At 41.4% G+C, this 112,692-nt stretch overlaps 5 protein-coding genes across 13 annotated transcripts; 3 read left to right on the top strand and 2 right to left on the bottom strand.

Annotated features, from left to right (window-relative positions):
- Positions 1 to 862: 862 nt before the first annotated feature.
- Positions 863 to 14,278, bottom strand: ZMAT3 (zinc finger matrin-type 3). 2 transcript variants are annotated; one of them, XM_052686544.1, is made up of 6 exons: positions 14,146 to 14,278; positions 10,727 to 11,052; positions 8,785 to 8,904; positions 6,875 to 7,041; positions 6,662 to 6,762; positions 863 to 5,804 (listed from the first exon to the last, which is right to left on the bottom strand). In XM_052686544.1, the coding sequence occupies exons 2-6, from the start codon at positions 10,994 to 10,996 to the stop codon at positions 5,593 to 5,595; spliced, it is 870 nt and encodes a 289-aa protein (XP_052542504.1). In that variant the 5' UTR covers positions 10,997 to 11,052; positions 14,146 to 14,278; the 3' UTR covers positions 863 to 5,592. The 2 variants fall into 2 exon arrangements, with proteins under 2 accessions (XP_052542504.1, XP_052542505.1); XM_052686545.1 differs by having other exon boundaries at positions 14,142 to 14,254.
- A 275-nt stretch (positions 14,279 to 14,553) lies between these two features.
- On the top strand, positions 14,554 to 55,398 carry PIK3CA (phosphatidylinositol-4,5-bisphosphate 3-kinase catalytic subunit alpha). Of its 3 annotated transcripts, none has more exons than XM_052686533.1 (24): positions 14,554 to 14,690; positions 24,285 to 24,425; positions 24,523 to 24,726; positions 25,497 to 25,645; positions 28,938 to 29,352; positions 30,833 to 31,042; positions 31,649 to 31,899; positions 33,501 to 33,746; positions 34,584 to 34,669; positions 36,762 to 36,867; positions 37,827 to 37,979; positions 38,089 to 38,223; positions 40,834 to 40,958; positions 41,036 to 41,117; positions 41,598 to 41,762; positions 42,323 to 42,426; positions 43,696 to 43,867; positions 44,199 to 44,305; positions 44,760 to 44,881; positions 45,151 to 45,229; positions 46,732 to 46,902; positions 47,388 to 47,505; positions 47,669 to 47,820; positions 48,438 to 55,398. In XM_052686533.1, exons 5-24 carry the CDS (start codon positions 29,001 to 29,003, stop codon positions 48,706 to 48,708), a joined length of 3,207 nt encoding a protein of 1,068 aa, XP_052542493.1. In that variant the 5' UTR covers positions 14,554 to 14,690; positions 24,285 to 24,425; positions 24,523 to 24,726; positions 25,497 to 25,645; positions 28,938 to 29,000; the 3' UTR covers positions 48,709 to 55,398. The 3 variants fall into 3 exon arrangements, with proteins under 3 accessions (XP_052542493.1, XP_052542494.1, XP_052542495.1); XM_052686534.1 differs by having other exon boundaries at positions 24,520 to 24,726; XM_052686535.1 differs by lacking the exon at positions 25,497 to 25,645.
- Positions 55,399 to 57,699: 2,301 nt separating this feature from the next.
- ZNF639 (zinc finger protein 639) lies at positions 57,700 to 62,988 on the top strand. Of its 4 annotated transcripts, none has more exons than XM_052685172.1 (6): positions 57,700 to 57,798; positions 58,693 to 58,792; positions 59,157 to 59,224; positions 59,819 to 59,926; positions 60,115 to 60,249; positions 60,538 to 62,988. In XM_052685172.1, the coding sequence occupies exons 3-6, from the start codon at positions 59,167 to 59,169 to the stop codon at positions 61,683 to 61,685; spliced, it is 1,449 nt and encodes a 482-aa protein (XP_052541132.1). In that variant the 5' UTR covers positions 57,700 to 57,798; positions 58,693 to 58,792; positions 59,157 to 59,166; the 3' UTR covers positions 61,686 to 62,988. The 4 variants fall into 4 exon arrangements, with proteins under 4 accessions (XP_052541132.1, XP_052541131.1, XP_052541133.1 ...); XM_052685171.1 differs by lacking the exon at positions 57,700 to 57,798 and adding an exon at positions 58,088 to 58,286; XM_052685173.1 differs by lacking the exon at positions 57,700 to 57,798 and adding an exon at positions 58,322 to 58,346.
- A 1,838-nt stretch (positions 62,989 to 64,826) lies between these two features.
- Positions 64,827 to 85,340, top strand: MFN1 (mitofusin 1). Of its 3 annotated transcripts, none has more exons than XM_052685168.1 (18): positions 64,827 to 64,924; positions 65,365 to 65,486; positions 66,367 to 66,502; positions 68,815 to 68,977; positions 69,548 to 69,672; positions 70,689 to 70,797; positions 71,583 to 71,690; positions 72,372 to 72,525; positions 72,656 to 72,723; positions 75,470 to 75,591; positions 77,023 to 77,149; positions 78,124 to 78,228; positions 78,745 to 78,847; positions 79,792 to 80,021; positions 80,522 to 80,677; positions 81,238 to 81,434; positions 82,083 to 82,217; positions 82,767 to 85,340. In XM_052685168.1, the coding sequence occupies exons 2-18, from the start codon at positions 65,372 to 65,374 to the stop codon at positions 82,834 to 82,836; spliced, it is 2,223 nt and encodes a 740-aa protein (XP_052541128.1). In that variant the 5' UTR covers positions 64,827 to 64,924; positions 65,365 to 65,371; the 3' UTR covers positions 82,837 to 85,340. The 3 variants fall into 3 exon arrangements, with proteins under 3 accessions (XP_052541128.1, XP_052541129.1, XP_052541130.1); XM_052685169.1 differs by lacking the exon at positions 64,827 to 64,924 and adding an exon at positions 64,984 to 65,100; XM_052685170.1 differs by lacking the exon at positions 64,827 to 64,924 and adding an exon at positions 65,107 to 65,179.
- Positions 85,341 to 89,438: 4,098 nt separating this feature from the next.
- On the bottom strand, positions 89,439 to 112,162 carry GNB4 (G protein subunit beta 4). Its single transcript, XM_052685175.1, has 10 exons — positions 112,062 to 112,162; positions 96,893 to 96,991; positions 95,062 to 95,100; positions 94,249 to 94,355; positions 93,356 to 93,419; positions 92,453 to 92,615; positions 92,177 to 92,243; positions 91,856 to 92,057; positions 90,433 to 90,649; positions 89,439 to 89,677 (listed from the first exon to the last, which is right to left on the bottom strand). The coding sequence occupies exons 2-10, from the start codon at positions 96,947 to 96,949 to the stop codon at positions 89,571 to 89,573; spliced, it is 1,023 nt and encodes a 340-aa protein (XP_052541135.1). The 5' UTR covers positions 96,950 to 96,991; positions 112,062 to 112,162; the 3' UTR covers positions 89,439 to 89,570.
- Between the last annotated feature and the right edge of the window lie 530 nt (positions 112,163 to 112,692).

The raw sequence follows: 112,692 nt of genomic DNA, 5'->3' as shown, positions 1-112,692 counted from the left end.
TGCCAAGCCTTAAACAAGGTCTGGGAAAGGGTGCATCCTGGCTCCACACCTTCTGGTCACTCAGGTACACTGCATGCACCCAAGCTCCCCTGGGTTGCCCTGCCTTCCCACCAGCTGCTCAGTCACTGGTTCAGCTGTGACTTAGCCTGTTCAGACAATTGCATCTAGATTAGAGCTGTGCCACAAGAGTTGTCACAAAACCCAAGGTGCCTTAGGTGCCAGGATACTGCCCTTCAGATCAGCAGCTCGTTCTGCTCTCAGCTCCAAGGATAACCAAAGTTTTTCTCTCACCTGAATTCAACCTGGCAAACCTCAGATTTTCTTGGTGTTAATGCTCCAGTTCAGGATGTACTTTCTGTTTGGAAAGTCATTTCTGCTGCATAAGCATATGCTCTTCTAGAGCTCTCAAGTTACAAAAGGGCAAAAGAGCACACTGGCAAAAAAAAAAATGCATATATATGCATCAGGCTCAGCTCATCCCAACATTTTTGCAGTTAGAATTGCAAGTCTATGGTTCAGCCTGGGGCTGTTCCAGAACTTGTGATGTCTACTCTAGGGACAAGAACTGTATTAAAAAAAAAAAACAAAAACTCTTCCCATACTTTCAGGTTCCCATCTTAACTCCTCCTGAAGCCAATACAGCTCAGAGGGAGAACTCAGCCACCTGCTGGCTTTCAGTAACAGTTCAAAGAGCTCTGATCACCCACAGTAACAAATCCTACAATGGCTTTACCCCTTTATCACTGTATTAAAACATAATACTCACACAGCCTCACTCAATGCCTAGGCTAAAATCAATTCAGTTATGCACTGTCTGGCATCATAACACAAGCAGCAGCAAAACCAGACACTAAGGCTGTACAATGGTAAGAGGAAGATGATTTATTATAGATTGAAGAAAAAAATCATTTTCATCAACTATTCCCTCAGGGGGGTCAGTAGAACATAAAGGAAAGAAGGACAAATGTACAAAACCAACCTGACAAGAAGGCTCTAGATGAAACACATTCATAGCACTTGCAAATGATCTTGCTGGACAGATGCAGAAGGAAATTAAATCATTCTTCTCCTGCTGAAAAACCAGACTGAAAAACTGATTTATTAAAAAAAAAAAAAGTTCTGTCTTGCCTTTACCTGTAGATATTTCAGATAAAAAGATATATGTTTTAACTGGGATATTTTTAAAAAAAGAAGAAATTCCCAGAACTACTATTTGACCACATTTATTTGAAAGTGTATTTTATTTTCGCTTCCAACTTCGTGCAGATGGTAAAGAAAAAGGCTCAGCTCACAAAAATAGAAGCTCAGCTACTAGCTTCAAAGAAATCAAGTTGAGCAAATCAATACTTTTTCATTCACTGTTAATCCCTTAGAAATCCTGGTGCTTGTTTTTCCATAATTGGCAATAGGTGTCTTTCTCATCCAGAGCATCCTTGTATACAAGGTCATAAAATTTAAAAATTTTTAAAGTGTATCTATGAGAAAATACCAGCAGCATGAAATTCCTGAAAGGTTTCAAGGCCTGCTCCTACCCAAAGTCCATGGATTTCAAACTACTTTAGCTGGAGCAGGAGCAAATCTTTACAGAGTAAGAGACACATTCCTCAAAAAGAAAACAAAAACAAACCACCTCATAACCTGAAGAGTGTTGAAACCCAAATGTAGAAGTAAAAACCATAAGTTTTAGCAACAGAATTCCCCTGGCCCTAGCCAACACAATGTTATTTGGCTAGAGTACTTCATTTACTCCAGACTTGGCCAAGATTTCCATCTGTTACAGTGAGAGTATTACTTAAATAATGAAGCAAAAGGACCTCATGCATTAATAAGCCAAAATATAAATCCATGCTATGGTAATAGCTTTCCCTTCTAATACCCTGTAATGAGCATCTAGGAAAGGAAAAAGGGCAATAAGCTTTATAGAAAAAAAGCATTTTGTTGCACTAATGAACATCTTAAGCAACTCCACAGAAGTTTTCAGGGATCCTTTTGAGAAATACCAAAAAAGCAAAACATCAAAAGGAGACCAATGTTCGACAAGATTACAGTGCATTTAACCATCAGTGCAGAACACAAAATAATAACTAATGCTTAAATGCAAGCAAAACATTACCACTTCCATACTTCTCACAAGTACATGGATTCCACAGTTTGCTTCCTTACCTTAAAAGAAATGCTTAAAAATTCCCCACAGATATCACCAAGTTACCAAAGGAATCATTGGAAGGAAAAACCAAAACAACCAGACCAAAAAAAAAAAAACAAAACAAAAACCACCACCTAAAAAGGACATTTAAGCTGAAAGGAAAGCCTAGTTTCACTTGTCGTGAAAATAAACAAAGAATATCCATTGGCTGCACTGCTGTTTTTTTCTTGTGTGTGGTGTTTTTGGGGGGAAGGGGGAGAGAAGGTGGAACTTTTTGCATCAAGGGAAAGAAAACAACACATCTGTGAGAGGCAAAACATTTTCACAAATATATTAAATATCATTTCTGATCCAAAAGCAAAGTGCGATGCGATGTAGAGTTCACTAAAACAAAAACAACCTACGTAGTGCCTTAAATACTAACAAGTCAATTAGTGGTCAGCACAGTAAAATAAATATGAAGACATTGATTTGTATTCCATTTCTAGCAGCAAAGGTCATTAACCTACTGGCCAACGTGGCAGTTTCACAAAAGTTCTACTTCTTGATTTTGATACTTTGATTAACTAGAGAATATAATTTGCTGGGTCTGGAAAATAGTATTGCAGCTGTATGGTATCCTTCTCATCCCACAACACACGTTCTGAACAATGATCTGGAGAACAGCTTTCCCAAAAAAATAAGACCACAACCCATCCTGCTTCTCACACTGAAAAGCATGAGTTTGGATTGGCTTGAACCCTAATGATGATAGTGAGGTGTTTGTAATCAACAGTTTCCTGTGCTAAAGAGAGTGGGACGTAGCACATTTGTACCAGGAGGTACCAGGCACATGGAGCAAAATGAGTCTTGACACTTCCAGCAGCCACTCAGTCACAGGACGTGAACAGTCACTGGAAATGCCAAATGAGAAGCAGACTGTTGGGCTGGGAGCAGGAGCAGTAACCCAAGCAAAGAGGTGAACAGTTGATTTTAAGCTATATGAAAGCAGACCAAAAAAGCCTTCTTGGTCCTCATTATAAGTACCTGCAGCACCCACAGCTCTTATTTTAAAAAGTGTTGGTTTTCTGCTATTAATTGCAGCCTGTGGGAAATACCATGCTTAATTTACAGCAAGAGGGATGTTTAACTACAAAGCATGAATATACTGGTGAAATACTTAAGGTACAGCTGATCCAGCTCCTTCTGGCCCTGCACAGTGGTGTCAGACTAGGAAAACAAAAGATAGCACTAAGAGGAAACCAGCCCTTCAACAGCAAAAAATGAGGGGAGAAGGTTGACAGGAGATTTTTTTCCAAAGGGAACCTTCTTCAGGGCTGCAAAGGTGAACCGTGGGCTGGACAGCACAGGAAAAACAAACAGCCTGTCAAAACTGTCTAGTTAGTGCTCTTCAGGCAGGGCTCCTGTTTTACCTCCTAATACACTCCTGTGCACAAAGCGTATTTAATAGGGCTTTGCAGAAAGGAGGAGAAGGAATCCCACTCAAGAGGATGTCTGCTGCCCTGCCTGTATCTGCACAGTAAGGATCAGCCTGGAATGATGTAGATTGCTTTCAGCTACTTTGCAAGAGCTCACCCTACCAGGATATAGGAAAGCAGTGCTAAGGTTGCATGGCTACTTGGTGCTCAGCTAGAGACAATACTCAGTTTCTGAGAAAAGCATTCATTTTTGAGCAGCCAAGTGAGACAAGCCTTTCTGAAGTGGATTAAAAAGACTAATAAAAACTACCTAGATTTTTTGTTTAGTCATTTTTCATTTTTTAAGGCAAGCAGATAATCCTTCTGGAATGCAAGAGGCAGGGATTAGAATAGCAAAAAAAAGGCAGGATTGGTTACCTTCACCATCATGCATCAGATAAAGTTTATCCCTGGTAAAAGGCTACTGAAACTGAAGGAGCTGCACTTAATTCAAGCTACCCATGGAGGAGTAAGAGAGAAGGCTGGTCCCTCCTTTACCCCGTCTCTGCATCAGCCACCAACCTACAGCTGTAGCAGTGCTGTAGTGAATAAGGTCCAACAGGGTTTAGCCACATGCTGCACTTGCCACTGAAGCTAACGTGACAGAAACATCATGAGCCAAGTTCCAATCACAGCTCCTCACATCTACCTAAATGGGTAGAAGAGTGCCAGCCCTACTTCTGCTCTTTATCCCCTTTCCACTTTTGCTAAGGAAAATTAAAACAGACACATACTCTTCATTGACATTTAAAAAGATGCTTGAAAAGTTTTGTGAATACTTCTGCATCACCAAAAAGTTGTTGCTCAATCACTGTTGACATTCACACCCTAACTAACCTTAGATTTCTATGGTCCCTAATGGTGAAATTCACACCAAGAAATGGAATTAAAACCCAGTTTGAGATGAGAGAAGGAAGAGGGGGAAGAAAGTTCATCTAATATGGGTAGAATTTCACCTCTTATCTTTAACATCCCTTTGGCTTTTTCCAGGGAATTATGTGGAGGTGGGATACACTGACATCTACTTCCCAAGGCCAAGGAAGCCCTGCTCTCCCAGAGCAACAAAGCTGCAGGCTAGGCAGGCACCAACGCTCTCTTCTACATTAGAATGAAAAGAAATTACAGGTTGGAAGGAGCTGTCAGCTATCTTTAACCTTACCCTATCTAACATGGAATCAGAGCACAGCACATCCCACCCAAGCAGGTTTGCTTTCCAATTCACTTCATTAAGCCACAGAGAGTTGAGCTACCCGCAGTGCATTCAAGTACTCAGTCAACAGTACCAAGAACCCTTTTTCATTGTTCACTGTTTGGTAGAAGAATGTTTCTGGATGTGGCTAATCAGCTGATACCTAACGTCAGATGTTCAGAGAGAAATCTGCATCACAGAGAAAGGAGTAAGAGGCAAGACCCTCCAACGTAGAGAGGTGTGCACAGCCTTTCTACAGGCACATGAAAAGAATTTACTGTAGGCTGTAAGAAGAGCCACAATTAGCAATTTGTGGACAAGTACACCCCTAACTCACACATTTACAGGTCCCATTCCTGCTCCTCTTTTACAAGCTGTTCAGAGATTGACTCTGCTGGAGAAATACATTCTGGAGCACTACTCTGTGGTGTGCAAAGAGGGGAACAGGCTTTGCATGTGGTCTCACCCATGCAGTAGAACCACAGAAGTTTCCAGCACTTCTTGGGCTTTGCATATTCATGCAGAAGGCTGAGGAGAAAACAAAGTCCCCTCAGTCACTCAACACAATGAGGAGCCTTAGATAACTAGCAAACAAACATCAAAAACACTTCATGTCCTGCACAGTGTCATCCTGCCAACTATGATAGAAAAAAAATTTAACCATACCACTGAGTTTGCAGGTGTTACATGTATAGCTCAAGAGCATACTCCTATCAAATGGAGCACAAAGCAGGGCATGTGGCAAACAGCAGGCGAGAGACAAGCTGCTCTATTTGCAGACTACTACCAAGGGTGGTGCGTCATTGTACGTAGCCTAAGTTCTCCATCTCATTTCTGTACCGCTGTTCAGACACCTTGCTTTTATGCTGTTTGCTTTCTAAGTGCTGCCTGAACTCCATCTCCTCACTGGCCCCAGCGTTGCACATGGAGCAGTAGAACTGGCCACTGGGGGTGACACACATTGCCAGATCCCGAGGAATCCTCTGACGAGAGCGGGGATTGAAGTAGGGACCTGAGGAAACAACAGAAAAGTCTATTTATCTATTTAAAAAAGCTTGAGGCACCTCACTGACAACTTCAAGTCCAACAAACGCATGAAAGGAAGCCATAGATTAGCATCTTTAATTGATCATTTAAGTGATTAATCAATTTTTTTTTTTTTAAATCACCCAACTCAAGAATTAGAGCAGTCTTTTGATTAGAATAAGCTGTCTAACCCAGTTTAAAGTCATCCCAAAACGACATTTGATAGAATGTTAAAACAAATGTTTTCTAAAGGATAACGACTGAAATGATGATATTAAACCAAGCTTCACCAGGAAGCAGGGTTTCTGCCAATACATGCACATAACACAACTGAAAATGAAAAAGAGAAACAGATGCTGGGCTGGACACTCTAAAACACTTCAACAATAAAGAGGAAAAGATAACAACTAACACCTGAGAAGGAGTTCTAGGAACAGATGGTCTTACAGGGAGGCTAACACACTTTCTTATCTTTCTCATTCTGGACAGAGGAGAGCACATAGAGGTTGCTGTGCTACAGTAGGAGTCAGAGCATCTGGTCACTTGCCAAGAAAATAAAGCAGGAAAATTGTCATCACTTAGAGCAGCCCTACAGACGGGTAGGGCAGATGGTAAATTAAGTTACAAACCAAGAAAGCAGAATAACAAGCAGGCTGACAAAACAAAGTAACTACAGCAGCTGGGAAAATATACACAGACAAGAAGAATCAACAGAGCTGGAACCAGCTCCTTTAACAAACTGTCCCTGCTAGAACAGAGCTCAGAAATAGAAGAAAAACAAGTCTACTGAACATTCATTATTATTCTAAATATACAATAGAGCAGGTGCAAACTCGTGATTACCTGTGTTGTTCTGAACTGTGTACATATTTCTTCTGTTCTGCATCATTTTATATTCATTCCCTTCTTTCCTTGTCCTCCGTTTGCCTAGTTCTGATGTATCCCTGAAGATTAAACAAATACAAACAGTTGCAAGTCCGAGTTTTCTAACAAAAAAGACTTCCAGAGATACTGCCACATGCTTTCAGCCTGAGCATGAAGTTGAACAATACCTACGAGAATGAGTTATTCTGTGCTTCTGCAAGACGCAGCCGTTTGGCATGATTTTTCCCCTGGTAGTGAGCCTGTGCCACAGCTGGAGAACTAAATGAGGCATCACAAAGCTTGCAGTAATCATTCTCTGTGGCCAAGATCACTCGGCCACCTGGTTTACTGGATCCCATCTAGCAGCAAAGGGAAAAACAGAATGTGAAACAAAGTTAAACTGTTGCAACACTTGAAACACAGTGTCTGAGACCACTATCGCCTTTACGAGCAAGCAAGAGCACTAGAATTAAAACACTGGCTTAGGACATTCCAGCCCCTACCCAACTGCTTCCACAAGGACAACTTAGTTTTCTTTGCCTCAGCTTTCTACAATATCTTCACATTCCACATTCACATCACATGAGATCTATATAAATTCCATGCTTCAGATGGAGAACAATCTGAATAAACTCTGTATTTCGTCAACAGCCACAGAGGCTTGTTTACTTAACAGCAGTGATTTAATACCTCTATTCCTGACTCCTGGGAGCCAACAAATCATGACTTTCGTACTGAGGAAGACTCATTGAAATGTAACAGCACTCCCCGCTTGCGTTTCCAGGGTAGCCAATCTCTCCACAGTATCCTGATGATACTGAGAGATAAAAGCAATAACAGAGCTACCAAATTTCTTAGCCTTGCCCTTCAGTTGCAGGGACACCTGAACCAAAGCTCCAGAGGGAAGATCCAGCCCCACAAAAGGAGCTCCTGCCATTGGAAACAATACCTTGCCTGTCTCATCAGACAGGCACGCTGACTGGGGCAGCAACAAGGTTTCCTCAGTGTTTGTACATCATCCAGAGAAGAGTGCTCTGTAAACTGCAGCAGCAAGAGATTGATACAGCCATGTCACTGCAGCACTTGTAACGTCCAGCTTCTTTTACATCTCTTGCAAGCTTACAGGCTTATATACAATTCTGACCCATGAGTTATAACGTAAATCCTCACATGGCACCAGAATGGCCTTTTTATTGCCCTGGACCATTCCCTCCATCAAAAATAGCACCAGACACCCCAGCAAGTACAGCACCCATGTGCCATTACCAAGGACAGGACTCAGTGCCCTCTTAAGACTCTGTTTCAGCTCTATGAGCCACAAAGCCATTTTACACAGAGCTAAGTCTCCCTCTGGTGGCTCTGACAGCACATGTAAAAACCCGCTTAGAGCAAATGCTTTCTGCTTTCGTACTGACAGAGGCTTAAAACTTTTGGAGGTGACAGGATAACTTCTATCCCTGCTGCTCAGCTATAACTCTGCACTTTCACACGCAAGAGACAGTTTAGCTGCTAAGCCGCATGACAACCAAAAGTCTAGAAGAACAAAGTAAACATTATCTCCTTTGCCTTTAACATGCCTGAGAGCAAATGGGTTTGAATCAGTGACCCATCCCTCCACTCACCCTGTACCCAGGAATAACCACTGCAGAAGGAACAAGGAGAATTACATAATAACACTGGACAATGGGTGCAGGTGCATCTAAGCATTTTTTTCCACATAAGCTTCACTCATACAGAGTGCATGATTTTGCAGAGCAGATCCACACCCTCGTGCTTAAATCCAGCTATAGCTATTTTCTTTTAAGTTTTCTTTAAACAGTCTTAATCAGCAGCACATCAGACTTATGTGGGAAACAAAGTATTCGCCACACAGAAATAGACTATTTCAAGTTCAAAATTCTGCTGCAACGACAGATTGGTATCTGCTCCTTCAAAAGAAAGCAAACAGCTCACAACTGTCTATATCCACCTTCCTGCGTCACCATAAGGAAAATTGTTTCCAAACTCTTGCAGTAACCCTCAAAGCATGAGACCTAGTTATTCTTAATGAGGGTTAGGTTGCAAGCGAACATCACAATCTCTGTCACCTCCCCATGCCTTACCTGAGCTGGAAGGGAAACAACCTGAGGTGGCACAGGCTCAACCGAGTTACTCATCCTGGCCGGTGCCGGGCAGCTATTGGCAGCATAGTAATTTCGGAGTTTCTTACTGTGGTTTTTACCCTGCAAAGAGAACTCAATTTAATCACTGTCCCAATAACAGCATCTCACAGTGAATGCAAAACAAGACAGAGACAAAAAGAAAGAAACAGCCAGGAAGCCAGCACCTTAGGTAAAGAAACCATCACTCAGAAAATATAGAATACATTGAGAGATGCAGACAGCCCCCCTTCGCTCCAAAATGCTCACGTTAAGCCTAATCTTCAAACAATTTCCTAAAACAAGTAAGGTTACAATTAGTTCTTTAATCTATTTCACTTAAAACCAGCATTTTGTGTTTCAGACATAAGACATTAACTGCCTTTTGATAAGCCTGAGTACATACATCCATTTTCAAGAGGCTGTGAGTATAAGATAATGCAAAAAACCAAACTTCTAAAAAACTCAGCTTGGTATTTTATTTTCTCTTGGAAAATACATACTGCAGTTCTTACTGGTGCTTTGCAAACTGAGAGAAGCATATGAGAGCAAGTGTACGTACAGTGGATATATACTAGAGAACACACGTGAAATAAGAGTCATACATTTTTAACTACAAATGCACTTCTGCCTTACTGTGACAGAAACACTGCAGAAATCCTATGCTAAACTATAACCTATTCCTTTACAGTCAGGAAAACACTTTTTTTTTTTTTTTTTTTGGTAAGAACCAACAGCAAACATGAGGTCCAGGCCTGGTATCCTGAAGACACAGAGAACCACCCTCTTGCACTGGGTGGTGAAGAAAGTTACCATATTTATACCTCTCACAAATTTAGCGCTAGGAAGGCAAGCTACTGACATCGGGGACAACATAAGACTAAGATTTATTTAATGCCAGCAAAGAAATACACAAATTGTTCCTAACCAATTCCAAAGAAACCAACTAGACAGACTGAGCAAACAGAATTTGGTTTGAGCTGATCCAGCTGATATTTCCTGTAGCAATTGGACAGACCAATACAATGGAAAAGGCATTACAACAAAGATGTGACAACAGAAGGACCAGCACAATAAAAAGGCACTATAAAGAAAATGAAGAAAAATCACTCACCCCATCAGAAGATTCTAGATCCCAGGAAAAAGCATCACCAAGGAGGGATCTCCAGAAAGAGATCCTTCCCCAGCAGCAGTCAGCCCTTAAATGAGGTCTAAGAGGTGCAGCCAGGCTCCACCCCTTCCAATCACACAGATGAATTGCCTTCACCTGTGCTCCCAGGGCTGACCAGGTCTTTTACCCAGGTGCTCAATCAGTGGTTCAGGCTATGACTCAACAGTTCCCATATACTGTTCAAAGCACATGAGATTTTGCATAAATACGGCCTCCAGCAAAGCAATGGTGTGCATAGCCTCAGGAAGGAGGCAGTGATAAGCACATGGTAGCAGACTACTCTCCTTAGGGCACAGCTAGTTCCAGAGAAAACATCTGTCCAGGCCTCACAAACATCATGTTTGTGGAATCAGAGATTCAGTGAGAATCTACATCTTCAGTGAGAAGATGTAGAGGTGGAAAACAAAGAAAAAGTAGGTATTTTCCTTTCCACTCATGCCATCTTAGTAGGATTTCTCTGTCCGCACAGAAAAATATTTTGTGATTTGATCCTGTCATCATACCTTAAAAGAAAGCTCTGCAGCTTATCTGGATGACCAGCAAATTCAACCAAGGTAAAGCTACGTGCATACAGTAGTTCTAGACACAGCTTCCAGTCCCTCAGATGTAGCAAAGGTAGCTTCAGATGAGTTAACTCAAATGATGCTGCTACTGTGTAGCCACTTCAACACAGCACTCAAAACCTACTGGAGATGCAGCAGTCCCGGAATCCATGCCCACTACTACTCTGCTTACCTGGTAATGAGCCTGGGCTTGCTGAGCTGAATTCAGAGTGACATTGCAGAGCTTACAGCACAGAGGCTTACATAGTTCCTCCAGCATAGGGTCCTGCTCCACCACCTTTGCAAGCTCTTCGTCTTGTGCGTGATAAAAGGAAGGCCCCAGTCCAAGTGATTTTGGTGGGGAGAGTGGCGAGGTGGCTCTGGGCCTTGTAGCCACTGACATAGGAAGAGATGAAGGTTTCTCAGGATGAGGAAGAAGTCCTGCTTGCTGTAGAAGAATCATTGGCCAAGACGACTGTGGGCATACTATTTCTGAAGGATGAGGAGTCCTCTTCCAATCTAGACCAAAAAGACACAAATGCTCAAATAAGTCACACTAATAACTGAGGGGACAACTTCTGCAACTGTATTGCCTCTGCTTTATGCCTTTTTACAATTCCAAGCAGGTATAAAATCAGCTTGTAAGAACAGCAGGACAACATAACCATGGCAAGATATTAAAAATACATGGGTATAAGAAACAGACAGTGATCTGAAACACAGCCGTTAGCACCCCAGGGCACCTTTGCAGACACATGAAGATCCCTCACAGTATCCGACCCAGAAGCAGATCCTGCCATACACACCCCAACGCTCCATGACTGCTAGATGTGACCTCCAACACACAGCACCTAAAGCTGTGTTAACAGGAATGAGGTACACGACCGTTAGCCACATCCTCTTCTGACAGCCTAAGCAGAAGCTCACTATCTAAAACATAAACAAATACTACAATTCATAACTACTACACGATACTAGAGAACTTAGAAAGAACAGAAATATTTCAAAGTGTATTTATTTTACATTAATATAAAATACATCTACACACATCTACATCACCCAAATAATCACAAAAATCTTCAGAATAAATATCCCAAGGTTAACTTTTCTCATCTGAGTCATCAACAAGGCGAGGAGTGGGAAACATCGTGAGCAGATCTTGTACACAATCATTTCTCAAGCGCCCTTTTCCCAGATCTCCCATAGTCTTGTGGAATGACCTTGAGCTACTTCTCTGCGTTTCCTTCTCTACGCACAACCTATGCAGCAGCCGTATCTTCTTCTACAAAAATGGAGTGCTTATCCCATATTAACCTTTATTCTATTATTTCTCAGTTAATTTGAGTTCTTAGAACTAACGTTACATTTCCGACAAGGGGTTCTGAGAGGCTTATTTAATTAAAGTTTATAAATCACATCTAAAGCCCGGGATGAACAATCCCAGAATAATGCTGAGCAGTGATATTATGAATCGAGGCACAGCTACTTTTGTTAATGTCTTCTTAGCTTCTTATCATAACAAATCCCATTCAGTGTTACATTGTGGTAGACAGCTGCATTATCTGTGGTGTCTGCTGATGACTTCTAGCTCAGGCTGCATTGGTAGCAACCATGTCTGTGCTGGGGGCTTCCACTGTTTAAGCAAATAGCAAGCCACGTCTGCATCTTAAAATAGGAGACTTCTGGAAGATTAAGGGAAAGGTAAATTAAATGCCACATAGGAACTTTGGTTCTGAATCGCATTTGAAAATAGATTTTGACTTCAAAGGCATTTAGGAACCTGGAGGAGACAGCATTTATCTGGGATAACTTCTGGGATTTTCAATCTGCTAAAATTAGCAGGAGATAAATACTGTGTTGCATTCAAGCTCTGGAAAATCCCAGCTGATGATTGCATTTTTAGATCCTCTATTACCTTTGAAAGTCTGACCCCATAAAGGTTTATGTTCCATTAGGAAAAAAGAAAACATGGGATTAAAACTCTCAGGTGACATAAGCACTTCTGGAATTGTTACATCTAAACAATATAAGATTGGAGGGCATGAACCTAACATGAATCAAAACGTGACCACAAAAACAAAATCAAAAAGAGCTTCATGAAAACTAAGTGAAACATAACGAAACAATATGCTGCACAAAGAATAAACGAAGAATGAGCATGGTGTAAACCACCCATCAGCAGGCCAACTTCTGTACTGCCACCCAGCTTCTCTCCAACTTCTGGCACAGGTTCTGCTAGACTAACGGAACTATGGAAAAAGTTTCTGCTAGCTTCAGTTTCTGCAACTAGTGCCTTGTAGACACTGTAACCAATTTCAGTGATGCTGATGATGGAACCAGCTTGTATTCACAATAGTTACACACATCACACCACAGACCTCTCAAGGCACTTGACATCAGCTATGCAAGTAGCTAAACATGCCATTAAACTTCAGAGTTTTACTTCAACATCATAATGGGCCTCTTACTTTAAAAAGAGAGTCAATTATAGATAAATACTTCAGAGAGCAATATAAAGCAACCTACAGTAAACAGCAATCAGGATCCATCTGCTTAATTTTGCATGAGTGCTTGCTGTGCCACATCTTCCATACTCAATGGGTAAGGCTGGGATATCAAGCACAAGGCAAGACACTGCTTAAAGGATCTGCATCCACCGGGAAAAAGGCATAAAGCAATACCCCTAGAGAAATCATTATTTATGAGGTCATTCGCTGTTCCTCAAAGTAAACAGTACTCTGAAGATAGAGTTAAGGCTGCATGGGCAATTTTAAAATTAGAACTCCATGGCTTTGCACATACAACTCTAGTGTTCTTCTAAAGGTGGTCTGTCACGAAAACTGCTCTAATTACATCATTTTCCTCCTTTCAGACACTATTTAAAAGAAAGAAAACCGTTCTGTTTCATCTTATTCATGTGTTCTTCTAACATCACACTGCTGGTTACTACAGATACCCATCCAGAAGTTCACAGGACACGTGGACTCCTCCTTTCCACTCACACAATAAGCTGTAAAATTTGTTATGCTCACAGAACAGCAAATGAGTAAAGGACCTCTCTTGTGAGAGAGCTGGGCCTCGGCCTTAACTGTGGGCATCGCAGCCAGCAGAGTGCACGGCCAGCCCACGACCTTCCTCAGCCGCGGGCAGAGCTCACAGCCTACATGACAAGCAGCGCTCTGAGAGGAATCAGTTTCTAAATGCATGGGGGCAATTTAGAACAGAGATACGGGTTTATATAAGCCATGAAAAAGCCGTGGGTTGTCTTCCCAGAACTGCAGAGGTTTCCTCCCAAGCCGGTCGGTTTCCCAGCACGCTGCCATCCTGCTCGGAGAGCCCCTTCGCCCGCAGCTCCACAGAACCTCACCGAAACGCAGCGTGTCACGCACAGCGCACACAGCAGACATCGCAGCCATTCGCACCGAGGGCCAGGCCCCTCTACGCTAAGATTCTATGACTCAATCCGGGCAAGGACGCACATAAAGCTGGTTCAGACCAAAGGCGCCTACGGACACCCGAACCGCACGGCCCTCCCACGCGCGGGAAGCCCCGCGGCACAGCGCGCCGTGTGGAACCGCCCCGGGCCCGCGCCGTCCCCTCGCCCGCACCTACCGGGCCGGAGCCGCCTCCTCGCGCAAGCCGGGCCTCGGGAAGCCGGCGCCGGGCACGGCGGGGCCCAGCTGCAGGAAGTGAGGCGGGACGGGGCGGGCACCACGCGTGCGCGGCGCGGAGCTCCGCATCCCGTGCCACGGCGGAGGCCCCGCGCTAGGTGGCAGCACGGCGCCGGCAGCGCGCCGCAGAACGCGCCGAGGCCGCGCCGTTCGTCGTGACGTCTCGCGATGACGTCACGCCGCGACCCTCCCGCCCCGCTCTCTCTCGGCGGCGCATGCGCGCCGCCCGCCGCCCGCCTCCCCCGCCTTTCTCTCCCCCACGCCCCCGCGGTTCCACTTCCGGCGGGCGGCGCCTTCCCCGTCCGGGGTCAGGCCCCGCCGCCTTCCTGTTATTGCCGCTGCGGGAGGCGGCTCGCCCGGGGGTGCCGCGCGGACTGCGGCGCCGCTTCCGCCAGCGCCCGGGGGGAGGCGGTCCGCCCGCTCCAGGGTCCCGCGGGGCGGCGCCCGGGGGCCGCGAGGAGCGGCGGGGGAGACCGCGCCCGCGAGGTGAGCGAGGCGGCGGCGGGGCCTGCGGGGGGGAAGCGCGACCCCCAGGCGGGGCGCTGCGCTGCGGATGGCGGGGCGGGTGCTGCGGCGTGCGGCCGCGGCTCGGGAAGCGGAGGAGCTGAGCGCTTTGTGTCGCGTTGCTGGGCGGAAGCTTCGCCTCCGCGCGCAGACCCGGGGTCCGCTCGTCGCCGGTGATGAACGCGAGAAGGCGACTTCTTGTCGGAGCTCGGGTATTTATAGGCTTCGACTGGCCTAACGCGAACGGCGTGCTCGTTTTCCCCGCGGGGCTGTGGTGCTGTTGTGGGCGTGCCTCGCGTTACTGAGGTATCGGAGCCGCTGCTGGTGTTGCTCAGAGTTCTTTTCCTTAGTCAGTTTTATCTCTTCTCGAAGGCTTTAAGGATCTGCTGCACAGCCATAGCCCCGCAGCACCGCGTGCTCGCAGCGCACACACGTGAGCTGTGTTTACAAGCGGGCCGTGCGGCTGCGGGGTGTGAGGCCTTTCTGAAGGGAGCCGGGGGTGCTGGACTGGCTTTGGGAGCTGAATTTCTCACTGCTTTAATGGAGAATGCCGAGTCCTGGCCTGTCACCTATTTGTACCCATACATTCCTAGCTTTGAGTGCCAACAAGTTTCCAAATTCATCGTGCTGGGGAAGTTCTTTGCTTTTGCCAGCATTACCTGAGTTCTGTAATTTATTCTCCTCACAATTAACTTACAGGGATGTTCTCGTAGCTTTTGCTTCAGTTCCTTCTATGCCCCAATTCTATAATGCAGTGCAATAATCAAAGTCCAGCTCTCACTGTGTGTAAACAACATGTGTGACCAGGAATATTCCAGTCCTCAGGATGACGGCTTTAATGGTTTATACACTGCAGGGAACTCACTGGATAATTTGTTCTGAAATAATGTTCTTTGTGAGGAGAAAATTTCACAATAAGTAACGTTGTTCTCCAACAGCAAGCTCTTGCAGAGCAGCAATTTGGAAGCATGTTTTAACAGCGTCACTGTGAAACCCCAGATCAACAAAGCTCATAGTGTTTACAGGGGAATTGGTGAAACCACACAGTGCTGCCTGTGATCTGGGAAGTGTTGTCTTTGTCATTAAGACAATAAACATAGCAGCTTCAGAGGCTTAGCTGGAGTTCTGCTGGGGCAGGTGCCCTGAATTTCAGGGGTGTGAACTTGATGCCGTTCTTATCAACTTGGAGACAATGTTACTTGTTTTTCAGAGCACTAAGCCCAGCCTACAGACCCACACCCAGATGTTTTAGCTATTCTGCTGCCTCCAATGCTCATTCAATTTGAATGGCAGAAATGTATTGCTTTTTGTTACAGCTTGCTTCTACTGATAATGAAACTGAGTGTTTTGGTTTCACTTTGTTTTCTTTTCTGGAGTATTCTTTGGAAAAGGTGGTGTAGCTGAGCTGTTTACAAAGCAATTGTGCTTTATTGGAAGTCATAAAGCAGTTCAGGACCTAGTTAACTATTTCTGTGCCAGTCAAAGTTAATTGCTCTCGGGAAGTAAGTGGGGAATAGTTGTTTCTGGACAGCTGTTGTAAGAAATTGCTGGAGGATTTGGAATAGGATTGATGAAAAGCAAAAGTTTTGTACCTTTAACCATCATGCTGCTTCACAAAACCAAGTAGTCTGTAAGAGCTTTCCAGGTATTGGAAAAAAAAATAATACCTTTGAATGGTGTTATCATGTGAAGAATGAGCTTCTTTCTGATCACAGTTGTTCCTTGTGTTTAAATACATGCTGTGCTTGCTCACGTGTCATAAAGTTTTAAACAACATCAATAGCCATAACATTACACTCAAAAAGAGATGCATGGTCTGTTACCTCTGGATGAATGGAACTAAGGCTTTCCATTTATTTTTAACTTTGATACTGAAGAGGAAAGAGTCAAAACTGATGCTATTTTTTCTCTTGTGGAATATAGTCAGAGAAGGAATATGAATTGAAATAATGCAAAGAGGATTTTAAAACATTGTAAGTAATGAAGCAAAAGTCAGTTTTATAATTTTGTAACTATTGGAAAACATGTGAGACTTATTAAATCTCCCAGATGAGGAAAAATGGGCCACATGTGTTCTGTGCATGTAAATGAGGTGGAGGAGGAGCGTTAGAGAGAGGAAGTGTTTGTACTTCCACAAACTGAAGGAACAGGCTGATGGCTTGAGGTGTCAGTTAAGGTAGGAGTTGTTTTTATACCTTTTTGGTCGTCACATTCTGTGCTTTTAGGAGTTGGTCTCTTCCTTTGGAAAAAAGACCTCTGGTTCCTGCAAGTAATGATACTTGCCTGAAATTGTAACTGAGGGGACAAGAGGCAACAAAATTATTTGTGGTAGAACTGGGTGGAGTTTTCTTTTACTCTGAATGTGTCCTGGCAAATAATTGTTACAAATCTCTCTTCCCGGTGCCTTCATCCAAGTGGGAGCGGTGCAGAGAGAACAGATTTGTTTCTCTTGGTGTTTGTTCGGATGCCAATCATATGTGAGTTGTTCTGAGTTCTGGATGAGCTCGGATAGCCTCCAGAGGTCCCTTCCAATTTGAATTATTCTGTAAACATACTTTTAAATGGTAAATGGAATATTATATGAACCAGAAGTAATATTCTGAAGTGTTAACTGTTTGTTTTCCATGTTGTGTTGCTACAGTTTAAAAAAAAAAAAAAAAAAACAAAAACAAAAAAAGTGGGGTTGAGCAGGTTAAGGATAGCTGAACTGTTTAAAAGATTGGACTTACCTTAGATATGTAAGCAAACCTGTGGAAATGTTGCAGATTGAGTACTGCCTATGTGAGGTTGAATCTGTTTTCTCTAAGCAGTGGTTTTCAACCAAGCGTTTTTATTTTATATAGCTTGCATAGGAGGTATTTTCCTAGTTAATTTTGGATCTCCCTTTGTGAAAGGCAGTGTAGAAACCATGTGTACTTCAAAGTAGTAGTGTGAGAGACAGTGGAAATAATCACTTGTTCTCTAGTAACAGTGTACTTTTCTCAAAGCTAATAAAGTGGGGAATAAAAGCACTTGGCAGGCATGACTGAGCAAGTACACTCACTGGGAATGTTTATGGTCTGTTCTGGAGAGGTTATGTCTGAGTACCTGAACTCTAGAAGTGTGGCAACAAAGTTCAAAGAAACCAACTTACCTTTGCAAAATAGGAGGAGGGAGAATGATGAAGGTTTAGTGTAGCCTTCACCTCTTTGGCATGTTGTTAATTTAGCAGTAGAAGTAAATTAGCACTGCTGAAGTGTAGTTTAAAAGCAGTTGAGTCAAGTGAAGAACTTCTGGTGTTTGGTGTGTTTTTCTTTTGTGCCCTGTTGCTTTTTCACCAGCAGTAGGTTAGGTACATGTCAAAGAAATCTTTTAGTCTGCTTTTTGATAAGTTTCCTTATATTAACTTTATCCTTGTGGGTTTTACGTAGGATGGATTTGGCAGTTTTAATTTAATTGGAAATTACGAGTAAAATAAATGCTGACAAATTGAGCTTTTTGAGGATTGTGAACCATGAAGCGTGTTTGTTGGATACAAGGGGTTTACTGAATTGGCCAAGACTTACGGTAAAGTTCTCTGAAACCGAGACAGCTGAGTCACATTATTGGCTGTACATTATGGCCCTTTTCTAAGGCAAAGAGATGAAAAATAATACACATACAACATGTTTCTTTACAAGTCCAAGCAGAAAAGAAAGGAAAAGGGACTGGAAGGTTGCCTCCTAGACTGCACTGTATTTCAAAAGACATATATATGTGCTAAAACTCAACTTTTTTCCATACTAATCGCTTAATGTGCAGGCTAGTCAGTCTTGTGCTAGTACTTGAGGTAGCTAATGGAGATAATACCTCAGACTCTTCCCAGATTTTAACTTGCACAGTTTACTTGAATTGTGATCCTTTCAGAAGCACAGGGTACCTGTTAGGATCCCAGTTGTCTGGCAAATGTCTTGACTGCTTAGCAGTGAGCCCTTGTGATGAGCAATACCTCTGCTGGTTTTCTTCAACAGAGCAACCTAGGTTGGTCTTCAAAATACTAGTAGTTAATTTAAAAAAAAAAAGAAAAAAAAAAAAGCAGTTCTTGAATATCTTCAAAATGCAAGAAGCATTGAGCAGGACTGAAATGTTTGAGATTCAGCATTTCGTCTGAGATGAATTAACCACAAATAGAAATACCTGCCTGTTTTCTAATTCAAGTATAACAGAACAAAATCTCTGTGCCCTGGGACTTAAGCCTCTGCCTTTCTAGAAAAACAATGATGCTGATTGCTGCAGAGATGCAGGCAAGCTAAGCACAAAACATCTGCAGGTACAGGCACAAAGAAAGGAATAATGAGCAGGGAGTAAGGACTGCTTTACCGCGCAAGTAAAGTGGTAATAAATTGATTCTCAGATTTTATGAAAATACTTTCTGTGGTGAGATATGTTGTTAGGAGTCTTTGGTGCTTGTGCTATTAGGTAACTTTTTATGAAGGCTGGAAAGCATTAACTGGACTCTTGACTACAGGCATAGCTTAAAAAAAAAATAAAAAAGTTAATGTTGATTATATTAACTTAAGAAGTTTCTAGATAAACCTCCCTTTGGGAAAGGAAGTAAATACTTCCATTCCAAATAGTATTCTAAAATAAGTACGTTGTGGCCATTAAAATGCTTAGACTATAAAATATACCACTTATTCTTCATTTTTGTGTTTATGTTCCCAGTCTGAACACAGTTACCAGCAAATGCTACTGCTGGATTTTAATAATGGAGAGTGAAAACTTCTACTGGGTTCTGAGAAGTTGATGCAGATGCTGAACATCCAGTTCTGCTTACCAGTTTGTGAAGATAGTCTTCACTGGTGGAAGGAAAGCAATTAATTTACTGCATTTTGTTCTGTCAATTCTGTACAATCTTCCATTTCAATGTCAGGTACTACTGAAGAGCACTTTTTGTAGAATCAAAGTGGTTTTCCCAAGAAAACTTTTAGCCTCTATCTGAGATGCTGTTGCTGTAGAGGATACACTTAACCAGTTGTGATTTCTTTTTTAGATGGTATTTAGCTAAAATGAAGCATATAAAGTGGACACCAGCATTTTAATTGAGTAGGTGAAGTTTAATTATTCTGCTTTTTAGTAAAATTCTCTTAAGTTATATTCTTCTTCATCTTGCTCTGAAATGGAGGATGAAGCACTCAGGTAGTTATCACTGCTCAGCAGTGCTCCCTTGATTTAGGTCTCCAGCTTGGAATGTTTTGACGTGTTGAGGAAGATGGCATAACTGCTAACTAGGGGTAAAGGATGTAAATGTGAACTGGGAGGCAAGAAAACTACCTGAAGAGAAGTAGAGCAAAACCTATTCCTGACTCTGGAGGCTTTGCTTAAATGTGTTGTCAAATTATTTTGCAACCCAGCTCTTCAACTCTTCTTTCACCAGCTCTTTTCCAAACCCTTTACTGTATATTAGCAGAGAGAATGATATCACAAGCAATTGCAAGGTGATTTGAGATGTGTAACCATCATTACAACAGCTTCATTTTGTCTTGATGCCCTGGTGTGTGAGCCATGATTTAGGTAACTTGCAATATGGTTCCTCTTCCCTAATTGGTGTTTTTTTATGGACTGGAATTAAATATAGGATACTTAACCTTGGGGTAGAACAGGACATCACACAAGCTTAATCTTCACTAGGTTGGTTTTTTTTTCCTAAAAGGAAGTTCTGTCACTGTAATGTATCCCTTTTAACAGAGTTCTGATTGTACTGATAGGCAACATGTGCTGTAGTGTCAAAGCATTTAATGTTATGGATATGAAAGTGACCTTCCAAGCAGGAGAGTTGAGAAGTCTTGAAATTGTTGCAGAGAAGTTGGTGGTATTTACTGTTCAAATGCCTCTGAGTTCATGTCACTTCTTAGGAAAGTTCCTGTTATTTGTACGTATCTATTGAGGCAAATATTAGCAGTTTCTTTCAGATGTAGTAAACATGAATGGGTGGTATCCTGACCTCATGAGAGAAACAATGTGGGTAGCAGCTTGGTGCATAGGAGAAGGAGATGCACTAACAACGAGCGCAGTGTCTCAGCAGCGCTTCTTTGCAGAACACAAGGTTTGCAAAGCAGATGTTTCTTACAGATGCGTACAGGAATGATGAAAATTTGATCAAAACAGGCTGAAGAACCCTTTGTTGCACTTAACCATAGCTGTTCTCATACTTCAGGCTGCAGCAGGCAAGGACTAATGACAACATAGTCAACATGAGTCATATGTTCAGGAAGAGCAAACAAACAAATGCAAATATGTTACTGTCTGAGGAATCATAATTGTTACCTTGGAGCTCAATGTGGAAGTGCAGAGAGAAGTCTTATTCAAGCATCATTGATGGTTTGAACAAGGATAAACCTGTGCTCCTTCAGGCTTCACAGAAACTTTGGGTTTATTTCCAGCTTAAATAAAGCAAGCAAATGTACTTACAAAATCAGTAATTCTGTCAAAAGAGTTGCCTCAAATAGAGACGCCCTCCTCCATCTTCTGACACATGTAGGTGCAGTGCACCTAAGCAGCCTATGAGCTTTAGGGGCACAGGTGAAGTCCCACAGGAGAAGGGATTGGTGTTAAAATGTTTCACAGCTGAACAGCGTCCTGCTGTGCTGCTCTGTGTGTGGGTAAGTACCGCTAGTCCCCATCTGCTGGTGTGGTGAGCGAAGATCCTTCAGTAATCCTCTACAGAAAGTTCCTGCTCCTTACCTATTAGCAGAGCTGTTGTTTATGGCTAAATAAATATTTAGTTACTCTCCAATGAACTTGTTTGTGATACGAAACTGGTCAGTAGTGTTTACTATTTTCAACTGATTCTCAAAAAGCCATTGTACTCTTCTGGGGTGGTTGTAGCTGGTGAAGAAGCAGGCAGCAGTTTCTGCAGGGAAGGGTTCTCAAGGGTCTGCATAGGTTTGCCTGCTGTCTTATTCTGCAGCTCTGTATCTGTGTAGGACGGTGTGCTGAGGACTGTGTTACTGTCTGCCTTTTGTAGAGCAAGAAAGTTTAGCTGCAGAATTGAGATGTATCACTTAGGGAGCTGTGCCTTTGTGTTAATTCCGTCATGAACTTTCCACAAATGGTTTTAAAAAGAGTTAGGAAATACCTCAGTGGAAAATGTGTGAAGGTTTTGTTTTTAGTATAGAAGCTTAAAGCAACAACAACAAAAACTCCCGTGGCTTTTGCTGAGGCACACAGTTCTTTGTAAAAGCTCTCTCAGAAGTAAAGCTTCATCCCATCTTCTGTTGATTTGTTACTTGCAAACAATGCTTGTTGTTAAAGGAAGCCATTAAGTCTACAGAAACCAAGCCTATGCTTCTACAAGTGCGTGGCTGTGGTGGTGAAGGTAGAAGAAGAGGAAACCTAACTTATATTTGGATTACAAAACAGAAGCTTCTGCGCTCCCATTCATTCCCCTATATTTAACTTCAGAAAATCTGCACAGTTTGCAGAAACACTGCCACCTCAAAACCTATTTATTTTACACATGAGCTGCGTTCTGGGTCTGGAGCAATTCTTTCAGTGTAGCAGAAACCTTTTATCTCTATTTACTATTGCTTTCAGCCTTGGTTCTAAGAAACGTTATGTGAATAGTATATGATATGTCATAACTCAACATCGAGTTTGGCTTTTTCAGCTTCTACTTAGAGAGGAAGGGCTGATGGGGTGCCTTTGCTGAGAAAAGGTAAATTAAAATTTATAAACAGAAGTTTTTATCTCAGCCCAGTTTTTGTAGGAACATGCATTTCCCAATGAGCTGATAGGGTGAGCGTTGCTGACTGACTCCGCTGTTACTTTTGCTTGTAGCAGAGCGGCAGGTCTGAGGACTGCGGTGCCTCCAGTCACTGTATTTCTTTCGCTGCCCTGCTAGGCGGGGGCAGTTCTTTTTCAACAGAACTAGAGGTTCATCTTGCTGCAGCAAAGGGAATTACTTCTAAAAGTCAGGCGTTAGGTGAGGGCTCGGCTGGAGGGAGTGTGCAGCACCTGGGCTCGCTCTGCTGCTCCTTGTCCTTGTCTGTGTGCCAGCACTTCCTGTTTGTACGGATTCTGTTTACTGTCTGGGTTCCAAATAGCCTGGGAAGGTGGGAGGATGGGAAGAAGCAGAAAGAAAAGCAAACAGCATTATTTAAGGTGGAATTTTGTATTTCTGTGTGTATATATATGTGCTAGCATTTGTTACTATGCAGCCCAGTGACACGGAAGAGTCTGTCCAGTGCTCTTGATGTTGCTCTGTACTGATTTCAAAAAAAAAAAAGACTTCTGCATACATAAACTGAAATTGAAGCTCTGGGTGTTTGTAGCAAGGAACAGAGAGGTGCTTTTACTTTGCGTTCTCTCTGAAGTTCTTGTAAGGAATGCTTGTCACCCACACAAAATAGATTATTTTTAAAAAGTAAAGGAAAGCCTTATTTCTACTGGTGGTACAAAGTGACTCGTTGCTCTGATTTTTACTGCCTAACTTCAAGGCTTTTGGCTTAAACAGCTCAGAAGAGCATGGGTGCTGCTCCCTGGGCTCCAGCACACAGCTGACCCTGACAGCATGGCTCTGATCCCAGCACTCAGATGGGAGTTCTTCCCATCCCACTGCTCCCCCAGCCATGAAGCAGTGAGTAATAAGTACATGAAGGAAGCATAAAGAGAAGATGCATTGCCTCACTAGTTCTTCACTGTGCTGTATGACTATGAGTCCTCTATAAATACAAGATCCGTTGAGGTAAAGCTAGAAATGGAATTCTTGAATGACTTGTAACTAAAAAGAGTCTTAATTCCAGGCTTTCTTTAACAAAGGAAAAGAAATCTGCCTTAAACTGGAAGAAAATGTTCTAGGACAGATGCTGTGCTCTTGGTATGTCACAGGCTCCCTAGGGAAAAAGCACTGTCATGGTGGGAGTTGCAGAGGTCACCAGCAACTTGCAAATGCTTCTTTCCTGTCATCTTGTTTTCATGGCTCTCAGATAGTGATGCTGTAAACAGTGTGCATGTGTGGCTGGGGGAGGCTGCTCAAGGGGGTATAGAAATAATGTAATGTCAAAACCCTAGGATTTATGAAGGTGTTTTGTTTTTCTTACAGGAAAAAAGAAATAGTAATACTTTGGGCTTTTTTGAAACCAGGCAAATGAAAAAACAACTGTTCATCTTGGGTTTTTTTCTTCTGATATCTGATACTATATCATTCTCAAGTAATTTTTCAGAATGGCCCAGCAATGCTTTGTAGTGAGTTCCTTTTTTTTTCTGGATGATCTCATCATTGGTATTACTTACAGTGTCTGAATGTCACTACAACCAGAACCCAAGGATATTAGATTCAGAAATGAAAAGATAGCTGCATGCAAGAGAACTTTAAAGAAACATCTAATAAAGCCTATCTTCTCATATGTAACTAAACTAAAGCAGAGTCTTAGTGAGATTTCCTCTTCACAGTAGGGAATGACCCTGTATTTCTTCTGTGCTGTAATTCTACAAATACCAGCAGTAATGTTAATTTTTCTAGCTTGGTGTAGAACAATGCAGAGGTGCTGCTTGGGGGTAAGGGGAGAGAAGTAGGTAACTGCAGCTAACATTGATATTGTTGCTTCTCTGTTTCAGAAGGAAACAAAACGCTGGGAAGATGTTTTTGGTTGTTAGATCCCTCTGCATGTTGTTTCCCTTGAGCTGCTGTTTGTGATCAGATAAGAAATTCTGCGTATTTGCGCCTCTTCTGTGGAAGGATCAAGACAAAAATAATACGTAAGAAATTCGCATACGTAAATAACACAGAAGAAATTCACACTCATTTACTTGCATTACATCAGTCTTCTCTTGCTTTCTGTTATGAACAAAGCAGCGCTGCTACTGTGTGTAACAGTGTTGTCAGAGAGGAGTTTCAGACATCTTTGTCTTCCTGGATTTTGGAGAAGTGCCAGCTTGGCAAGCAGGAAGAACAAAAGGACGGGACTGAAAATATCTCGGAGGCAGCCTCACCATCACCACACATCAGGTTGGGACAGCAGCAGAATTAGGCAAGCAGCCCGGCCCAGTTTTCTTCATGGTAAGCACTGGAGTAGCTGTTCTCTAAAGATGAGAATAAAATATTTTGGTCTTGAAAGTTTGAAATTTGGGGAACAAAATGGAATGTAGATTTTTTGGCGTTCTTGAGAATGTTACTTTTGCCACTCAACTTCTTTTTCATGATGTTAGTTTTGGGGATTCCATAGAATCTTTTTTTCTAAAAAAACAAACAGAAAAACTGTGGGGAAATAGCTAAAGCTTTGTTCTTCTACTGGTTTGGAACAGAACATAGAACTCACAACTGTGTAGTAAATTGGAATCTATAAACACAGTTGGATTGTTTAATGAGCAGATTCCTTTTTTTCCTTAGATGACAAAAGGGAAAAAAAAAGTCTAGAAGATGCTTCCAACTGGCAAAGAAATAAAATTTACATACCCATCTTATTGAACAACTTTTTGATACTGATGGTAGTGCAAATTATTATAAAACATTACTGCATCCTGTTTATGACAGCCATGTAATGAGGTTTGTCTTACAATTGGAAAAGCCAGTGGTCTTCAACTGAAGTGTAGAAGTCAGAATGGTTAATTCAGTCTCAAGTACGGACTGATAAAATTGTATTGAGTGTTTAGTCTGCCTTTCTGAATTGATTTTGAAACACTAGCTGATGTTTACAGCAATGCAAAATTATTCAGTCCTCTTTCAGTTACTGGAATGCATATCTTTTTGCATAAGCCTCGCATGTTTTATGCCTTTGATGTGGTGTTTCTGTACAGCTCATTTTTGATTCTTCCCTCTGTATTTGCTAGCTTTTTTATTAGGTGGTACGTAATAGGAGAATTTCCTACTTGCAAAGCCTGAAGAGTAGTACAAGGTGCTGGTGGATGACAGAATAAGTCTCCTAAAGTGAATAAAATGATTTAGATTTTTTTGCTGGACTGGCCCACAGACTTGCATGGTGAGTCTTTATATCTGCTTTGTAAAACATCTTTATATCTGCTTTGTGTTAATGTTAGGTGATGCTCCTCTCTTTAGAGAGCCATTCCACAGGAAATTTACAAAATAGGGAAGAAAATCATGTTAACCATGTTACTTAATAGCCAAATATTGTCATCCACCTGAAGTTAGTAGAATATTTGTGGACAGTCTCTGCAGTGAAAATTAATCTAATCTGTAAAAATCAATGTTCTCCTAGAAAGAAGGCTGTCTGGATTTTCTAATAGAGGAGCTCATGCAAGATCACTTCTCTGTTGTCATTTGCTGTTTTTCATGATGTGGATTCCATTTGTACGGAAGGATAACAGTCCTTTTTAGCATAGAACTGAGACCAGCAGAAGACTCTTGAGAGTCTTCTGACAAAATGCTGTGTGCAAAAATGCTTGCAGTGGAAAAAGCACTGCCAGGGTGTCCTACTGGGCTGTAGATGCACGAGGTTTTTATGTGATAGTGTGCCTGTAACAGCTGCAGTAGGCTCAGATGTCTTTAGGAAAAATATATGGGCATTTTTGACTAGAGTTCATTTGTCCCAAACTAAGTCTGTATATGTTATGAACACAGAACGTGTTATGGTTAGGAACCTCTGTTAACTGGGGTGTGGTACAGCTCTTAGTGAATTTTTCCTCCACTGACCTCCATTCCTCAGAGGGAAGGAATTCTCAGAAGTAGTAGCAGCAAACTTCAGTGTCTGGTAAATATTTTCAGAGTTAACATACTTGTATGTCATGGAGAAGGCATTAGAAAGCTAACTGTAGCCTGCAACTGAATAAAACAGTCAACAGAATGAAGTTCAATTAACTGTGCTGTCTCAGTTCTCCATGATTCATTATTGTGTGGTGGTAAATCCTCACCGTACTGGGGTTCATCTGAAACATATTTTGAAGGCCTGTGTCTTAGAATTCCTTTAACTAAATTTTGTAGTTTCACTTTATCATATAAGAAAATAGATCATATAAATCAGCATGATAAGTGTATCAAGCAAGTATAAGTAAGTATTTTGGGAAATCTGCTGATGAACTTCCCTCTTTCTTCCTCCATATATATTGATTATTTTTGAGTTTTAAAATTCAATCTGTTAGGTTAGTAGCTTAGCAAGGTTAGCGATGGAGAAGATGCTTAACACATCAGGAAGGCGGTAATGAGTTCAAAAGGCTGCAGTCTGATCTGCTGATGCCTTCAAGCTTTTCTTTTCTGACAAAGCTTTTGGCTCAGGAGCAAGGTTTTAGGTATTTTTGGATTGCAGGTGTGGTGCAGTGTTCATTTGAAGTGCTTGCATGGAGCCTTACTTGGATCTAAATAACATCTCTTCAGAATTCTCTGAAAATTATACTTCGACTGTCGAAGAACATAATTGATTCTCTTTATTCCAGGCAGCCTTCCAGATATGGAGTGTACACAGCAATGCAAGCTGCCAACTGTACTTCAAAACTGTTTCTGTTTATGTTTTTGCTTTCCAAATCCAAACCCTGGAGGCGTGCTTACATGCACAAGTGAATGTGCACACAGCGACTACACACAGACCCAGCACGTCTGTTACCCAATTTAAAACAAAAGCTGCTCTTCTGGGGCAGTTGCTCTTAAAGGCAGTGTAGATATTTGGGCTGTCCTTTTTGGTCCATTTTCAAGCTTTTAAAAGAAACTATCTTGAGCTGGCACTTTACTTTATAATCTTTTCAAAAGCCAAAGGTTTACATTTCTTTTGAAAACATGATGTACAGAAGGATTCAACGTGTGCGTGTGTTTCACAGTTTTGCCTGTTTCTTTGTTGGCAATTATTGGTGGGGAGGGAGGGAAGGTTGGCAATGAAACCATCACTTCTGAAGGAGAGTTAGCTCAGCACTGCTGCAGTAGTGCTTTCTGCCCTGTATAGATCCCGGTGTTCACCTCTGTCTCTCAGTAAGGCAGTTCAAACAGTGGAAACTAAACCAAGAGGGGCAGAGTGAGTAGTTCTTCGCCATTTTAATCCAGCTGAGCCTGCAAAGAGCTGGCTTGGGGAGTGTGGGTGCCAGCATGATGTAGAATGAGAACACCTGCCTTGGGCAGCGAGAAGATGGGCCCTCGTGACCATCAGCTCAGAAAGGCCCAACCAGGGTTGTGGCACCAAACTTAAAAGACTGCTGGTAGAAACTCAGCCTGTGTTGTGAATACTTAACTTGATTGTGGTCCTCCTATATTATTGTTGTTTGTGTATGTGGACAGAAAAGTTCTTACGACTGCATATTCTGGCTTGGTATTTTAATGCTGCTATATACCTTAACAGTAATGTGCTTTTTATCTATGCTTGTAATTAAGAAGTGTAGATAAAAACATGTTATTTTAGATAGTGTCTTGCTTATGCTTTACCTTATTAAAAAAACAAGATGCCATTGAACCTTCTCAGTATTTCTTTTTATTTGTAGGCTGAGTTAGCAGTAATTCATGGTTTTTCAAGTTGCTCTGAATGGTTCTATCAGGGTTCATTTGTAATGTTTTGTCATTGAAAGCTTTCCTGGTTTGACTCTTCAAATACACTGTGAGTGTGCTTAGAACTTTCCATTTCAGCATCTGCTTTGCTGAGACCATTACAATGACAAGGAAAACAGCTCCTTTAAGCTGCTTTTCAAAAAGAAGTCAGTAGCATAGTCCCTTAGTCCTTTTAAATACGTATGAAGTGTTAGTGGAAAAGCATTTTTCTAAACCTGCAGTGTCCCTTTAGTATGCTTTGCTGATAATTTTAAAAGTCCAAACTGCAACTACAAAGGAGGGGAAGGAAGGAAAAAGAAACCCTATTCCTGCTGAGTGTTACTTAGGAAGCAGTGCATTTGGGAAAATATTCTTGTTCTTCTGTATCTTAAGAACTGCAGTGTGGTAAAAGTGGCCATAATTCAGGAGAAAACACTTCAGAAAAGTAGTACTGAAGAATAGGGGGATTGTGATTATTTTTTATGTAAGTATGTGCATAGCATGTGGCTTTTGGAATAACAGCCTAGTAGTTTCCTAGCCCTGTGCTGTCAGGACTCTTGGCTAAGGGAGGGAGCATAATGGACTGTTATTTAGGAGTCTGGTATTGCCTTTTCTTATGAGGAATTTTTCATAACACAAATGCTGAATTTAATGAGATTATTAGTAATGCACTGTTTGAGATCTGAGTAACATATGATGACCTCGAAGTATATGTCTGTGACTGTAAGAAATGTTTGAAAAGCTTTGATCTGAAATTCATTCTGATGCTTGTATTTAAAATACTAATGTTTAAATCTCTGATTTTTATGTAGGTTTAACTCATACGAATCACTGCTTGAAAAACTTCAAGTACAAAATTATTGAAAGGCTTAAAAATGCCTCCCCGACCATCATCTGGTGAACTATGGGGCATCCACTTGATGCCCCCGAGGATCCTTGTGGAGTGTCTTCTCCCAAACGGAATGATAGTGACTCTAGAATGCCTCCGTGAGGCTACATTACTAACTATCAAACATGAACTTTTTAAAGAAGCCAGAAAATACCCTCTCTATCAGCTCCTTCAAGATGAATCTTCTTACATTTTTGTAAGTGTTACGCAAGAAGCAGAAAGAGAAGAATTTTTTGATGAAACACGGAGACTTTGTGACCTGCGGCTATTTCAGCCTTTCCTAAAAGTCATTGAACCAGTAGGTAACAGAGAAGAAAAGATACTTAACAGAGAAATAGGTGAGATTATCTGTATTTAAACATGGCTAATCTGCTTAACTGGCTTCTCCTCTTCGAAATAGAAAACTGGAATCAATGTGCTGTATTTGTTACCTTTTGCTCCGTCTATCAAATGTTACATTTCAGAGTTGTTGCACCAAATGTCCCAACGTGTTGATCATAGTTAAGCCAATATTTGTAAACTATTCTTTATTTCATTCACACATGTATATTTATATATATACAATTGTATATAGGTTAGTAGTGCATATTTTTGGTAGTCACCAGTTAACAGGATTTCATATTAGTACAGAGCAAAGCCTTTTTGTACTTGTTTTATTTGGGAAGCAGATCTTGATTTGTTTTGAATTCTACAGAACAGTGGTAACTAAGGAAAGGTACACGAGGGTTCAATTGCAAATATTTAGCTACGTTTGTGGTGGTACAGTTTTTAATACTGCTTTGTCTTGCTTAGAGTGCAAAATCTGAGAAACAAGGTGTTTTTCTTTCCCCCTTCCCTTTCAGACAGAGCATTAGTAGCTGTGGGAAGGGTCATGATAAAAACACCTGAGTATATTGTTTTGAATCATCTCTGGGGAAGCCCAGAACTTTTCCATTATCCAGGAGGCACAGGAAAGCTAGCATGTGTTTTGGTATCTAGGTTAAGTATCTACATTCAGTTAGTGCAAGGATGCTGTCTTTCTTAGTTTCTAACAGGTGTATGCTGCAGTGGTGGAGACTTATCAACTGGAAATACTCGTTCTGGGGTGCTCCTAATTGTTAAATCATTTAATAGTTGTAAATGCATCATGGGTAGATTTCTGTTTTGTGAAACATAGCCTGGTCAGAACTCAGGGAGAGTAGTGGCTACCTGACTGTGTGTGGAGATAAAAGTGAAAGTTTTCAAATTTGAGCATTCATGCATGAATCATTCATTAGGAATGTAATCTAATGAAAACAAATGTAGTTAGACTTGAGACTGAAGAGTTGAGAGGAATAGGCAAATCTTTGCCCAAGAGTTAAGTTCATTATTTCTTAGGCTGCTATGGGAGCTCACAAAAACATGTGAAGACCTGTCATTGAGTTGTAAGCAAAGCTGATTATGGCTCTAATAGTTATCAATGATCCTGTCAGAGTTTTAGAGAAAATCAGGCACCACAGCTCTTGTGGTCCACTCAAAAAACTTTATTTGCTGACTTCAAAAAAGTTGATTACTGATTCTTTTCCTCCCTGAGAGTTATTAGCAATGAAAGTAGTAATTTGAGGTTTGCAGGATTTTCAGTGAAAATGTATCAGGCTTCTAACCTTTTTTGTGATTATTGCTTTGTTCTTGAATGACATAAAAACAATTTGTATATGAAGTGGAAGCCAGTGGTTAACACAAATATTGTAGGTTGTATTTTGCTTTAAATGTATTTTTTTCAAGCAGTGGTAGAAGGAATCTTTAGTTTAATTTAGTTATCTGTTGTAATTATTTTTCCATGCTTCTGCAACATTGTAGGTTTTGCAATTGGCATGCCCATCTGTGAGTTTGACATGGTTAAGGATCCTGAAGTACAAGATTTCAGAAGAAATATTCTTAATGTTTGTAAAGAAGCAGTAGATCTTCGAGATGCCAATGCTCCGCACAGTAGAGCATTGTATGTCTGTCCTCCAAATGTAGAGTCTTCACCTGAGCTACCCAAACACATATACAATAAACTAGATAAAGGTAAGATAAATATTTACTGTAGGCACAATATTTTTCTGTGATTGAGATTAAAAAAAAACACAACTGGTGACTTAAGCAAATCACTGATTTATGTAGTATATCTGATACACTGCAGCATAACCCTGAGCTGTTCAGAAAAAGTTGCTTAATAGAATGTAGGTTCAAAAGGCGAGCAGCAAAACTTTAAAATTACTTTTTTGCTATTCTAGTAAATTCATGGAACAGTTACTACTGTTTTCTTGAAGGCTGAATGTTTGATACGGAGGTTGGTGGCCCTGCCTGTAGTAATGGGGTTGCAGGTTGATTGTCCCTGAGGTCCCTTCCAACCCAAGCCATTTTATGATTGTGATTCTATGAATTGTCAGTAGTATTTGATGTATAACATTCTTAATCCCAAGGTGTAAAAGTTTGAATTTACACTTGAATCATAAATAAGCTTAGGGCATCTAGTTCCTCGCAGAAGTTATCAATCTTCTGTTGGATTGGGCTATGAATCTTGTTTTTGTCATCTTGTAGTAGTAATTCTATGTGGCTTTGTTTCTTTAGGGTGTGAAGGGGTGATGGTTTGCTGAAAATGATAGGCCTAACATTTCCTATTTATTTTAGGGCAAATAATAGTGGTGATATGGGTAATAGTTTCACCTAACAATGATAAGCAGAAGTACACCTTAAAAATCAATCATGACTGTGTGCCTGAGCAAGTTATTGCTGAAGCAATTAGGAAGAAAACACGAAGTATGTTGCTGTCATCTGAACAACTGAAGCTCTGCGTGTTGGAGTACCAGGGCAAGTATATTTTGAAAGTGTGCGGCTGTGATGAATACCTGCTAGAAAAATATCCTCTGAGCCAGTATAAGGTGAGTAACATAATGAACTCATTTTAAAGTACACTGAAAAAATCCTAATGTGTGTGGGAGAAAAGTGATCAGTCTCATTATATATAGTCAAAAACAAAGAAAGTAAAAATCTGTTTCTTTAGGGTAATTGGCTTATATGTATCTGACTCAAGAGTGTATTTGTTGCTGTATGTGCTTCAGTATGTGGCCAGGGAAGGTAATTTAAAGTAGAATTTATGTCATTCACTCAACTTTAAAAAAAAAATGCAGTAGCAGTTTTGCTCTAACGTGAGCAATAAATCAGTGGTAGGTTCTCTGAGAAGTATACTACATTTCTGATGGCAAGAGATGAATAACATTTGAATGGGGCTGATGCAATGCAAAAAGAAATTAAATTGGATGTTGAGTTATGAGGCAACAATTACTCTGTGAATCTTCTCCCTCCCTGCTTTAGGGGTTGGGGAAAAAAATAAGCAAGTTCTCTTGGCTTACTGTTGATTACATCAGTAAACTTCTTGATCTTATGAAAGGGGAGTGGTAAACTTCCAGTACCATATTTATCAGTTAAATCTTCCTTGTTGCTACCCATCCTTCAGTGTCTTTGTTCTCTTAGTGTTGTACCTGTAGCAGAACTGGCAGAAGAGCCTGAGAGCAGTCCTTTCTGAAGTAGACAATGTTACCCTGTGTATTTCCTGACAGACTGCTGTTGCTATCTCTCTGAGAAACCTGCTGTTGTAATAACAGCTCCCATTCCCCTATCTAAAATGGTTGACAGTCTGCTCTTCAGAGCTATGGAGGAGATAAGGGGGATGGGGGATCCTGATACTGGGAAAAGGAACTTAATATTATGCAAGCTGGGGAAGAAGTGCAGGCATATGTGACTAATTTTGTGCAGTCATGAGATCAAACACTAGGCCTATTTGATCTAGTGTGGCTGCTTCAAAAGTATCTGGTATGCCTTTCTGTGCCACGGAAGAGCTTACTAATTACAGTCCAGAGCTGACCCTATCTTAACGCTTTGTAGTACTGTTGCCAAATGAAATACTTTCAGCAGTCACTCCTGAGCAGACACAATACAGGCTTGAGTGTGGCAAGATCAGTGTAAAGAGGTAAAGCTGAAAAGTTTCTGAACAAAAAATGAACAGTTCTGCATGTTCCCTGTTCTTTTTCTAACTGTGGCTAGGAGTGTTAGAGGCACATGTGCTAGGTTGGTACAGTACATTATAACTGCAGTATGGAAGGCAGAAGAAAGATAGCCAACCTGCTTCTGGGAACATCCCTAATCTGGAACTGTTCTCTGCACTGTGCCTGAGCTTAAGAGCCCTACGAGACACTTGTCTTTGCCAGCTCTGTTCTGTATCTGCAGTTATGCTTTCAACTGTTGTAGGCATCGTTCATACCTCCAAAAATCTGTTTGAAGTACTGCTGTGCCATTTTACCCCATCATGTATTTAAACTGTTGAATGTTGCAATGAAAAACACTGAAGGATTTACGTAAAGGAACAGACCTGAGCTCTTTAAGTATGCTTTTATTTTTATGTTATTCTGAATGCTTTTAGGTAGTGATTACCAGGAGCATGCGCTTAGAAAATATACTGAATTTTGGTTTTGTTTTCTTACAGTACATAAGAAGTTGTATAATGCTTGGTCGCATGCCCAATCTGATGCTGATGGCTAAAGAAAGTCTATATACCCAGCTGCCACTGGATACCTTTACAATGCCATCTTACTCCAGGCGTATCTCTACAGCTACACCCTACATGAATGGAGAAGCTACAGCCAAATCGCTCTGGACTATAAACAGTGCTCTCAGAATAAGAATCCTCTGTGCAACCTATGTAAATGTGAACATTAGAGACATTGACAAGGTAAGGCAAATGCTGTATAGCATTATATGTAGCTTTTGACACACACGGTTTCTCTCTTTTCCATAATTACATTAGAAAAGAGGTGTTATTTCTAATGCTAGAAGATTAGACCACTTTGTTATTTAAATTTCAGCCCTCTATTCTGAAAAACAGAGCCGTGTTCTAAAATGCACATGTTTTTGTATACTTCTGAAAAATGCATGGATCATGGTATACAGCTAAAGGAGTGCTCTAGTTTATTTCAGCTGAGTTCATAACAGATGTGCTATCTTCCACATTTTAAACTATGAACATATTCAAGCATATTGTACAGTAAGTGAGAATACATCTGATGAGAAGATGCTGGATAGCATGCTGATAGCTTTGTTCTTAGAAGGGGAGGTATGAGAAGATCAGTGAGAAAAGGCGTGTGCAGCTTAGTCCTGCTGAAGTCATATGGCAAGTCTCTACCTCACCCAGAATTTATTTGTTTTTTTTTTCTTTCTGTGGTTTGGCTCATAAAGAATTCGTCATTCCAATTTGTTTTTAGAAGTTCCTTTCAAGTTCATTAGTGTATTTTTAAGAAGTACTTCTACAACAGTAGTGAGGAAAAAGATCAAAACTTTTTTTTTTTTCCATAGGAGTATATTTACTTACTTGAAGAGCATGAATAAATTTGGGTTGAGGAGTGGTGGTGAAACTGTTTTTATTTGTTTGTTGAGGTGAAGTATTGATGAGTGTTTTCTTAAATAGAAAGGAGAAAGCAATGTATTGTAATCATACTGTATGTTGATAGGAATGAAAACTTTGTTTATAGTGGAGTTTCAAAAATAGAACTGATATTAACATTACTTTCAGATCTACGTTAGAACAGGTATCTACCATGGAGGAGAACCTTTATGTGACAATGTGAACACTCAGAGGGTACCTTGTTCTAATCCCAGGTAAGATACTAGAAAAACTGTAGAGAACCTGACTTTTGGGGCACTATGAATTATAGTATTGAAGAAGTGAAGGCACTGCGTAACATTATTCAGGTATATCTCATTGCTGACAATACTTTAGCTGAAGAACATTTATAGTCCCTGTATTGACCAGGTCTGTTTTACATAAACATTCATGATTGCCTCTGAAACTCCTATGTAATTACTGTTTAGTACCATGAAATCAGCATAGCTCTGGGCAGTCTAGCTCTGTTTTTCACTTTGGATCTACAGCTGGTGTTCCAGTTGCAGGTTCAGATTCCAACATCAGCAAGAGGCCATGTGATGTAATGCAATCCACACATTTGTTCCAGTGCGGTTGCAGAGCATGTGCTAAAGCAGAAGCACTGATGGGAATCATTTGGTAATGTGAAAGTGACTGCCAGGTTTGGGCTGATTGTTTCCAGAAGATTTGACCTGCTGTGAATTTTATCATAAAAAATAATAATAAATAAATCCCATGAACTTTAAAGTGCTATTAGTGTGCAAAAAGAAGCTTTATATGAGTGTATGTAAGCATACAGAGAGCAAATATTTAAGAGATTGAATTTTTGCCTGTAACTCTGAATAAAGAGGTGTGAAATGTTAGCATCCACTAGGATTAGATGTGATATGTGTGTTCAAAAATAAGTTCTGACTTGCATTTTCTGTCTGCCTTCAAGTCTTTGGAGGTTTCAGAGTGTTTTCTGTAAATATGATTAGGTATTAACATTAGAGGGCACAATGATACATGCAGGTTTTTAGAAAAAATAGCTTAATCCTCCTGCTTATCCCACAGATGGTTAAACTTCTTGTTCGAGCATAGCTTAGCTGTTTTTGAGGGAGAATGTTATGGGAAAGATGGTCAAGGACATGGTTGGAAAACATGGATGCTGTTAAACACAGATACATAATATTTGAAAGTAACACGTAAGAAAAAATTAATGGTGTCCTTGGAAGCTGCTGCTACTTCCAACTGAGAAAATAACTGTATTTAGCACTTCAAAAGCACAGTTGTGCATGTTGAGGGAGAAGTCCTTCTTCTTTAAGAAGTTTCTTCTTAAAGAACTTCTTTAAGAAGTTCATGAACATATATTCCTCTAGAACTAATCTCTGCTCTTATTGCTATGATAAATAGAGTGATATCTGAGTTATTTCAACAGTCTTATCATAGAACTACAGAGCCAAGAGCAGAATGAAAGCACTAGTTTGATTATTCATGTTCAAACTACTACATAACGATGGAGGGACTGTATGGTAATGAAGTAGGAGAAACAGTGACTGTACCAGGCTCTGGAGTGCTTAAGCAATAAGTGCAGTGAAAAAATGCTTATTTCCTTCTATGGAGTACTGTTTTGCTAATGCATTACAAGCTTGTGGGATAGCAAACCTGTCATTATGTAAAAAGGATTTGAGGAAACCTTTACTTTCACAACTAAATGAGACTGTATTCCAATTAGTGATACAATAGGCAGTCATTTAAAGCGGTAACATGTTTGTCTGCTGTGATTTTGCAGTTCCTTGCATTTTGACTGCTAATTGCTTCCTGTTGCATTTATTTACCATTTTAAAAGCAACATAGTTAATACAGTCAAGTAGAATTAAGCAAGCTTTTGGAAAGAGTCCAAATTGCTGCTAGCAGTTTTGGTTTTCCTTTCTTTATGCAGCTATGGCAGTGTTGTTTTGTATCACTGTTGCTGAGGAATGTCATCCATATATTCAACAATTCCCCTTAAATTTAGGAAAGTGTTAGCAATGTGTCATTTTATTGCTTAGCTCTGTAAATTGCAGTTCTAAAACATTTTTCTACAGTCAAGTTCTAATTATACCAAGCATAATATATTAGCAAAAATAAAATTGTTATTCTCTATAGTGTTTATTGTGCACAAGAGAAATGTGGCCAGACATCAGAAATATTAGATTTCTGTTACATTTTATCTTGTTTTTTACTTTTAGGAATTAACAGTATTATTTTTAGGGATATAACATTGTTTTCAGTATAACAGTTGATTGCATGCAGTTGTCTAACACAGTGTCTTTTAGCTGGTTTTAATCTGCTTTTTAAATGTTGCAGATGGAATGAATGGCTGCTGTATGACATGTACATTCCTGATCTTCCACGTGCTGCTCGGCTCTGCCTTTCTATCTGTTCTGTTAAAGGCCGGAAGGGTGCTAAAGAGGTAAAGTGCTTCATAGCTTTAGTAAACTATCAAGCAGAGGTTATGCAAAGTTTGGGAAGATATTTGGCAATTGCTGTTCTGGTAATTAGTCTCAATGCAATGTTTGATTTGAATCTGATTAAAATAGGGATTTTTCTTATGTATCATTCATTTGTCAGTGTTATTTTAAACCACAAAAAGAAGCTTGCCCATTCAACACTAAATCATATCAGTACTGTGTTGCTGGCTGGAAAACTCAGTGGTAGTCTTTTGAGGTCTGAATACATAGGAAGAAAATACAACTTCTGTGACTTTCATTCTGCTAATCTGGAAATGTAACAAGTTGCTCTTAGATAAGAATGTTGTTTCTTGTGACTCACAATCAGAGATTTGATGTCAGAGATCAATTTCAGTGGTTCCACAACAATGAAGTGGTGTGCTAGATATGTGGCTTATCAGACAAAAGTGGACCTGAACAAGTGTTGCCAAAAGAAACAGAAAGCAATTTCTGATATAACGATACTTCTTTAGTTGTTTGCTTACTGCCAGCTTCAATTGCCCAAGCAAAGTGGTATTCATGTTAGCAAGGTTATGCACTTCAGTGTTTTCTGAAGTCCAGTTTCTGTTTCTGTCCTTCCCCATCCTAAACTGCTTGAAGTAGCAAAGGAGTCCACTCAAAGCATGCCGTTCGTTGTTAACGTAATTTTATCTTTTTTACTTGACCTGCTGGTTTACTATCAGCTAGAATTTACAGGTGTGGAAAGCAGCCTGCTGTTTATTTTACGATAGATCAGAATAACTTGGTTTTGATAACATCTCTCTACTGCACAGATGGAAATAAGAAATATTTGGTTGGGAGGGACCTAGTAAGTACTTAAAGCTGTGGTGAATCCCTATTTTTTTTTAATGTTTCTTTTTTGAAAATGTATATCCGATAATTAAAAGTTGAAACTGAAAAATCGCCTTTTAACCTCTTTAAGGAGCACTGTCCATTGGCTTGGGGAAATATAAACATGTTTGACTACACAGACACTCTTGTATCTGGGAAAATGGCTTTGAATCTTTGGGCAGTACCCCATGGACTGGAGGATTTGTTGAATCCTATTGGTGTTACTGGATCAAATCCGAATAAGGTAAGTATGTGCACGTGAACTGCCTCCTCAAGAATGAATGTGTATTCAAAATATGCTATATTCTAGTTAGTATAATTCAACAGAAGTAATCTAAATTCCCTTTACATAGGAAACTCCATGTTTAGAGCTGGAATTTGATTGGTTTAGCAATCCTGTGAAGTTTCCAGATATGACAGTGATTGAAGAGCATGCCAATTGGACAATCTCACGTGAACTAGGCTTTAATTACAGCTATGCGGGACTGGTAAGAAGAACTTGCTTTCCAAGAATAGTTACTAAAATATCAAAGTATTTGCTGCCTTTTTTTCCACAGTATGCTAGTGATAGATTATCTTAATCTATTACAGACCAGCACTTAGAAGAGAAACTGTCTTACCATGCTAACTGTAAGCATGTTTTTGGTATATTTAAATAATTGATTCAGGTGTCTGAAGTACTCAGTTTAACTTCAGAAAAGTTGTAATTTTCATTCATCGGTACTGTTTTCTTCATTGCAATTTCATTTTTTGTAGGCTCATCTGCAGAAAATTCTTTCATTACTCATCCTTTCCCAATTCTTAAATGTTTGGTAGGTTTGAACTGTACTGTGATTGTTCCCTTTAAATTTGTGGTATCTTCAGGTTTGAGGGCCCAGGCTTTCTATATTCAAGTATTGTGTGTTTTTATGGCTACTCTTAGCACTCCCTTTAGTTAGGGAGGTAAGAGGCAATACAGTATATATTTCAAATCGGATACTAGAGTACCAAGCATTGCCCAGCCTTACCTGAAAGCTGCAGAATGCTCGCTTGAAACGGTCAAAATTAGCCAAGCAGTCACTGAAGTATGATTTCTATATAGATGTTTGTGATAATGCAGAGAATATAACTATACTTTTTGGTTACCATGAAGTGCATTATACTGCATTTAAAATCAATTACTGCACTCTGCATAAGGCGTAATTTATATAAGTTCATTATTACTTTGGACATGAAACAATTTTCAAATATTAAATCTAATTTACTGTCCCACAACTCTAAAATTTCAAGTTTCTGATGTTGACTGCAACAGGGTAAATTTTTCTTCTTGATTTGACTTAAACTATGATCTTTCTGACCCATTATGCAAGTACATTTTATACTTTTGTGACTTTCTCTTACGATTTAGGGTAATTCAAAATCAAGATGCATATGAACAATTAATTCCTTGCTCTGTATCATCAATTTGATCAAGTGTTGGGGTGCTTCTAAAGTCATCTATCCATTCACTTCCTTACTGAATGTCTCTAGCTTTGCTACTTGCACTGCATATGTAAACATATTTTAGAATACGTTCTGGAAACTTCCATGTGGCAACAGAGCAGTCTTGAATCCCTCTTTTTTTTTTTTTTTTTTTTTTTGAGTCCTGTCCATGTGCTTCAGAATGCTAATAAATGAGCATGTTGGTGCACTGAGATGCCAGCTATCACAGTGCTAGCAGGTAAAGGTGCTAAAAGCTCTGAAGTAATAGCGTTAGATGGAAGCTTGAAGGCAGGAATATTTTTGTCCTGTGTGATAGGACTGAACACGTCACGAGAACGTGAATATAGAGAACTGAGTCTGTAGCATATGCCATGTTGCCATAATCTGACAACTGTTGCTGTATTGCTTGTATTCTTAGAAATAATACACTTTACCTCTTAAGAGGTGCCTTGACCTCTTGTCTGAAAACTTCAGATTGTTCCTTTCTTCAGTTTCTCTTTGGTGTTTATTTGACTTTCTATAAAAGCCAGGCAGATGGCTCTTTTCCAAAGTACCAGTTCAGTCAGCTGAAAATCACCATCAATAAAACTAGCTGAGAAAGCCCAGCTCATTCTTGCTTTGTATATTTTTAGTGGAAATAAGAAAAATGTAGAACAGGAAATCATTACTGTTTTGTTTTTCTCTCTATTCTTGAAGCATTCTACAGTTCAGACATTTTGAACATTAATAAAATTGATTGTTCTTCCTTTTTTCTTTTTTTTTTTTTTTTTTTGTAGAAGTCAGTATTGTACACAAGTCAAAATGAGTTCATTTTAATAACATTGTTCAATCTACATATAATTTTTGGAAAATTTTTGGATACTTCATCTTAAGTGTCAGACTTGTTTGTTACAGTTTTATTATTTATAAACACAGTAATGCAGCCTAAGTTTTTTTTCCCTTTTAATTGATTCTGTCATGGAGATGTTAGAGATTGCATCATTTCAACGTTGCTTTGCAAAAAACAAATATGAAGTAAGAAATAGGAGATATAGAAGAAAACTGAACTTGGCTATGAAATATTTAAGCTGTAGTATCAATATCTCTGTCATTGGTCTTAGCTGGTTCTAGTAGGAAGTCTTAGTACATGCTGAAATGAATTTTAGCTAGTTCTGCTCTTTAGGGAGTATTTTACACTAGTTCTGGCTAATGTTTTCTGGTCATTCTGTTATGCAAGCTTTCCTACAGTGTTCTACCTTTACTTACCTAGCCTCACCCTCCTGTACTCTGCTTTTTCAATTCTGATTCTTTCAGCCCATTCAGCAGTTCTTAGAAATCTCAAAACTGGAGACAGAAGTGACCTGTTTCATTTTGTGCCATGCTAGGCTGCTGTTGTTCATCACATGCCAACTACTATTTCTCCACAAAGCTGACTGGTGAACTGTACTTCCTGTCCCAGCAGTGAATAAAAGCAGTTATAGAAAATCAAAGGCCTAGTCTTCAATTTCTCTGTTTTAAGCTTCTAAGTCCTCACTTATGGTAGAAGGAAACAACAAAGTGGTATTATGTGTCGTATAAATGTTCCTGCGCTGTAAGAGTACTTCTACGTTGTATGACTGTAGAATGAGGAGGGTTAATGGACCACTTTCTCTCTGCAGAGTAATAGAATAGCTAGAGACAATGAATTAAGAGAAAGTGACAAGGAGCAACTGCGAGCCATATGTACACGGGATCCCTTGTCTGAAATCACTGAGCAAGAGAAGGACTTCCTCTGGAGCCACAGGTACTGAGGAAAAACAAAAGCGAATGCACAAAACAAAAATGACACTTTGTACAAACAACCTTCATTCTCTTTTTCAGACACTATTGCGTAAATACCCCGGAAATTCTGCCCAAATTACTTCTGTCTGTTAAATGGAATTCTAGAGATGAAGTGGCTCAGGTAACAAACGAATGTCACTGAAGAAGTTTTAAGTTCTGAAGAAGCTTTAAAATCTGGATTTTTTTTGTAAAATAACAGAAGTTCTTATGATATGTTGAATGAAAGCAGATAATTTGAGTTGCTGCTTTAACTAGTTGATCGTTTTGTATTTGCTGTATGCAATCCATTTGTCTGTTCCAGGAAAGGTTTTGTGTTCTCATTCTTAAGTTCAGTCTGAGTCTTAGCTTTTTTCTGGTGGCATTACTTGAATCCTTGCTATGATGCTGAGTATTATTTCAATGTGATATTTTGTTTTTGTTCTTTTAGAGTGGATAAAATAAGTCAACTGGCACTAATACCAAACTATTTTTTAGAAGTGAATGACAAACAGCTTATATTCAGCAGCAGCTTGTGTGGTTATACTTTCTATTGGGTGTGTATTGCAACGTCTTCCTCTTCAATGTGAGTGTGTATAATGTCCTTGGACTTCATTGTCCACAGATGTACTGTCTGGTGAAAGATTGGCCTCCAATCAAGCCAGAGCAAGCAATGGAGCTTTTGGATTGCAATTATCCAGATCCAATGGTGCGAGCCTTTGCAGTTCGGTGTCTAGAGAAGTACTTAACAGATGACAAGCTGTCTCAGTACTTAATCCAGCTAGTACAGGTATGTAACGTTTTGGTATTCTCGATGTCTTATGTACATTTGATAATTACGCAAATTTAAAATACAAGAAAAGTTAAGTCATTGTGGAAAATATAAGAATCCTGTTTTCAGTGCAAATTACATTAGGAGGAGCTCTGAAAGATGAAAGTTACTTTTCTGTTGTGCTCTGGTTTCTGGTGTTGGTATGAAATGTCAAAATTCTGCAGAGATGCAGAACTGTTCTACCAACTGGAGCAGGCAACTGTTTCAGCTGTCTTGCATATGGTGACACACAAACAGAAGCATCTTTTCTACAATGTTAAGCATGCTGAAGCTAAAATATTTGGTAACAGTATGGGAAGCATCAGATGGTAAGTTTTTGAAATAAAAGCAGTCTGTGCACTCTGTTAGCAGATATTCTTTAAATGCTAATGTGTGTATTAAAATACCAAGGTCAAGCAGCCTACAAAATTTTTATATCAAACTTGAATTGTGTTTTATTTAACTGTCTTAATTTATATGCTGTTCAGCAAAAATAACTGCAGCTAATTTTCTTCCAAATTTTCTTTGTCCTTAACTAGGTTCTGAAATATGAACAGTACTTAGATAATCAACTGGTGAGATTTTTACTCAAGAAGGCACTGACCAATCAACGGATAGGACACTTCTTCTTCTGGCATTTAAAGTAAGCTTAATAAATCTTGAGTAGTGACAAGATTCCTACAAGCTTTAAAAAAAAAAAAAAAAGTTCCATATGCTACATGCTTTTCTTTTGGGAAATATTACCACTCTACAATTAAAAAGCAAACTTTATTTTAAGAGTTTGAATGCATAGTTTGATAATAGAATGCATTCCTTGCAGTTTTTAAAGCAAATTAGTAATAGATTATGAATCTTTATATCATCTGCTTCATTTTGATTCTTTCCTCTAATAGCAGTTACTCTAAAAGCAGGGGTCTGGATGGCTAAGATGGCTGGAAGCTTCCTGTATTATTAGCTGCTTACAACTTATAACAGATCTCTGTTCTAGAACCTTCCACCAGTCTTTCTGAGCAGTTTTTTTCCAAAACTGAGCTACTTCTGAAGTTAAGCCAGAAAGCCATGGAAAAATGTTCCTGAAAAATCCCTATCTCTGCAGACTTGTCTTTAGAAGGCTGTAACATCTTTGTGCATTTACAAATAGCTGAGGCCCAAAGCAAGTCACACAACTAGACCAGATAAACCTTTGAAAAATTATGGTTCGTAAATTCTTATAAAGACCACAGAGATTGATAGCCAAAATATCCCTGTTCTTCTGTATTAAGTATAGCATGGGTTCTCATAAGTTCTATTGTTGAGAAGGCTGAATATAACTCAGATTTCAGCATTCTGAGTTGTATCCAGATCTCATCTGAAAATGCTGTCCTAAGATGAAACACTGAAGATAAGACATAGAAATAAGAAATCTTTGTTTTCTACCTGTTTTAATAATGACCAAGGATAATGGAATATCTTGGCTGACTAATTTATATGAGGGGATGTAGAATTATGTGAAGTTTGAGAGTAGTTAAGAACAAAGTAACTAGCCTGGGATTAATGACAGAAGGAGAAGATTAAACTGCTTAGAAAGCTGGAACTTGAAGTGAAACTGGAGGCTTAGTGGTTGGTTGGTTTGGTTTTTTTTGACAAGCATGGATTTTGAATAAAGTTCACAGAGAAGGACAGGATGTAGCAAGAAGGGGAATGGGGTCAAGAGAAAAGGAAGAGTGAAAACTGTTGGGTTAGTTGTAAAAAGTAAGGAACTCTGCTGATCAGTTACGTCAAAATGAGATGAGCTGTGGGAGGCCAACACAAGTTACGTAACTGGGAAGGACCCATAGGCAGCCTTCAGAAAGGTGTTACAGTACAGTTTCATTTTTTGGCACCTGTAAGTGGTCTTGTCTTAAAGCTGTAACTGTTCTTCCTCTCTGTGTAGGTCTGAAATGCACAATAAAACTGTAAGTCAGAGGTTTGGTTTACTTCTGGAGTCCTATTGTCGAGCGTGTGGAATGTACCTAAAGCATCTGAGCAGGCAGGTGGAGGCTATGGAGAAGTTGATTAACCTCACAGATATTCTCAAGCAGGAAAAGAAAGATGAGACCCAGAAGGTATTTTAAGCTGTCCACACATCAAAACTTTTGTGACTTAGTCGTAGGAATCACTAGAACTATTTTACTGGATTAATTAGAAAAGTATTTATACTACTAACTTCGGTAGGTAGTATCTTTGAAGCTGTAGTATTTTGTGTGCACCTTGCTATTGTCTGTCTCTTAAGCTAATGGAACCTGAGTTGAGAGCTTTTATTTGTGTAACCTGTGGCAAAGCAGAGTTGCTGATAGTGGAATTGTGCAAAACCATGCTTAAGACAAAAGCTGAAACCTGATTCTTATCTTCTACATTTAGTCAGTGTTCTTACAATCTGAATGTAATTTTTTTTAGGTGCAGATGAAGTTTCTTGTTGAACAAATGAGACGTCCAGATTTTATGGATGCTTTACAAGGCTTTATCTCTCCTCTTAATCCTGCTCATCAACTAGGAAATCTTCGGTATTGTCTTCAGTTCTGAAATGTACCCAGATAACTAAGTAAATGCTTAGTAAGGTTAACATCAACAACATTACAGTTAAATGCTAACATACTAAATAGTGGGTTTATTTAAGTGAAGTAGTTTCAGTGCAATGATGTAATAAATTAGAGAACATGATAGCTTGATGTTCCTGTTAGATGGTAGGAACTGTGGCCCTTTTTCCATGTGTAAGGAACACTTGCTGCCAAAGGAAAAATGAGTGTAGCTAACTCTTCACTTGTGTCTAGCCAATGATTAGCACTGCAGTTACTAATATAAATTTCAAGATGAAAACAGTGGTAGATCTTCAGTTCTCCGTGCATTACTTAATTTGATACCAGTTCAAATATTTTGAAGAAAATGGAGATTGTAATATCATGGAAACACAATATGAGAATCTAAATATCCTTATTTCATATATATCTTTTTTTATAGGCTTGAGGAGTGCAGAATAATGTCATCTGCAAAGAGACCCCTGTGGTTAAACTGGGAAAACCCAGATATTATGTCTGAATTGCTATTTCAGAACAATGAGATAATCTTTAAAAATGGAGATGGTAAGGGTCACACGACAATTCCATTGTTATGTTTTAATATGTATTTTTAAACAGCTTTAAAATTGCCACCACAAGTTCATGTTCATTCTCACCTACCTACCAGCCATTCTTTTCTTGAGAGAATAAAACCTCCATTCATCTATATGAATTTTATTACACTTTACTATTATTACACTTTACCACTCAAAAGTGGTTATTTCTAAAAGAAATAAGATGTGGCAGTATCCTGTGTTATGAAACTTGCTGTCTTATCTATTTGATTATTCTAGACTTACGTCAAGACATGCTGACACTTCAGATAATTAGAATTATGGAAAACATTTGGCAAAACCAAGGTCTTGATCTTCGGTAAGCATTAGAGGTCATTCTTAAGCAATTCTGTTCCTAATGGTTTATGCTTTGGTTTGTTACTAGAGAATACTTCTCTACTACCCAAAGGTAGTAAGTAAAATGCAATAAGTATGAATACTTTTGTATATTTTAAAGAGGATTTTTTTATAACTTTCAGTTAGCTAAACAGCTGGGTTCTGTGAAGTTACCAATCTGGTTTGAAAAATGTTTGTCTCATTTAAGTTGCTGTGAGGGATCTACATATCAGGAATGGCTATGATCACACAAACAAGCCACCCTGTAGTCTGCTGATGGTATCTGTAGCATTTGCTTTGAATAGGTTATCAAACTTATAGTCTTCAGCAAATAAACAACTTAGAGCAGAGAAGCTTACCTCCATGGCAACACCAGTGGTTAGCTCTGCTGCTGGTTTGGTTACTCACTGCACTGGTGTTCCAGTTTCTTAGATCAAATTAACTGTTGCTGATTTGTGTTACTGTTGTGTTTTTTGTTTTTTTTTTTTTTATCACAAAAAACTAATGTTCTAGTGTAGCTAGAAGGCTGTTTTCCTCTATTAGTGAGAGATACTTTTACCCTCATAAGGAAAGAAAGTTCAGGAGAGAAAAGGGTTTCCTTAGAAGCATGACTCTCTGAAATCTTTTAAGAGAGGGTGTTAAACATGATAATGGTTGTTACTTTTAGTGTCTGAATAAGACTGCTTTGACTTCTCTCAGAAAAAATGTTTCAAATGAAACTGACAGAAGAAATGCAGATTTGGTGATGGGGCAGAGAACTGTGGGGAAGGGAGAAAGGGGGAGATAAGTAATATCTACTTGTAAAAAGAAATAAGTTACTGAGTCTATCCTTTGAGTTTCACTTACAGATTATGGAATACTTCATGAACTCTGAAGAGCACATGAGTAAATGGCTTTCTGGGTATAGTTAGTCCATTAATATCTGGATGAACAATAATGGTGCTGACTATAGATTCCAATTACAATTTTGTATTATGTGCAGGTGCTACTTGAAAACTCATTTTGAATATTCCATGCTGGCAACACAGTGTATTACCTGCTACTTCTGCAAAGGAATTCATAAGTCCTAACATTCACTTTCTGAATGCTTAGGTTCTGACTCTAGTATTTCAGTTTTAATATAGTTGAATAGATATTGTCAAATTATCCTGCATGCTTAAGAGGCTTCTCCAGAGGATTCTCAAGGCTTCCAAAAATGCATTAATAAAAGTTTAAGGAAAAATTTTATCCTGATACAAAACTGAAGAGTAACACTGGTGGATACAGGGTTTGGATACAGTGGATACATGTTACATGACTAATGTCCATTATGCTTTTTTCACAGGACCAGTGACAATATATAACACACCTGTAAAACATTAAATCAGATTTTCATATCCTAAAGTCAGTAACATAACACTTGAGTAGTCAAGATCATAAAACAACGCCTTTTGCTCGCTGTCTTAAATTGTTTTATTGGAAAAAAAAAAATCCTTTCTCTTACAGGATGTTGCCTTACGGTTGTCTGTCTATTGGTGACTGCGTGGGACTCATTGAGGTAGTGAGAAGTTCTCATACGATCATGCAGATTCAGTGTAAAGGAGGCTTAAAGGGAGCATTGCAGTTCAACAGCCATACCTTGCATCAGTGGCTCAAGGACAAGAACAAAGGAGAAATGTGAGATTTCTTGTTGCTGGGTTTTCCTTGTTCACTTGCTCTTTTTGATGGAAGCTTCAAGAGAACTAAAATGTATCTAAATGGGAAATAGCCTGTATTTTTCCCTGCTCTCATTTGCCTAATAGTCCTATTTGTATTTTCTTTGTATTTAATGAGTTTGAGCAGTCATATGACTTCTCAACAGTAAAGCAAGGTGAAGGCAGAATTAAGGTGACGTGGCTTAACTGTAGTTCCTCCAAGTGAAAGCTCGTCCCTGTCTTTAGAAAACAGACTGTCATTTTAACAGCTTGTTTATTGTTCCATATGCTTAACTGTAAGTACTTCTATGTCTAGTGTATGCTGAATTTTTTTCCTTCAGTAAAGTCTAGAAACTCTACTGCATTGAGTGAAAATGGTAAAATTGGTTCATACCTTTTAAATAAATGAATTGATAATTTTGTATTATTAGAGTGTATGTAGCAATATGTTTTCTTTGTTTTCCATAGGTATGATGCAGCTATTGACTTGTTTACACGTTCTTGTGCTGGCTACTGTGTTGCTACCTTTATACTGGGCATTGGTGATCGCCACAACAGTAACATCATGGTGAAAGATGATGGACAAGTAAGATCTATTTTTGCAAGTACATAGATAGCCCAGTATAACCTTTCAATTTGATGTTTGTTTAAAAAAAAAAAAAACTGAAATATGAGGGATGAGCAATTTTACAATTACATCCTTTAAACGAGGAATTACTAATCTTAAAACACCTTTTTGTCTTTCCAAGCTGTTTCACATTGACTTTGGCCACTTCCTTGACCACAAGAAGAAGAAATTTGGCTACAAAAGAGAGCGTGTGCCCTTTGTCTTAACACAGGACTTTCTAATAGTGATTAGTAAAGGAGCCCAAGAATGCACCAAAACAAGGGAGTTTGAAAGGTAAGTACCTTTCTAAAACCATTTAAATTCTATAACGTGTAACATGCAATAAACATGCAATAACATAAAATGCAATTCTGGTGACCTTTAATTGTTTCACATAAACAGACATTTCACACTCAATGCTGTAAGAGAGCAAATGCTCCTGTATTCAGTGCATTCTGAAGAGTAGTTAAGGATGAACAGTAACTTCATAGAAGTGTGGGACTGAAGTGTATCTCTCCTTGATGATCACCAGGGAAGCACTGTTCACAGCAATTGGTCAGGAAACTTGCTTTATGATCTGAAATGTTGCCACAAATAAGTAAAATGGCTCTGTGTACCCCTTTAGAGTTGTTGAACGTTTGCATAAATTGAGAATTGAGGCTGGAAATTTTGACTGTTGTACCAGTCTGACCAATACTAAGTCTTACAGCAGTTAAAATAATCTAAGAAGGAAGATAAGGATGTCTTTCTTAACATTTGTTGGATTTTGTTAAACTATGAATGTCAACCTTTTACCTGTATATAGTTGCTTGAAAATCTTTTTAGAGGTGAAAAAGAAAATGCATCTAACAAGGCAATGTACTGAGTGTTGTCTCTTTGTGGGTGTGGTTTTTCTTTTCTATCTCTTCCAGGTTTCAAGAGATGTGTTACAAGGCTTATCTAGCAATTCGGCAGCATGCCAATCTGTTCATAAATCTCTTCTCCATGATGCTTGGCTCAGGAATGCCAGAACTGCAGTCCTTTGATGATATTGCGTACATTCGAAAGACCCTTGCATTGGATAAAACTGAGCAGGAAGCTCTTGAGTACTTCATGAAGCAAATGAATGATGCTCACCATGGTGGCTGGACAACAAAAATGGACTGGATCTTCCACACAATAAAGCAACATGCTTTGAACTGAAATGAAAGTGAAGAACACGAGAACTAATAACCCGCTTTGTGGGTACTACACTGTCAATACCCGTTAGCAGCAGAGACTGGTTGCATAGGAATTGCACAAACCACGAATGATATCAGAACTTATGGCAAGAAAAAAGACGAACTATTCAGACAACTGTTGAAAAACAATGTAAAACAGGGTTTCAGATAGCACTAAAATTGTACACTTCAAAAATTAAGCTTTAGTATGATGTGTGACTTCATGTTATGCCTTAAGCCCAAAAAGGTAAACTTGGGAAGAATGTTTCCTTTTTTCATTTGATAGGATAAATTAGAAGGAAAAAGAAAATAGTGCCAGCATGAATATAGAGTCCATCACATATTACCTTAGGTCTGGTACAGCAGGTAGAAACTGCTGGAATGAGAAGCATTGAGAGAAAGTTCAAGTGGTAGTTAATATTTAAATGCAGTGTAGTTTGAAGGGAAGGAGTTTAAGCTCAAAGATCTGAAAAATAGTGAGAGGACAGTGCCTTTTAAATGTGCTCAGAGGCATTAACATACGTAGGGTTTAGATGATCCTTTGATTTCTGGGTCTGTCATCTGCACAGTTTCAGAAAACAGTAGGAAATAGGCCCATTCAGTATGGTGTTTCTTCTGCTCAGTATTTCTAGGGGTGCAATTCATGCCTTCACAAAGAAACTTTTCTTATCATCCCCCAAAACTGACTAACCTGGAAACTGAATGGTCGGAATTGGGTTTAGTGCAACAAAGAGTTGTAGTGTTCATCTTAGGTTTGCTTTAATCTAACTTGAACTGAATAGATTTTTTTCATACATGTTTTCCAAGAACCTAAAAAAGGTGAGTTATTAAAATTATTGAAAGATTATTTTTTTATAAAGGCTATTTATATAATAGGAACTATTATTAATATATATTCTTTATTTACATGATTTGTCCAATATTCACTCTTTTAATTTTGCAGCCCAGTTCTATCTGTCCAAGGCTCCCACTTCCCTTAATGTTACTGAAGGTGACCAGTTATAGGACCAAATTCAGCCCTGGTGAAAGAGGACACAAGTGCCATTGAAATGGTGGGAGACACTCCCACTAATGCCAGAGGTGAACTTGGCCTAAGACTCTTTAACACTAAGTAAAAATTGGGGCAACACTCTTCACATTACTGAAGTGATATGCTGGCTATTCAAGGAACGTATGTTTAAACCCTCAACTTTTGGGTCCATCATTTCTCCTCTTTCTTCCTCCGCTCTGGAAGTGGTTGTTTAATCCAGTAACTGATACATCAGAAATAGCTGTTTAAATTTTCAATATGATCAATAATAAGCAGTTCAACATGCAGCAGATACGTTGGCTAGCTCAAAGCATGTGGAGCTACCAAGCATTTTATAGCTTTGTCTGTTTTGTGTGTGTGTAATATATATTTGTAAATCTAGTTGTCCTCCAACACAATTATGATGTGTGCAATCAATTCAATTGGCACCACTTTTCTGAAACTGTTCAGAGTAAAACGGATGTCAGATTGCCCTCATGCACAGCTTCAGGTAGGAATGTTTTTCTAACTACTAAAAAGGTTGGGTTTTTTTTTGGTTTTTTTTTGTTTTAATTAGTGAAACCCATGATTCTGAGGGTGATGTTTGCCCTAACATTTTAAGCTTGCTAGATTGGCAGCACTTGAAGTGAATTCCAAAGGTCTGGGGCTTTCGGGGTTTCAACTCATTCACTTCCAGACACACACTGAGGTGCCACTCAAAAAGTGCAATACCACATGTAATATAAAATATGCTGACAGCTGGTGTTAGATTAGAATATAAGTATATAAATAAACTGTACTTTGTGCAGGCTGTACTGATGAGGTAATGAGTGGTTGGCTTAATTTAGCAAATTGTAATATATTTTAAAAATGTGCAATCAATTACGTTATGAAAGACTTTGGGGATTGCAAAGCCAGGATTTTGGTTTTTGAAGATCCTTTCATAGTCAAGCTCTTGCAGTTAATTACTGTACACGTAGGTATTTGACAATGTTGTGGGGGGGAAAGGTGTCTTTGTGAAAACTACGGAAGTTCCAGGACTAGTGTGGGAAATGTGAAGTTTTTTCCTTAGTTCTGCTAAACCCTTTGGAGTAGTCCAACAGACTTCCCATTATTCTGTATTGACTGTTACATACTCCTTTTTTTTTTCATATGAATATTTTTACTCCTGCTAACCTTGGGCATACTTTCTAGAGCAAAATTATTTTTGTACATATTACTTTGCAGTCAACACTAATGGTGTAGCTCTTTGAAAACATGGCTTTGTTTCAATGAGTTTAAACTGTTTTGTTTGCAAAATCTGAAACCCTGTTGGCTTTAACTCTTAATTTAACAGAGTAAAATCGTTGCACAAATGCCGCATTAGGTGCTACATGATCATTATTTATCTATTAATGAAACAATGTTTTACTTTTTTTTTATATAGGAGGATGGTTGGACTTTTCCAACCAGGATGGAAAGAGAACTCAAATCTTTTGCATCCTATGAGCCCACCTTCTTTTGTACTTTACCCCTTCTTAATGATATACTTGTGTAAATATGGGTATAAATGTCTTTCAGTTCAAGCATACAGTGTTTTGCACCCTTTTTGCACAAACAGAAAGGTATGAGGAATCAGGCTCTGTTTCCAAAACTTACTGCAACTAAATGCTATGCATGAGCTGTGGAAGTTCATATGGGCATCAAATAATAAAAGAAAGGAAACATAGTGATATAGACATACTGTGACGTGGGGTAATTATAGTTGGTCTTTTTTTTAATGGGGAATATCATGGGTGTAAAGCTATTGTTCCTACTGTAACCAAGACGGGCATTTGGAAAACATTCTGCTGGTGTTTCAGGGGGGAAAAAAGGTTTTCCAGCTTCAAAGCATTTAATACTAATTACCTTACCTTGTTACACCACTTTTCTGATATAAATTCACTGAAGATAATGGATTTACTATTGACGTAGGTTGATGTAAATAGGGTGATGTCATCTGTTCTCAATATCTGAAATAAGATCTGCTTATTGACTGTGAAAACACCTGTGACTGAGCTCTAGATTGTTTTGGATTGCTTGGAATTGGAATTTTTATTTTCTTTAATTATTCCCACTTCATGGACATTGGAAAATGTTCCCTTTATTCTGAGTATCAAACGCACAAAACACTAAGCAGCTGGTTTGGGGCTTCAGTTAAATCTGAACACACTGTTCCTGCAAAACTTTGTAAGAAAAATGCTGGAGCAAGGAGCCCAGGTCTGGGCAGTACGTGTTATTGCAAAGCATTAGGAAGAAATTAGTGAAAGATCACTTTAAAGACTAACCTCATCAGTTGTGAAGCTAGTCATGTTTGATTTAATGACAAATCAAGCAGGTTGCTGCTGATCAGTTTTTTTCTGAAATACGTTCTTTGCTTTCCTGGAGGCAGCTCAAAAAGCACCTCTGACTTATGCACAATTTCTGTTCAGAAGGAGTGCATTTGCAGGTTTTTTTCAGACATACTTTCAGTATAAATTGGGGGGAGGGGAGAGAAGGCATTTAAGCATTTAAATAAAACCAAAACTGTCAGTGCTTTGGTATCTTATGGTGAAGATAAGCCTGCGTATTAAAGACAATTTAGAAATTACTGAGCTCATAGAGAACTCTGTATGTGCTGATCCTGCTGCTTGTCTTCTGGAAGATTGGTTTGGTTTTTCAGCTTCCCTTTCCATGTAAAATGTTAAAAGCCCTTTAGCAGTCAGTAGCATGTGTTTGTTGACAACTTGAGGCGTTTTCTTTGTCATTCTACGACTGGCATGTAATTTGTCCTTTAATAATGGCACGTTCCAGCACTTGTTCTAAGTGATAATTGTGAGTTCCTCCTGTTCTGCATGTCTGTACAGGTTGCAGATGTGGGCTGGGCCCATTCAAAAAGAAAAAAAACAAATGAAAATGAAGCCACTGAAATTAGTGTTCTATTGATGTCTTTAACATTTTTAAAATATTACAAGTTAATGAAAATGGTGTGGTATTACAGAGAGAATTGTAATTTGCTGCTTCTGAGATCTTTTTTTAAATTTCCATGGTTTCTTTTTAATTTTTGTTTTACTTGAAAGAAGAACCACATTTTCATTGTTGGTTTTATATGGCTTTCGTTTGTTTTTTTAATACTATGTAGCTGTAGATATCATTGCAGTTTGTTGAATCCCCATTTTAATTTTGTAATATACGTTTCATGCAAATAATGAATTTTTATCTTTTTTTGTGCTGAAAGTTGTCTCAGTTTAGGGTAAGGTTCTCTGTCCAAATTGATGGGTAGCTCACCACTCAGCCCTGCAGTTGACAGTGTGTGGGTTGGTTTTTAATCTGTGTTCTTGAAAGAAGCTGACTAGAAACTGCATATAGAAGTTTTCAGTTTGCATACACTAACCCAAATCTAGGTGCCCTGGTCTTCAGGAAGTTCTGATTTCTGTGTGCAGATAGAACACAGATGTCATTAGAAACACTCTAGATTCACAACAGTAAATGAAATCAGAATTAGGCTCTGTGCATATTAAAGTCCCAGACTACTTGTTCATATGATTCAGTATGAAGGGTGCTGTTTTATGATAGGAATGGGTACTAGCTGCCTGATTAAATCTTTGACTGTTTTATTTGGAAATAGTCTTTCTTTATTAACTAGCCTTTTTAGCTCTAATTCATAACTGTGGTAATTTTGTCTGTAGTGGCTTTTATCTGTGGGACTTTGAGGTTTATTGCTTATTACCTTAAAAAAAAAACAACAACAAACCTCTTAGTTTCTTCTTCCTACTTGTGAACCTGCACTAGGGAGAAATACAGTTGTTGTTAATGCAGTATTTAGAGTACAGCATTCTTTACTTCTGAGCTTTCTGAGATAGAATTCAAAAGTACAAGACCACAGTACAGAGGTGGGCCCCTTCCTTCTCCAACACCCCTCTCTGTGAAAATGGACATGCCCATAGTCTATGAACAACTTAAAATATTTGCAAAAGAAGATTAATTTAAGCAATGCTGTTAGCTTTCCCATTGATTCGCATTAATGTCTTAAGTGTCCTTGCTGTCATTTCTGTATGTGATACAATTTTTTTTCAGCATGAGGGAGGCCAGAAAATATACTATCTTGACTCCTGAGGTCCTGGTGCCAATTCCCCAGTAGCTGTAAAATAGTTTAGGAACTGTTTAGTTCAAATCAATTTAATTAGGAACCTGTTCCAGTATTAGAATTACTCCCAGTTAAACTTGACAACTGTATTGCTGAAGTTACTGAAAGCCTGATTCAAGCAGAATCTCTGTCTCCTGAGGCTCTTACGTCTGCTGCAGTTCAATCCATGAGGTCCAAGATGTGTATGTTTACAGCTGAGCTCTAATTCTGCTTTGTTTGTTGGTCTAAATATATTGCTCAATTCCCAGGATTTAGTAATAGTGTTTTAAAGTCTAAATTATCAACTGTACCAGGCTGTCCTGAGTTGTCTTACTGTTTTGTTTGGGGCAAGAGGGAGAGAAAGGGAGGAAAGAGATGAATTCTTCTTGTCTTACAGCCACTGTGGTGTACATTTATATTCTTTTTATTTTTTGAGCATGTATGTGAATATAAATGTGTAACTTCATCATCTGGGAGTATCATCTTCTCTTTCCTTTCCCCATTCCACCTCTACAAGTTTTAATTGAATAGCCACATACACTACTGAAATCCCTTTGCCTGCTTTGGAGATCATCCAGTCTGACTGCCCTGTTTGATGCAGGGTCAGCTAGAGCAGGCTGTCCTGTCCACCCAAGAGAGGAGGATTCCCACTAAAAGCTTTTTCTCAATGTTTGAATGAAATTCCTTCTATTTCATTGCCTAACCTCCTTATGTAGGGCACCAAGAAGAGCCTCGCCTGTCTTCTTTACGCCCTCTGGCAGGTATGTGTAGGTGCCCTTGAGCTTTTTCTTCAGCAGTCTGAACAATCCCAGTCCTCAGTCTCGCACTGTAGGTATCCCATGTCTTTATGGCTCTTTACTGGACCAGCTCCAGTATGTTCACGTCACTTCTACTGGGGAGTCCAGCACTGCTGGTTTGGTGTCCCCAGTGTTGAGCAGAGGATCAGGGATCACCTCCCTTGACCGGGATTCTGCTGGCATTTTGCATAGACAGAGCCCAGAAGCATGTATTCTCTTGATGCTTATGCTGCTTTATTGAAGCTAGAGGCAGTTCATGTCTGCATCAAAAAAGAGAGTATAAACACCTACCAGTGTTGAATACCTTTTCAAAACCAGACAGTTATCTTTGAAATAACCACTATTGGGGGTGGGGGGAGGATGTTGGGATGTGTATGTCATTCTGTAATACAGGTCCTGTGGTATAATAGCTAGAAAACAAGACATTTTTAGTAATTATGGGCCAAAACAAGTTTAAGATATGCAGGAAAATGCATGTATTGTTGTACTGAGAAAGTCTTGCAGCACATTTAAAAAAAAAAAAAAAAAAATCCCTTCTGCTGTGCTATTCAAGTAACAAGCAAACTTTGGCCTGTGCCATTTAATTGTAGTTCATGTTCATGGGGAACTGTAAAAAGTCTTTTTATTTATCTCCATTGTCTGTATCACATGCTGTTAATTAAAAAAATACTACTTGGGGTTTTTATCACACTTTTGAGTGTTACTGTATATACTAAATACTAAATTAAAATAATATGGTTGGTACACTCGTTCTGAAATGAGAATTTATAGCAGCTCGAGTTGTGGAGGTGTGATTTGGTATTTTGGGCCTTCTTGGAAAGGCTTGAAGAAAGGAGGTAGAAAATGCTTACATCTGTTAATTTAGGTGGGGAAAAATACTGAAATTAGCCTTATTTGTGGGAATAGCTATGTGAGAGGTCTTAACTGCACATGGTGTTCACTGTTGCATACACTGAATAAGTGACTTAGTTCAGATATTGTCCCATAGCTGTGAGAGGAGAGCAGGCAGTGTGGAAGCGTTTCAGCAGAATGGCGGCAAAGCCTCTCTGAAGTTGATCAGTTTTAATTTTGAGAACTATGAAGATATTTCATCACCAAAACTATATTTAAAAATAAAAACTAGGTTGCATTTTTGTATCTATTGCTTTTAAAAAGTGAGAAGCTATTTCGGAAATTATACATTGACAAGTGTGAGAATGTGGGCTTGTAATAGAATTGCAAAAGTTCTGTTTTATTTTAGCCTTCAACATTCAACAAACTGTTACTGTAGGAGGGATTTGAGTTCTCTTGCTGAGGATTTGATTTTTTGGAGGCATGAGGAATGCGTCAGGATGTAATCAGGTCACCACTACGTGTCTTTGGTTCACTCAGTTATTTCAGAGCACAAATAGAGCTCTATATGGAGAGGCCTTTGTCAATAAAAGTGAAAGGCGACCTGAGAGAGCATTTATCTCCCAGACTTCACCCAGTCTATTCTCAGCAAAACCTGATGTTGAAAAAGGAAGATCTTTGCCTGAGATCTGTTCTGTACTCCTCACATATCCAATAACTGACTGAGGTGGCAGAACATAAAGAGGTGCTGTCTTTCTCTGATCAGTGGTGTTGTCTGCTGGGTGCAAACCTTAAGGGATGCCCTGAAACCCATATGCTCCACAGCTCCCTTGCTTTCTCTGTGAAATGTGAGTCAGGCTGGGGCCTTCCAGAAAGGAAAGAACAAGTCCTCCTACAAGGAGCTAAGATGCCTAGATTTGTCACCTCTTGGCTGCACAACAAGATATTCTAGCTCTGCAGCTTGCAAGCTCAAAGCTGAAGTGCCTCCCATCCCAACAGCAGTCTGCTTCTGCTGCCACAGGTAGGTAAAAGTTGCCATGTGCTATGTGTTTAATTAAACACTTTACCCCATTCTTATTTTGGCTGATTGAAAAGAACATGACCTGTGTTGCCTGTTTAAACCGGGAGGTTACTTCCACTTGGGCTTCCTTCTGTTTCCAGTCAGAGCAAGTTCAGCGTGATTAAATCTGACCCTGATCTGTTTGAAGATCTCAGGAATGTGGCAGTTTCAAAAGTGAAATGAATTTTCTTTCTAAAGCATTGATGAAACCTTTTGGTGCCTACAGCTTTGAACTGTATCTATGACTTCAAAGGCGATCCTCACATTTTGTTCTTTCATTGTCTTGCCTTTTTAGCTGTGTGGTTGGGCTGTGCTGTTCTTTGTGGATTTCTCTTTGTGGAAGAGAAATTCAGCCAAAACACAAAGAAGACATTGTGCTTTATGTGGAAGTGGCTTGGCTACCATGATTGTGTCTCACTGAGCACTGGATTCAAAGAAAAGGGCTGGGTGGGTTTGGTTTTCTTGGTTTTTGTTTTGTTTGAGTTGGTTTTTTTTTATTTTTTATTTTGGAGGAGGGGTTGGTTTTGGATTGTATTGCTGCCCTCCACTGGGCACTAGGGAAAGTGTTTTTTTTTTCATATTCACAGTATTTACCTAGGAAACTTTGCCATGAACAGAAATATGTGAGCATCCACCCAACTGGATGGCTGTAGCTAATTTATGGGGACTTCATCCAAACCAGTCTTGGAGGAAACCCAGGCTCCTATAACTGAGATAAACAGTGCAGAACAAACCAGAGAGAGAGACGCTAAAATCTTGTTTGGTAATTCTCAAGAGCAGAGAGATGAATCGTGTTATTTTCTGAGCCCTCAGAAAAGTGCTTTGAAAAGGACCACAGTGCTTGTATTCGTGCTGCTTGCCTTCATCGTGCGTGACCATATGGTAAAAGCACGGTTGGTAACCTAATCGGCTGCCCCTAGAGCTCTGTCTGGGAAGTCAGAAAAGGCTGAAGGTAGGATTTTATAAACTAAGTCCAGCACAACGACGACAGCCTTTGGTGCGGAAGAATCGGCCCTCAGCCAGCCTCCAACGCCGAGAGGCAGCTCCTCGTGTAATAGCGGGGCGGAGGGAAAGCCCCTCGCCACCCCCCCGCCCGACCGCTGTAGCGGAGCCGGGAGGCGGCCTCCTCTCCGCACCGCGCCCTCCAGGGGGCGCCGCGATGGCGGCTGCCGCTCGGCCCGCCCCGCCCCTTCCCCCGCGGGGTGCGCCGCGTCCGGAGGCGGCTGCGGTGCGGGCTGGGCGCGGAGAGGAAGGTGAGTCCCAGCGGCGAGGCACGGGAGGGGCGGCCGCGGCGTCGCCCGGAGCCCTGGGGATCGGCGTGGCACCCGCGGGCGCCCGCCTCCCTCCGGCCGTTCGCCGCGCGGGGCCGCTCACCGCCTTCTCCCGCCCGCCCCCATTTTAAGCCCTGTCCCCGGCGCCATTTGAAGTGCGAAGCCGCGGCTCGGTGCCTCCTCGCCTCCCCCCTCCGTCGGCCGCATCCCGCCGGCCGCAGCCGTGACTCACGCTCGGTGCCGCGCTCCCGGTGCCGGCTGGTGGCTGGGCCCTCCCTCACGGAGCCCGCGCTGCTGCCTCGCTCTGCCCCCGCCCCTCCGGTCCCGCTAGGCCGCGGCTCGGGGAGGGGCGGCGGGGCTGGCGGCCTCGCCCCGCCGCGGTCTCGGTGCGTTGTGGGCTCTTCCCTCTCGACCGAAGCGATGGCGGCGTTCGATGCCTCCGATACAGCATTGAAGCGGTTCGCCCTGAGGTTGGCCCGTTACAATAAAGCCGTGCTTCGTACCGATTGTTCCATCTCACGAGAACGTCGGTAACGTGGTAGGATATGTGTTCTTTTTCTCTCGGTTCTGAAGCTGGGCCTGTAAGCGCCCTAATGCTGCGGAACGCCTCGGGTTCCGTTTGCAGCACTGCAGTTCTTTGAGCCCAGCCGGTTTGGTGTCATCTCCTTTCCCTTCGGGAGCCACAGACAAAGGGCAGCCCGGGCTGTGCGCTCAGCAGCGCTGATGCTCCCAACCGAGCACTGCTTTCGACTCCATGTGGTATTTTTCAGCCTTACAGTTAGTACTAGTTGTGTGTTTGTTTCTGATGTGATTATTTGGGGGACTGTTTCTTCTTTATTTTATGATTAAACTATATTAAATGCTTTCCTTCTGCAGATGAAGGCCTCGTGCTGCTGTACTTGCTGTACGTGGGTGCAGTGCAGCTGTCAGCCTCCGAGCTGCTCTGCTTGCTGACGCTGAAAAGTGTGGGATTTTGGTAAGATGGCATCACTTCTGTTTTCATTTCCAGCGTGAAAGTCTCTGAAGGTCACTGCCCCAGGGTATCTAATCTCTGACAGAAGGCAGCATGCAGGAGAGCTGCTTGTAACATACCATGCAGACAGCGGCTGCAGTCTGTATGGTGAGCCTTCTTACTCCTGGGGCAGGAATACAGAACTATTTGTTATTTGTGTGCTTTTAATATTTTCTTAATTGTAACAGAATAAATAGGGGGGATGTAAGAAAAACTCTCTGTGTGGTGTTTGGGGTTTCAGAATACTTGTATTGTTTCATGAAAAGTATAAGCTGATAAATACAAGTTTAGCCAATTTTTGAATGTTTTCATTTTATGATTAACATAGACTGTTCAAAATGAATGAACATCCTAAGAAGAGGAAACGGAAGACACAGCACCCTTCTCGATATTCAGGTCAGCCTAGAGCTCCAGTTATGTACACTTCAATTCATTTAATTTTTCTCAGAGTAATAGCTTTGTTATGTTTGTACCTGGCAAGTAAGTAATATACAAGGGCTGGGTTAAGATGCCTTCTACTGAACATGCAGGGTGCCCGCCCTGCGTGCTCTGTTCTTAGGCCACTTTCAGTCTGTGCATCTGAGCAGGTTTGTGCTCTACTCCCTGCATGTTGGAAAGCTTGCACAGACCATAAAGTGGAGATGATTCTGATACTGACACACAAGGGGAGAAATTCCCTGGAAGTTGGGATTAAGGGGTCAGTAAGCATTCCAGTCCATAAGCATTCAGCACTGCGTTAGCTGTGCTCCTTTTACTGTTTCAGAGGAAGTTCAGCAACAACCGTATGTGATGCTCTGAACACTGGGACAGCAGCAGAAAGCTGTAAATCAGAACAGGAACATTAGCAGACCAGCACAGAATGCTCATAAAGCAAGAAGTAAAAACATAGCCAGTGAGAATTTTAGTGCACACTGAATCCATATGTAGCTACATCAGTTTGTTAGTGCTAATCGTTTTTTTTTTGTTTGTTTGTTTGTTTTTGTAATACAGATTCTTCAGGTGCCCCTAAATATATAGACAATAGTGGGATTTTTTCTGACCACTGCTACAGTGTTTGTTCTATGAAACAACCAGACATAAAGTATTCTGAAAACAGAGGTAAGAGTGCATGTTGGGGTCTTGCTATGTAATGCTTGACTAAGTGTATTGTGCTCTGATTTGTAGAAATAAATAGAAAACAAAACAGATAGTGGTTGTTTCCTGAGTATTGTTCTGATTTGATGTCCCTTAGACTGAATATTATATCAATTATATTAAGTAAAAAAATCCTTCTTTTATCTTTGCAGGTAGATACCATAGTCCGGTGCAGAGCATAGACACAGATGATGACGGGAGTCCAGTGCATGCTGGGACTTCTCAGTGGAGTGGGTCGCATTCAAACGTAGGGTTGCACTATACAGACCCTAAAAAGAAGGATAAAGGTAGGCGTGCATTTGCAGCTTACATACTGGGAGGCTGGAAGCCACGTATACTGGTGTTTAATGTAACAAATGCTTTACTTTCTTGGTTTGACAGAAGAGATCGAGGTTTTTTAGCTTACATTATTTATTTGTTAGTTGTAGTCTTGGTGCCTGAATGATAATATTTGCTTTTTGCACTTATAGGCTTCTACAACCAACTAAATACGCGCCCAGCTTCTTTGCAGGGTTGTTTGTTTTTGTTTTATTTTGTGTTTTAAACTGACCTTTATTATCTACTTGCTCCTACAGATAAAGCTGCTAATAATGGAATGTGCAAAGACGTGTGTGACTCACCTATATTCAGTGACAGCCCTACAGAAGAAGAAAAACCTCTTGATATTCAAACTGTAGAAATTTCTACAACAGAAGTTAATGCTGTAGAAGTCCATGATATAGAAACACAAACTGTGTCACCTGAGAAGCTAGAAGCTGAGGACCTAGAGGAGATCCCTCTTGAAACCTGTAAAATCTTTGAGAAGAACCAGGCTTTGAATATCACAGCTCAGCAGAAATGGCCTTTGCTGAGAGCCAACAGCAGCGGCCTGTACAAGTGTGAGCTCTGTGAGTTTAACAGCAAGTACTTCTCTGATTTAAAGCAGCACATGATCCTGAAGCATAAGACGTGTGCGGACACTCATGTCTGTAAAGTTTGTAAAGAAAACTTCTCCAGCAAAGTGCAGCTCATTGAACATGTGAAACTGCACGAGGAGGACCCATACATCTGTAAATACTGTGATTACAAAACGGTGATATTTGAGAATCTGAGTCAGCACATAGCAGACACTCACTTCAATGACCACCTTTATTGGTGCGAGCAGTGCGATATGCAGTTCTCCTCCAGCAGCGAGCTGTACCTGCACTTCCAGGAACACAGCTGTGACGAGCAGTATTTGTGTCAATTCTGTGAGCATGAAACAAACGATCCAGAAGATCTGCACAGCCACGTGGTGAATGAACACGCGTGCCGACTGATAGAGCTCAGCGACAGCTATCATAACAAGGAGCGTGGACAGTACAGCCTCATAAACAAAATCAGTTTTGACAAATGCAAAAACTTCTTTGTATGCCAAGTGTGTGGCTTTAGGAGCAGGCTGCATACAAACGTCAACAGGCACGTAGCTATTGAACACACCAAAATATTCCCTCATGTTTGTGATGACTGTGGAAAGGGCTTTTCAGGTATGTTGGAGTATTGCAAGCATTTAAGCTCTCATTTATCTGAAGGGATTTATTTGTGTCAGTACTGTGAGTATTCAACAGGACAGATTGAAGACCTTAAAACCCATTTGGATTTCAGGCATTCCACAGACTTGCCACATAAATGTACTGATTGTTTAATGAGATTTGGAAATGAAAAAGATCTTCTAAGTCATCTTCAGATACATGAGACAGCTTGATTATTTTCTTTCCCTGCAATAAGCTTGTTAGGATTGGAATTAAAAACACAATATTAAATACAGTTTTAATAGCACTTGTACAATTATAATGTTTTTATGTCAACGAAGCATGTGTAATGGCTTGGTGTTAGGAATTTCCTTTCCTAGGAGTTTCCGTAGGTATAATCACACGTACAAGTGGGATGGATCGCATTCTGGGGGGAGGGACAGTGGGAATAGTTGCATGTCATAATAGTTCCAACTGTTGTCCCACACTTTCACATGAAAGGTACAACAGCAGCTCTTTGGAGTTTGATATGACCGAGGGAAAGCCAGCTTCTCCGTCCACGCTGAAGTAATACCATACTGATCTCAGCTGCGTCTCCTACTCATGTTATCCTCCACAGCAGCAGGGCACTGCTCACTTTTAGAAAATGGCACCAGCCTGCTGAAGATAACCGCGTTCCAAAAATTCCTGGGCATGAGAATGTCAAAATTCATATGTCAGCCTGTATTGACCACCTTGTATTCTTGATAAGCTTTTAAAATTGGTGCGTCTTTCTCTCAAGGTTACCTATCCTACCTCATCGTTTGTTTGAGTCTTTGGTCAGTGTTCAGTTTCAAATCCTGTCCCAACAATGCTTTCATCCACACATTTAGTAGGGACTGCCAACATCACTTTCATTTCTTTTATTTACCTTCACTTGCTGTCTTTGTTTTGATGCACAAAGGAGACATGTACTGCTTGTGTGCAGTCTGGGATGGGTTTTAAGCAGCAATTCTAAGGGGATGTGTGAAGTGATCCAGCTGAGAATATATAGTGTAACTTTCATATCTAAAATCTTAGTTTAGCTCTGAAATATGTCACCAACCTCATTTGGAGAAAGCCTCTGTAAGTAAACTAGTTCAGAATTATTCTGTAGATTTATAATTAGCTTTCTATGACTAGTAATTTGAGGGAAGTGATTTTAAATCTGTATGTGATAAACTTAAATGTGATAAACTCAAACACTGGTATGGTTTTAAAAAAAAATCATTTAAAAGTGGTTTAGTACAGCTATTCTGATTAGATAGATAGTGTTCTTTGGGCATTACAATCTTACTAAGTGAATTTTTAAGCTTCAGTCCATAGCTGTGTTTCTCAGTGACTGATAGTTGTACAGATAATTAAGGGTGAGATCATTTAGACAGTTTAGCTATCAGGGTGAAGTAATCCATAAAATGGTGGAGTTTGTTTCTGTACTGACTGTAAATCTGTAAGATTGTCTAATGTAAGTATTATATAGGCATAATTAATGTATAGAACATTTCCTGATTGGTGAGACTTAGTGTTATCAGCTCCCAAGTGTGCAAGGGACTTAGCACTGGAGTTTTATAGCTATAAACATTGGCTGAAATATAGTGAGTTTATGGAATTTCTGATGTCTAGAGAAGTATTTCCAGAACATCTGAAAAGGAGCCATTTAACACCGGTTTAGTAGGAGGCAGGACTTATTTTTGTTGTATTGAAATGCTGGTTTAGTACCAAATCCTACATGTAATCTTCGAAAAGGACAACCCAATCATATCCTGACTGTATTTTTTTTTTTTTTAGTTGTACAGGGAATGGCAATGTCTGCATTAGTATCACTAATTTCATATTGCCTGGTTTAATATGGTAGCAATAATGTAGGTTATGGAGTACTAATAAGAATTGTTCTGTATGTGGAAGTCTGATTTTGCTCATATGGGTATAACAGAGTGGGGGGGAGATGCTTGAGCTTCTCTTCCACTCTGCTCTTGGTGACTCAGGATTCCAGAGTGGCTTCCTGTTGACATATGTCAATTTCTAATCTTTAAAATGGGGATTAAAAGAATATGCTATAGGAGTGGTATGAAAGCAAATTCCAATCTAAAATGCACACCACAGTGTCTAGATAAGAAATACATTTAGGTTTTACTTAGGATTTCACAAATACAGCAGTGCGGTGTTAGAAAGTAAATGGAAAGTAATTAGAAAGTAAATGGAAATGTATGTGACCAGTTGGTCTCATCTCACCACAGAGGGAGCAGAAATAAGTTACTTAGGCTTATTTTAGGCATGACTAGCCTGCCTAAACAAGAAAGGTATGTAGTGGAAGAAAAAATAGGTCATGAGTGGAACGTGTTTAGAAATTGGAGTGCTGGAAGGAATGAGCGTATGTGTGGGGACAGCCTGTTGTTCCCAGGGAGGGCACTGTGCAGTCTCTGGGAATTCAGGGCTGGGTGGAAAGCCACGCTGAGCTTGGAGCATGCCTAGTGCTGCTGGGCCCTGAAGTCATCTTTAGCATTAATTGATCAGTCCTGGGTTACAGCTATCAACTGCAGTGATCAGGAGTTTTTCGGTAAGCCTTTCCATTTCAGCTGTTTCTTGCACTGATACAGGCAGGGCTTCTCTGCTGCAGTGACAAGAAGCTCTGCTCAATCCCAGGGTCGCTTTGGGAAGTGGTTCATTTAGTGTTCAGGCATCTGAGCCTATGGCTTATAATATCAGCATCGAGTACCACAGCTTCTGGGAGCATGTTGGCTACCAAATGAGAGAATGTCTTTATATGGAAGAGTTAAGATTAAAATCCCATTTCTTAGTGCAAGAACCCGCAGCACAGAGCCCTACTGCTTCTCTACTCTCTCCCCAATGCTTATGGATTGCCACAGTCTGTGCTGCCTTTCTCCTGTTTCATGCAGAAGTCCCAAACGTACAAGCGACGGGTGCTTATGAAGCCCACAAGTGTTCGTCACCTCAGCTACCGGCGTCTGACTGAAGGGCGGCGCTGCCGGCACGCAGCCCTGCCTCCCGCGCTTTCCTTGGGCTTCCCGAGGGCTGTGAGGGGTTACGGGACGGCCTGGGCTGGAGACAGCTTTCATGTGCAGATGTTCCCGCTGGCACTGGGCTGCACCTAAACTGCTGTCTGGGGAAGAAGCTATGGCAAAAAATATAAAATATATCTATTTTAAAAATTAACCATAGCCCTGGCAGTTGTAAAGGGCAGAGGGGGGCTATTTCCCCTCAGCGCCCCGTCTCCATTTCACACGCGGTCGTCCCCTCCGCCCTGCAGATGGCGGCCGCCGCCCCGCGACCCCTCACTAAACATGGCGGCCGCCGCTCCGTCCCGCGGGCGGAGCCGGGAGGTGGAGGGGGAGGAGGCGGAAGTGGAAGTGGCGTCAGTGTGCGGCCCGGCGGCGGGGCAGGAGGCGGCGGCGGCGGCAGCGCGGTGCCCCGCCGGCGGCGCGGCGGTTGCCTGGTAACGGCGGGGCCTGAGGAGGAACGGGGGCCTCGGCCCGCAGCGCTGTCCGACCTGCGGGGCTGCGCGGGGAGCTGCGGCCTGGCCTCGTTTGGCCCCGTCCGTGATGCCCGGGCCTGGCCGAGGGAGAAGGCTGTGACCTCCGGGCGGGAGCGGGGTTAAATGGAGGACTGGGGGTGAGGCGTGCTTGGGAACGAGCCGTACGGAGCCGTACGAAATCGGCGCTGAGGCTGTGCTTTGTGAGCAGCTGTCAGCGTGAGTGGTGGGGAGGGTGAAGGGTTTGCCAGCATAACGCCTTACTTCCATCGGTTACGTTGTTGTTTGTTTTAATTACCTGAGAGCTGATGTGTTTTAATTACCCAGTGTGCTGAGAGCACGTTGATTTTCACTGACGCGGGCTCTCTGCGTGTTTCGGTCACTTCGTGCAACTTTCCTCACAGTTACATAATGGCAGAAGCCGCCGTGTCCCCGCTGAAGCACTTCGTGCTGGCCAAAAAGACCATCACTGCCATCTTTGAGCAGCTGCTGGACTACGTCACTGAGGGGGCTGCTTTTGTGGAAGGTCAGTTTTTGACTTGATATAAGGCCTGATCCATTGCTTTGAATTGATTTCGTGGTAGTGCAGCATGTGTTATGGTACACATCCGTGTGCTGCTTGTGTGAATATATGCTTTCAGACATTGCTGTGCTTTTTGCTTGAGGAAAGTGAAATGCTGTGCTAGTAGCCATACCTGGGATGGTTGTGCCTAGTAATAGCTGGCTGCATCGTGTGGCATTGGCTGCTTTCTGTGATGGTGGAAGCTGAGCTACTTCATGTGGGTTGGGGCCACTTACAGCCCCGTTTCAGTTCATTGCACAAAGAAAAGCATTGACAGGCTGTGCTACCTGTTAAGCAGGTTGATCTCTCTGATAGGAAAGTGGATCATAAAGATATGATGTAAAAAACCTGTGGTTACAACACCACAGGTTTCAGCAGTGTGGAGATGCATGTTGCCACACAGCTTGGTTGCTCATCACTCCGCTGAGCTCTGTGCTGAAAGGGCAGCCCAGCCTGGCTCTGGTGTCCATGGCAGTCCTTGTTTGGCTTTCTGAAGGAGGCAGTGTCACAAAGGCCAGGCACTAAGCCCGTGGACGCAGCCTGATGTGCTGAAGAGGGCCGTTCATATTCTGAGATCTCTGCATTCTCTTTAAACATAGATCGTTTTTAACTTTAGTAGTGAGTTTGTTGATTCATCTGTAGTGATTTAACATGATTTCCTGAGTGCTCTGTGGAACTCTCAAATGATGGGCTCACATCATGGAGTTATTTTTGCTTTCCTACTGCTGCATAATTAAAATTTAGACATACCTTTGTCATGCGAAGTATTGATAATGTAGGTCTTGTATACCAGAGTGTGCATTCTGTATGTGATAGCTTTTGTTGTTTTTTTTTCTATGTGTAGCAACATACAGGAACCCAGAGCTTGAACGTATAGCAACAGAAGATGAATTAGCAGAAATACAGGCATATAAAAAGAAGTTAGCAGTCATCGGTGAAGTGCTTTCACGGAGACACATGAAAGTGGCATTTTTTGGCAGGTAATGAATGAATTTGATCTCTTTCAGAACTTAACATGTTTGTAACTTACCTGCACCAGAATTAGTTCATTATATGATTATTCTTTGAACGTGCTCACTCCTCCCCTAATGGATGCTAAACATTTCTGTGACACCATCTTGTTCTATTTGTGTAGTTTAATTATGTATGTCTTGCTACATATTTTTATGGGTAGGTTACATAAAATGTTTTTTTTGTGTAGGTCTATTATTTGACTTAGGAAGATGAGAGCTAGTTGCCTTCTCCTGAATGTTCTGTTTGTTTAACTTGGTGGCTTTGTTTGTTCAGAGTGTTTGTTGTACTGAACTACTGTTTTTAAGAACTTCTGTTGGTGTGTATTATAAGTGCTGAAAAACAAAAATTGAAGCTGTTCATTTCCACATATAAGCAACTGAAGAAAAATAAGCAGTGTTAGAGGCCCTTGCTGTGCTGGTTGTGCCATTAGCTCCATAGGTCTGTGTGGTGCTTATTAGGGAAAATAGTAACGCTGCATTACATGGCTTGCAGATAAATCTGAACGCGACATGAATTTCTGCTGCCCTGGAATCACTTAATAAGGAAAGATCTGAATTCACTGTCTTTTTACAGAATGAGTATCAAATACTTTGCATATTTAGTTAGCATTTTCAAAGTTATAGATTATTTAAATGGTTACATGTATTTTCTGGAATATGACTTTTTTTAATTGAAAAAATTGTGCTGGTATTGAAAAAAGTACATACAGCCCTGAGTGTTGTATGTGGTTGCACTCTCACTCTGCTAGCAGTTGCTCCATTATTTAAAGAAAGAAGATGAGAGGAGCTGGGATAAGTAAACTGTATCTGAACCTTGGCATTTCACGAAGTTAAAAGCTGAATGCATTTACTAGCTGTGCTACATGGTGAATGTTGCTTTTGCAAGTTCAGCGCAGGAGATGATGAATTAAACCTTAACCTGAACTCTCCCTCTGACGTTCTGAATGAATCTGTTAAGTATTGTACAGTGAGTCCTGAACTTTCTGCTAGAGGAAGTAGCTCAGTTAACAAATTACAGCCCGTGCTTACTTCACACCACTGTGTAAGAGTTAAGTCTCAAATCTTGCTGGGTGAGGGTTACTGCAGAATGGGGCATTGCTGAGAACTTCACGTCCTTGTGGAGGTGCTGAGTTGGTGAGCAGTTGCATTGAGTCAAGAGAACACTGATTTAATTGAGCTACTTTTTCCTTCTGAAATAAGGACAAGACTAAGTTCCATGATTAAAAACAGCATTTGCATTATAAGGATTGCATGTAAGAAATAAATTTGATTATCTTTTTGCACACTGCTTTACATCTTCCTTTGGAGATGTTGATTAAGTTGAGGTTATTGTTGATTAAATTGTTTGGAGTTGGCTGTAATGAGGATTCCCAGACAGCAGTACTTGGAGGCATATCTCAGGACATTGATACAGTGCTCCTTTTGCACCACATCTAATGCTTTAGAGGCTATATCAGAAGCACTGGTTCCTTCCTGACTGGCACAGATCGATGTTTTCTGAGGGCAGTGTGTTAAGTTACAGAGATGGTAATTTCACAGGCATTTTAAGTAGTCGCTGTTGATGCCATCGCAGAGGCTACTAAGTCCTTTTCTGTCCCTGTAATGCAACCTTTTCCTCATGCCTTCTCCAGCATCTCTGGAATTACTCCCTTAGCTTTGCTGCACACAGGAATGTTGAATTGTTACCCGATCAAAACATTCTATCCGAAATATTACACAGGTTTTCCATCAGTTCTTTTCTCTGGGAATTCCAGCACTGGCCCAAGGCAGAGGGCAGGCTGTCCCTTCTGAGGGACAGGGTGGTGGTACTTAACAACTCCTTTGCATTGATCTGAGGCATTGTTTTAGGCTAGATGCTTTTTCTGGTGCAGCAGAATTGGACTGCTTTTTTTTTTTTTTTTTTTTTTTTTTTTAACAGATCTCTTATATAGATACAGATATGTCATATAAAGGCTGACTTTTCAGTACAGGCTGGGCTTGTTCGGATGGCATGAGTTATGCACATGGAAATTGGCTTTCTTGATTGGACAGGAGATGTTGGTATTAAGAAAGGGTGCTGTAATTGCTATTCTGATGAACTTTTCCTGCACTTTCTATTCTTTTTCCTGCACTTTCTATTCTTTTCTGGCAAGCCGTGATGAAGTGGTTTGATGCTCTCTCACACCCCAAAATAGCGTGGGCCTAACGTGATTAAAAGGGAGTGCATTCAATTCATAAGGAAGGTGTGCTGGATGCTGCTTCACTGTGCTCAGAGTGCTCTCGTTATTTTTTTCCTCTAGAACAAGCAGTGGAAAAAGTTCAGTCATTAATGCAATGCTGTGGGATAAGGTACTTCCTAGTGGGATTGGCCACACGACCAACTGCTTTCTCAGCGTGGAAGGGACTGATGGAGATAAAGCCTACCTCATGACAGAGGGGTCGGATGAGAAGAAGAGTGTCAAGGTAGAGTTCTGGAATGGAGAAAAAAAAGTCTTTTTTCACAGGAACCTTTTCGCAAAGGTTCTGTCTTTAACAGCAGTTTGAAGTCTAGTGGAAGTATAAGGTTAACTCATTTATCATTTATAAGCTAGTAGGTGAAACTGAAAGTGGCTAAGGTGTGTGTCATTGTAGCAGAGTGTACATTGAGTGATCAATTTTTGCAGGACTGTCAGTAAGCTCTGTTACTTGCTAAAGATCAACAGCATCTCTAGTTGGCCTTAGGGCACTTACCTTCCTGTGCTGCTCATGGGGAAGACTTAAAGCCCTGAGGCAAATTCATGACAGCTCTCAGTCTCACATGGAGCCCTGTGAGGAATACTCAAAACTCCCATGTACTTTTTGAAGCACAACTCATTCTTTAAGTACTAGCAAGTCTTAAGAAGATGGGAAAAAAAATCTTTTTAAAAGAAAGGCACAAATATTCACCAAAAGTCAATATTACGCTTTTGATAAGGGGAACTGAGTTAGGCTGCTTTGCAGACTCATTTGTGGTACACACTGCATGTTTGTCTTCTCTCTTCATGTTCCTGATAGACAGTCAATCAGCTTGCTCATGCCCTTCACATGGATAAAGACTTGAAGGCTGGCTGTCTGGTCCATGTCTTCTGGCCCAAGTCCAAGTGTGCACTGCTGAGGGACGATTTGGTCTTAGTGGACAGGTATGCTTTCTGTTGCAATAAACACCTCCTCAAGTAAATACGCCACTGCAGCATTTAAAAAAGAGACTTGTTGACTTGGTTGCTCTGCTGTAGAGTTACTAGTGGTGCTTTTTTTTCCCCCCTCTTCCTCTCCCAAGAGCGCAGAGCTTGTTCTTTGGTACGTAGTGCTGCCTGTCATTGCTCTGCCGATTCTGGCGTTGTAATGGTTGGAACAAAAAGGTGTCCTGTGAGTGCAGCAGGAGGGACTTGCTTTTGGCTGAGCCTGCTGACCCTTTAAAACAAACAGCATAGAAGTGTGGCCAAGGTCAATGCAACTGTAAATGTTTTGCTCGTTCCTTGTCCTTAAATGCTCCAAACTGATCACGTGAAGGGTGAGCGGCCTGGACTTCGTATCTAGAAGCTTATTTTAAGGGTTGCAGGACGTACATGTCACTCTAGTGAGTGCCTGAAAATCTCCCTGACGCTGTTGGTTAATGTGGCTATGTGTTGAGCTGACACTTCCCCTGGTCTGAACCAGAAATAACTGAGGTTTTGCAGACGTGAGCTAATGCTTATTGTATTCCACTTGTTTTTGAACAACTGACAGCTTTATAGTCCTGGCTTCATTTTGGTCGTTATGTTTTGCAAACTGTGCATAGGCCTATAACTTTAAATAGGCCTTTATTAGTGGAAAAAAACATAACTATTCTTAATGATTACAATCTAAAACTTGGGATATGGGAAGGAAGAGCATTCTGACTGGACTGCTAACAGACCTGATGCTTTTCTGGCTGTTACGATCTGCATATTTATTCACTGCATTTTGTAACATATTTGATGGTCAAATAAGTGACAGATAAGTGCTAAGTGGTAGTGAGCTTTTTCTTTGCCTTAAACTTGAGTTCAGCATCAGACCAAAGGTGCAAGACTTCGTATCTTAACTGTAATGTCCTTAAGTGATCCCAAACTATTTTCATCACTGTAGAAACTGGGTACTCCATTGCTGTATAAATGAATTTGTTTTCTGTTATCAACAGTCCTGGCACAGATGTGACTACAGAGCTGGACAGCTGGATTGACAAATTCTGCTTAGATGCTGATGTGTTTGTCTTGGTTGCCAATTCTGAGTCAACTCTCATGAACACGGTATGGTGTGCAGTGACTTCCCATCAGTTCTTTGTTTAATGTTTAAAATGGAGACATTCAGCAGTGGCTTTTTTTTTTCTGTGACTCAAGCCATAGAAGCTCAAGCAGGAAATGTAACTATTTTGTGGTTCAAGCTAATACAATAATATAATATAATAATTTAGTTGAAGAAAAAAAAAATACAGTTGGAGATGAAGAATAGCTTCTGGTTGTAGAAAGCAAAGTTGGCGTGGTGGATGACAATTAATGAAGGCTTCACAGTTTCAGCCAGGCATCTTAGTGGGGGCAAAAATAAAAAATAAAAAAGAAGAGCAGATACTGTCATGTCATATTTTGTGTTTTCTCTGTTTCCTGACAAATATTGTGATTGTCACACAGCTGGGAGCAAACTTAATGGAAGGCAAGAAAAATTGAAGGAGACTCAGTTTTGTAACAAAGAAGACAGTCAGTAAATGATGTGATAGATGTATAAAAGAGATGATTTTTTTTGTTGCAGTGTTTTCTGAAATATCTGTTTTGGAAGCTTTATTAATTGTATTTCTGCCCATTTTAGACAAGTTAGCAGCACTGTTGGCTTGTGTTGTTGGCATCGGTTTTAAGAGAGTTGATGACTTTTGAACTATCAGAAGCTGTTGTCTTCTGCTGGATGTCTCTGCTTTTCAGTGCTAATGAATTATTTTTAATATGAATCTTTAAACAACCTTGTTCATAGTCGGATCTCTTAAGAAGAATGCGTGACAGTTTCAGATGCCTGGCAAGTTTTCTGTTTGTGTTTTAATTCTTAGGAAAAACATTTTTTCCATAAAGTGAATGAACGGCTCTCTAAGCCAAATATCTTCATCTTGAACAATAGATGGGATGCCTCTGCAGCAGAGCCAGAATATATGGAAGATGTAAGTGAGTTGGTGGCTCTTGCTTGGATTGATGTGTACATGTATGCAAAGATGGTAATATATTTGTGTGTGCATGCTTTTATGCACGTGGAGGTATATATCTGTATAAATCACTGTGGTAATACACTTATTAGAATGAAAACAACAGCTTTGTCTTACAGGTTAAAGGATAGATTGATAGATGGAAATAATTTGCGGCTTTAATCCAAACTGCTGTGTACGCAGGCAGGCAGTGGAAGGCTTGTTTAGAACCTTTGTCTTCCACAGTAAGCTTGGTTTTAATGTTCTTTGTGATACCTTCTGATTTTGTGATACTGCTGCCTGAGGGTTCAGATGATACATGACAAAGCATGTTGGAGGAGCTGTCAGTGTGCTCTTCAGCTCTTTGAGGGCATCTGGTTTGCAGGAATGCTCAGTACTCTGCATATGGGGAATGGATCAGTTCCCTCCGTACCTGACTGAGATAGGAAACGTGCATAATAAAGACAGTTCTAGAAGGAAACATGTTTGCTTCCAGGACTGATTAAGTGATTTTAAAGCAGCTGCTGCATCAGTAGGGTTAGAAGGCATCTAGAGTCCAAGGAAGGGTCAGGCATGGCTTGTTTTGTGCTCGGATGTTTTGATTTGATGGCAGCTCAGTTGTTTTTGCCTGTTTCTCATGAGCTTCCACCTTCTCCTCAGGTGCGCAGGCAGCACATGGAGCGCTGTCTGACTTTTCTCGTTGATGAGCTCAAAGTTATCGATCCTGTAGAAGCAAGGAATCGCATCTTTTTTGTTTCAGCAAAAGAAGTTCTGAGTGCCAGGAGACAGAAAGCCCAAGGAATGCCAGAGACTGGTGTGTAGGAAATCTTTTTTTTTCTTTTTTTCCCTCAAATGCAAAAAAAAAATATCGTAAAGCCTGATAAAGGTGATCTGGATATTCGTGCTGTGTTGTTCTCTCCTTTATAGTCTGTTATGTTCCACAGGTGGAGCACTTGCTGAAGGGTTTCAAACAAGATTCCAAGAATTCCAAAATTTCGAGCAGATATTTGAGGTATTTATGATGGGCTTTTTTTAACTGCCCCTTTTACTAATGTGAAGGTAACTCCTGTTTGTGTGTGGCTTAATTTTACTGAGTATGACCTTGGTGAACAAGTGGAGGAGTGTCAGCTATTCCAACCATGTGACAGCTGTGCCTTATCTTCTGGCTGTGTTCATCAGTTGCCCCTTAGAGCGGCAGGTAGAACAGTGTTGTTCTGTGAGGGAAGGGGTCCAGGCTGGGTTCTAAGCTCATGGTTTGATATCTTAATACCAGTATAGTATAGATGATAAGAGACTGCTCTTAGAAATGCTTCTATCACTTAATAACCATTAGCTGCTAAAACGCCTGCTGTACTGTAAGACTTATTTTGTTCTGCACTTGTAGCTTTGTAATTCATTGTTGCAATCCAGCACTCAAACAGTAAGGTGGTGTGTTTCACTAACGTAAAAGTAAATATTTACTTGCATTTTTAAAGCCAGAGTTTAGAAATTATATCTATTGTCTACCTCTTAGCTCTGGTACTCTGAACTCTAATGCTCTTTTTGCATCCTTGGTGCTGTGCTGAAACCATCCTTCAACCTCAGTTTAGCTGTAGTCATAGCTGAGTTCACACGTTCTTTGGCAATAGGTCTGGCTAGATAATCAGTTGATTCCTGTGTGATAGCATCTATTTATCTTGTGGAATTTAATAACTCTAAAGCTGTTATTTGTTATCTTAAATTGGGGTCTTGGATATGCTCTGATTGTTCAGGCTTTATCTGCACTGTTATGGAAGACGTCTGAGATGTTGAAATAATTAGTTCAGAATACAGGCAGCACATAAGTCCAAGAGACTTGAAGTTTCTTGCTTGGGTTGCTACTTGTAACCAAACACGCATTTTTGTTTGTTTTTTTTTTTGTCTGTAGGCAGAGCAGGGAACTTTCAACTAGTTGGGAAGAAGTGGAAATTAAGTTTTTAAATCAATTGCTGCCATGTATTTTTGCTGTATCCAAAGCACTTCTTTTTCTGTAAAATCCTTCGTAGTTACAGTTATGCATTCAACACAGAATATTTAAAAATTGGCAGATGTGACTTATTAAATGATTTGGTGTTATAAATGCTCAGCACATTGGTAAATCAGATTTGAGAGTCTCGAGCTGGACAGTAAGATGAGAAATTTTGGTCCGAAGGTCACAACCACCACAGTGGTCCATCCTGAAGTCACAATAAACCTTGTGCTGCATCCAGTGGACTGGATTCAGTTGTCTTGAGTGAATATTCTACATAAAACCACAAACCAGTTATGTCACAGGTTGTAGGTTGGCAGAGTTGCTTCACCAAACAGAAATGGTGTATGGAGGAGTGGAAAAGGCATGCAGGGCAGAATAGTAGTTCTGGCTGTAATTTGGAATGAACAACAGAGCCTGAGTTAGTACCCTGCAGCAGGGTCCTTCCCTAACACCAAGACTGTCTGGCCATGCTGGAAGGCAGTAGACTTTCAATGGGTTTGGTTGCGTTACTGGAACACTGAAAGCTTTTATCTTTGTTTCAATAGTTGGTTATTTACAGAATAACAGCAAAAATGCTCCTGTCCTCCTCTTACCTTTTCCAGTCCTATAATTAACCTTTGTGTTTTTCCTAGTGCTCTAACTTGGATTGTCTGGTTGTGTTGTGAGTGGCTGTCATCCTTTTACCTACCACATACTAATGCTGGGAAGACTCTTTCCTCTGTGTCTAGTCTAGCTCTAACAATGTGCTGATATTTCTGAAACTCTGGCCTTTCATTGCTGATTTCTAGATCTGCTTCATCGAGGAACAGGGAATATATTTCATTCATTTTGTTTCTTTTGTTTTGCTTGGTTATTTGTAGATAGCTGCAGTTTGTTTTACAGTGCTGAGGTCATAGACAAGATTTTCAAAAGCAACTTAAACGCTGTTTGTGCTACCCACAGATTAACTGGAAAAAACCAAAGCTACACAAAACATCACCACCACAAAACAGATCTGATCTAAGGAAACGAGCTGCTTGCTTTCTTCCCCCTGAGTACAGAAGATGCTGCTGCTGGGTGGTCTCAGTGCAGACTGAGCTCCAGCTCTTACTGGCTGCATGCCTCATGATACACGCTTACTTAAAGTCTCAATTCGTGACCAATCACAACTGATTTGCTTTTGCCCATATTTAACATTTATACATCTTTCAGTTTGTTTTCTGTAGCACTGAATTGCCGTACAGTATTCAAGATTCAGACTGATAAGTGTTAAGGACTGCTGGAAAACTTTTGTTTCTAATTCCTAATTATATAGTTTGTGCCTGGACTGTCAGTATTGACATAACTTGTAACACTTTACTGACACAGAGCTGCTGCTTGAAGCTGTGAATATTAATTGCAACAAAAAGAACTCATGTGAGGCAGTATTGCCAGGGGTCACGTTAGACATTCAGTGTTCCCAATAGGCAGCTGGGAGAGTTTTCTTAAGAGCTGGATTGATTTAACACAGACACAGAGTTTGGTTTTTGTTTCCATCCTCATTTGTTTTAGCCAAAAAAACCTCTGCACATTACTGTCACTGAACGTGAAGGTATGAAGGTAGAGACCTGCTGCTGTAGATTCATTTGAGATTCCTTTTCTGTTGTCTTTTGATTTCTGTATGTTTTCTATTTTTGTTTCCCATGGGTTTAAGTTCATGCTAATAGCAGCAAGTGCTTTCTGACAGTGAAATTCCAGAAGGTGTTGGTATGGAATTGCAGTAATGTGTTGTGGCTTGGGCTCCTCGCAGGAGTGTATCTCGCAGTCAGCCGTGAAAACCAAGTTTGAACAGCACACTATCAGAGCTAAACAGATAATAGATACTGTGAAAAACATTATGGACGCCATAAACGTAGCTGCAGCAGAAAAAAGGTAGGTGTGTTGGAGGGCTGGTTGGTGTTGGTTTCTCCAGGTCTAAGATGACCTGGAGCCGTTTCCATGCTGGTGGTTTCTTGGATCATTTTGGATTCTGAAGTGCACTTTTTTTTTTTCTATTGGTGAGAAATGGAGAATTTCTCTGGTGTGCCAGCCTGACTGTTCTCTTGCACTGCTCAGTCTTGCCCTTGCTCTGTGACTCCTGATCTTGGTTTACTTTGTTTTCCTTCTTACTGATTTATGGTCACAAAGATAATCAGTGGGTTTTCCAATCATTTTTTAAAACTTTGAAGTTTTTTTCTCATTGTATCCAGTGCTTTATCTGTAGATGTTTGTGTGTTGTAACATTGAGTAACTACATGGGAAGCTGTAGTGCTCTGATTTGCAAGTGCTTAAGAGTGCCCAGAGGGCTGGGAAGAGCCCATGCGAGCTCTTTGGACTGTGTCACTGGTTCTTTTCAGGTTGTATCCTTCAGTGTCTTTACTCTCTCTTTGCTCATCTTTAGTGCATCCTTAGTGCATGTGGTAATAACTCATCTTTTCTCTCTCATAGTTCTTGGAAATTGAGATACGAATGTTTTTTCTCCACTTTTGCTGCTGCCTCTTCTTTCTCGTACATTTCTTTCCATCCACCTCCTTTCTGTGGCTGTTAATAAAGTGTCTTTATGTCCCAACAGACTCTGCTATTCCTGTCAGACATTCATCTTCCCAAACATATCAGCATTGCCAAGCTGCCTGTTTACATATTAATCTGTCTCACTTTGTCAGATGCTGTGAAAACCTTCTGTGAAACTGTTGGAAAATATTTTGATACCTCCTCCTTTCTGTCAGTTGACCAACCCAAACCTGTACAGTGACCCCTCCTAGTCTGAATTGTCTTTGAATGTAACTGCTGATCCTTCAAGACACAACTGCTCTAGATTTTCAGTGTGTTTTACTTAAACAATAGGTCTGCCACCTTTGAAGAGAGTTTGTTGTGACAAGGTTAGTTTCTGCTGCCTCCTGTTCTGCAGGGTCATTGGGCTCATGTCATTGGTAAGGAATAGTTGTATGGTGCCGGTGAGCAGCAGCAGGACAGTTTGGGCTTATCTTTTCTTTCTCTTATAATCAGGAAAGACTAAGTATTGAAGGCCTCTCATTTCTGCTCCCTCTTTATTCAGTTCCAACTCCAAATGCTACTTTTTAAGATATATCAAAGCTCAGTCATTAGAGTTCTATTCAATCAATGCAGCCTTTAAGTGCACTTGTAAATTTTGTATCTACGTTGCAGTCACTCAGAAGCAGTCAGTGTTTCTGCTTTGTTCCACTACTGTAACTTTGGAACTTTTTTGGCTGCTCAGGAAGCCGTGAGCTTGGTGGTTCGTGCCTAGTGGTACATGCTTCATTTCTGGGAGAATACCTGCTGGTAATTTCCTTTCTGCTCTGTTAGAGTGCTCTCAATGGAAGAGCGAGAAGACCAGAAGGACAGGCTGGACTTCGTTCGAAATCAGCTGAACATTTTGACAGAAGATACTAAGGAAAAAATCAAACGTGTTACTGAGGAAGTGGAAAATAAAGTAAGTAGTGCAGGGAGGGAGGAGTGTGTGCATGACACAGCATGGCAGATAAACAAGTGAATCTGTCAGCACGTGGATGTTGAGCAGTAGATGAACTTCTTACGAGTGACTTCACTTCAGCATTAGAGCTGTGGCTGACCACAGGCACTCTGAGCTTCGTAGAAGTTTGATCTGAAATTCTGCAAAGATGGACAAAGCAAATCTTCAGCTTGAGTAGATGTGAATTTTGAAGTGTTTGGAATAGGCACTTTTCAAAGTGGTAGCATAATTTGGGGCGGGTTTTTGCTCTCCTAAATTTGGAGACAACATTTATGTTCAAAGAGCGTATAAATGAATACAGACTATCAGATTATATTAGTCCAGGATGCTTGGCTGGGGTGAAGCCTGAAGCATTTGATAAGACGTTGTTTTAATTCACATTAGCAGTGCTAATTGATGTGTAAGAGATCGCTAGGCTGTAATCCACTTCAGTGTGTGTCCTGAGCATACAAGAGAAAAAACACTGAGCATCTCCAGTGTGTGTTGGGGAAAAATTGCATTATCCATGGCCTCTGGCATCCAGATCAGCTCATCTGAAATTGTCTGTGGTTGTAAGGAGAAGCCTGCAGGTTTTACCTCTGGACTGATGGAGTTTTTCTGATTAGCTGCAGAAGCTGATTGGAGGGAGTGTATTATGACCTGAAGTGTCCTGACCATAGCAGGTCACAGCAGTGTCAAAAATCTCTCAGGTTCAAATGCTTCTGAACAGCAGTCCCTTTCAGTCATGACAGAGGTACATACCCCACCCCAAGCTTTGAAGTACATTTGAAGTACATCTATATTCCATTTCAAAGAATAGAAAAGAAATAAAAAGAAACGCTGGCAGTCCTTGCTGAGTGTCAGGTAATTGAATTACTTTCGTAACTGAGTTGGTTCAGAAGCCTGCTTCCACTCTGTCTGGGAAAGATAGGAGAGGATTGCATTTTGTCTTTCAGGTCTCCTCTGCCATGACTGATGAGATTTGCCGACTTTCGGTTCTAGTTGATGAATTTTATTCAGACTTTCACCCTTCTCCTCAAGTACTGAAGCTCTATAAGACAGTAAGTTTCCTTTGTCTTTCCTTTGACTTCTTGTATAGATATTTTCATGATCTGCTTATCGTTTTACGTGGCGCTTTGTTTAAGCATTACAGACCTTTATGATACAGGTGTCTCTCTGCCCTGTCCTGGCTCTGCACAATGCCCAGAGCAGACTCCACACTGTTGGTGGGACTGGTCTTATCTCTCTGTAGACCAGTGAAATCGCCTGCTGTATTGTGACTGCCTGCTTTGTAGGGCAGCACCATACTGGTGTGCTCTTCAGTGTCACATTTTTATTGAAATGCATGCTTTTTCCATGTGCCTTTTAGTGATAACAAGCCTAGAGAAATCCTCCCTGTGTCACATTAATTAGATTTTTCCGTCACAATTTAAAGGCATTCTCATTTTCATATGGTAACCTGCTTTTCTTCCTACTGCAAATAATAACGCCTAGTGTTTAGCATACCTCTGAACAACGTAATGTAAATGACGAGCTGAATAGAAGTTGATGAGCATATTTTCTTTATAAACCTTCAGGAACTCAACAAACACATAGAAGATGGTTTGGGAAAGAACCTGGCTGATCGCTGCTCCAGTGAAGTCAATGAGTCGATGCACCATTCGCAGCAGGAGATCATTGGTAATGTGGGCAAAGCAGGGTGTTGGCTTTCTTGTTTAGAGAAGGCAACCTGGGAAAATGTGCTTCCACAATGATTTTCTTTCTGAACGTGATTTAATGTTTGCACCACACAGCAGTAAGGGTAAACCATCCTGGCTCAGGACTGTCTCTGGTAATAGCCTGTAACAGCTGTCTGGGGAGAGGAAGGATGAACCAGGGTCAGTAGAGTGATCCATGCCCTGCAGAGGGACTTCTGAACCAAAATACAGCATCTGAATTAATGGCTTAAGCAAGCAATAATGGACTTCCCTCTGGGAACTTGCCTAATCCTTTTGTAACCCCATTTTAGCCATGAAATGCAGTAATTGTCACATGATGTTTCTACAGTGTAGTCTCCACGTTGCTCTGAATTTACAGGATAGTTTCCCAAAGCAGTTGTGGTAGGATCCTGATTTAGCACGCTGGGTTGTTTTTTTTTGAGATGTTGGGGTTTTTTCGGTAGCAGTGTTTCCTATGTAATGTGAATGCTTATCCATTTCTTCTGCTCTGCTCTGTTTCTGGTAATAAAAGATCCAGAGCAAGATGATTGAATTACATGAAGCCTTGTTATCTTACTCAGTAATGTTGCCTTATCTGTATGGCACCACCAAATGGCTGGATAAACAAACTTATTTGCTGTCATCTTTTACCATTGCTGGAGGACTTGAAGTTAACGTCTCCTTTTCTGACAGTGGTGCTTTATCTACAAGTTGCTTTTGTGTGGCTGTTTTATCTGAGCAGTGAATGGGCTGCTGTGTTAGGATCCAGACTGCTAAAATGCTGGAGGATTTCTTTGTCTAGGTTTTTGTTTGTTTGTTTAAAAAGTCACTTTGGATACTTGTAGTTCTCAAAGCTGGTCAGCGCTGCAAGGATTCTACTTGGGAACATGCTGTCAGCCTCATCCTCTCTATCGGTTCTGTTTCTAGAAAACCTGAAACCATTGTTGCCTTCTGGTGCTCAGAACCAGCTTCACTTGCTGATTCCATGCAGGAAGTTTGACCTCAGCTATGATCTGAACTGTCACAGTCTGTGTGCGGATTTCCAGGAGGATATCATGTTCCACTTTTCCTTGGGATGGACTTCACTCGTAAACCGGTTCTTGGGTCCTAAACATGCTCAGAGGGTGCTTCTGGGACTGGCAGATCCCAATTTACAAGTGAGTGCTTCAGAGATGAGGCTGACCTTTTAAGTGCCTTGTGTTACCTTAATGAGGCTATATTGATTATTTTTTTACTACATGTTTTTTTTAAATCCTGTTTGCTTCTCCTGTTTCCCTGCTTCCTGCTGCGTTCCCTTAGTCCTTTTGTGTGAAATATTTTTGGCAAGGCTTGTTTTATTGAGTTATATTCAGGGTTAAAAGGGAACCAAAAATCTCTCCTATACTTTCTGCAGATGTTGCCTAAGTTTGGATTGAACGCTCTGGGGAACTTCTTAATTTGTCACATTTGCATCCTTGAGCAGAGCCCTCGTTCTAACCTAGCCCCTGTATGACAGGGAACTGTCGGAACCTCCACTGTTTACCAGGAACATTGTTCAGACTTCTGTGCTGAAGAGCTCACTTTAAATGAACGGAACCCTGAATAGATGAAAATAAAACTGATTCCTGTGTAGTTCCACAGTGCTTTTGACTCAGGCTGCTGTATTCCACTCTTCTAGATCCCTCGTCCCTTAGCTACCACCCCGTCTGCTGCCAGCCTTCCTGCTGCAACTCCAGAGAACACATCACCTGATGATTTCATGGTTCCTTTGGTAATGAGTTTAGCTTCACTGACATCACGGACCTCCATGAGCATCATCGTTGTTGGCGGAGTGGCAAGTAGTATTAGCAGCACTCACTGATGGCAGAGATGGGCTGTTCTCTCCTTTCTGGGGTTCCATACTATGCAGCATGAAGCATGTAGTAACTTACTAGCGTGGCCGGGCTGGATGAGCACTTGTGGTGCACTGGATGCCAGATTGTAGGGGAAAATTGCTGTGATGATGCTGAGTGTAGCTGGGCACGTTCTGACTGTGTTCAGTTTCTGAACTGTGGGGTGATTTGATTTTGCCTTCTGTACTGTTGAACTGGTGGAAGTCACTTTGCTTTTTCCTTCCTCCTTCTGTAACCTGGATGTTCTCCAAGCCACGGGGGCAGCAGCTGATTTGGATAGAGCTGTACTGCTCGACAGTCATATATTTGCTAACAATCTAATCTAGTAAAAGGGCCCTGAAGACAGAAACAGCAAAAAAAAAAAAAAAAAAAAAAGGTGAAAATAAATGGACTTCCTTATAGTCTAGTTGCATTCTGTAGCAACAATATTTAAACTAATTATTTAAATTATTTAAACTAATTTTATTAGTTCTTATTTAAACTAACGAGTCGTCCTTTTCAGATTTGGAAAACAGTTGGCTGGAAACTCATCTCTCTCTCCTTAAGTATGTATGGCTTATTATATCTCTATGAGAGACTAACTTGGACCACTAAAGCAAAAGAGAGAGCCTTCAAGCAGCAGTTCGTCAACTACGCGACCGAAAAGCTGCAGATGATCGTCAGCCTTACGAGTGCAAACTGCAGCCACCAGGTGCAGCAGTAAGTGTTACACAGGATAAGAAACCTTTGTCTGTGTGGTGCCGGGTTGTCCTGGCAGTGGGCTCGGCTGTATGTGGTGTAGGAAGGCAGCAGGAAATTCTTGCAGCCCCTCAGCGTTGATTGTAAGGGACATTTGTGATATTGTTACAGGGAAAAGGTGTTACTGTAGCAACGATAGGTGTTGGTAGGTTATGGGCGTGAAGTTGGCACCTAGAGAGGGTAAGACGAGCTCCTCTGCGTGGGTATTTACATGTGAGAGCCTGTCGTTGTGGACTCGAGACTCTTTAACACGTTACTGGGTGGTTGGACATGGGAGTAGGCTCGGTTCTAATGGACACTGATTTTGGGTTTGGCTGCTGCAGTGTGGTTCCTGCCAGCATCCCCATCTCAGGCTTAACACCTGTAGGTACTCCATCAAAAGTTGACACGTGTGATGTTAGAATGGACTGTGGTACCTTTTTACGATCAATGCTGCCTTTTAAATTTGAAAATTAGGTGATTTTCCTGATTTGTGCTCTGTAATCCCCTGGCAGCTGGAGGCTTTGATTGCAGTGTTTTGCTGTGCACTGCAGCACTGTGTGATTTATCCTGCATTATTTTTGTGGCAGACTTCTGCAAGCCCCAATTACAAACTTGTTTTTCCTTCAGGGAAATGGCCACTACCTTTGCTCGGCTCTGTCAGCAGGTGGATGTTACCCAGAAAAACCTGGAAAAAGAAATTGCCCGTCTTTCCAAAGAAATAGATCAGCTGGAGAACATACAGAGCCACTCCAAGCAACTAAGGTGAGTCTGCGTGTGACTGCCAGGACCAATTCCTGGCACTGCTGACCTCTGAGTGGATGCCTGCTGTTACCTTCAACCTACAAGTGAGGTATACACAGGTGCAGGCACCGATACCTCTTTCCTTTACTCAGAACCAAACAGCTCTTTGGTTAAGAGTTAAATACATGCAGGCTTCTTCCAAGGAGAATGAGAAAAGCTCCTGAACTGCTCTCTCCTAGACAGTTCTTACCTTACTCTATTGTATAGGAGAGGTGGCTTTCTTAAGTGTTTGTCTCCCACAGGTAAACCAGGGGGGTGGCACCTTCCCAGAGAACAGGAGAGCATTAGAGCAGCTTCAGGTTGTCCCTCAGTTCAGTAGGCCTTTGTGGAACAGAAACTTGCAGTGGGTGCCTTAGGGACTCAGTAGGCCCAGGCTCCAACCAGAGCAAACGTTCCGGTTTTCTCAGTGCTGTGGGTTTTAGGAACAGAAGCCAAACAGAATTATTGCTCCTGCCCTCTTTGTGATTGATCTGCATTGAAGTGAATACTTTGCTTTTGTTTGTTTTACAGAAATAAAGCCATTCACCTTGAGAATGAACTAGATCGCTTTACAAAGCATTTTCTTCAAAAGAGTAAATAAAGCATCATCGTTACCCTTCCCAGTGATCCTTTGTAGGACAAAGTAGAAATTTTACAGATGACACTTCTCTGTGGAGTCACACAAAATGATTTATATTTTTAATCTTATTTTGATTACACTTAATTATTGTAAAGCTTAATTTGGACTCTGACGGTGAACCAAACTGAAGAGCTGTGGGATGCTTATAACTGCTATGTTTGTTCTGAAGATTTGGGGTTAAAAATCTTTAACACTAAATTTCTTTGGGCACTTGAGAATAAAAACCCAAATCTCTTCTGATTTTTGTTAGTGCTTAGTTGGGGCAGGTCTGGCTTCCTGGCATCCAGGAGTTTATGCAGGGAGAGTGCTTATCACTGCTGTCTCTCTCCTGTTCTCAGCTGACTAGGAATAGCCAGGGAAGAAGAATGCTGCTTTTTCATTTGTGCTCGTTTTGGTTTTTTAAGGAAGGGAAGTATGAACTCCAGCGTGGTGGACAGGAGTCCTGACCATTTTGGAAGTGGAATTGGGTTGGGAAGATTTTCCAGTTCTTGGATAAAGAAACAAAAGATGGTAACTGTGGAGCAGTCACTCATAGAATGCAGTAAGCTGTAGTTTCCCCGCTGGCTCCTGCAGCTGTAGCCAAGATGGCGTTAAGTAAAAACAAATAGTTGGTAAAATGGATGCTCATCTCTGAGAGCACAGCTGGAACTCACCTCCAGGTGAAGTGCAGCAAAGAAGCGGCCGAGTCAGTGGCCTTGACCCCATTTTTGCATGTTGGAGGGAAAGATTTGGGTGTCAGGCTTCTGCCAGAGCTCATCTCCTGCACGCAGAGGTGGAGGCTGTCTGATGGCATTTCCTCATCCTGACCTGCTCCTCGGTTCTGCTGTAGCACTGATCTCTGCCCTGAGCTGTGTGACAGGTACGTGGGAGTACTTCCACCTCTGCTCACTTCTAGCAGTGCAAAGCCTCTTAACGTGGCTGCTGACACCTGCAATCACAGAGCACCTTCGTTTTTCTAACCAGACTTTTTAAGAATAACTTATTTTAGAAGAGAAAGCCTTTTCAGAATATTTATATATTTTTATGGATGTATTAACAAGACTAATGAAATACTCAAATTCAAAGCCTAAGAGGTAAGGATTTGCTATATTCCAGTAAATAAGGGCTATCCTAAAAGGAGGTAGATTTTAAAAGCTAACAGTAATGGAATGTCGTTAATAACTTGAAGCTGAGAGCACTGTTTTCACCACAGTGTACGTGGTGGTGGTGGGTTCTGATGTGCAGCAGCACAGCTCTCTGCACTGGTGTTAGCAGTGTGTGAGGTGTCTCAGGTTGACTGAGGAGAACTGTGAAAATGAGCGACAGCCCAGCCTTTGTGTGAGGTCACAGGTGTGTGTGGGTGCTCTTGTCTGAAGCGTTGTTGCAGAGATTGTACCCAGATGAGAACTTTACATGCATGTGTTCTACAGTTATTTATTAAAAAATTAACTCTCTCTTTTCTCCTGTAGTAACGTTATTTCACAACTGTCTCAGTGGGGAAAAGCCACCCCCTTGTTTCCACTGGAGGACAAAACCCACAACCACTGAGGTTGAACCTGCATTTCACCAAGCAGTATTGATTGCTTAGTTCAGTTGTAGGGAAAAGAATCAGTGAATCGGTACTAGAGCCTTAAAAAAAGAAGTGGCAGATGGCACTGTGCAACAGGAGTTCTGCTGGTAAGAATGAAGGAATGCTGTAAAAAAAATAGTTTTGGTCCAGGTTGGTCCCTTACAAACTTCCTGCTCTCTTCAGTGCAGCCTGACCAGGTTCTGGAGTTCATTTAGCCTCCAAAAAGCGATTTTGGGTTAGAAAAAAGAATAACAATTCTGCTGTTTAACAGCAGAAGCAGCAACATCCAGAGTGCCTCCTGCTGATCTGCCTCCATGGAGCTCAGGGACAGAGCCTCCAGCTGCAGGGCAGGGGTCTATGAAGTGGAGTTGGAAAGGAGCATCCACACAGGGCACCCTCTGGTTAAAAGCACTTGTTTATTGGTTACAATATCAACTCATGGCAACATCTTTCACTGAGCCACTGTACAAATACAAAGAAAAGATCCATTGTGAGGGGAAAAAAAGAAAAAGCTATAAACAGAGTTCATAGCAAGTGATCTTTTTTCACAGGGAAGTCTTTTTACAACAGCACTGTTAAAGAACAAATGGCACAAGTCCCTGGTTTTTTCAATAGCTTAAATAAAAGCTTTAAGACTGTTTCTGTATACATACACGATCCAAAGGCAGTGCAGAATCACTTCATAATTGGTAACATGACTGCAGTTATCCAAAGTAGTCAGCAACAAGTGACAGAAGGAACCGAGCTGATGAGAAATGCCAGAAACTGAAGGCAAATTAAAACCGAGATGGTTAGAAGCAGTTTTGTTTTGGACTCCTTTGGATGTAATATGTACTACAAGTGTTCAGATGCTTTTATTTTTTTCTTCTTTAAAAAAAAAAGAAAGAAAGAAAAGGAAAAAAAGAAAAAACACAAATAGAGCACCATTGTGTAAGTAAAACAAAGGCTTGAAATATCTAAGACTATTCCACCGAAGTCCATATTAGTTAAAACCTAAACATACTGTGTGGTATAAGAATGTCAGGCACATGTAATCTGTTATCAGTTATATCAATTAGTAACACTGTTCACACATTTACCATAACAACACTGCATTAACATTCTGCATGTATTTTACATAACCAGCAATTGGATAAAAAGGCTTGTGGTGCCTCTGAAGTGTAGGAAGTAGTTTACCAGCATGCATGCCAGATTACTGTATACAAAGTGCACCATCAACCCATGCTTAATTACTTTTACAGGAAATGCTATCTCAATAATCAGTCATTCTGCTACACAACCATTTATACCAACTATTTGAATTAGCCAATACTTATTCTCACCAACATCTTAAAGCACAGCACTAAACCTAGTGGAGGTGACTGTCCTCAAAGAGGAAAGACTAAGCACGCTTGGAATGTTTTCACAATGGTTTCATTCTACCTTAAAGTAACGCCAACTTCATTGTGGGACACAAACTGAAGAGTTAACTATTTCCAACCCATGCACAACAGTAAGCACACCAGGACCAGCTGTTACATCCATTCAGCTTTGGACAGTCCAGGTCAGGCCCTCTCCCAGACTGGGGGCAGCCCATCAATCCACGTTCCGCTTCAGTACGCAGATCGGTGTCAACACTCAAACCTGTCAGTTCTGCCAGACACTGCCAGGCAGCTGCAGCTTTGCAAGGCAGATGGTGCTGATGGTTGGAAGAAAAAAGGTCTGGAGACAGATGAAAACAGGCCAACATTGCAGTACTCAGAGTATACAGTGAGAAGCTTCTGTGGTTTCCAGAATCTCAATCAAGATCCCCACCAATAAATCGATGTCTGAATCTACACAACAACAAGCCCAGGTTGGGTGCTTGCCTGGCCTGATTAGCATCCTGTATTGCAGTATTAAATCAACACTGGAAAATGCTGACAAAAAAAACCAAAAACTACCCAACAACTGTACCCGAATGAAATAAATCTTGCTACGCAAAGCACAGAGTTCCACGTTCCACTTTCCAAGCCATAACCAATAGGATTTTAGAAGAGAGGCTGGGAATGAGTTACTTTGCCACCAATGGTTTTGGCACAATGGTCTCAGTTACTACATTTCTGTAATTACACAAGGTATTTGAAATTCAGACCATGATGGCAGCAAACTTTTACAGTTTAAGATGTACCCACTGGGGCTGCAAAATCTGCTGTACACCCAGTTTGCTGCCATGGAGCAGTTAGAAATTGCACGAGCTGCACATGTGTGCCTACACCATAGCAGAGGCACAGACCATTCTCAAAGCTGGGAATTACATCTTGTAAGTAAAACCTACAAAGGCTCATTTTCTTAACTTCCTCATATTGGAGAGAGTTTGAGCATTTAGCCATTAAACCACATCCATTCTCGTGAGTGAGCTCACCACTGATAGCCATAAGAGAAAGAAACTTCATGATTTGGCCTCATACAACAGCAGCAATGCATTACATCAAGGCTGTAGGCTTTTTTTTTTTTCATTAGATAATACAGGACAGTAATTAAACAGCAAACATCACCTTGGCAGGATCTATCACAAGCTTTCTACAAGTTCCCAAGACACATCAGATACTTTTTCCAGTTGTGCTGAGGCTCCTTCCACCTTTCCTTGTGCACCACCACAAAAGGAGCCACCACGGGACCTGCAGCACTAGAAGAACCAGTTAACCAAACAGCAAAAACAGGCAGGTATTTTAATGATGCTTTTGGAAACCTCACAGGCAAGTAGTTGGCATTCCTTACTAGCAGCTGAATCCAACAACTGCTCATCAACCAATGATAGTGAAGTTATTTGCAGTAATACCTGTACCAGAGCCATTACCATGCTTACAGTCTACCCAAACTTTTAAGAAAAGTTATATACATTTGTAAAGTTGTTTTTGGAGCTTCACAAGTAGAAACCAGCTTAAACACCAGAATGTAAAAATGGCATCTGTCTTCGCAACAGCGTTGGCTAAGAAATTGGTTCAAAACACATCTCTATGGAAAAAAACTTTTTAGAAAAAGAATATTTTCTTAAAATTCTATAGTAACAAATTCACTCAAGGCAGCTGTGAGTTAAAAAAAAAAAAAGTTAAGTGCACCACTAAAAATTGAACCAAATCTGAGAGCTCTCAACTCGCTCACTTAAAGTGTAACAAGTATTCCTTACTAGTTCTGTAAATGCAGATCGAAAAGCAAAATGCTGAGGAGTTCCTGTGACATTGTGTGATTTTGGTCCTACACCACAACCTGCTGTTGGCAAATGTACGCTCCTGCAGCACGAGAAGTGCTGCTTTGTTTTCTTGAAGTGAATTTGCTGTGACTGGTACATTTATTGGCACCTTTGCCACTCAGACACGGCAAGTTTACAGGCACAGTTTGGAAGTTCGGAAATTTAGGATTACAAATATCATAAACTTGACAAAGAGCCATCTCTGTTTTGGCGTACTACAAAATATTGGGCACTTAGATTTGGTACCTGACCCACCGATACCCAGACTCCCCATAACTTCAGCTGAGGGCGGATGAACGTTATCTTCCAACCTGGTAATTTAAAATTCACATATATTTAAGACAAGTCACTTCAGAAAAGCCAATAGACTTGATTTCCCCTTTCTACAAACGCCACAGGCTTTGAGATTCCCAAGGGAACATCCACTGCAGGCACAAGCATGCTGCCAGGCACCAAGAAGTTAAGCAGTCCTCCTGGGTAGTTTCAGATGGGCATCACTCACTTGATTTTCTTCTACCTACACTCAACCATACTTGATCAGAACCTGCCACTTATAAGCAGCTGCCACCAACATCTGAATAAATCAGGAAGAGGAGATGGCTATTTACAGGGTGAGAACTGCAGAACAATTAGCATCTAATGAGCCACTATGGCACAGACCTGTGACCACAGGAGAACAAGCAAGTCGCTAACTTCATAGCACAAAGTTTTAAAGGGCCACACAAGTAAGTAAGGTTATTTGGTTCACTGTAAGTTACACAATTCCTTTCATAACTCACACTGCACGTAACTGACAACAAGCACTTTTGGTTGTGGTATGCTTTGGCAAACCCCCAGTTTGGAGGGGAATTACAGGTGATTAACTGCACATTTAAATCTTTAAGATTCTAAGCAAAGTTCTCTTGAATTCCCGTTTGTTGGGGTGACTGAGCAAGCTCTGCAAGCACACTGCTTTCTGCACAGAGTATCACGCCAAATCGCTGTTAGAGTTTGTGACAGGCCAAACTGTCTCATTTAGAGCTGAACTGTCAAAAAGAAAAGCACTCAGCCACTTAACAACAGCAGTGCAGGTCACCTGGTTTCCATACCCAAGGGCTGGGTGGAACAGCAGATGCGGAAAGCCGCAGTAAGGAGGCTAATACTTCTGAACTGGACTTTTTTTTCCCTCTGTTGTTGCAACTCTGCCTGGCATTAACTCCTTGGTGTTTGGAGGCTGTCACTGCCAATGGATGAACCAGGAACCACTGGCTTAAGGAAGAACCCCCACGATTAAAAATAGGCAAGCAGGTCAAGAAGTGAGTGAGTAAGGCAGTAGGTATTAACTGGGAGTCTCCAGGGCCTCTAAAAAAAAAAAATAATAAATTCAAATGCCTTCCATTATAAAAACACATACATACCATTGGCTTCACTTTATCTACAGTAAATTCACAAAAACATTTAAAACAGCAATTATAGTTCATCCACTACAAAACTCAGAAGTGACACCTCAGGTTAAAGCAAAGCTATAAATGTAGTTCCTTAAAAAAATGCAAACATATTTCTTTACATACAGACAAATGTTACATGATTGGCTGCTATAACGTGTATATTCTGTTATGTACAAATAAAAGTACAGGATTAGCAGACTGAGCACAAGCAAAAACCCTTCAAAGACAATCTAACCAAACCATCAAAAACAAAAAGACTGGCTCTTAGTTTGTCGGTCACCATGATTATGTGTGCTGGCCCCTTTTAAAAAGTCAGTGATTTCTTCCCCCCTCCCCTGTTTCTTCACTTGATTTTTTTTCTAGTTTACAGAAAGCCTTTTTGTGTAATAATCAGTGAATAGAAAAACTTCACCTGCAAATACAAGGTAGAAATGTTATTTCACAGCTATAGGCTGCAGCATTGATCTCTCCAGGTCTCAAGTGGAGAATGTACATGTTTGGCTCCCAGTTAATTCCAGATTCTGAGAAAACTGTCCCAAGACCCTGTAGCTACAGCCATGCCATCATCAGTAACACCTAAACAGCTGACACGGTTGTCATGGCCAGCAAGGACACCTGGAAAAGAACAACTGAATGTTAATGTTTACAGGATGGAGCAAGGACTTCAGCTGCTACTCTGCCCTCCCAGGTTAAGTCTTCAAACAGGCTGATAAATGCATAACAAGAGGTCTAAGCACCCTCCGTTTTCTTTAGCTTCAGGAACTGCACATCACAACAGCCATATCAGGAAAAAGAACAGTGAAGCCACTAACAATACGTGCACACAAACAAACACGTTTCTGCCTCCATTTATTTCCTCTACTCTTAAACTTTTCCATCTTCTTGCCCCACAGGCCTCCTCATCCCTTGCCACGCTCTGTACTGTTTTGTCCCACATTTTCAGCAATGCCATCCACAGCGTTGGCCATCAAGTCAGTTTTTCAAAATCAAATGTGATATTTTTGATAATACCAGAGACAGAGCTACTTGTCAGAAGCATTACTACTTGTGATAGCTGCCAGAACCAATGCAAATGCAACATTTTGTATTGCCTAGTTCTGTACGTTTCAGCAAGATAAACTTTCCATCCATATAATGCAACTTTGGTGGCTGTCCCTTAACCTTTAGAGCTATCTTTCAGCAGAGATAGAAGATGGCCAACGCACTGTAACAACTGGAAGATACAACCAAATGAAATGGTATCATTCCAAGAGAGCAGTGCCAACAGGAAGCAAGCAGAGTTCATCACATCAGCAACAGCACTGACAATGAACCAGCCCTGCACAGATTTGCAATATCCACCACCGCTCGCTGCAGTTACACGCACTTACCTGCTCTCTCCCCTTTCAGAGTATCCCACACATTGCAGTTGAAATCATCATAACCTGCTAGCAAAAGGCGACCACTTTTTGAGAAGGCTACAGAAGTGATTCCACAGATGATATTGTCATGTGAATACATCATTAATTCCTGATCTGCACGCAGGTCAAAGAGTCGGCAAGTGGCATCATCAGATCCGGTGGCAAATGCGTGTCCATTGGGGAAAAACTGGAAGTTTTAATTAAGAGACAGAAGTTTGACATCAGAAAAACACATTTCTCATGCGTTATTTCCAAAACATCACCATATGATATGCTCAGGGTGACCAGGCAAAGACAGAATGATGTCCTGAACAAAAACAGTTTGTCAGCAAACTCTGCTACCCGCACAGCTTTGCGATTAAACACTTCTGGAATAGTACTGGTAACACTTGAATTACTGCACTTTTACTCAGACAAGTTCCTGCATGCAGTTCAGCAGGCATCAAAAGGGATATAACTAACTCCTGGGAAATGAAGCAAAATGTACTTCTGCCCTCTCTGGGGGCCAAGAAGACCTATGTGAAGTGCACACTATGTTCCCTCTTAAGATGGTCAGCCAGGTTAGCTCAGCCAAGACAGAAGATTGCAAACAAGCAATTTCAATTGCCAAAATCTACTCCAAATCAAAGCCTGTCTTACAACAGCCATACTGATTGAAACTGGAATGAAAAGAGCTCAGCACATCTCAGGATTCAGGTCTAAGTATAGGAACTGCATTTTTGTACAGGTCATGCCTCTGGTATTTTCTCAGCCTTAATAATTTTTCATGTTTATCAAGAACAGATGCAGCTTAGATTTCATTCCCTATTTATCAGAGCTTGTATCTTGCAGATCTGAACATAGTGTTATTATGACAGAGAGGAAATATAATCCAGTTTATAAATATTACAAAATTATTCTGAGGATCAACGTTCAACGTAAGCACTGGTTCTTAACTTTGCCTTCCAGCACATTTCCAGCTTCTTTTTCCCCAACAGAAAATACCACATACGCTTTTATTTAACAAAAAGGCTTAAGTTGAGTAAGCTTGGCTATTCTGCTCCCTCTCAGCATACTGTATTTATCTACAATTTCAGTTTTAACACTCTGTCATACTGCAAAAAGTTCCCATCCTCCTTTCTTTGCTTCTTAAAAAAGCACAGCCTCAGCGGCTGAACAAGAACATTGCTGAAACTATTCCAAAACCACTTCAATGCATCACACATAATGGTAATAATTCAGTTACACACTGGATCACAGGTTATTTGGCAATCTTCATTCTACATAACCTAGTCTCCACCCGAAGTCATTGACTTTAAATCAAGGTAACTCGACAGACTACAGCTTAAATCCATGCACCTACTGCTGTATTCTCCTGCCTTCTTCCCATGCAGAAGGACAAACGTTCACTTACACAAACGGCGTTAATATCTGACACGTGCCCTGTGAACGACTGCCTGCACATCCCATCCCGAATATCCCAGAGCTTCGAGGAGGCATCGCAGGCACCCGAAACAAAAGTCCTCATATCTGGACTTAGAGAGAGACTCATTACATCGCCGGTATGCCCAGTGAACGTGGTGGTCTGCTGACCAGTTTCAATATCCCACAGAGCGCTGCAGAGAAAGCGACAGCGTTAACACCCTGTAGTTGGTTACTGAGAGCTTCAGTTTTATTTAACACTGACGCACTGGGCAGGAAAAAAAGAACATTAATATAGAGAAAAAAAACTTACCAAGTGGTGTCTCCTGAGCTAGTGACAATTTGGTTGTCATCCAAAAAGCGACAACAGGACAAATATCCTAAAAACAAAACAGTTACAAAAGCGTCAGATGTGAGAGTTGAAACTGAAGGTTACCATCCAAGAGCAGTTACTAAATCTCTCACAGCTATTTTGTAAGCCAGCAAAACGATTTCACAGTTCACAATACACCTCAAAGTGAGACTGTTCCATTTGATGCAGTAAAACACAAAAACAGAAAGCTGAAGCTGACACGAGTGTATGGCTGACCTGTGTGCCCTGGCAGCTCTCGGCTCACTCTGACGTTGCCCTCCCTGGTTTTTAAGTTGTATATGGAACAGATGTTGTCCAGTCCACCACAGGCCACGTAGTTGCCAGACGGTGCGTACGCACAAGTCATCACCCAGGAGGATCTCAGAGGAATGGCATGCATCTTCAGGAAGACAGAGCTCATCAGTGCTGCATCACACCTTTGCTTTCATGTTTTACTGCAGTCATTCATAACAATTCTTGGATTACAGCAGATTAAACATGGCAAACAGACTGCACATCATAAATTTTGTTCTGTTTTAGAATGTACTGCCATCTATGTTCGTGTACGTATCAGGATAAAAAAATACCACTATGTCTCCTGAGCGTATATACAGAACTCCTGCACAACATTACTTAATGGTAAAGTATTCTTAACTTAAACATCTACAACATTTGTTTGTTCTGCTGAGACTTCTTCGTACAGTTCTTCTGTTTCTGAGTGACAGGTTACAGAACAGAACGGCTGTACCCATGGAAATTGGACAGTTTATAGCAACAAAGCATTGCCCCACACCCTGCCTTAGTTTCCCTCCTGTAACACCTTCTTCTCCACCCCCACCCCATCTGACCTCACAGACAAAGCATTAAATCCTGAGGTTGTCCATTTCTACAATTTAAAGCCAGATCAGTTAAATAAGCCTCATCACAGAGGCAGGTAAGAACAGCCAAAAGCTACAGCACTAGCAAACTGGAGGAGAGCATTATGTATCACCTATTACTTCTGAACCCAGCCCACAGTATATCTCCACTAAACAACCAGACGTGAAGGTTACAAAGAAACATCCTTCTAACTGCTTCATTTCATTTTTGACTTGCAAACACACAAATTATGCATGACTTATTGATACAAATTATAAATACCTTATTTGTTGTATAACTATCCCAGATAATTAATTTTCCATCTTGTGAAGCACTGACTAGTAGCCTAAATACGAACACAGAGTGAAACAAGTTAGTATTAAAAACCTCTCAAAATAGTCACACACCACGCATGGTTTCCAAGTGAATCAGAAAGACTTTCACTATTGCCATTGTTTTTTAATTAAGTGCAACATTTGTTGGAAAATCTGCAAAGAGCTGTATGTTACACCACAGAACAAAGCTCTGCATCCAAAAGGGCTCATGATTACAATGGACAAAAGAGAAAACACGTTTCATGCTTCTTAAAAAAAAACCAAAACTACAGTTATACAAAATATAGTAACTGGGTGTAAGAAATGCATACAAGGGAGAGCAGAACACAAAGCTCTATGAACATTTGACCATCAATTGCTCTAAGGCAGAGTGACAGAACTCCCTCCTAGAAGCCCTGTAACTTTTCTTTGCTATACACATGAAGATCCTTTTTCAATGAAATGAAGTTTGCTCTGAAAGTCTCAAAAATCTGTTATCATAGGAGTTTCATAATTACTCCAAATCTTGGAAAATACAACCTCCATCATTCTAGGAGTACACCTCACCACAAACCCTTCTCAGAGTCTAAGAGCTTTGTTAAAACTAAAAGAAGAAAAAAGAAAAATGCCTGTGGTAGTAAAAAGCTCCTCTCCTTTCACCCAGTGCTTCTCTCATTACTATACAGTCCTCCCTGAATTCACAGGAACAAACCATGGCTGAAGAAATGAAAATCCTAGTCATGGTTCATGGTCTCCCTCTGAGGACACCAAGACTGTACAACATGCCTCACAAAGCTTGATGCTGCTGACCACCTTATTCCTAACCTTCAAGTTGCAGGTTTAAAGACCAATTATACAAACCTTGAGTCAGATCCCCAGTGCATAGCATAAATTTTGGCTAAGTGACCTCTAAGCGTGCGCCTCGTTCGCATCTGAATTCGACCCACTGAGTCCAGACTTGTTGTGATCTAAAAATAAATAAAAACCCTTGAGATACTGAGGACTATTTTTAATATAATGATAACTAAACACATTTGAATTCTGATTAATAAAAGCTATCTTGGCATGCAATAGAAAAGAAAAAAATGGATTATCAGTGTCAAAACCATGCAACGCTGGGGAAAAGAAGTTTTACAAGAGAACAACATCATAACCACTATAAGCAGAGCTTCAAAAAGCTTCTGAAGATATCACTACATCACACTGAGACTACTTCAGGTTATCAAATCTGAAAGTTCTCTATTAAAACAAAGGGAATGAAATCCTTTAACATTTACTGCATTGTTACTTTTTCAGGCATGGCAAAATCTAAACGCCAAATATTTTTGTTCCCAAAGCACATCTAAAAGACACTGATCCAAATCCTTCCAAACAGAGTAAGTACAGCTGACACACTCTATTGTTGGAATCAGACCATACTGAGATGATGGATTTTTTTTGGTGGGTTGGGATTTTTTGGTGTGGCTGTTTGTTAGGTTAGGCATGAAGGTAAAAATAAACAATTGTCTTTTTAACTGTTTAACTTCATTCACCTACAATTCCAAAGTAATTATATAAGCACATGGTACATTCCCACATGCTTGTTTTGCTGTTCCTCCAGTTACCAAACAGAAACATGTTAGTCATAAACGGCAGGGTTTGCTTAAATACAAAGGAAGAGAATCAGGAACATACCTGAGCAAGAGTTGTGTCGCTACATGCTTTCCTTGCATCCTGAAACAAGAGAACACAACAACTGAATCCAAAATGCAAAACTGAGCATCAAGCTGAGGAGCAGGAGAAGTAGGACTTAAAGGTTGCTTGAGCATAGCTCTCCTTAAGTCTCTCTTCCTACAAATTAGGTGATTAAAAAGCATTTGAAGCCAGCCCCTTTCCCTGTGCTCACTCAGCAGGCACTGAGCACCCAGGAAAGGAACTATCCAGCTGAAGTTACAACCACATGTTACACATAAATAGCAAGTCTTGCATTCACTTCTCTTGCCACAGCAGGTGTGACAACAACAGGCACAAGAAGCAGGACCTGGGGAGCAGGACAGACAGCAGGCTTACAGAAAATTAAGCTGCTGATACGCTTCATGCTAAAGGAAAAAAAATACTCTATGAACACTCATTCATTTTATAGAATGCATGACGTTCAGGCCTTCATACAGATTCTCTGGCTTCTCCCTTTACATTATGCTTACATTCTACGCATTATTCAACCCTACCCAAAAAACAGGTTTTATTTCTGTTTGCACAGTAAGAGAAATTAGACACCTCAAACAGACTCAGTCTCCAGCCACTGGAAAACAAATACAGGCATTCAATCAGCAACCACTTCTGAGTAGCTTAAGATAGTTGTCTTAGATTTAAATAGTTTTATCTTCAATTTGTGCTGTAGGGTTTCTAGTAACAGCAACACTGAAGGATCAACCATAAGAATGCTACTGTGATTGAAAGTACAGCAGTAATAGCAGAGTGGCAAAGTCTTCGGCTGCAGCAAATGAGAACAGGCCCAAATGTGGCAGCCATGGACACAGAAATGAAGGAAAAAAGCTGCTTACCTTTGGAAGTCCTCAGATAGACAGAGACATCAACTAAGATACCTCTGCCTCCACTGCCAACCCTTACATGAGGTCTGGGAAGGGATGCATCCTGGCTCTACCCCTTCTGGTCATGCAGCTGCACTGCATCCACCTGAGCTCCCCTGGGTTGGCCCTGCCTTTCCATCAGGTGCTCAATCACTGCTTCAGGCTGTGACTCAGTATTTCCACTACACGACCCTTCCCAATTCCCTGTAATTTCTACAAATAAGGCTCAAGTTCTGCAACTACTGGGGCAGGCATCTAACACAGGTGGATGGCCCCCCTTTACCATCAATTTGTGCCCCCCTGCCCCAGGAAGTGTTCCACCTATGTGCTAATGACAATGTCATCTTTGAGAGAAGGAACAGAGGTATTTACTTACACATTTTGGAACTGAATTCATACATTCAGACCAGGATCTTAACATTCTTTAACATCTTGCTCAAGAGTTGTTTGATATACAACTTAAATGATTTTCAGACTGTTTACTATAACCACCCTTTATAGCCTTCCTCCCAGAAAGCAAGCTTCAGAGTGGATTAAGTCATCTCAACTTATTTTTAAAGTGCCTGAACTGTAGAAATATTTATAAAATGTTGATGTCTGGAATCAGGAGGGGTTTAAAATACCAGAGCAGCAAATCCCCTAGCACAGGGCTTACTTCATCCACAGGAAGAAATACACTGGACTTTAAACAAGTTTAATTGTTTAGATTAGCTGAAACACTTTAAGGTGTTCAACACCATAAAATGGTTTCTAAATGTGATCTTAACTAAATGAAGCAACTTTTCTTAAAGGGAGATATTAGCAATCTGTCCAGTATTTGTACGATTGGCCAAGTTGCAGGCAAGGATTTGCTCAGTAATAGATATAATCTTGATACTTTACTCCTTTAAAAGGAGGAACTTCACCCTGAAAAATAAGGAATTAGCAACTCTTACTCTGATCTGATTTCGCAGCTGCTCTGCCTCCTGCCGTAACTGTTCCAGCTCACTCATCTTGCTTCAGTTTCTATTTCACACTCCACTGGTGAAGAAAACCTGCCAATAAGAAGGAGAGAAATAAGTTTCAGTATCACTATGCATCTATATTTGTTCTACTCTTAAGGAAGCTCCAAACAGGTACTCCTTTAGTACACTGCCTAACAACCCTGACAAAACCAAAGCTGTTTCTACTCTTCAGTTACAATGAAAAATAGTTAAGTGAAGTGTATCTTGAATATAAAAGCAAACAAACAAACAAAAAAACAACCCCACAGTACTTTAGAAAACGTTACTGAATGCATTTGAAGCATTGCTCTTCTCATCCATCCTGCAACCTCCAAGAATGTCAGTCCTCACCCCAAGATGGCAACAGAGAGCAGAGACTGAAGCGGTCATTCAAAAACCTTTAAGCTCAACAGTGCTGTGATCGAGCATCTTTGTACACAGTACACAGAACAGTTTTCATTTTAATTAAAGATGAAAACCTTAAATCACAGACTATGGCTCAAAGAAGTTTTCTATAACTTTCCCCATATTTTCTTGGCCAAGTCATGATGTTATTTTCATTTAAAAAGCACCTAATTGGTAAGAAGGGATCACAAACAGACATCTATAAAAACATCCTCACACTGGCACAGCCCACAGCAACCCAGAACAGTTCTCATCTGAACAAGGACACAAAGCAGCTGTTCAAAAAAGCAGTGAGGCCACATGCAAGCACACTTTCAGGGTAGTTTTTAGATACAGTTTTTAAAATAATGAACAGACCTTGCATGTAAAATTTTTCAGCCTGTGTAACAGTTTCCTCAAATTAGTTCTCCTCCTTATCCCCACTACAGCCATGAAACCAAGTGACACAGGAGTCCAGTCACACTACAGATTTCAACCATCTCATTCAGCAAAAGGTTTTCCCTCCAGGTAGCTTAGCAATACAACAACCACCCCTGGACTTCTTAACAGTTCATGTGTTGGAGAGGTATGACACTTCCTGCTACAGTGAAACAGAAGTATTTCTTTAATCTACTCCTTTTTTAAAAAAAAAACTTTTGTTTTTCAACTGAACCTCCCCTGCTTTCCACAGAACCACTGTGAAATCCTTTTCAGAATAAATCCAGAGCCATACACAAATTGGATCACCTCCAAATCCAACCTATGGTAACAACAGCATGGGGACTTTAGTCTAACCAACTTTTCCAGCTATACCTAAGGCAACTACAAAGCCTTTCCTTAAGTCTGTGTTCTGTTCAACTACAGAACACTATAACCCACACGTGAACATTCTAGGAGACTACTTTATTTACAATCAATGTCCTCTTTCAGAAGCCAGAGTACGTTAACGTTGCTTAGTACACAACAGGTATAAGATAGATGTAATCCATGCACATGTCCAATTCCAAAATTCAATTTTTAAAACCTGTAATCACTTCAGCATGCTTGCTAATCAACTGCTTCTACTGTTTCTGAAGTTCACTTGTAACTTCAATACAGTTGATAGGAACACTGCACCACTATGAAATGTAGTCCTACCATCAGTTCCAACAGCATCATACTCTCCTTTTTAAAATGCTTTCCCTTTTTTGCTCTAGAACCCACAAAAAGCACCACAGTCAGAACAACGGCCACAATTAGGAAAAGTCAGGGCACCTTTTATCGTCAGGTAGCACTGTGAGTGTATGAGAAAACTGGTGCTCACAGACCACTGATGATCATTCTGCACTTCAGCCATGAAGTCAGTGTTAATGACTCTATAATGCCACTACTATCAGCACTGTTCACTGTGAATGCCACTTCCACACAATGCTGCAGCAGCTGAACGGCTTAAACGGCGTTACAGCTGAACATGGCAGTGCATGGACATAACCCAGCTAGCCCTCCCATCCACCCATCTCTGGAATCAATCCTAAGCCACTTAAAGGACAATGCCTTTCCTACCTTTCCTTTAACAAACAAACAAAAAAATCCCATTCCTTTTAGCTGAGAAGCCCTGGCAATATCAGTACATCCTGAAGTGTGCAAGGCCATTGGCGTTATTGCTCAGCTGGGATGCTGCAGTGGTTTGAGGTCAATCTATACCTCACTGCACACAAAAGCCTCCAAGTCAGCACTGCTACAAAACCCAGATGAACTGAAAGCTCAGATAAACCAGTTTAAAGTTCTTTCACAGTTCACAGCAGCTGAACATCAAACTCTGAGACACTCTTAAGCTATAGATAAGCACAGAGGTACTACAGCAAACAAACTCAGTGCACAGTGTAACCATCAGACTGAAGTGCATCCCAAGCTCTTTGCTGGGCTGGCTGCCTGCAGATCACACCATGACAGCATGTACGCCCTAATGGCCATTCACCATGAAGTATTTAGCAGAGCTGTGAGAAAGATGCTTCCACTTGGGATTTTTTTTAAACACTATTTTGAGAAGCCCACAGGAAACTGGGGAAATGGAGTGGGTGAGGAGGAAGCTCTCACGGATCCTTTCCCAGATGTGCACCAACTCAGCAGCTGCTGGCAAATGTGAACACACAGCCGGTGTCAGAATCAGCACAGCAAAGCAGGAGTTTGTGTGGAGGCATCTCTGACTTTGATGCTTCTGATTCTACAGTGATATGGTAAAAGTGAGAAAGAGAGAAGAAGCCATGGTAAAGATGCAGCTGTATGTGCAGACCATTACCCAAATCAGATGAAGCCAGATGCTTCTTTCCCAGTGCAATTCCCAACTGTGCTATGAACAGTATCTGCTGCAGCGAAGAGGCCTGGTGGGAATAAGCAACAGGAAGTGCAGGAACTTGTTAATAATGCTGCTAGCCAGGGGGTATATCACTGCAACATAGCCAAGCAGCCAGCAAACAGGGTCAGGGACACCACACGCTTCCTCAAGGGCCAGCAGTAACGGGAGCAAGCAGTGAGGAGCTGCCACTGCACAGCCCTGTGGCACAGCTCTGCTCTCCCAACAGCTCTGTCCCTGCAGGCTCAGCTTTGCTCCCTGTGGGCTTCCTTGGAGAATATGGATCAATGAATTGAGCGACACCAAAATAAACTGTCACCTCTCAAGGCAAAATAATTAACTGCCATTACACAGCACATCCCGTGTCACAAAAGCCACCAGCAAGCTTGAGTGCTCCAGAGACAAATTATCCCTCATCCTGACTCAGCAGCCTAACAGCTTAATTCTTTGTTCTGCTGGCAGGTAGAGGCAAATTACCCAAGTTCTCATCTTGAAAGTACTTTCTCTGTAGCACGCTGACTCAAAGGCTATCTTTTTCTCTACGAAAACTCTTTCCAAACGCACCCAAGGACACAGTGTGCCATGGTCAGGAGCCACCTGGAGCAGCAGGTGAGCACAGCCTGAGTGAGACCAGGGGAGCTCCGTGTGCCAGAGGGAACCCAGTGCTGCCGGCCAGAACGCTGCTGACTCAGGAGCAGAGCACGATGCAGCTCTGGAAGCAGCTGACACTTGGCAGGTTGCTGAACAGTCGGGCATGGAATGACAGGAGCCTTCGGTGCTGCAAAGTTATTTCTGTCCAGAGAAGATTACAGTTTATACATGAGGATCATAAGTAATTCGGTTTCTTTAAAAAATATCTTCATTTAGCTTGTTCCCATGTAAAATCACCATATAGAAAGGAGAAAAAAATGAGCAGAGGAGTGTAAACACACTCCTCCCCACAACAAAGCACTGCTATTTTTGTATCAGATATAATTCGACTAAGGAGACTCAGAAAAAGAACAGTCTGACCGCCTGGAGTCTAAAAAGCTACCAACTAAAGGATCATTCAAGCAATAACTGTAGTCTGCACCAAAAAACAGTCCTTCAGAACTGAAGTGCTCAGCTATACATATCAGTTCTCCATTTTTCAATGCATATGCTGAGGATCTCACACGCAGTAAATATAGAGCAGCAGAAAGCAAGGTAGGAGGCTTCACGATTCACTTCCATGCAATCACCCCTGCTAGTGATCACACAGGTGGCTAAGCATAAGGAATGCTAACTACTGCTAACACTTCACTAAATATAGGAAAATGGCACCAAGAAATACTGCAGCTCTCTCTCAAGTGAGTTACACTGCTAACACACAAATCCAGGCCTCACTGAACTTCCACACACTGAAGTCACTTACACAGCTCCAGCTACCTGCCTGCACCCTGTCACTGCTGACAGCCCACGCACAGCATGCTGCTCAGCAGTGGCAGACAGCAGGATTCTCTCTCCAAAGCTGAGCTCTGGTAGCACACACAGAGCAATAGTTTGTGTATCTGGGATGTGCCAAAGAAGCATTCTACAGAATATTTCCTCATCTAGCAACAATGCTAGAGACCTACACAGTTCAGCTCATTCATTTATGTCTCCTCAAAGCCATGAATGGAGAAGACCACACATGCTTTTCACCTACCTGACAGTCAATTTTCCAAGGAGTTTTTGCATCAATAAACTAAATACGCTTAAATCCAAGCAGGCATAATTTGAAATAACAATGCATAGGACATGCAAACATGTCACTTTGTATCTTTCTCTTCCTATTTCTCTCTTCCAAACCTCCCCAAAGAGCCTCCTTCCCTTTTGTAGCTTTAATGCACACTTTTGAAAGGTGCCACTTTACACTGGCTGGGAGAAACACCATAGATTTTTCAGAAAGGAGCAGAATAATGACTAATTTAACAAAAAAAAAAATCATCAGCATTTAAAAAATAAGATTAGAAACTGTAACGGAATTGTTCTGTATGAGTTTGTTTTCACAATTTTGTTTTGTACCACAGGCAAGCAGCTGCCTGGGTTTCAGAGCACACACATATGTAACCCTGGGCTCTCCAGCATTTCACAGGCCCGGTTTCCCCAAGAACAAAACAGGAAACGAGCCTGGGTGTGACCTTGTTCTCTGAGGTCACCACTATTGTTGCACTTCTGCACATTTTGGAAGTGTTTTAAAGCGATACGTCTCCATTATAGCTTTGGTACAAAAACAGGAAATAATCAACCAACGCCTCTAAGAGGAATGGCACTAGCAGAACTTCGTTAAATACCCATTTCTCTCACAGATAACACTCAATTTTAAGGAACTGCTGAATATACGTGTTCAATGTTTCATGTACAGGTGGAAAGCACGTGACAAAAGAGACCCACAAGCAAACAAGCACTCAGTGGGACATGAGAACAGCCTCACCTTCGGGGTGCCAACTGTGGCACACAGCCATGTGGCACAAGCAGGGTCAGGCCAGCTGCTGCTTGCCTTCCTTCACTGAAACACCCTGCCCTCCTCCCCATCATAAAGAATAAGGACCTGCTATTGCACACATATGGATAGCTTGGGATCTTACTAGAACTTTCAAACAAAGCCTGCCATGAAAAAAACAGAGCTTCTATTTACCGCGATAACTGCTTGGATGTATTAGCAGAGGTAATCTGCGTCAGACGAAGATGTGCACGAAATCTCACCTTCAGACTTCAGTACTGTAAGCATCAACCCAGAGTGCTTGTCATAAAAGTGGGGAGGGCAGAGGAAGCAGCAGTGAGAGCACACCTCAAAGTGCTGCTGGATGTAAACCAGTGCCCTTCCAGCAGCACAGCCAACACTGTGTGCACAGCCTGCACAGGAGAAAGCGAACGCATGTGGTGATGGCTTCTAGCAGCTCACTGCATTTGTCTCCACATTCAATTGCTGGGTTGATTATGGTCTCCATGGAAGAAAAACAGACTGACAAATACCGAGGTTACTAACAGCAGTCACAAAACTGGCAAAGGAAGTTACAGGTTAGATACTACCATGAAATAAGAAGTTAACAGTGACTGTAGGCTTGCAGCATTACACACACAGTAAGTTGACAGTTCATTAGATCAGCGTGGTAAGCTCAGAGGCATGAGTTTATTCCTAAGATCCATCTCAAAGTCTAAGCCAAGTACATTTGTAAAACCCCTTGCTCATCTTTGCCAACACATTAGATTCTAGAAAAACAAGAAATTCAGTGTTAAGCAAAAGACTGAAAAAACACAGGAAGAAGGAATTTTTAAATGTCATGAATATTTCACAGTCCAAAAGAGGGATTTTTCTACAAGTAACATTCTTGCATGTTCTGTTGACTTTGCTCATTTCCAGGTCAAAATGTTCCAGTATATAAGCAAAGATTTTTCTTTTCTTTCTTTCTTTTTTTTCCTCCCAAATCTCTCTCCTTGTAACCAGAACTTCATGTGAAATTCAAGTTATTGTTGCTGTCACAAAAGACGACATGATTGCCACTGAAAACTTTGTTCAGTGACCACAGGATTTTCCAATGCTGAATGAACTGCCATTGGATTTGCAATTCAAAATGTGGAAGTGGTGGCAAGAAAGACCTTCGTGAGGTGAAAACTTGTAAGCCAAAGCAACAAGACAGGGATGGTTCCAGTTCAATATTCTCCTTGAAAAGACAGGCAGGCACACACAGACCAGTGAGCCAAAATATTGAGCTGCCCCTTTAAACACTCACCTATCCCCAGAAGCTATTCTACCAACTTGCCCGATACACTTTTAATAGCAAAGAGAGAAGGACAACCCAAAGTCACTTAGAAGCAATCTGTATTAAAGCTCACCTCTAGAAGCTTGATTTGAGATTTGTTTAAGGGGCTCGAGCAGTGATGCTGACTGAAGTGGCACGCTCCCCTTCTCTTTTGTAAAGCCAAGTGATGATACACGTAAGGTCTGCTCTGGTTCCTACAGGCACAAAGCACTACTCCAGCAGCATCCATTTCTAGGCATGTGCAGACTGCACAGTACACATAACAGGCTCTAAGTACACAGAAAATGTTAGGCTTAAAGTTGGTGAAGACATTTAGAGAAACTAATAGAGTCTGCAGAGAAGAGCCTTGACCCACACAGATGACTGTACGCTTGACTGAAATAATTTCTGGCTGACAAATCTCAAGAGTAGAGCATTCTCACACATTGCAGGAGCAGAAAACCCAGCAGTACCAGCTACACACACATTGCTTCCTTTCAGATGTATCCATCAGCTTGGAAAAAAGAAATCTGCATTTGATCTATACATAGTATTCTGCACCCTTCCCTCCTCCTCACCATTCAGCCCTACACACACGCTCCCTTGGTACCAAAGCTACAGCGAGGCATTATGCAGCTCACACAATTATGCAGCTGTAACATTCAGCATACAGCTGTACTCCTTCATAAGAAAACAAGGGAATATAAGCATTTGTTTTTTATACTGATTACCCAAATATCAGATAAGCTATTGCCCTCACATCTGATTTTAATTTCGCTTATGGTTCACAATACATTTCTGGGCAATTGCAATTAAAAGCCACAAAAAATAAGTTTTCTCCCAGTCTAGAGTTGAGGCTACTTTAGTGGTTTTTATATACATGAATATAAATATATAAATATATATAAACATATTTTTCTAAGAGACACTCACTGTCGTAGGCCTTAAAATCTACCAAAAGCCTCAGCTTTAGAGCATCACTGAATGACTACAAATACCATACTGGAAAATGAAAACTGTTCAAGCACCAGTTTTCCTCCTTACTAATGCACATAAGAGATTAAGAGTGCAAAGATCACGTAGCTACTTGAGGCACCACTTGTGATGAGATGCAGTTGCAGATATTTATCCTGCTGGGAGCTGCTTTTGATGTTCCTCGTGCAGCACTGCCCCTTTTCATACAAACCACACTGAACGCTTCAGGAAGATGCTCTGCTAGAGCAGTGTGTATCGCTGCTGCTGAGTTATCTTCACAATCACTGGGTTCCCAAAGTAACGCCTGTCTTTCTAGAAAGAATATTTTTAACATACTGATTGTATCTAGCAGAAAGCTTTTAGAGAAGATAAAAACCCTTCTAGATAAAGCTGGCATTATGCTAACAGGAAGTTGTAAATTGAGCTTGCAAACTCATTCCACTTCACGCTGTTATGATGCCTTAAAATCCAGGTGTATTTTTAGAGATCATATCTCAAAATTCAAGGAACAAAGAACAGATACATTTAGGTAACGTTAACATGTAGAGTTCAGTCGCCAAAAGGTAGAAATTACCTGACTGGGTGTTGGAAGGAAAGCAATCCTAGATGAAGTTTTCAAAAGAAGAGGATGGAAGAAAAAAAAAGGAAGGAACGAAATACAACACTCCCAGCAGAAGAAAACATTACAAAAGTGACACACTTCTACAGTTGGTTTTGTTGGGTGTTTCTTTTTTTTTTTTAATTGTAAGAGAGAGTGAGAATTTTTCTATGAAGGATGACAGTCATTAGGCTATAATTAGCAGGATTCCCCTGCAGACACAAAGCCCACAGCGACAGACCAGATGCATTTGCCAAGCACGCAGCCACCAGACAGCCCGCAGTGCTGGAGGTTCTCAGCCCACCACACCAGAATCCTGCTCTCATCAACACTCCCAGCGTATCTCAAAGCAGGCTGGGTCAACAACAACCCAGCCAAGTACATTGTCTTAGGTTCCAGCCCTCACCAAGAAGCAGACATCATTCTTCCAGATCTTTGTTTTGGAGCTTTGGGCACACACACTGCCACACACGCTACTACTGACAGAATGGCCAGCGCTGGAAGGGACCTCAAGGATCATGAATCTCCATCCCCCCTGCCACGTGCAGGGCCACCAACCTCCACATTTAATACTACACCAGAAGGTTGGTGGCTAAACTTTTAGTTTTCATCAGCATTTGTGGCTGAGAGATTAGTAGAAATAGCTCAATGTTCTTAAATTCCCAGCTCCAGAAGCTGAGCACAAAGCAAAACGTTATCAGACTTGATGAAAAAGTAAATGCTAGCAATGCCTCTGCAACCCCAAAGCAATTAAACTGTTTGCTGAGGACCTCAGCACTTCGCCTGTCCTTTTAACAAAGTCACTAGGAAAGTCTGCAAACCAGGGCTGCAATGTCACTGCAGAGACTGAGCAGCAAACTGCTCAAGCTTCTGAATTACCACCACTGGCAGAAGCAATTTTTCCTTTTTTTCTTTCATCTTTTTTTAAAGTACATTTTACTTTTGATGCCTACCAGCATTTGTAACAAAACATAATAGATGACAGGAAAAAGAAGTTCCAAATGACTTCCTGTCCCCAGCTACCTGACCTACCCAAGTCGGTGCTTATCAACATCTGGGGAGCAGCACTGAAGAGCTGACACAGTTATGATACAGTCATTTAGAGTGCTTTTACTTGGACTTGTACCATACTAAAAATAATTCAGCTCCCTCTTTTGGGCTGCTTAGATGGAAGAGTTTCCCCTTCTCTGCTGCATACCTTGGAGATTCAGATTGCGTTTGTAGTGCCCAAAACAGTAGCATTACTTCCTGAACACCTTGTTCTGGATGCTTTAGATTGTTTTCTGGTTTTGTTTGGTTGCTTTTTTTTCCTTCATTTAGGCACTTTGTATCCAAGCTACTAAAAGAATCCAAAAAGAGTAAGGGCAAAGAAGGTTCTTGTCCCATAAGCGGCAGCCACAAGAGGTACTTAAATGCATTTAATCCTGCACAAAATGCAGTGGCACTTACATGTGCACCTCAATCTTCTCATCCAACACTGTTAGGGGCACCCAACTCCCCTTCCTATCTCTGCAGTGGAAGTAAAACACAACTTCTTGACCACATGGTTCAACTTACAGGCATGCCTGAGCTGCCCTGAGTAAAACAGCATTGTCTTGGGCTGCATGTAATATATATAACACAGTGAATGTATTAGTAACAACACTTTTTTTTTTTTATTAATACACATTAAAAAAAGAGGACAACAACAACATAAACCCAGCAGGTTGGACACACAGTCTATACCACACAGACCTCATGTCTTTCTGCAAACTCGGTCCTGCCACTTTTCAAGACGTTGTTCAGTGCACCTAATGCTGAGGGTGCTACAAGACTTGATCAGCTCTTCCTTGCTTTCCTTCCCATTACCCAAATGCATATGTAAAGGAAGGGACTCCAATTTACACTTCAATATGCAAGATAAATACATTTCCTTATGACTATTTTTTTTTTTCTTCTCAATTTTCTTTTTTTTTGGGGGGGGGAAGGGGGTAGCAGAAGCTTTTTAGAATAACTCTGCTTAAAACCACAGTTTTACCACAGTTGAGCGTTTAGTACTCAGACATTATATTGCACTGTCAAAATCTTTCAGTGAAATCACCCAAACTGATCAAAGCCTAGTGCACTAGATGCACACTACAGCTCTAAATTTAGTGTGCTAAACGAGAGCCTGACAAGCATAGCACCTTTCTGTGCAGGCTGAGTATTTATTTCAGCTAACAACTAACCTCAATCGAAATCAAGAGTCTGAAGGAAAAAGTCCTCCTTTTCTAAAATTTGGCTAACATCAACAATCACATAATGCCAGCAGTCATGACAAAGGGCCACCAAAAAGAGACTCATAGCAAATATAATTTATTTCAGTTTAATCAACTTTTAATACTGTGTTTAATGTGTTTTGATGTATTATATGGTCATAACCATATGTATGTGTGGTCTTAACTATATACAAGATATGGTTTAGTAGCTTAGTGGGTAGTAATGGTGATAGGACGACGGTTGGACTAGATGATCTTGTAGGTCCTTTCTAACCTTGTGATTCTGATGTTTTGAATAAGCATCTTCAGTTTTAATGCAAGACTTTAGATGTGGACAAATCCATCAAAAACTGCATTTCAATTTTGATCCAAAGAGAAAATGACACAAATCACTTACGTTAGAAGCAATTAGTGCAGTAGATAAGAAAAATAGGGGGCAGCAGGAAAGCTGTTCAAAGGTTTCTTTTCCATCAGGTTACCTCAACCTGCTGAGCTGCTCTGCCCAAGCCTAAAAGCAGTACTGATGGGGCAGGGGAGCACAGCTCTCACGTCAGGGCATCACAGCATCCAAGTGCTGAGAAGCTTCCACAAGTCTTGCTGTGACTCTCACAGCATTCCCAAAAGGAACAAATTCTGGGATGTTTTTGCTGGTTGGTTTCAAAATGAGCATCCCAGCACTAAGTGCCTCAGGGAACAGCCACCAATGTGCATACAGCAATTCTGGCTCTTAGGGCAGCAGTGCAGTAAATGCAATCTCACTGGCAGAACCCTTGTGCACAGAGCAGTGAGCTGAGGCACTGACTGTTACTTACACTAGAAAACAAACCCAGAGTGCCCAGGAGTCCCCAAATCTGGAAGTATGAAGTTAGCTGCTCTTCCCAAAGATGCCAAGCCAGTCACAAAGAGTAGCTGCAAAATTCAACGCCATATGAGAAACACATCCAATACTAGGACTGATGATGCTGTTTCCCTCCTCACGTGAAGATGAAAATCATACAAACATCATTTAAATCTTACCATTACTCAGCTCTTCTAACAGCGTTTCTAAACAGCAGCATTCAGCACGACTCAAAGACTTGGCTTATACAGAAGGTCCATATGATTAATATTTGTCTGAGATCCAAAAAAAATGAGGAGGGGAAAACTAGGCTTCTGGAAACTGGCAAAGCTATTCTACCTCCAAACCAAGTAACTCATATGTACACTGGGTACTTCTCACTCCCTTTCCCAGATGAAGTCCTCTCATATGGTAACAGACTGCAAGACCTAAGTGTAACTGAATCAGAACTGGATTTGCTGTATGTCAGCATTTGGCACACTTTGGGAAGCTGAGACATCTTAAAGGAAGTGAAACTGCCTTCACTGACATCACCATGGCCAACCATACACATATATATTTTTTTTTAATTAAACCTTCAGGTCAACTCTCATTCATCTTCATAGTATTCCCCACACAGACAACAGCAATTCAGATGAATCAGACCATCAAGTAGGTGGCAGCCAAGCTGAGATCCATCCAAAATACTGAGGAGCTCACCTCTTGGTCTTTCATTTCAGACTCTCTTCAACTATCAAACATCTCACTGTCTGCACACTGCTGAGCATGGCAGTGCAATCCTAAAGAGTAGATTTTTTACATTTAAAAGCTGCACCTTTGCATAGCAGTGTCTCTTGTTATCTAGAAAGCTCTATGAAGCTCTTTCAGATAAGCAAACCACAACCTTAAGAGAGCAGCATATGTTCATGCTTTTCATGACTGTTTGCTTTAGCTCTGCTCAATATCTTTCACATAAATTCTATCACAAAAGGCTGGATTACAAAATACAGAAGTTTCATACAGGAACACAATAACAAATTTAACTTCACACTTCAGAAGATGAAGTGTCAGCTCTGCATCCAATTAAAGGGGAGAAAAATTTGGGTTAGCAATATTGCCCATACTAAAAGCCAGGTTCAAGGCACTCAGAAATTGCATTAACCTGTGGATTTATATTTTCTGACAGTAATAAAATAAATGATCACACCATTATCACTGTCCATAAGCACTTACACACCATGAGGAAGAGCTGCATGACAAGGCTCAGGGATTTTGAATTTCTTACTGCTCTGATGAGATTTTCTAAAGTGATTCCTGACATTAGAAACAATACATCAAACAAACCTGTCTTTAGCAACATAGTCCTAATTTATGACTGTGACAGAGAACAGTAACTGAGAAAGATTTACAACACACTGCATTGCGTTGGTTTTTTTCTGATTTAGTTTTTATTTCTTATTTTATCTTCAAGATCTTATATTCATAAACTCTGTGGCATTTTCAAGATTGCCTGATGTTCTAGAAAAGAACTACGTACACCGCATTCAAAGATATTTTGCAAGTTTTTCCTCATGTTATCTGTGAATCCCAGGCTTTTCTTTAAAAACTGTTTGAAAAATAAAATATGTGGACAAATTAAACACTAGATATATGAGTACTCAGCTAAGGAACATTAAGACATAATTGAAACTTTCATTATCCCACATAAATATAACAGATTACATAGCCAACTGTCTTCCCCATAAGATTTATATGACCTGAGCAGTCGAGAGCAACTTCTCAAGCACTTGGGAGAAGGCTTTACAAGAGAACACCCACTATTTGCTGTACCACTTTAATGACGTCAGTTCACATTATACAAAAAAGACATCTCTGTAACATCTAAGTTTTTTATACATAAGATCTCCCCCTTTTTCCTAGCCCTCCTCCTTCAAGATAAAATCAGCCTGTCTCATGGGAACATCACAGCTATCACACACAAAAATCACAAGCGCTGCAGGAAAAAAAAAGGCTAAAGATCCCCTTCTCATTAGGAGACTTCTAGAATTTTAAGGGTTTTTCACATTTGGATGCTTGTTTTTTTGATTTGTTGTTACCGTTACTATTAATACGACTTCAGAGTTCCCCCAGTTGTAACTAACAGTTCTACCTGCTGTTCCTGCCAAGCGATTGTCAGATTAGTGACCATCTTCTACATCACTCCCCCTATTTCTACCAACAGTCAGAGTGCTGAGTTAGGTTTCCACTTCACACCCCCCAGCAGCCACTTAATTCTGTGCAAGAACTACCGATTCCCCAGGTGCCCTGCCTACAGCAGGGAAGCACAGGGGGTTCTAGCAGGCACTCCAAACCCTCCTGTGGTAATGCTGCAGGTGAGGAGAGAAAGCCCTGTGCACCAACCTGACTGAGCTGACAGCCGCAAAGCAAAATCCCAGCTACCACCAGGCTGATGCTCTGTGCCACACCATCACTCCCATCTCTCAACTATAATCTCAGCAGAACGCAGCTTTTTCAATGAAGAGACTGGATTAGAGCATAGAACTACCACATAGTTTTTTGTAGCTGCGGAGTTCTATCTGACTCAAAAGACTCCAGTTCTCATTTCTCCCAAACCTTCTCTGCTGTTCTTTTAGGTGCTGGTTACCTGTCTTTTCTCCCTGGATCCTTCTGCCAACTTCTTCCTTTCCTGGTACTCAGAGAGCAGCTGCTGCTCTCTGTTCAGTTCAGAAATATATCACAAATAACCAGATTCAACTCCAAGCTATTTTTTTCTCAACTCCTAAACTCCTTTAGCTTTGCTGCTTTTAGGCAATCACCTCAGCACTAAGCACAGTCGGAAAAGCAAATACTGCAAAAGAAGTGAATAAAAAAACCTGAACGCCGAAAGCAGCGCTGTGCCTCAGAGGAGTGTCACCACAGCACCTCATGACGGTGCATTTTTCCGACAGACGGAGCACCTCCAGACAGCGCTCCGCCACGGCGCTACCAGCTCAACCCCGTTATCCCACGACGATTCCACGGGGCGCCCAAAGCCAGACGAGCGCCGATAGGAAAAAAACCCAAACAAGTGGCAGAAGGCAGGAGAAAGGGAACGCACATAAAGGAGAGCGAGAACTCCGCCCGCATTCCCGCAGTAGATAAGCGGCTCCGAGCCGCGCTCCCTCAGCCCGGCCGGGCCGCCCCGCTCCGTGCCGGCAGCGATAGAGCCGCACAGCCACCAGCCCGCAGCGCGGGACGGCTTCCGGAGGGCAGGCGCCTCCCCGCCGCCCCCACGTAGCCCCTCGGGGCCCCGAGCCGGATCGGGCGGCTCCAGGGACGCGGTGTTCAACGCGGATTTTCCCCCCCTCCCCACCCCGAGCCCCTTCGAGCGCCGTTCCGCACAGGGGCGCCGTTCCGCACAGGGACCCCGCCCCGCCCTGCCCCGCCGGCAGGCTGTGACGGCGCTGCGGCTCCACGGCTCTGCGCCCACCCCGGCCCTCCTCCGCGCCGCGCCCCTCGCCCGGTACCTGCCCTGCCGCCTGCGGGTCGCGGCGCTGCCGGCCGCACTGGGGCCGCACTGGCAGCAACGCCCGCCTCGGCTCGGTCTCCCTGTCCCACCCGGGCGCGCTCCCTCCGCCGAGCGCCGCCGCCTCCTCCCCCCGGCGCAGCGGCGCAGTGGTGCCGCCCGCGCTCTCCCCGCCCCGCCCGCGGGATGTGGCCGCCCGGCAGGGGCGGGGCGCGGCGGCCGAGGGCAGCTCCTGGGGCGGCCGAGAGGCTTCCCCGGCCCTGCCTCGAGGGGGCCCCACCCGCGGGCGCGAGGGCCGAGCCTACCCCGGGCGGCGCCGCCCGAGGCGGGGAGCGCCCTGCGGCCGCCGCTCTCTCGTAGCCCGCTCTGCCGCGCGTCTCCTGGCGCTGCGCGGGCTGCGCTCGGGGCTCTCCTCAGGCCGCCCCACCGCCGCCCTCGCGGCCCCGAGGGACCGCCGCCCCACCGGCCGCGCTCCGTCTGCCCGCCCCTGGGGCTCGGCCTCCCGCCGCCTCGGCCCGGGCGGGCAGTACCTGGTGGCCGGGCGGCGGTCCGCGCGGGTGTCACCGAGCCGCCGCCTCCATGGCGCTCAGTCGCGGCGGGAGGAGCTCCTCCCCCTCCCGCATGGACCCGGGCAACGTGACGGGCCGTTGCCATGGCGGCGCCTCACTGACGTCAGAGCGCTTAAAGACACAGCGCCCCCCCGGAGGTGGCCTCGCGGGGCAGGGGGCCCTCAGGCGGAGCCCGCGGCGGCGCCTTTGAGCGGTCTTCCCTCCCATCCCCTTCCTTTCCCTTCCTTCTGCCCGTAACACATAGCTTTGTTCAGTGAGGAGTTGCCGGGAGCAGCCGCCCCGGGCTCCGGAGCTGGACTAGGGTGTCACAGAATATCCCGAGTTGGAAGGCGGTCCGGCTCCTGGCTCCGCACTGCACCACCCAAACCCTGTGTCTGGGAGTGGTGTCCAAAGGCTCCTTGAGCTCTGCTACCTGTTCCATGCCCACCACCTTCTGCTGAAGAGCCTGGTCCTAGGAAGGGCGTTTGTGATGTCTACGAGTAGATATTGAAATCCCTCATAACCCTGCAGCCTTTGGTGGTGAATCCACAACGTGGGTCCATCACAGCAGAACTGCCTGGGCGCCATCCATCCAGGCACAGCTCAGCCTGTC

Source organism: Tympanuchus pallidicinctus, unplaced genomic scaffold, assembly GCF_026119805.1.
Source record: "Tympanuchus pallidicinctus isolate F22 unplaced genomic scaffold, pur_lepc_1.0 scaffold22, whole genome shotgun sequence".
Lineage (NCBI taxonomy): Eukaryota > Metazoa > Chordata > Aves > Galliformes > Phasianidae > Tympanuchus > Tympanuchus pallidicinctus.
The sequence above is the reverse complement of the archived record's forward strand: the minus strand, read 5'-3'. Positions and strand labels throughout refer to the sequence as shown.

Bases quoted from the DNA above. Each gene is read 5' to 3' on its own strand.
- ZNF639 (XM_052685172.1), top strand. From the start codon at position 59,167: ATGAATGAACATCCTAAGAAGAGGAAACGGAAGACACAGCACCCTTCT. The intron at 59,225-59,818 runs GTCAGCCTAGAG...TTTGTAATACAG, and splicing joins GCACCCTTCTCGATATTCAG to ATTCTTCAGGTGCCCCTAAA. The intron at 60,250-60,537 runs GTAGGCGTGCAT...TTGCTCCTACAG, and splicing joins CCCTAAAAAGAAGGATAAAG to ATAAAGCTGCTAATAATGGA.
- ZMAT3 (XM_052686544.1), bottom strand. From the start codon at position 10,996: ATGATTCTTCTACAGCAAGCAGGACTTCTTCCTCATCCTGAGAAACCT. The intron at 6,763-6,874 runs GTAGGTATTGTT...TTTAATCTTCAG, and splicing joins GCACAGAATAACTCATTCTC to GGATACATCAGAACTAGGCA. The intron at 5,805-6,661 runs GTAATCACGAGT...TTGTTTCCTCAG, and splicing joins CACAGTTCAGAACAACACAG to GTCCCTACTTCAATCCCCGC.
- PIK3CA (XM_052686535.1), top strand. From the start codon at position 29,001: ATGCCTCCCCGACCATCATCTGGTGAACTATGGGGCATCCACTTGATG. The intron at 44,306-44,759 runs GTATTGTCTTCA...CTTTTTTTATAG, and splicing joins CATCAACTAGGAAATCTTCG to GCTTGAGGAGTGCAGAATAA. The intron at 47,821-48,437 runs GTAAGTACCTTT...TATCTCTTCCAG, and splicing joins AAAACAAGGGAGTTTGAAAG to GTTTCAAGAGATGTGTTACA.
- MFN1 (XM_052685169.1), top strand. The intron at 72,526-72,655 runs GTGTGTAGGAAA...TATGTTCCACAG, and splicing joins CCAAGGAATGCCAGAGACTG to GTGGAGCACTTGCTGAAGGG. The intron at 82,218-82,766 runs GTGAGTCTGCGT...TTTGTTTTACAG, and splicing joins AGCCACTCCAAGCAACTAAG to AAATAAAGCCATTCACCTTG.
- GNB4 (XM_052685175.1), bottom strand. From the start codon at position 96,949: ATGAGTGAGCTGGAACAGTTACGGCAGGAGGCAGAGCAGCTGCGAAAT. The intron at 93,420-94,248 runs GTTTGTATAATT...GTTCGTATTTAG, and splicing joins CACTGGGGATCTGACTCAAG to GCTACTAGTCAGTGCTTCAC. The intron at 92,058-92,176 runs GTAAGTTTTTTT...CTTTCTCTGCAG, and splicing joins AGCTCAGGAGACACCACTTG to CGCTCTGTGGGATATTGAAA.